The sequence below is a fragment of the Calypte anna genome, chromosome 20, assembly GCF_003957555.1.
Source record: "Calypte anna isolate BGI_N300 chromosome 20, bCalAnn1_v1.p, whole genome shotgun sequence".
In the NCBI taxonomy this organism is placed as follows: Eukaryota; Metazoa; Chordata; class Aves; order Apodiformes; family Trochilidae; genus Calypte; species Calypte anna.
The window spans coordinates 13971641-14104492 of NC_044265.1; the positions used below are offsets into that span (position 1 = coordinate 13971641).

Genomic DNA, 132852 nt, shown 5'->3' on the forward strand with positions numbered 1-132852 from the left:
CGCTGGGATGTGCACCCCAATCCTTGGGACAAGCTGGGGGCTGCAGGGAGGCCCCGGCACGGTGGGAGAGCTGGCTGGGGAGGTGGCGGGGATGCTGCGAGGCTGATTATTCACATCTTCCCTCGCCCCGATTGGCTCCGCCGAGCCGAGCGCAGCCGGGCCCCTCTGCAGGAGGAGACTCCGTGGCCATAAAAGCAGGGTGGGAGCCGGCGGACGGCGAGTCCGGGGGGGCAACCGGGCATCACCGCGGGGCCACCAGCCAAAGGGGCCTTGCCACTGCCACTGATGAGCATCTCAGCCTGACCCCCGCGGAGGGACAACCATCACCTATCACCCGTCCTGACTCGGCGGAGCGGGTGCTCGGCGGGACGGGCAGCAGCAGCAGGTAGGGCTGCCGGGGTGACATGGCCGGGCATATCACCAAACCAAAGTGATTCCCTTTCCAAACTCCCCCCCCCAGCCAGGGTGCTGAGTGGGGATCGTGCCTGGGCTCGTTTTGAGGGGCTCCTGCCTGGCCCCAGGTGCTCCTCTCACCTCGAGTGATTTTGTAGCCCATGAACTGCTGTCTGGAGCTTTGTTGGGGTTTGTTTTGATGCAGATGCCACATCTGCCACATCTGCCACCCTGGCAGAAGGGACACCCAGGGCTTGGAGGGGCAAAGGGAGTAGGGGGGAGAAGATGGGGGAGCTTTCTGTATCTCCTCACGTGGCTCAAGCAGCAGTGGTGGCCGCAGTGGTGAGTTTTGCTGTGATTCTGTTCCAAAAGTCATTGGCTTCTTCGAGAAGCTGTGTCCGGAAGGCATCTCCAGAACATTTTTAAAGGTGAGAAAAGGGATGAGTGGAAGGTGATTCTTCTCCACAAGAAATCTCTGCAGGGTCCTGGCGTAGACCCAGATGGAAGCAGAGACCTGCTCAGCCTGGGGGAGCAGCTCAGATCCCTCACTAGAAATAATCACAGATTAATTGTAACGGGGTATTGGTGTCTGTGCCACTGGGCTCACACAGTCCCAGTGGAAACAGGACAGGGAAAGAGGGGACCCTGGCAGACACCTGGCACAGGTAGGACATGCTGAGGGTGGCTGTGGCAGCCAGGACCCACAGGTAGCATTGCCAGATGCTGCCATGATCCTGTCGAGGTGTTTCTGCAGGAGGGACAACTCCACAGCCTTGGGGCTCCTCCAGGTAACACACATCGAGCTCTAATTCTGCTTTTCTTCTTCCTCCCTTTTGTGTGCTTCTTCTTCTCACTTTTGCCCAAAACCCTTTGTTTTTCTCCCCTTTTCCTGCCCCATTTTTGCCAGCCCCCCTCTCACTGCAGGAGCAGGCAGGGCGCTGCAGGGACATTGCTGGCATTGCCTGGACAAGGTGTGCTGGCAGCTGGATGTCCAGGGGTGTCTGGGAATGGAGGGTCCTTGGCCACACTGTGCCCTGGAGAGCTGCAGCTCCCCTGAGTGCCGTCAGGTCCCCAATTCTTTGGCTGTAGCTGGGCATGGAGCAGGGCAGGGGAAGCGGGTGGAGAAAAATGTTCCCAGTGGGGCAGCAGGGAAGCAGCTGTGGTTGTTTTGGGAGCTTTGTTCCCCCCGGCACAGCTGCTGGCACCTACCTGCATGGCTGGTGAGCCCTTGCTCCTCGGTGCCATCTCAGTGGTGTGGAGGCAATAAGGGGTGGTCGCTGGGTCTCGGTGGGGAGGGCTGTCTGGGGTGTCCCTGTGCCCATCCTGGGTGTCTGTCCACCCCTGTGCCCGCTGCTCTGCCAGGACCAGTCCAGGTGATGCTCTCGGGGCTGTGCGGTGCCGGTGCCGCGGTGCAGCCCAGGAATGCAGACAGCTTGGCACACGATGGTGAAGATAATTCGAATTAAATTTTAATCTAGCATGAATTAATACTGTGGCATTAACATTTCTTCATCAGTACCAATTACAGTACATTAGCAGATACTGCTGGAGAATACAATAGTCTCTGATATGCGTCATTAATGTGTAACAGATCCCTCTGGGTCATGCCTTTCCACCCTGGATAACAGCAGCCAGGGAGGCAGGTGGGTGCTTGCTGCTAGCACACCCCTTTGGGGGCAGCTCTTGTTCCCAGGGCTGTTGGGGTCTTGGTGGCACTGCAGTCCTGTGGCACTGCAACTGGGGCCAGTACTGGCTCCTCCAGCCTTCCTCAGGGGGTTCTGATGTGGTGCTGCTGGCACAGCCCCTCTCCCAGCCACTGCTGCACATTCAGACCTCCCTGGCTTTGTCAGCTGAGGTGGGAGGCTTTGGGAGGCTGAAGGATGGTGTGATGGTGGCTTGCAGGTAAGACTGAACCTGAAATCTGACTGTTCCTCCTTCCCTCCTGCTGCACCAGCCCAGCAGAAGTGTCAGCTGGGAGGGAGGGGAGCCAGGGCTGCAGCACCTGGGTGAGTTGGGACCAGGTGATGGCATGTCCCCATCCTCATCCTGCTGCTGGCTCCAATCATGATCCTTCCTTTCCTCAAGGCCAAGGGGAGAGCTGATGATTCATCCTCTCTGCAAGAACGCACGGTTACAGTATTGCAGGGAAACTCGGTGCTAAAGGGAAAAAAGGGGCTTTTCTTTCCAGTGCTAAGGGGGGAGTGATGAGGGAGATGGGATGGGGATGAGATGGTGGTTCCTTGGTGGCTCTGGGGGCCAGGCCGTAGCTTGTGCCAAGGACCAGGCTGCAGGCAGGGTAAGGAACTGCATCCCTTGGTGTCCTTGCCAGTCACTCCTGTCTGCTTCCATCCCTGCCTGAGACCCAGGAGCAACTGGAGGTGAGTGCTGCAGGCAGGGTCCCAGTGTGTGTCCCCTGGAGCAGCCACAGAGGTGCAGGTGGTGGGCACCCAACACCAAGGGTTCTGGGGATGGGCTTCCCGGGGCCAGTGTGGGGAAGGTGACAGGCTCTGTGCTGTCCCCTCCCCAGACAGTGGCCGTGGGGCGAGATGGCACGGTGGGTGCTGATGCTGGCCCTCATCCTGTCCCTGGCTGTGGTGGCATCTGCAGACTGTGTGACCCAGTGCTCCCTCTGCGCGTCCCAGACCGACACCGGTGTCTGGCCACTGGTGAGTGCTGGACCCATGCAGCCTTTATCTGGGGGGAAGGGGGAGTCACAGCGACAGGGACATCATGGGGGATATTGCTGGCAGAGCTGGGTGCTGCCAGGGTGGTGGGAAGGTGTAAGCGTGGGCTCCTCGCTGAGCTTGGCAGCACGGAGAGCACGGACAGACTCCCGAGCTTGGGGTGGGAACACCCCCGGGGGGGTGGTGGGAGGAAGGCAGGGAGGACCCCCGAGCAGTGGGGTGATGCCGGTGGGTGCCTCGGGGCTGCTGTCTTGCAGATGTGCCTGTGGGAATGCCAGGGCTCCTCACCCCCGGGCCCCGAGTGGGAGACCTGCAGGAAGGCGCTGGCCCTCCTGGCCCCGCTGGTGGCCCTGTCTGACGGGACAGAGCTGTCCCCTCGGGAGGCGGAGGAGGAGGAGGCAGAGCCGGAGCCGGAGCCGGGTCCCGGGGAGCTGCCGTCGGCGCCGGCCAAGCGCTACGGGGGCTTCATGAAGAAGCTGTCGAAGGGGAAGCTGCTGTCCCTGCTGCGTGAGAACGCCCACACCAAGGGGGGACTCAGCAAGAAGTTCGGGGGCTTCGGCCGCAAGCCGGGGGAGCGGGAGGCCCCCCAGGACTACCCGGAGCCGGCTGGAGAGGGGGACGAGGAGCCCACGGGGCCCGGGGCCGAGGGGCAGGAGCTGGCGGAGCTGCACAAGCGTTACGGGGGCTTCATGCGGCGGATCCGGCCCAAGCTGAAGTGGGACAGTCAGAAGCGGTACGGGGGCTTCCTGCGGCGGCAGTTCAAGGTGACGGCGCGGGCGGACGAGGACCCCAGCGCTTACTCAGGGGAGGTCTCGGATCTATAGAACCCGGGGGGTCCCCACAACCCTGGCCCCATCCTCTGCCCAGAGTCACCCCTGCCTCTCCTCCTCCACCCCCCCCCCCCCAGGGGACTGTGTGTCCCCATCCCCAGTTGTCCCTCTCTGGTTCACTTGTCCATCCCTTAGGGACCCCTCGTATTGAGGGGACAGTGCCACCCCTCCGACTGCTGGCGTTGCGGCTGCGGGGCCATCCCCTGGGGCAAACGGGGTGGGGGACACCTCCCCCCCCCCACCACGGCTGCAGACACACAGCAGGGTCTGGGAACCATCCCAGCAGGTGGCCTCGGAGCACCGGGAAGGATGAGCCGGGCAGGATGAGGCTCCCCAGGCTGGGAGATGACCCGAGTGGTCAGCACGGCCCTGGGAGAGGTGGCTGAGCAGGGCTGGCACCGTGTCACTGGGGCAGACACAACCCCCACCCTCTTCCTCAAGCTGTGTCCCCCAATCCCAGCACCCACCCAGTCCCCCCGGGGTTCTCCTGCTCCCCTTGCAGCCAATAAAAGGCAGATGCCAACAAAGCTGAAGCCGTGCTGGGTGCTCAGCAGTGGATTCATCCAGGGCTCCGTGGGGCAGATCAAGTCCCCAGCATGAGGGCACCACACACCCTAAGCCGGGGTCTGGAGGGGTGATGGGTGCTGCTGTGGGTGCCAAGGAGGAGGTGGGACCACACCAGCTCCAGAGTTAGAAAGGGGGTGACTGCAGAGGACTGGCACACTCAACTCACCCCTGGCACAGGCTGCAGGCAGACCCCAGTCTATAGTGGGGGGGTTATTGGCATGGCCCCCAACTCCCCCCTTCTGCTGCTACCATCCTCCTCAGCACACCCCGGAGCTGTGCAGGATGAGACCCTCCCCCTCCTCACTGCAGGACATGATGACCTCCCCCCCAACATGCTCCCCACCCTAAGTGCAGGTGACAAAGTGACTGCCCTGAGCAGGGGCCACACCACGGTGCGGGAGCAGCACAGGACTTTTCACTTTTATTATAAAAATATCTTGCAAGCAAAAAGAAAAGAACAAAACAAAACAAAAAAAGGTCTGTACAGGCAGTCACATCGCTCTCAAAGCATCACCAGGCCCCTTCCTCCATAGACAATTCCCCCCCCCCAGCAGCCAGGGTTGGGGGAACACAGTCCCACTCCTGCAAGGCCACTGGTGCTGTGGGAGCCAGCACAGGGTGCTGGCCCTGTGCTGTAGCCCAGGGAGGGGACACAGGGAAGACATCTGTCCCCACAGGAGGGCTGGGGGGAGCATGCTGCCACCCCCCCACAGAGCTGGGAAGGGGTCATGTGAGTCTCTTAAAATCTACAGGTTTTAGGGGTCTTCACTGAGGCCTCGGTCTTGATTCTGCACATCTTACTCTAGTGTTAAGTACACAGCAGCACACCCACGTACAACACAAAACATTGGGGTTTTTAGCTCTAGAAATTAACAGTTACATGTCAAACAGTCAAAACATGTTACACGGTACCTGCAGGGAGCTCCCGGGGCTGCGGGGGGTGGAACCAGGGCTGGTGGGGGCACCTGCAAAGCTGCACCCTGTGTACAAACCTGGGGCAGCACCGATGGGTCCCAGGGTAGGGCAAGGCTGTGCAGAGGAGGAGGAGGAGGAGGAAGAAGATGCTGGGTACCAGGGAGCTTTCCCAGGAGCCTCCCTGGGTGGCAGGACAGGAAAGCCCATGGTGGGAGGCTCAGCTCAGTGGCCTGCCCAGCCTCGTTGGCCTTGGTGCGAGACAGAGGTCCCGCAGAAGGGACACTTGGGAAGAGAGAGGCGGACGCTTCCGTCCTTTAAAGCCAGAGTTTGTTTTCCAGGCGCCGGAGGCAGGGAGCCCCAGAAGGCAGTGTGGGGGCTCCAGTGGGGCCAGGGTGGCCGTGGGAAGCCGTGCAAGCCTGGCCGGGCAGCAGCAGCATCCTCACTGGAGCTGGCAGGGAGGCACTGTCCCCATCCCTCTGCCCAGGCGGAGCTTCCCGAGGAGCCTCTGGTCCACTGGACCTGCTGGCAGGCAAACCCAGCACGCCGAGCTGAGTGGGATCCCAAAGGGATGGAGCTGGAAGCCCCAGGACCAAGCTGCCTCCAAAAAAAAAACCAAAAAAACCAGGTCTCTGCAGATGGGAGATGACCCCCCCAGCATCACAAGCTCCGTTTCCACCCCGTGGGTACCACAGCCCATCTTCACATCGCTTTCAGTGCTGCCAGGAGAATTCCTCCTGGGGAGGAGCAGGGTGGCTCCCTGAGGGGCAAGGGGGTCCCCGCTCACTTCCTCGGGATCTGGACACTGGCATACTCGGAGCTGGCCTCCTCGGGGCCAGGGGCTGGCCGTTTGGGTGCCTTGCTGAGGTGCACCATGTCCAGGTCAGCGTAGGTGAGGTTGTCGTCGCCGGTGGGCGCGGGGCTGCTCTGGATGCAGGCGTAGTCTGACTGTTGGCTCAGCTCCACCATCCTGCGGATCGGCTTCCGCTCCTTGTCGAAGTTCAGGTCCGCGTAAGTCAGGTTGTTGGGGTCGGATTCCTGCACGGGAGAAACCACCAGTTCTTCCTCCGGGAGGACGTGGGAAGAGCCACCCATGCCCCAAGCCCCACAGTGAAGTCAGTCCCCTCCAGCCTGACCTGGGACAACTCGGTCCCTGCTTGTCCAGAGGGAACAACACAGAGGGACAACCCCACAGCAATCCTTTACACCCCCTAAGCCCTAAAAATCACCAGCCACCAACAGGCTTCAGAGCCACCACTGCAGCCAACCCATCCTGCTTGGGATGGGCAAGGGTGCCCAGCGATGCCCACGTGGGAGCTGGCAGAGGCTGGGTGGGATGGACAGATTGCTGCTGATCACGACTGTGCTCAGAACTGAGTCACCAAATGCAAAATAACTCCACAAATAGCCTGGCTGGCTGACACACAGCTGGGTCTGCAGGCAGCACACACCCTGTCTGTCCTGGGAGGAGGAGAGGGCAAAAGCAGAAAAGATGCTGGGAAGTGGCTGCCCCTGGGGCAGCTCCTCTTCCCTCTCCAGCCACAGCGTGGAGACACTGAGATGTTTCACAGGGGAACCACCACCCTCCACTGGAGACACTGAGATGTTTCAAAGGGGAACCTCTGGAAACACACCAAGGTGTCCCAGGGCTGAGCAACACACCTGGGTAGTGGCCTCGCTGCTTTTCTCAGGCTCATGTAACCTGAAAGAGGGAACACAGCAGGTCAGATCAAGTGCCTTCTTGCCTCTTGCCCAGTGATGGAGCTGCTGGGGGGGATTCAGATGCAAAACCAAGGTCCTTGCCACAGCCCCAAGCAGGATGACTCCTCACCCACAAGCATTTGTGCTGGTCCAGCTACATCTCTGTAGGCTGGAGACCCAGCTTCCACCCAAAAGCCAAGTATCTGGGGACAAGATGACAGTAGGGGCAGAACCACAAGCAGGGAGGTGCCTGTGGTCCTGCCTTCCCTGTCACAAGCTCTTGGGGCTCCAGCTCCATCCCCATCCCAAGGGACCCCCTTTGCAGGCTGAAGGTGTCCAGCTCAGAGTGCCCACAGATTTGGTGACCAGAAGGAATCAGCACTTACCTAGCAGACGGTGAGCTTTTACCTGCCAGAAGAGAAATAGTTTAGGAAAGAAACAGTTTGGTAAATAAGTTAACCTCCCTCTTCCCTAGGCACATGCAGAGGTGGCTGCAAGAGCTGACACACTTTTCCCAGAGACAAGTGGCTGCAGTCTCACTCCAGGACTGCATCTGGCAGAGGGGTGCCAGATGTTTCAGGTACAAGGGATAACAACCACGTTAGTCCCTGCTCCTGGCTGGCATGGGCACGTGGTGGCAACCAGGCAGAGCTTTCCCTGCAGCCTGCAAAGAGCCCCACCAGCCCTGCTCCACCCTCCCTTTCCCAAGTACAGACGAATTGTCTCAGGAAGAGAAAAGGGCTGGGAGCAGCTGCTTCCCTGGTTCTCTTACCCTTGCTCTGCTTTGCCCGGATGAGGTAAAGAGTTGCAGCCACCAGCAGTGCCAGCACAGTGCAGATCACTCCCACCACGATATAAATGAGGCGCAACTTGTCTGAAACATGAATGAAGATGATGAGCGGGGGCCTGAAAACACCAAAAGCAACCAAGTCCCTGCAGCCTTACACCCAGACTTGGCTTGGGGACAACTGAAGCACCAGGGACAACAACTCAGTAATTGCCAACATCACCCCCTGCCCCATAGGATGAAGATTTTGTCCTTGACACAGGTTCTGGTGGGAAAATGATCATTCTCAAGGGGACGACATCTTGAGATACCCCCTGTATCCCAGTGCCTCTCACGCACCATCCTCTCCCTGGGTCTGTCCGCCGGTGCCCTCCTGGGCTGGGACAGTGACCCGCAGTGCAGCCAGCTCGCTGAGGGGCTCCTGCCCATCGTGCACCACTCTGCAGGTGAACACCGACCCGTTCCTCTCCACCGTGGCTTGCAGCTCCACCTGGCTCCTCAGTTCAAACAACCCCCGCCGCGTCTCCACCGCCCGCGAGACGTTCTCCACCTTCATCTCCATCCCGTTCTCCAGCCAGGTGACGGACACCTCTCCCGGGTAAAACCCCTCCAGCTGGCAGGAGAAGGTCACCGTCCCGTTCGGCTCCACGGGGCCGGGGGGCTCGGCCACCACACGCACTCTGGGGGGCACTGGGGAGAGAGGCGGCGCCTGGAGCCCGGCGTCCCGCGGCTCCGCTGCCCGCAGGGTGCCCGCTCCCTGCCCCGCGCCCCCAGCCCCGCGGGACCCGGGCACCCCTGGCCGGGCCCCCCCAGCCCTCACCTCGCAGGACCTTGCTGAGCTGGAAGGTCTCCCTCAGCGGGGCCCTCAGCGTGGGGTGCTGCACCTCGCAGACGAGCTGCGAGCGGACGTCCTCCTCCTGCAGCGTCACCGTCACCGAGCTGGACATGTCGTAGGAGGATTTTGTCCTCCCGGGGGTGACCCGGGGCTGCTGAGCGGAGATGGAGGCCGCGTCCTTCAACCACCTCACGGCGATGTTTTCGGGGTAGAACCCTCCAGACACGCAGGTGACGGACACCGACTGCCCCGGCCCCACTCTGTGCTGGGGCCCAGACACCACCGGGGGGGTGGGTTTGGCTGTGGGGAGAAGTGTGGGACCCTCAGACCGGGCTCTGCCAGCCCTGCCCGGCCCCGGGGCCTCCCTTGAGGACCTGGATGAGCCCCTTCCCCATGGGCTGGGCCGGGCCAGGGTCTGACCCCGCCCGGGCTGGTTCCCAGCAGGAGCTGCTCTGACAGCCCCACTCACCACGGACAGACACCTCCGTGCCCTTCCCGTGCTGGAACACCTCATCCACACCAAACCGTTTGCGGAACTTGATGCAGTAATAGGTGCCAGCATCCTCGGGGCCAACATCCCGGAGGTAGATGCTGAAATCTGTGTTGGATCCAGGCTCTGCCCTGGTCACACGGGGGAACACGCCGTTCTGGTCATAAACAGTCTCATTCCCCATGCCCCAGCCCTTCAGCCACTTCAGGGGGCCAGCGGGACCATATCCAGATGAGATGCAGGTCAGGTTGAGTGTTTCCCCTGCTGTCACTGACACCTTGTCCTGAGGCTGCTCCAGCTGGAAGCCTTCACTCACCTGGGCACCCACACCTGGGGAATAAACAGAACAAGTCCCACCCAGCACCACACCCTGACCCCCCTCCTGCCCTACCCTGGCTGAGCACACTGCTCCGGTGGGCACTGACCAGGAACCACAGCACCAGGGAGTCCTGCGGAGCAGCTGTGGTTGGGGGAACCCCCCAGAGCCTTGCCCAGGGGTCTCAGAGCAGAGGCAGCCGGAGCTGTGCTGGCCCGGTGTCCCCGTGTCCTGCTCTGCAGAGCTGAACCACGGAGCTGAGCCCGCCCACCCGTGTCTGCCCCACACTCTGCTGCCCCCACGGCCGCTCTGCTCCGGCACAAACAAGGGCACCCAGCGTGAAGCACACCAAAAAGCAAGCTCCCCTTCAGACGAAACGTTTTCTGCAGGGAATCTGTCCTGTTTCTGAGCTGGATGCAAGCTGTGATTCGCGCGGCACACAGCCATTAGCTGTCGCCAGTGCCGGTCACACAGACGCCATTCCCGGTGTCACCGACAGAGGAGAGCCGTCCCCTTCCTTCCGAGCATCTCAAGAGTGACATTCCCTAATCCAGCAGAATGCTTTGGCCCTCCTCACTCTCCCGAGTGCCCCCCACCTGTGCACCCATGGGTGCCAAGGCACCTTTCTGCAGGCACCAGCAGGCAGGGAGGCAAGGGTTAATTCTGGCAAGGGTTGCCACAGCCAAGATAATTTTTGCAACTGGGTTGAGGGAGTTTCCCATACAGGTCACTGCTTAAAGGAACGTTTTTGAGCAACGTGAGAGGTGGGAGAACCCTTTACATCTGCCTGCTGATCCCAGGGCCCAGGCACTGCTGCAGCCCTGGGGCTGGCACGTGGCACACGGAAACGGTGTCACAGTGGTGCAGAAACAGCCACGTCCGAGCAGGTAACTCCTGCCACAGCTGAACAGTGCTGGGAGCTTGTGACCAGCATCCCAGTGGGGTGGGAGCTCCACAGGATGGGTTGGAGAGCTGCAGCTGCACCCCACAGCTCACCATTGGGACCCCCCAGGATGGGACAAGCTCTTTGGCTGGATGGTCCCTGGAGGACCTGCTGCAGGACGAGCTGCTCTGACCCCTCCAAGCCATAGCTGACTCCCAGAGAGCCTGGGGAGGATTTCTGGCAGCTGTTAATCCCTTCTGACTTCCAGTGGTGGCTGACCCACCCCCAGATGTTCTCACTGTCTGCACAACTCCTCCACCTCTATGGCCAGAGCTCCCAGCAGCAGTTCCTCCAGACTCCCCAAGTTAAAGGCTTTTTGCCCAGGGCACAAATCCACTGTCTTCCCATCAGGGGTTGATGCTCATAGCCAAAATTTCCAGCCCTTGGCATTTCCCTTCGAAGCCACATTGAGGCTAACACAGCACCTGGACACCAGAACAAGTTTGCCCCATAAAACAAGCACAGAAGGATGGAAACCTGGTTTGGGTCACGTTGTTCAGGCTGAGCCTGGGCCTTGCATCCAAGCAGCAGTGGTCAGGACCTCTATGAGGTGACCCCATGTTTCTTGGGTGACCCCCAAATCACATGGAGCAGCTCTGGGCACTGCACCCCATGTGTAGCACAGGGAGGTGACACAGGGCACACGCCACTGGCACTGCTGCTGTGACATCACCTGAGCTCCTGCCCTGCCTGCTGCCCCCAGAGCTTTCACAAGAAGTGGCTGAGAAATGCACAGAGAAGTTTGAAAGCTCAGAAGCACCTTCCACACCTCAACATCCACCTCTTGCCAAGTCCCTGTGTGGGGACATGACAAGGGCAGGGGACAGGGCTGCTCTGGGCACAGGGACAGGCACACCCAGCCACCCATTGCACAGAACCCACAGCCCTTTGGTAAAAGTGGCTTCTATGGGGTGGTGACCCCCATGTCCCTGTGCTGGGGGAGCTGCCTGGATGGAAGGGGCCAGCACCACCCTGCACAGCCCAGCCTACAGTCAGCCCAGTGCTTCCTTTCCTCCTTCCTCTCTCCATCTGTCCCTCTGCCCACCAGGCACGTGCCATGCCACAGCACAGAGCCTGGGGAGCCGCCTGCTTTGGGGTCCCAGAGCTGTCCCCAACACCAAAGGATGGTCAGGGCCTGGATCAGGGCTGCTTTAGCTCTGCTTGGCCAATGCTCCCTCTCCAGATCAGGGGTTGCAGGAGCTCTGTTAACCATGAGCTTCACCACCTTAGCACCACATCTCCTCACTAAGCCCAGCTCACACCTCCTGACTTCTCCCCCTGCCTACCCTGTGCCAGGACCAGCCCCAGCCCCCAAACACCTTCAAACTCCAGCAGGGACAAGAGCAGGGACAAGAGAGGCAGAGCAAGGCCCCAGCCCCCACCATAGGAAAGCACAAAGGGGAAGTTGGTAGCAAACCCCAAAATACGCAAGTTAGAAAATGTGAAGTTTCCACTGAAGCTCCTTCCCTCCCTTCCCCCTGAACACAGCTCCTCCTTGCACCCAGCAGATATCTCTCCTCCTTCCCTTTTCTGGGTGCTCACTCCAAGGAGTGGTGGGAGCAGGAGATGGGCTGAGACCCCCCCACACACAAGGAGGTATTTGCACATGGGACACAGCACAGTTTCTCACCACAGGCACCAGGACAGTGCAAACCTGTGTCCCCCATCCACACCCCCAGTGCCACCCCGTGACACTGTGTCCTTAGACCTCAAACCACCTAGAGCAGGAGCACGATCCTTTCACCACCAAGAAGAAGGGGAGTTTAGGTGCTCTGCCCTGGTAATCTGCTCCAGCCTACACTCTGGGATTAGCAAAGGGTTTTCAAGCCCTGAAAGTCACCACCTGACAGCTCCCACGTAGATGGGAGCACCCTCACGACACGGACCCAAAGCCCTTCCAGCCTGGAAAAAGAGGCAGAAGCACAGGCGTGGTGCTGTGCCTGGCCTGGCAGAGCCTCCCTCCTGCTGGGTGGTTTCATCTGAGGACAAAGTCATCCACAGCTCTCCTGCTGCTGTGCAACTTTTCTATCTTGGTGACACATTTTTTCCCCTGTATTCCCCCTTTTGAAGTATTTGATACCGAGCAGATTGCAGGAGGCCGGGGTTTAATTCAGGAGAGGCTGCTTGGATGCTTCCTGATAAAAATAGATTTTTTTTTTTCTATTTTCTTCCAAAGGAGCCAGGGAAGGAGCTCTGGGACAGCAAGGGGAGGGCTGCTTGCCCCAGAAGAAACGTGCAGCTGGTCCCTGGCATCCAGAGCCCCACGGTCACTGACTGAAGGAACGGGCCCGATGGGCAAGAGAAGCCTTAAAAATAATCCTGCTGGAATTTCACCTGCAGTGGGGGAAACTAACAGGTGCTGCCTATAAAAAGGGCCTGGAATCTGCAATCCAGGGAAGACAAGCAAAGAGACCCCGTTGAGCACGATGCAGATCCCAGGGCTGGGGACAGTTATAGTAAAGGCTGTTCTGTACACATGTGATAGCAGAGGAAGCCTCGGATCACATGCAGCCACCATTTGTGAGCTTCCCTCCTACAGCATGAGCCCAAATTCAGCTTGGAAGCCAGCGCCCCCCCACCAAATACATTTCCTCTTCAGAGGAGGCTCCGGGAAGCGCAGCCGAAACCTTCCATGGAGAAACACCCACACCAAGGGTTCTGCATGGCACATTTTTCAACAGGGCTTTGCAATTTGGCTTCCCAGCATCCCATTCCTCTTTGCCCTACAGGAAGATCTCCTGCAGGACCTTCCCTTTTCCCCTACAGGAAGATCTCCTGCTCGACCTTTCCTTTTCCCTTTAACCTCTGCAGAAGCTCTGTGGGAGCAGCAGGAGCCTGGACCAACTCTTCTGGAACTCTGGCTCAGCTTGAGCTCTGGCCCAGAGGGTTCACCACAGAGTCTCTATCACATTGAAAAAAAAAAGAAAAAAAAAAATTTGCATGGGGTTGCTCCTGAAATCAGGGACACAAACCACCTCACAACACAGGGCTTTCTGCCCCGGGGTGGTTCTTTTTTTCTGTGCCTTGGAAAAATGGGGTTCTTACTCCAAGGCCATGTTCAATGAAACTCAAGAGCTTTGCTGGAGCCATTCTCTCATGGCAGGAAATCACAGCAGTTTGCTGGGAAGCTGCACTCACAGCCAAAGCCTTCTTGGCTTCCAGCAACTGGGGGTTTTCAGCTTGGGGCCAACTCTTCTCAGTTGTGATCAGGCAACTCAAAGCAAGGAGTGTTGTGCTGAAAGCATTTGCTTTCTGCTCAAGTTTGCGCTCAACTCCCCGCCCGAGTAAAGCTTTGATGGTAAATATTTCCAAAGGGCTTGGGAGAATGTGGTGTTCCCCCAGGCAGGATGGTGTTTCACCCAGGAGGGAGCCTGGGCTGGGCTATTAGTGGTGGGATCCATCTGGAAGGTGGGAAATCTGGAAGGATCAGCCAAAAAGCCCAGCAGTGAGATGTTCCTGAACATGCACTGCTATTGCCCCCAGAAGGTTCCACAAAAAGCCCTCTCCCTTCCTGCAGGCAAGGAAGGAGAACCACTCCTTAGAAGATGAAGAGCACCAAAACTAAACATTTTAGAAACGAAACATCCTGGAAAGCAGCAGCCACCACAGGGCTTTGTTCCTGGTGGGGTGAGAAACTTCCCACCGCCAGCGAGGGAAGGGAAACAGCCTGGGAGCAGCACACCCCCTCATCCCTTCCCAGGTGTATCCCCAAGGTTTTAGGAGGCTGATGGAGCCACAAACCCCAAAGGGGGCTGGGGGAGCCCGAGGTGCCCCAGGGCCAGTGCTCACACTGGTGGTGCGAGGTGGGGTGGTGCAATCCCACCACTTTGGGGCTCAACAGTTGGGTAGAGCCACAACCCCTGCACAGATTCGGGGTTTAAAGCAGAAGGGGAGCAAGACAAACAAGTTCCCAGCAGAGGAGGTGGGCAGCCCCCCCCTCCCCTCCCCAGGGCCTCCCCATGCCCGCTGCTCCCCCATCCTCCCCATCTCCAGCCAGGCTCCAAAAGTGAAAATTTCAGCTTCTTGCAGAGATTTGCCTCTCGCATAGCTGGCAGGGGGGGGGGGGGGGGAGGCTGGCAAAGGGGTGGAATGGACAAGCCTCTTCATGCCCCTGCCTAACTCCCTCGTCTCGCTGGGAAGGGGAATGTTTGCCTTGGAAGTTGCTTCTGGAGGAGCCCAGGGCCCCGTCCCCTGTCCCCCTTCTGCCACCGCCACGTTCTAGGTCATCTCCTCCAAAGGTCAAACCCAGCCGTGCGTGGCCAGGAGGCATCATGTCGCCTTGGGGAGGTGTGCGGCGGAGGGGCACCCAGGGAGAGGCGAGGATGGAGCCGGGGGAACGGGGGGAAAAAAAAAAAAGAAAAAAAAATCCAACCCCCTGCAGGAAGGGAGGGGGCAGCAGGAGGGGGGCAAGGGGGGTGTTCGTGGCTTACCTGGCAAGGAGAGCAGCACCAGGTAGGTCAGCGGCCAGGCAGGGCCGGGGCTGCGGGGAACGGGCTCCATCCTCGGCAGCTTCTGGGGAGCAGAGACGGGAGGGGGGGGAACGGCTGCAGAGCGCGGCTCCGGGCTTCGCTTTTTTTTTTTTTTTTTTTTTTTTAAATAAGAGGAAAAAAAAAAAAAAAAGAACACCAGAATTGCAGCTGGAGAAGGAAATCGCTCTTCTCAGCCCTGAAATGAGGAAGGAGGGTTGGGCTCCTGGCCCCCTCTACCCCCCGGGCTGCGGGCGGAGAACACGCGGGCGGACACACGCGTGGAGCCCCCCTGCTTCCCACACACACACACCTTACACCATCCCCCGTGGGCACCGAGCTGGCCGGGCCCCGGGCTCGGGCTCCGCCGCGGCGGGGCCCCGGGCGGGCGCATGCCCCGGTGCGAGCGGAGCGGAGCCGCGCCCGCCTCCCGCCTCCCTCCCTCCCTCCCGCCGCCGTTGCCGTGGCACCGGGGCGGGATGGGGCCGGCCCCGACACCCTCCCCAACCCCCCGCGGCTCCGGTTTAAGGCCGTTTCCCCGGCACCGGGAGGCGAAGCCTGCACCGCCCGAGCCGGAGGAAAAAAAAAGAAGAAGAAGAAAAAAGTTGCTTTTGGGAAGTTTCCCCCCTCCCCCGCGGTGTGCTGCTGCCTTAAGGTGGGCTGGGGGAGACCCCCGGGGCAGAGGAAGGATGGGTCAGTGGCCCCGGGGCTGTGAGGAAGGGCCTCCAGCTTGCCACAGGCTTCCAGGTGGGCACAGCCACAGCACGCAGCGAGGTATTCCTGGAATTGGGGTGCTGCAGGGGGGCACAAGGCCTTGGGGAGCTCCTGGTCATCTTGTGGGATCCAAGGAGCTGTGGCAGGGCCAGTGGCTGAGCTGGATCGGCCCATGGCAGAGGCACATGTGGCACCGTGAAGGTGAAATGGGGACAGGGCAGCTCAGCCCATGGGGTGCGAGGAGAGGAGCTGGGGGCAGGACAGACCTTTGGAGAGTGGATGGGGAGGGAGAGGAGGCACCTGCACACCTCTCAGCAAGGGGTGCTTGGAGACATGCTCTAAGGGACACCTCTGTGATGTCCCCTCTGCAGGACCCATGGCAGGGAGTAACAAGAGCCCGAGACTGAGGCAGCTGCCATGGGGCTGAGGGTGGGTGCAGGGAGGAGGAGGAGGGTGTCAGGACATGACCATCCAAGGGACACGTGTCCCCTGCACCACCCTGTTTCTCTCCAGCACGAAGTCCTTCTCTGAGAGGCACAAGGACATGTCCTCCACTGCCTGTGCCTGCTGCAGCTTCTCCCACCACCCGTGGGCACTTCAGCAAGGCCAGGACAGGGACCAGTTTGTTCCCTGGTGCCCCACAGCCAGCCCTGCTGCTGGCAGGTCCCAGACCAACCCCTCTGCCCACCCAGGGATGGGGTAGACACCCCGCAGACCAAGGGGCTCCCAGCATGCCCAGGTAGCACCCACCAGCACCCATCCACACCATAGCATCCCAAATCACACCAAACTGCTCTCACTGGGTGCTGTGCTACACCAAAGGGGGCAGAGACCGGTGCTGGCTCCCCCTCCCTCCCTCCCCAGGCAGCCGCTGGGGCTGTCGGCTTTATTTAGAGCCTCACACAAACAAACTGCACAGATATCTGAAGTGACTTGGCACCATCAAGCTGCACACAGCCTCAGCCTGCGCGGCCCCAGCCCCTCCAGCCTCCTCCCCCCCGGGCCCAGCTACGCCCATGTTGTTGCATCCAGCCTTAATTTAGTTCCTTTTGCTGCTGGGAGCTGGGATCAACCTTCCCCAGGCATCTGTGCTGCACCTCCCACTGGGACACCCCCATCCCTCCCTGGGAGCTGGGGGCTGCACCCAGCGCTGCTCCTACTGTAAAATAATTTGTGTCCAGAGCAGCCTTGGGGTTGTTTCCCCTTTGCACAGCTGGCGAGGGGCTGAGCCAGCAGCAGGGACTCAGAGGAGCTCTTGGGTTTGGCCTTCGGCTTCTTGCACATGCAGCTTGGCGAGGAAGTAAACACTCCCCTTGCACAGGGATGGGACACGGGATTAGCAGCAGCTTGAGGAAATCCTGCAGCTCCAGCACGGTGGGCAGCACATCCCACCCAGTCTGGCTGCAGGCACCCTCGGAGCGAGCAGGAGCCCTGCAAGGGGAAGGTGCTGGGGACAGCCATTCCACAGCCACTTTCCTGGCTGTTTTTAAATGGAAACACAGCTCCCGGAGGCCTGGGCTGATTTCAGCCTGTCTGGGCTGTTCTCCTGCTCAACACTGAAGGTTCAGACAACCTGTTTTGGGGAGATTACAGAGCAGAGAAAGCCCATATTGCAAGCAGCCGCTGCAGAGCGCTCAGGAAGGAAAGTTGAGAGCTTAAAAAAAGCTCTGCAAGAGAAGGTACCGCGGCAGAGCAGATGGTGCAGCGTGAGCTTCCCGGGAAGAGCTGCGAGTGCTCCCCATTAGGCAGCATATGGGCAGGCTCAGCTGCCTCCCCTCCTGCCCACGGCCCTTCCACTCGGCATCGTCGGGACCTGCTCCAGCACGGGGAGTTTGGAGAAGCCACCCCAGGAGGTTGTGGGGCAGCCCCTGCCCCGCAGGCTGGCAGCAAACCTGGAGCAGAGGAGCTCTGCTCCTTCACGCATCTGAGATGGAGAGAGTTTGGGGGACACGCCACGGGTCTGCACCCGAGAGCCCTGCTCTCACAGCATCCTCATACACCAGCTCCAACCCCGCTGCTGCCCCAGGAATGGGATTTGGGAGCTGGGTCTCCCAAGCAGCACCCAGCATGGGGCGGGCTGGGGAGGTGTTTTGGGAGAGCTTTTCAAGAATAGGTTGATTTTCACAGCTTTGAGGCACAGGGAGGAACTTGCAGCACGCTGCCAGCACCCGTCTGGGGAAGACACGTGCTCTGGCTGAGCTCACCCACGGCCCAGGTTTGGGTGCTGGGGGGAGGCAGGGCTCTGGTCCTCTTCCTGGGAGAAAAGGCTCTGGGCAGAGCTGTCTCTGGCCCCCCAGCAGGGACCAGGTGTGGTTTTTGCATTTCCCTGTTTTTAGCTGCCAGGCTGCATGAGCAGCTTCTCCCCTGCCCAGGAGGAGGTGGAGACTTGTCCCCACACAGGGACCCCCAGCACCTCTGGAAAGAACCCAAATAGACCCTCTTGTCTGAACCTGGCAGCATCCGAGGGGGAGGGAGGGGGGGGGGGGGCAATTACAGCCTCACCAGGGCTATCCCAGCCAAAAAAAATCTGGCAGCACTGGTTTTTCCCAGACTGCTCTTTCATCCCCTAATTAGCAGCCTGTCTGCTCCCCTCGCAGCACCCAGAGCCCACGGGCACAGCGGTGGCTGCTCTGTGGGGAGGGGACTCAGGGGTGACATGGGAGAGGTTTTGGTTCCTGCCTCATGGTGCCAAACTTGGGCCACAGCTCACTAACAAGGGAAGTGACAGTGGTTCTTCCCCTGCCCTGGATTTCCCCCCCTGGAGTCCCAGCTCCAGACCAGCAGGATGCAGCCCTGTGCAAAGGTTACCCACAGCCTGGCCACATCACACCAGGACTGCCATGGGCTCAGTTCAGCCTCAAAACCCAAACCAGCAGGGAAAACTTGGAGGTAAAGATAGGAAAAACACCAGTACTGTGGACATCATCCTGGAAAACACCCTGGAACGAGCACCCAGCAGTGCCACGGGTGCAGAACCGTGCCCAAGCACCAGCAAGGAGTCAGCACCCATGGGAACCCCCCATGATAAACCCCATGAACACAGGGCTCAGCCCCACAGAGCCACTCACAGGGACTCACTGCCCCAGGGCAGCCCAGCCCCAAACACAACCCAGCTCAGTCCCAGCACACAAAAGCTGCTGCTTTGATACTTTCACCACAAGAGGTGTGTGACCACATCACAGCACCCAGCCCAGCCCCAGCACCCACACCAGCTCTGCTCTGCTGCTCACAGGCTGGCACAGCCTGCCTGAGCCCAAGAGCAACATGTGCATGGGACTGTGCACACCCATCCACCCTCCAGCTCCAAAGCCAAACTTCAAGCCCTCTCCAGCCTACCAGCCAGGCAGACACAACTTTCAGCCCTTCTGCCCCTCCCCTTCAGGCTGGGGAATCAGCCCCTCTCCCTTTAGCTGGGAGAAAAAAACACACAAATGCATCCTAAAGTAAGTAGCACCAATTACACTGCTGATATTTAGGGCTTCCAGCACAACAAATGGAGCTTCAGCTTCATTAGGTACCATGCCAATTTAATCCAAGACATCCAGTACAGAAGGAGCTGAATCTCTGGGATGTTAACAGCACTACGGGAACAGGCGGATGGAGAGCAGTGACCTGCAGCCTCTTTACCAGGAGCAGCACCCAGGGGTGCCCAAGCTGCACCATGACCCCAGCTGTGACCTGGGGAAGGGGCAAAGGCAGCAGAACACCCCCAGCAGGACCCTCCCCCCAGCCCTACAAACACTGCTTGAGAAAACCAAAGGTGTGCATCATACCTGTCTGCCCAGCACCCACTCCTGCTGCAGCACCCACAACCATGGACACCTTATGTAGGGAGAGAGGGGGGTTCTCAGGCTGCTCCCCTATATGGCAGAGGCCCTGGGGGTGTTAATGAGCTGCAGGTGCCTCATTAAGGCTGTGATCCCCAGAGGATGGGCAGGAGGGGGTTGGGTGGCTGCTGCTGTGGGGGCAGCCCCTGCATGGGCTTTGGCCCTCACCTTTTTTTGGGGGGGGGGGGGGCAGGGAGGGATTCTGGCTCTGCCTGCCCCACGCTGGGCTTTGCCAGCCTGGGATGGTGCTTTCAGTGCCCTCCCAGTGCCCTCCCAGTGCCCCAGGAAGCTCTGGGGCTGCTCCAGCTCCTGCCCACCGGGAAACTCGGTCAGGCGTCCTTAATGCAGCCCTGAACACTTTCGACTGGGGGAATTCCTCCTGGCTGTGTCAGAGCAGGAAAGGTGGCTGATATCCTGTGCCTGGCCTGGAAGCAGCCCCGGCTGACCTGGAGGCGATGGGCAGAGGGGAGGATGATTTTGGGTGAAACTGCTGACGTGTTGGGAAAAACCGGCTGGGCGGGAGGAGGGAGCTGGCAGGGCCAGTGTGACCTTTGTTCCAGGGCAGGATCCTGTCCATGCCTCTGGAAAGGGGTTTGCTGGCTGCCTGGGGAGGGGGCAGGGGGGGTGCAAAGTCCACACTGTCCCATCCTGCAGCCTCCTGGGTCACTGCCCAGCACAGGGACGGGACTGGGGTGTCAGGCAGCCTCCCCAAACCCCCCGGGCATGGGATGGATGCTCAGTCCCCTGAGCAGTTGTGCTGAAGGGGAAAAAGTGGCAGGCAGGGGCAACCAGGATGTCCCAGCTGTGCAGGGGACAGATTGGAGCTGGGTGTTAATGGTTGATGGGCTCCTGGGAGCTATTTGAGCCCAAGTCCCCCATCCCTGCTCCGGAGGGCTTTGCTCTGCACTGCACTGGCCCATGGGCAGGTGGTGGCAGTGCTGGTACCAGGACCCCCATGGTGCACTGGCATACCCCTCCCAAATCACTGCCAAATTTATGGATCAGGGGCTATCAGGAGGCCTTGTCCCACTGACACCACACAGACTCAGAGCCTTCTTCAGCCCCTGTAGCAGTGGCTCTGCCCCAGGTCCCTGCTGGTGGCTCCCCACATCAGATGCAGGCAGAGCTCCTCCAGCTCTGGGGCTGCTGGGGGCTGCCAGTGCCATGCCCATGCCCATGCCCAGGGCTGGCTGGGGACCAAGCAGGGACACCCTGGAGTCTGCACCCAGGAGGATGGCTGCAGGCTGTGGGGATGCCCGTGGGGTCAGTGGGTCCTGCAGGCCCGTGGAGTGATGCTAGAGAAGACCTTGGTCTCCCCTTGGCTGTGCCGTGGTGGGATGAGGAGCCTGGCCAAGGGAGGAGTGATATCATCTTGCTTTTCATCTGCCTTTTTTTTTTCTTTTTTTTTTTTCCCTACATCATCTCAAAGTTCTTTGTTGATTGCAATTTGTTATCATGAAAGCGCATCCAATGCTGCAGCAGCAGATAATGCTCTGCACGCTCCCAGGCAGGCTGCAGGCAGAGCTGCCTGATAAAAGTCCTGCGGCAGCTGCAGATGAAAATAAAAACTGCTGGCGCGGGGGGATTGATGGCGTTAAGATATCTCAGCCCATCGCTTCCTGCCCTGCTGGAGCCTCCGGGTCAGCTGCAGGACATTGAAGCCCAAACTCGGAGAGGATCGGATGCTTTGGGGCGGTACCAGGCTGGGGGATGTCCCAGCAAAGGGTTGAGCTGGGGTGCAGGGGGTGTGGGATTGAGGGTCACCCCTCACCGAGTGTTTTCACTGAGGGTACCGGAGGTGACAGAGGTGACAGCGTGTCTGGCAGCGAGGGCTTTTTCCGAGGTGATTTGTGGAGCTGAGATCCCTTATCTGATCCAGATCCAATCAGCGATTGTGCTGTTGGAATGCAAGGGGGCTGCACCCACCCAAAAGGCCCCAAACCCAGCCCTGGAGGGGGTGCTGCTGTCCTGGCCACCCCCCAGCGCTGTCCCCAGCCCAGACACTGGTCTGACCCTGAAGTGGCCATCCCCAAGCTGTCCCCACATGCTGGGGGTTCGGGGGTGTTTGCTTTTGCCCTTCTTGACACCAGGCACATCCACGCTGCCTGCCCAGTGCTCCCAGCCCCACGGGGCCGAGGCCACGCTGGTCCTGCTGCTGGGAGCTGGACAGAAATGTTCCTGCAAAGGTTTTGTGTTGATGTCTGGGGGTTTTTTGTTGGGGTTTTTTTTTTGAGTTTTGGGGTTTTTTGTTTTGGTGGTTGTTTTTTTTGTTTTGTTTTGGTGTTTTTTTGTTTTTTTTTGTTTGTTTGTTTTTGTTTTTTTTTTTATCTGAGGTGCAACAAAAAGCTTGAGGATTAATTCAAGCTCTGGCAGATCCACCATGCTTCTGGTGACTGCATCTGTCCCCAGGGTCTGGCTTGGCCCTGATAAGGAGCTGCAAATCCGAGCTGTGAAATGCCTCTGCCCTTCCCTGCAGCTCAGCCTGCCCGGAGCCAGAGCAAGAGGAGCTGCGGGACAGGTTTAGGAATTATTTTATTCCTCTTTATTTTTTCAGGAGTGATATTATCATCACCTAGGGATTAGCGACTCGTGGTGACCAGAGTCGGCACCAGCTGAGGGTGGGGGGGTGGTGGTCGTGGGTATGGGACACATGTCCTGCGTGTGCATGTGTTTGCGTGGCCACATCTGCGTGTGTTCACGTACGTGTGCACACACACACACGCATATGCAGTAGTACCTGGGAGGGGGTGTGGGTGCCACTGGTGGGTGGCATCGCGAGGTCTGAGCCACGCACGGCCCCCGGGAGCTGCCCGGGAGGGAGGGAAGGAGCCGGCAGCAAAGCATCTGCCCCGCCACACGCACGGGGGATGCTCCAGCCTTTTAACAGCAGCTCCTGGCCGCCGGCATTAATGATATCCACCCAATTAGCCGCTGCGAGCTCTGCCTAGCCCGAAGGATTAGCAGGGGAAATCATCCTCCCTGGGTGTAAGCAGTTACCGCAGTTAATTACCCATCGCCTGCATCCCCAGCCCGGCACTAGCTCCTGGCCATGGCAGGGCCGGGGGGCTCCCACCAGCCCGGCCGGGGCCTCGTTCTGCTCCTGGAGACCGGAGCTGTTTACGGAGAATTCGTCGGGCTCGGGGATACGTTATTTTTACACGTTGCCATGGTTACCGATACCATTATAAAATTAAGTCTGAACCTCGCGGAAGAAATGTGTCTGTCAGAGGCGCCGATTTCAACCAGCACCTTGTCCAGCCCACACCCCCGAGGAAGGGTCCTTGGGGGTCGCATCCTGCGTGGACGGACTGGGGAACCGGTCTGGGGTGCTGAACATCAGGCTGGGGTCGGGACCAGTGGGATGGGGTCCATAACAGCGGGCTGGGGTGCTGAGCAGCGGGCTGGGGTCGGGACCAGTGGGATGGGGTCCCTAACACCGGGTTGGGGTGCTGAGCAGCGGGCTGCGGTGCTGTGCATCGGGCTGGGGCCTGGAGCACCAGACTGGGGTCCATAACAGCGGGCTGGGGTGCTGAGCATCGGGCTGGGGTGCTGAGCATCGGGCTGGCCTGGCAACACCACGCCGGGAGCCTCTGGCGCCAGCACAGCCCCTGGCGCTGGCAGCACCTCCGGGCACGTTTGGGTCAGACAAAAGCTGGCTGAGAGCATGCTTTCACCCTGCTTCACTGCTCCCTCCCGCAGCGCCTGCTTTTTTCCCTCCTGCTCCTGCTTCTCTAAATATTTTTTCCTTTCCCTGCACAGGGATATTTGTGCCCGGGCCGGGGCCGCTGCCAACGCCGGGGCTGCCGCCAAGCACTGCTCAGCTTTAAGGTCGCTCCTTGCCGGGGGCAGCGGGGACCCCCTCTTCCTCCTGCTGGTGGCCGAGGATGCCCTGTGCCACCCATGGGAAGGGGAGGTCCCCAAAGGGTGTCCCCATCCCCAGCAGCAATCTCTGGCTCTTTTCCCCAGACTAAAGCTGCCAGAGCATCCTCAGGAGCGTGTGTGGCTGTCCTGGGACATGTGTGAGGACCAGGATGACCCCATGGTGTCCCCATCAGTGGGTCCATACACCTCCTGCCCACTCTGGGACGCCGTCCAGGGCACTGGCAGGACCAAGTGTGGCAGCCGGACCCCGTGCTGGCTGGGCAGGGTGGTTGTCCCTGAGCAATGTCTAACGCCGAAAGCACAAAGTGAGTCTTTCTTAAGCACTGGATGTTCCTGTTCGTCCCACGGTCCTGGAAATCCCTGTGTAATCCTTGCCAGAGGCCTGACACCCCGCGGTGAAGGATCGCACGGGCCAGCGCAGTGTCAAGCGTGAAGGATTTCCTTTCATCGCTGGGTTTGACACTTTGGGTTTTTTCTGCCTTCCCCCTCTGCCTGACAGAGAAGAGATCGGAATGGCCGGAGGGCAGCTTCTGATCTGCCCCTCAGATCCAGGGATTTAATGAAAATGAGACAGATCGGGCAGAGATCTTCCCAGGAGCACCAGCTGCAACAGCACAACCTCCTCGTAGACACCAGAGAATCCACAAAGACAAGCAGCATCCTTCCCTCACCTCCACCTATCCTCAGCTTAAAGCCTTGGGGGTCCCTGTTGCAGCTCCCCATGGCTGCAGCCTGGGACCCCAACTCCCCCCTGAACACTCCGGGGGTCCCGGGGGTGCCCGGTGCCGGGGGGGTTGGTGGCTGTCCGGGAACGCAGCTCTCCCGGGGCTGGAGAAATCTCTGCTGTGCTGGAGCTGTCAGCACATCAGGAGCCCGGGGGCAGGATGAGGCTGCAGCACCGAACCAGTTCCTATGACAACCCCAAATCCCGGACCTGTTTATCCCCTTTAATATAAATCCACAATAACCGTGAAACCGGGGAATAAGATTCAATAAGTAAAACGGGGAATAAATCAGGAGCAGTGTAAAGCAGCTTGTCACCCTTTTGCTTCAGCCTCATTCCCTGCTTTCTGAGGAAAACCCTGAGAAACTGGGAGGTGCAAAGGGGGAATAGGAGGAGAGTTTGGACTGGGGTCATCCCAGGGCTGTTCCCTCTCCCATCAGGAATGCAGCCCGAGGCAGTCAGAGGCCTCAGGCACATGTGGCCTTTTTTTGGGAACAATCAAAGTATCTCTGAGACCCTCTTGCCCTTTCCAGCCCCCTCCAGCTCCTTGTGCTGCTTCCTGTCCATATCTGAGCACAGCATCCCCAAGGCATCCCCTGGCCTCATGGGGTCTGCTGTGGCCTCATGAGGTTTCCGTGGCATTAGGGGGGCCCTGTGGGGTCCCTGTAGCATCAGATCCTCTTCCCTGGGTGGGCTTGTGACCACCATGATCTGACAGTGTCAAGGACAGGGATGGGGACAGAGCTGGAACACCAGGGTGTCTTGGACAGACAGGCACAAACCAGGGCCTTGGCTGGAGCCACTGCCCCATCAGCCACTGGAGGGGACAGGCTGGAGCCGTGCTGGCTCCCAGGAGACACGATGGCCCCTGGGCAAACCCCTGCCAGGCTCTGCCAGCCCCGGGGGGAGCTCTGCTCCTCCCTGCAGAGCTGGAGCATCCCGGGGCAGGGCATGAGGAGTTTATTCCCATCTCTCCCATTTTCCCCTCTCTCAGCTCTGGCTCCAGCACAAGCTCAGCTTTGTCCTGCTCCCCTACGAGTGCTGCCAGACCCCTCCTGTCCCCTAGGACACCAGGGAGATGCCCACGTCCCCTCGTTTCAGCCAGCCCCATGTGCCAGATGAGACCATGCTCTTCCTCAGCGTTAATTCAACCTTTTGCTCCCCTCTCCTTGCTGCCAGGGCTGGCATCCTCCAGCAGGGATACTCTCAGGACTAGCTGCTCTCTCTTATTCCATGTTTTCCATCAGAGACTCATACTTCTCCTTGGCTCTTGACACAGCCCACGTGTCCCACACTGGCTCCCTGGCATGGCACAGCATGGCATGGCACAGCATGGCACAGCACAGTACCACCAGCCCAGCAAGCCCCAACAACCCTGTTTGCCACCTCCAGGAGCTGTTTCCCAGCCCTTGGGACCAGGACCAGAACAGAAGCTTGGGCAGTGCCTCCCCTGAGCATCCCCTGGCCCTTCCCCAGCTCCTGCTTTCTGCCTCTGCCCAGGGTGGGGATCTGCCAAGAATCCCCTCACACAGGGTGCAGCTCAGCTTGGCCTCCCCCAGCCCTTTGGCTTCTCCATCCCACAAGGTTCCAGCACTGGGCTCACACCACTCAGAGGAGAAGCCCAGCTCAACTTCTCTGGTGGCTTTTGCAGTGCTTGGTTAACAGCTGGACGTGACGACTTCAAAGGTCTTTCCTAACCAAAACAATTCCATGATTCTATGATTCTAACCCAGCACCACCACACACACAGCATGAGCTTCTTGCCTCTTTGATGGGACACAGCACCACAACCTCACCCACCCCACTGCACCCTCAGGGTGTCCAGGCATGGGATCTGGCACTGGGACACAGCCCAAACCACGAGTGGGACACTGAGCCTCTCCTCACCGCCCACCCAGCCCCCACCCCCTGGCTGCGGGCAGGATCCCGATGGGCACCACCACACCCCCTGCCCACACCACAGCTCCTGCAGCTCTCGGCCTGGCACAAGCACCCTCGTCCCTCCTCCTCCCTCCTCCCTTCTTCCTCCTCCCGCACCCAGCAGGACGTGGCTCCCGCCGGCACCAAGAAACCACCTCGGGCAAGCAGTAAATCCTCAGCCCTGGCATTGCTCAGCCTTGCCCCCCGAGCAGGGCACTGCTCCCCCCGAGCCAGGTGCTCCCCAGCACGCTCTTACCTTCTGTCCGTGGTCAGGCTCTTATTTGTGCTTTCACTGCCGGCACACCCTGGGGCTGGTGGCTTAAAGGATTTTCCTATAATAACCACCAAATCCCTGCCCTGGGCAGTAAGCTGCAGACCTGGGCTTTTTCCTAGGTGCCGAGCACTCCGCGGCGCTCTGCTCGCTTTGCATATGGTCCCGTCGGACTGGATTTCCCCACCACCACCTCCTGACTCAGCCCCGTGCTTTAAAAAAACCTAAATCCCCGTGAATTTCATTTCCCCTTGCCCTCAAGGTCTATCCTTATACTTGTCCTATCCTTATACTTACCCTGTCCTTAATTTGCATACCCCCTCTGTCCTCTCAATCCTGACCTCAGCTTCCTGCCAACTTCAGCGTCCTCCCTTGGCAGAGGTCGGACAGCCCCCGGCAAACAACCTGCCACTGCCCTACCTGCCACTGCCCTACCTGCAGGGTGCTGAGTGCCCCCAAGCTGCTCCCAAGAAAAGAGATACCCCCACACTGCAACCCCCTTCCCCCCATCAGCAGGGGATGCTTATGAGGTAGTGCAAATGAATTGCAGTGGCAGCTTCTCTCCCCCCATCACCAATCTCTCCCCCAGAGGATCTTTGCCAGACACCCAGGCTCCCCCGGGCACTCAGAGGCTGCTGGTTTCCCCCCCCCCACGTCTTCCCTCACTTCCCTTTTTTTTGATTCAAAAAGTTGATAAAAGTTGGAACTTGGCGGCCGCAGCAGCTTTCAAAGTTACAGGCAGCCCAGACTGCCAGTTCCTCTGCCTGAAAAGCACATTTCACCCTCAGCCCAGCACACGGGGCAGTGGGAGCATCTGCTACGTGTGTGTGTGTGTGTACATCGTGCTGGGGGGCAGCTGGGAGCTGCGGGGGTGCCCATCGTGGAGCACACCATAGGTGGCACCATGATCCATCCCCAGCCACCAGCCCCCTGCCCTCGGGAGTGGGCAGCAAGCAGGAGAAGTGCACGGAGCAGATGTGCATGGAGCACGAGGTGTGGATGGAGCAATGTGCCTGCAGCAGAAGTGCTTGGAGCAGGGGCTGAGCTCGGAAAAGACTTGCACAGAGCAGAGGAGCTGCATGGAGCAGATGTATATGGACTGTCTGGAGCACGGGTTGGGAAGCAGGGGTGGAAGGGCTGGCTGCTGCCAGCTGCCCTGCTTTTAAATCATTTACCATGAACCCTGCCCCCAGATACCTGCCCCTTTGGGAGAGCTGGGCAAGGGCTGGGCTTTGGTCCACGAGCTGTTCCTGAGAGCTGCCCTGTGCAGGGTCAGGAGGTGCTGGTTTGGTGGGATCCTGGTGGCTGCAGGGTGAGCAGGGATGGGGCAAACTGGGACAGGGCTGTGGAGGCCACACATCTGCCAGGACCCCACAGGACTGGAAGTATTTCTCTGTCTCTGAACACAGCAGGGCTGGAGGGCTGTTTGTTGGCTTTAATGAAGACGGGCTCGATAACACAACTTATGGACCTGTTGAGCTGGGACAGGCCTGGGGTGGCCTGTGCTGGTGCAGACAGGTGAGGCTGGGGTCCTCCTGGAGCCATTGGCACTGCATGGCTTGCACCAGGCAGAGGTGCTCAGCCCGTGGCCTGATCTTGTGCTTGAGATGGTTACTGAGTCCTGAGCACTGCAGGTCCATCCCAGAGCCTCACCCAGCACCACTGCTGAGACAGGAATGGTTATGGGGAGCTTTTCCAGAACCGAGCACAGCGTGCTGAACTCAGGCCGGGCTGTGCCACGCAGGCAGATCCACTTCTTCCTTCTTGTGCCCTGCAGAAACGTCCCTGCTCCCTCTCCTGAAGGAGCTCCTCAGGTGGCAGTGCCACATGTCACTTGGCAGCCACCCGCACACTGGCGTACTCAGAGCAGGATGGGGGGGGAAGGGTCCTGCCGTGCCGTGGGGCTGTGGGCAGGGGCTGGAGGTCGGCGTAGTGGATCTCGTGTTCATCCTTCCTGTGGAGCTGCAGGAGCACAGGCACACAGACACAAATACACACACACAGACACACAAATACACACACACAGACACACAAATACACACACACACACACAGACACACACAGACACACAAACACACACACAGACACACAAATACACACACACAGACACACAGACACACACACAGACACACAGACACACACAGACACACAAACACACACACAGACACAGACACACAAATACACACAGACACACAAATACACACATACACACACAAATACACACACACACAGACACACACACACAGTGCCGTCACCAGAAAAATCTTGCAAGAAATAACCCTCAGGGCAGGCTGAAGCTGGGATGGTGGTGCCACAGCTGCACGAGTGGCCCTGCACCACCCCCGGTGCCCACCCAGCACCCACCCAGTGCCCACCCTAGCCCCACAGCCTGGCAGAGCCCCTGCGAGCCGGGGCATCAGCACAAGGATGCTCTTCCCTGTGTCTTACCTGGCTGGACAGATGTGAGGTCTCTGCATCAGGGACTTTGCTGCTGGGGGAGAATTGTGGCCATTAGAGCTCAAGGAAACTGAGACCCCTTCCCACCCAGTACAGCTCTCCTCAATTCCCCTCCTGAACTTTGGCTGGGCTCTTGGGCCTGTGGCCAGACATGATGCCCATGCTGAAGGTAGAGGAGAGGGACAAGGGCTCAGACAGAGGGGTGAGGGGCTGCAGGGTGCTCCCTCCCCACACACATGAAACACAGAGAGAAGCAGTGCAGCACAGCAGTGTGCCTGAGGGCAAAGGACATTTTCCAGGGAAAATCACTGCTCCAGAGGGAGAGGAAAGTGGGATAAGGCAGAGGGATAAGGCAGTTTGCTCATCTAGGGGAGCAGAAGGAAGAAGTGGTAGGTACGAACCGGGGGGTGCTGGGGGTCCGGGCACAGCACCTCAGAGGGACGGGCAAGAAGCTGCCCATGGCTGCTGGCCCAGACAGGCAATGGCTCTCTGCCTGGCCTCGCTGCTTCCTCCTGTGAATGCAGAAGGCAACGAGAAGGCCGAGGAGAAGCAGGCAGCAGAGCACTACGACTGCAGCCACCATGCCAGGAACCAGGGCTGTCTCTGTGGAGATCCAAGGCAGAGCAGGGTGAGGGTGGTAGGAGTGGGGCAGGGGACCCCACTGCGGGCAGGTTGGGGGCTGTGGGAGGGGGGTCTGGGGAGCATCATCCCACTGGGCTCACCATGCAGGGACACCTCTGTGCCCTTCCCGTGCTGGAACATCTCATCCACACCAAACCGTTTGCGGAACTTGACACAGTAATAGGTGCCAGCATCCTCGGGGCCAACATCCCGGAGGTAGATGCTGAAATCTGTGTTGGATCCAGGCTCTGCCCTGGTCACACGGGGGAACACGCTGTTCTGGTCATAAACAGTCTCATTCCCCATGCCCCAGCCCTTCAGCCACTTCAGGGGGCCAGGAGGACCATATCCAGATGTGGTGCAGGTCAAGGTGAGCGTTTCCCCCGCTGTCACTGACACCTTGTCCTGAGGCTGCTGCAGCTGGAAGCCTTCACTCACCTGGGCACCCACACCTGGGCACAGTGACAGGAGAGGTTGGGGCTGAGCCACGGAGCCAGACAAGAGCTCGTTTCACAGGCCCCGACTCGCTCCCAGTTTGCAGCAGCTCAGCTGAGAAATATCCCGGGACGTGGCAGAGAGAAACTGGCGGCACTGGGAGCGGCGGGAGCCAGGTTAAAAACCAACAAGGGACAAATTTGCATCCCATGCCGTGTCGTTAACCAGCGGCTCTGCGGGGGTTCGGAGTCCGGAGTGGTACAGAGGGAGCCAAGGGGAATTCCTGGCAGGAAAAACTCCCGAGTGTTGTTAAACATTAACGCCCTGGCTCTGCACAAGAGGCGCTGGGATTCCTGGGGCTCTGCCGGGAATGGGCGTTCACAGGCCGGAGCTGTGCTCCCCCGGCCAGGAGTGCCTCAGAGCAGGGATATACAACCCCCAAACCCCTCCTGCCCAAAGCCCCCCGTTACCTTCGGATCGGACGCCTCAGGGCTGAGCTCTGCACCCCCGGGGCTCTGTGCTCGCACCTCGGGGCTCCGCACCCCCGAGTCCCGACGCCGAGCATCCCTCCCTCCTTGCCCCCGGCAGCCCCCGAACACCCCCAAAAAGCGGTGGTTGGAGGAAGGTCCCGTCCCCCCGGTCCGCTTTGCCCTCCTGCTCGCGGCTACCGGGCCTCTCCCCGCCGCTCCCCCGGGCAGCAGCGGGGCAGGAGAGAGGAGGAGTTGGGGGGCTGCTGCCCCCTTCGCTCCGGACTCACCCGAGAGCCGGAGGGCGAAGAGGCTGAGCTGCCCGAGCAGGAGCTGAGCCGCCGCAGCTGCTCGCCAGGCCATCGGCACTGTCCGAAATTTGGGCTCCGGCTGCGGGAGAAGGAAAAGGAGAAGCGGGACAGGAAATTGAGGCGAGCGGCCGCGGGCTGTTAACACTTGTGGTGCCTGCTCCGGGGAGCTCCGCCGCGATTCGACCCCGAGGGCATCGGCCGGGGACCAAGCGCCTGCGGGGCCCCCCCGACGGCGGGGGCTGCTCTGGGCAGGGGGTTCTGCCCCCCCTTGGGCTGCGGGGGGGCTGAGGGCGAGCTCTGCCCGGGGCGGTGGTGGAGTCCCCATCCCTGGGGGGGTTTCAAAGCCGTGGCGATGTGATGCTGAGGGGCAGGGCTCAGCGGTGGCCTGGGTAATGGTTGGACTGCATGATGTTAGAGGGCTTTTCTAAGGGAAGTGATGTGATGATTCTGTGATTCTCTGCCTCACGAACCCCTTGGAGATGCCAGCCGGTGGCCGGGCAGGGGGTGGGTGTCCCCCTGACACCCTGAGGTGCCACGGCTCAGCTGTGTCTGGGACAATGTGCCAGATCTGCCCCTGTGCTCAGCTCTGGTGAGGCCACAGCTTGAGTCCTGTGTCCAGTTCTGGGCCCCTCAGTTTAGGAAGGAGATTGAGGTCCTGGAGCAGGTCCAAAGGAGGCAACTGGGCTGGTGAAGGGATCCAGCACAGATTCTATGAGGAGAGGCTGAGAGAGCTGGGGGTGTTGAGGCTGGAGAAGAGGAGGCTCAGGGGAGACCTCATCACTCTCTCCAACTCCCTGAAAGGAGGTTGGAGCCAGGGGGGGGTTGGGCTCTTTTCCCAGGCAACTCTCAGCAAGACAAGAGGGCACAAAGGGTCTCAAGTTGTGCCAGGGGAGGTTTAGGTTGGAGATGAGAAAGAATTTCTTTCTGGAGAGGGTGATCAGGCATTGGAATGGGCTGCCCAGGGAAGTAGTGGATTCTCCGTGTCTGGAGATCTTTCCAAAGAGCCTGGATGTGGCACTGAGTGCCATGGGCTGGGAACCACGGGGGGAGTGGATCAAGGGTTGGACTTGATGATCTCTGAGGTCCCTTCCAACCCAGCCAGTTCTGATTCTATGATCAGGAGCTTCTCTCTGGCCAGCTGGTGCCGGTGGCCATGGCACAGATGGGTGGGGAAGCAGGACAGACATCACTGACAAGGACCAGCCCTGTGACATGAGATGGCGTGATGAATGCAGAAACCAGCTGGGATTTGTGCAAGGGACCCGTGGAGGAACTGGGCCAGCAGTGAAACTCTTCCTTCCCTTTGGCCAGTGGAGTTACTGCCCGGTGTCTGCTGAGCCAAACTGCGCCGAGCCAAGCTGAGCCAAGGCCTTGGAGAGCAGGACATGGGAATCCCCATGGCTTCACCATGGGCCCTTCAACTCACCAGCCTGCTGCTGCTCCTGCTCTGGAGATCCCTGGGTGAGTGGGGGCCCCGTACAGCCCCAGTCCCTTTCCTTTCCCAGCACCCACCACCCCTGGGCTGGCAGGGCTCTGCTTCCCCATGCCCATGGGTATCTGGCTCTTTGCTCTCACTTCCTCCCTTCCAGTTTGCTTTTAGCCCCAGCCAAAGAGTTGGTTTCACTGCAGCACATTCTGGGGGCACTGGGTCCTCCCCATCATGCAGTCCCCAGCAGTGTCACCTACCCTGGGGGGCAAGAGATGGGAACTTCCCTCTGTCCCTTGTACTGGGCTTGAGGTCTGTCCCTTGCCCAGTGCTGGGCTCCACCAGCCCCAACCCCTCCTGTCACTGTGCCCAGGTGTGGGTGCCCAGGTGAGTGAAGGCTTCCAGCTGCATCAGCCCCAGGACAAGGTGTCAGTGACAGCGGGGGAAACGCTCACCCTGATCTGCACCACATCTGGATATGGTCCCGCTGGCCCCCTGAAGTGGCTGAAGGGCTGGGGCATGGGGAATGAGACTGTTTATGACCAGAACGGCGTGTTCCCCCGTGTGATCAGGGCAGAGCCTGGATTCTACACAGATTTCAGCATCTACCTCCGGGATGTTGGCCCCGAGGATGCTGGCACCTATTACTGTGTCAAGTTCCGCAAACGGTTTGGTGTGGATGAGATGTTCCAGCACGGGAAGGGCACGGAGGTGTCTGTCCGTGGTGAGTGGGGCTGTCAGAGCAGCTCCTGCTGGGAACCAGCCTGTCCTGGCGGGGTCTGCTCAGGAGGGATGGGAGACAGGCTCATCCGGGTCCTCAAGGGAGGCCCTGGGGCCGGGCAGGGCTGGCAGAGCCCGGTCTGAGGGTCCCACACTTCTCCCCACAGCCAAACCCACCCCCCCGGTGGTGTCCGGGCCCCAGCACAGAGTGGGGCCGGGGCAGTCGGTGTCCGTCACCTGCGTGTCTGGAGGGTTCTACCCCGAAAACATCGCCATGAGGTGGTTGAAGGACGCGGCCTCCATCTCCGCTCAGCAGCTCCGGGTCACCCCCGGGAGGACAAAATCCTCCTACGACATGTCCAGCTCGGTGACGGTGACGCTGCAGGAGGAGGACGTCCGCTCGCAGCTCGTCTGCGAGGTGCAGCACCCCACGCTGAGGGCCCCGCTGAGGGAGACCTTCCAGCTCAGCAAGGTCCTGCGAGGTGAGGGCTGGGGGGGCCCGGCCAGGGGTGCCCGGGTCCCGCGGGGCTGGGGGCGCGGGGCAGGGAGCGGGCACCCTGCGGGCAGCGGAGCCGCGGGACGCCGGGCTCCAGGCGCCGCCTCTCTCCCCAGTGCCCCCCAGAGTGCGTGTGGTGGCCGAGCCCCCCGGCCCCGTGGAGCCGAACGGGACGGTGACCTTCTCCTGCCAGCTGGAGGGGTTTTACCCGGGAGAGGTGTCCGTCACCTGGCTGGAGAACGGGATGGAGATGAAGGTGGAGAACGTCTCGCGGGCGGTGGAGACGCGGCGGGGGTTGTTTGAGCTGAGGAGCCAGGTGGAGCTGCAAGCCACGGTGGAGAGGAACGGGTCGGTGTTCACCTGCAGAGTGGTGCACGATGGGCAGGAGCCCCTCAGCGAGCTGGCTGCACTGCGGGTCACTGTCCCAGCCCAGGAGGGCACCGGCGGACAGAGCCAAGGTGACGTGTGAGAGGCACCGGGTCCCCGCGGTGTGTCGGGCTCTCGCTGAGCCCTGGCCACTGATGTTCTCTTGTCCCCACCTCAGGTGGCAGCCTCCTGTCCAGCCCTGCCCTGTGGCTTGGTGTCCTGCTGGAGAAGGGGCTCCTTGGGGGGCTCCTCCTCTGCCTCTTCAAGCGCATGATGGCGTGAGGAGGGAACCACGGGGACGCTGCCCCCGGACCTCTCCGGGTCTCCCCGCAGTTTGTTGGGCCGCGGGTGACAGAGTTGTCGGGTGTACCTGGAAATAAACGGGCAGGGATGCTGAGAGTGCCCAGTACACCCCACCGGTTACCGGGAACGGACGGGAGGGAAAGAGGAGAGGGGACAGGAGGGGAGCACCCCGGGGACGGGCTCTGCTCACACCGGGGCTCTGCTCACACCGGGGCTCTCTCTGCTCTCACCGGGACTCTCTCTGCTCTCACCGGAGCTCTCTCTGCTCACACCGGGGCTCTCTCTGCTCACACCGGCGCTCTCTCTGCTCACACCGGGGCTCTGCTCACACCGGGGCTCTCTCTGCTCACACCGGAGCTCTCTCTGCTCACACCGGAGCTCTCTCTGCTCACACCGGGACTCTCACCGGGACTCGGTGCCTCGCTCCTCCGGTCCGCCAGGGGTCGCTGTGCAGCGGTGAAGGCAGCAGCTCCTCTCGCTGGTTGTTTCCGCCCGGACTGCTATGTGCGGTGCACAGCGGGCGGGCCGCGGGTGGCCGGCGGGGTTTGTGCGGTGCACGGCGGGAAGATGGCGGACAGGGAGGAGGCGCTGAGGGAGTTCGTGGCCGTCACCGGCGTCGAGGAGGAGCGAGCGCGATTCTTCCTGGAGTCCTCCGGATGGGACCTCCAGGTATTCCGCCGCTCTCCCCTGCCCCGTCTCCATCCCCTCACGCTGAAGGGGTTCGGCGGTGGGGCCGCGGCCCTGGAGGCCGTGGCGGTGTCGGGGCCGGGGGGCAGCACCGGGCCGGCAGCTCGGGCTGATGGAGGCTCCGGCTTTGTCCGGCCGTCCCTCCCGAGTCCCCGGTCCGTCGCCGGGCGGCGAGGGTCGCGTTATCCGGTGCGGCGGGGCCCGAGCCTGTTCTGCTTCTCTGGTTAATTTGTGATAATTTCTAGCACGGGGCCAGGAACCGCGCGGGTCTGGAGTTTGCCGCTTTGGTTTGCTTTTCCTTTGAACGCTCTCGAAGCTCTTGGTGCTCTGGTGCTCATTCTGCCAGCAGTAGTCTCGGCACCCTCAAACCGGGGGGGGGGAATCGGCCATCGGTCTGACCCCCCCCGGCCTCCCACCCCCCTCCCACCGCCTGGCAGCCTGGAATCAGCTCCGAGGTCACTCGGGGATGTCGCAACAGCAGTTGTTACAGAGGAGGGATTTGAGCAGAAGCCCTGTGGAAATATTGCAGAAGAAGAGTCTCGGGTCAGGGAGGCTGCTCTGTCCTGGTGGCAGTTCTGGTGGCAGTTCTGGTGGCTGTCCTGGTGGCTGTCCTGGTGGCTGTCCTGTCCTGGTGGCAGTCCTGGTGGCAGTCCTGGTGGCAGTCCTGGTGCCTGTCCTGTCCTGGTGGCAGTCCTGGTGGCTGTCCTGGTGGCTGTCCTGGTGGCTGTCCTGGTGCCAGTCCTGGTGGCAGTCCTGGTGGCTGTCCTGGTGGCAGTCCTGGTGGCTGTCCTGTCCTGGTGGCTGTCCTGGTGGCAGTCCTGGTGGCAGTCCTGGTGGCAGTCCTGGTGGCAGTCCTGTCCTGGTGGCAGTCCTGGTGGCAGTCCTGGTGGCAGTCCTGGTGGCTGTCCTGTCCTGGTGGCAGTCCTGGTGGCAGTCCTGGTGGCTGTCCTGGTGGCTGTCCTGTCCTGGTGCCAGTCCTGGTGGCAGTCCTGGTGGCTGTCCTGTCCTGGTGGCTGTCCTGGTGGCAGTCCTGGTGGCAGTCCTGGTGGCAGTCCTGGTGGCAGTCCTGGTGCCTGTCCTGGTGGCAGTCCTGGTGGCTGTCCTGTCCTGGTGGCAGTCCTGGTGGCAGTCCTGGTGGCTGTCCTGTCCTGGTGGCTGTCCTGGTGGCTGTCCTGTCCTGATGCCAGTCCTGGTGGCTGTCCTGGTGCCTGTCCTGCCATCACTCTGGAAGTTGGCAAAGCCTCCTCTTTACCCCCCAGAGGGGGAAGCTCTCTGAAGTGTCTGTAGTGTTGGTGCATCCTAAGAAGTCCAACGTGTCAGAAGCTCTCTGCCCAAGGTGTGTTCCTTGGGTGTGGTTTTCCCATTGTCCTGCCACGTTTGCTCTCCTGATGGCTTTTCCTTCCCTTCCATTCCCTCCCCAGATTGCACTTGCCAGTTTCTATGAGGATGGGGGTGATGAGGACATCCTGACCCTGCCCCAGCCAGCACCCAGCTCTGTCTCCAGGGGCACTGCAGCCAGGTGAGGGGGGACCTGCAGCTCCTGCCCATCCCTTGGTGACTCCTGAACCCAAAGAGTGAGAACTGGTGGTGTGAAAACATTTAGCTGTGGCCAAAGCATTGCTGTGTGGTGATTTCCAGGAGAAACAGCTCTCTGCTTCCCCTTGTCTGGCTCTCTAGGAATGGGTAAAACCCCAGGGTTTGGGCATCAGGAGCCCAGATGTTGCACTGCTATCCCAGGGATGAGTCAGGAACTTGTCTCCTTGCTCAGGGAAAACTCAGTTTGTCTCTTGGGGTCAGAAGGACCTCACACCAGCTGCTGGTGTGTTTCTTCCTGCAGTTTGTTCCTCCACAGGAAAGGAAAAAGAAACTGAATTTCTGTGCTGCCAGAGCTGATCAAGTGGAGCCTTTTAGAAATAATAAGTTAATTTTGCCCTACCAAATCCTTGTGCAGCAGGGAAATAGTGCCCAGTTTTAAAGAGAAGGAGTTTGTCCTGAAAGAAGAGTGGTGTTGGTGAATGCAGAAGATCCCAGTTTGGGTCACAGCCTTGGCAGAAGCAACAAGAAGAGGAGGACAGGGTGGGGGAGGGACTGTCCTGGGGCCTGGAAGAGAAACTTGGGTTTGGGAAGTGTTGGGTTTTGAAGGAGGCAACAAAATCCAGGAGAGGAGGAGGGGAGGGAGGACTCTCTGCTCCTGAGCTTTCTGCCTGCTCCTGGTTCCTGCTCCAGGAGCTGATCTCCTGTTGGAATGGGGTCAGGAGTCAGAGAGAGCAGAACTGGGGCAGCCCCACTCTGTGTCCTGAGGCTGATGCTCTGCCCTGGTGACATTTTTGCAGTGACCACAGAGTGACATCCTTCAGAGACCTTGTTCATGCACAGGAGGATGATGATGAGGAGGAGGAAGGACAGAGGTAAGTTAAAGACTTACAAGCTGTGTGTGTGTGTGTGTTCCTGCCCTTCTGTGCTGGTTTGCCTCTTGGGCACAGGGTTGTTCTGTTTTATTTTGGGTTTTTTTCCCAAAAGCAGATGGAAGCTGACAGGAAGTTCCTCTAGAGAGAGATCTCAGGTCTGGGGTGGTCAGAGCAGGGGCTCTGCATCAGCAGGTCCTGTGTGCCCACCAGGCTTTGTCACTGGTGCTGAGGGAAAGCCTAGGGAAGGATGTGGAAAAAGAAATGTTGTTAGGAACAGAAAAAATCCCAGCTGATCCTCTGTGTCCATAGGAAGAGAAGTGTGGGAACAATGCAGGGACTGTGGTCTGGCTGCTTTTGGTCTGGGGTTTTTTAGAATTGCTGCTTAAGGGTAAAGCAATGGGTTCTGGAGATGGAAATCAAAATGTAGGTTCCCTTTCCAGTGGGAATATGGCTTCCTGGGGAGAAAGTCACCTCTGGGAGGGCTGGCCCTGATGTCCTGTGGGGGGGCTGTGTCTGGGGGGGCTGTGTCTGGGGGGGCTGTGTGAGCTCTGCTGCTCCTGTCACAGGAAATCCCATCTCCCAGCAGTGCCCTGCTGCACTTCCCTGTTAGGAATATTCTTCTGGCAGCTCAGGGGCTCCCTGGAGGTCATGTTGGGCTGAAACTCAGCCTTGGAATGTTTCTCCTGCTGGGTCTGAGGGAGTTAAATTCTCCCTTTGCTGCTTTGGGGACATTTTGCAGTAACTGACACAAACCCAAAGTGTTTGCAGGGCAGGAGCTCTGTGAGTGGCTCCCAGCTGGACAAACCCCAGGTGTAAAGCCCCTGCCACATCTCCACTCTGACCCAGGTGCCTCTGCTCCCTGTCAGGTTTTATGCTGGAGGCTCAGAGAGAAGTGGGCAGCAGATTGTTGGCCCTCCCAGGAAGAAGAGTCCCAACGAGCTGGTGGAGGATCTGTTCAAAGGAGCAAAGGAACACGGAGCTGTGGCTGTGGACAGGGCAGCCAAGAGCAGTGGGGAGACCAGCAAGCCTAAAGTGAGGAGTTCTTCTTCCTTCTATTCCCTGTTCCCACCAAAGCTTCTCCTGCCACAGCTCTTTGGTGCTGTGGAGTCCTGGGATGATCTTTAAATGCCACCTGAGCCTGGACTCCTCTCAGCACAGCAGCAAGAGAAGCTGATTTTTTGTGCTTTTCCTGTCAAGGTGGTCGCTGTCCTGCAGGACCAAAGCTTTGCTGCTGCCACAGAGCCCCCCTCTTCATCCTTAAGATGCTGAGGAGAGGGAAGCAGCTCTCCTGGGCTGGTGTCTCTGTAACCTCTTTGCTCCCTCTCTCTTTGCAGCCCTTTGCAGGGGGTGGGTATCGCCTCGGGGCCACTCCAGAGGAGGAGTCTGCTTACGTGGCAGGAGAGAGGAGGCAGAACTCTGCCCAGGATGTGAGTATCACTCCCTTGGGGTTTGTGGATGGTGCCTGAGGGATTTTTCTGCTGCAGCTCCTTAGCTTGTGAGCCCAGAGGGTTCTAAAGCTTGACAGAAATGCAAGAGGACAGAGGGATGGTGAATCCGGCATCTCCTGGGGTTTCTGATCAGGAAATAGTACTCTTGGCTAAGCAGTTTTTCTGGTGAACTTTTAATTAAGAACCTGAGCATTCCTTAGACATGCAGATTGTGAAAAATAGTGGGTAAAGAGCTCTGGGAGAGGGACTTGTGTACCCGTGGAAGAGATGTGGAGCTCACAGCATGGTTTGTCACCAAATCATGTCACCTAGGCCATGGCAGGAGCTGGGTGTAGGCTCCTCACCTGGCACACACTTGGCTCTTCAACTGCATTTATCAGAAAAGGGTCTGTGGTGCCACTGAAGCATGACTGCTACAGAGCCAGTGCTTGGGATTTTCCCTCAGCCCAGAGGAATCTGTCTGGAATGTTTTCTGCACCTTGAAGTCCCTCTGCCAGGCCAGGCAGGAGCTTCCCCCTCAGCCTCTGGGTATTGTTCTTGCTGAGGTGCTCCACGAGGCTGATTGTTGTTTGGGGCTGCTGCAGGTGCACGTTGTGCTGAAGCTCTGGAAGAGTGGGTTCAGTCTGGACAGTGGAGAACTGAGGAGCTACCAGGATCCATCCAATGCTCAGTTCCTTGATGATATCCGCAGAGGGTATGTAGCAGGAGGGGGAGAAAAAATTCCTGTGTGCTGGGACACGGGAGTCTGTGGGACACGGGGTGCTGAACCAGCAGCACATTTCATCTGAGCTTTCTTGTAAGAGCTAAATTCTTAATGTGGAAACCATAGGAGGGCAGAGTTGAACGTTTACTTCCTATAAAGGGGGGGATGGCTTTGGGTTGTGTGAGGCCTTGGGAGTCTGAACTGAACAAAGAGAAGTTTTGATTTGTTCTGAGAATTCCTGACGCGTCACGTCACTCCAGGGAAAGGATTGGTGTCTGGTGACAGGGAGTGTGTGTCTGCCCTGTTAAATCAGCGAGGCTTTGGCTGTGATTCCTGACAGCCCTGAGGTTTGTGGCTGGCACTTTTTCTCTGTGCTTTCCTCACTTGTTCAGCTGCCTCAGGAGCTTCTCTTTGCAGGGAGGTCCCGGCAGAGCTGCGCAGGTTAGCGCGGGGCGGACAAGTGAACCTGGATATGGAGGATCACCGTGATGAGGAGTATGTGAAACCCAAAAGTGTCTTCAGAGCCTTTACTGGAGAGGGACAGAAGCTGGGCAGGTGAGAAGACAGCAGTGCTGGTTTGCTGGGTGTTTGGTGTCAGAGGCACTGGGGAGTTTTGCTTCCTGAGGAAAAGGCACCGTGGGACTGGGGTGGGTCCTTAGTTTGGAACCACCATGGTATGTCCTAGAGAAACTGTTTCCAGGTTCCCCTGTTCCTGTGGATGTGGGAAGATCCAGGGGGTGGTACTTCAGAGATAGACGTGAAGTTTTAGCCAGGTTCCTGCTGGCTGGTTGACTCCTAAACAGCCACTTTGGTGTCCCTTGAGTCAGAACCCTGCAGTGGGGCCCAGCAGGTGACACACTGCAGGTGACAGCACCCTGTGAGCAGGTGAGTCCTTGGTTTGTAACCACTCCCCTCCTGTCTCCCTGCTCTCAGCACTGTGCCCCAGGTGATGAGCACCAGCTCACCAGCCCAGCAGGCTGAGAATGAAGCCAAAGCCAGTTCTGCCATTGCTATTGATGAGTCAGAGCCCATCACCAACATCCAGATCCGGCTTGCTGACGGGGGGAGGCTGGTCCAGAAGTTCAACCACAGTCACAGGTACAAACACAACAAGAAACACAGGTTGCTGACTGGTGCTGCCAGCTCTGCACAGATGGTGCAGGGTTAAAGCTCTGGCTAGGCTGTGGTAGGAGCTCTGGGGATGCTTTTGTAGGGGTGAAGAGGAATTAAATCATCATGGGGTTTGAAGGCAGTCCTTAACTGTTGGAAGGATAGGATTTGCTTTCCCAATAGTGATGGGTTATGGCCACTGGTTCTGCACCTGGGAGCTTCAGTATTATCAGCAGAACTTCCCTTAATATCATTTATAAAAACCTGAATCTCTTCTAAGGGCTTTAGATGATGAGGAACTCTGGTCAGGAATTGTAATGCTCAGGCCAGACTTCTCCTGGTGGATGGAGCACCAAGGAGTGCTTTTAGTTCAGTTCCCTTGGACAAGCAGAGGTGACTTTTATGTCCTGCTGCTTTGTTAGACTTCCCTCCTGAAATCCTTCTCTCCTATCTGGTCTCAGAGACCATTTATACTCATTTATACTCAGAGGCAGTTTGTACTCATTCCTCCAGTTGCCATAAAAGAATCAAGCACCGTGCAAGAAGTGACAAAAACCTTCTCTGATCAGGTGCAGGGAACAGATCCAGCCTCCTTGTTGTGGCTGCTCTGGGCCAGTGACACCATCCAGGTTCTGCTGTGTGTGATGAGCTCTGTCACTTAGAGCAGTGCTGAGCAATTTGTTGCTCTGTTCATCCTGAAGGGTTCAGAACCTTCAGTTCCAAACAGCCTCCTGGCAGCACAGATGTCCTGGCTGGGCAGTGTGAGATGAGAGAACACTGAGCTGAAAGAACACTGAGCTGAAAGTGTTCAGCCTGGGAAGCAGCTGGGGTTGTTCTGCTCCACAGGAGCAGAGGGAGGAGGTTAAATGGGAGCTGTGTGGCTGTGGCCTCTGTCAGCTGCACAGCAAGCAGAGGGACTGCAGGGCTGTGTGCTCTGGAAGGGTCAGGCCAGGCTGCTGCTGTTCCAGGAGCTTTTCCAGGCTGCTGGGTAACGGGAGCTCCCTCCTGTGTTTGATCCCTGGGACAGGATCCGGGATATCCGACTCTTCATCGTGGATGCCAGGCCAGCAATGGCTGCCACCAGCTTTGTCCTGATGACCACCTTCCCCAACACAGAGCTGGCTGATGAGAACCAGACCCTGAAGGAAGCCAACCTGCTCAATGCTGTCATCGTTCAGAGGCTGACATAAAGGAACCCAGCTCTGCCCCAGCCTGCCTGCACCACAGCCTGCAGCACAGGCTCACATCTACTCATAGCTCTGGGTTCTTAGGTCTTGGTTGGACTTTTTTTTTTTTTTTTTTCCTCTTTAGTTGAATTTTCCCTGGTTTTTTTCTTCTTTTTTTTTTTTTTTTTTTGTGATGATCAGTGGACTCTAAAATAAATAAATGAAACAAATCCATTTTGAAAGGAGCTGCAGCCTATTGTGCCACCAGTTCTCCCAGGAGAGTTCAGTTACCACTGTGGATTGTGTTACTGAGCTCTTTAGAGGGGAGGAAGGTCAGGGGGAAGGGAGCTCCCAGGAGCAGTTTCCATCCATGCTGACTGACTGCTCATCACAATCTTTTTTTACTCTTCCCTCTCCTCCAGGGACCACTGCAAAGTCCTCCCTTGAATTCTGCACATTAAATACAAACTGCACGAGAATGGGAGATCTGATTGGCAGCATAATGTAACCTGTAAAAGCTCTGTGGAGGAAGAGTCTGTCAAACAGCCATTGCTCAGTGTGGGGAAAACTCCAACGTGTCTGTACAGGTGCAAGGTTTAACTCTCTTCTTGGGCTTTTTTTGGGGAGAAAGTCCTGACTTTCCTTCCCCCAGCAGAACTCTCAGGGCGGTCACTGCAGCACCCCCTGCTCTGCCCAGCACTCCTGACTGCCTGCAGGTTTCATTTGCTGGATTGCATTTCTCTGAGAAACCCTGCTGCTGACTTTTTCTTTCCAGGAAGGCACAAAGCTGATTCAGCTTGAAGTGACTGAAAGTAAAGGGCAAACAGAGTTTATCTTACTGGAAAGCAAGTTTTATTTTAAGAGGTGAAGGAGATGATGGGAACAGCTCAGGTGGAAAACTTGAGGCTGTAGTACCCTTTGGTTGTTTCCTCTGCTGAGGACTAACGTAGCTGAACACCTGGAATTCTCCAGCTCTGGTCTGTGTTTGTGTTTTGGGCTCAGGTCTCCATATCTTTCTTCCCTTTGAACAGAATCCTGCAGGGCAATTCCTTCTGCCTAGACTTGAGGGACTGGTAGCACTGGTGTGGCATCACACACACACCAGTTGGTGTCTAGCAATGTGCCAGGGGTCTTGGCACCAACTGCCCTCCCAGCCCTGGGCTTTGGAGCAGAACTTGAAGCTGTGCTGAACCCAGGGGGATCCCTCTGGGAGAGGTTGGGTTTCCCTGCTCTTGGCGTGCTGTCCCCTTCCTGCCTCAGTCACACTGGAGCCCTGTGCTCTGTTTCCCCCCACTCAGTGCTCTGGAGCTTCCAGGTCCTCCCCTTGGTGCCAGAAATCCCAGGGCTGTGCAGGCAGGGAAGGGCCAGCAGGTCAGACAGGTTCAGCACAAGGAACCTGCTTGGCTGCCCCAAGTAACACCAAACTGTGGGAGGAGATCCCAGACCTCAGCAAGGGTGTTTTTACACCAGTTTCCTGACTGAGAGCAGCTGAATTAACATCTTTCATCACTAAATGGATACATAATGTGCATAACAGCAAAATTTGTAAATTATTGTGGAAAAAAACTACCATTAAAAGCCCACAAAATAGGAAAAGAGTGTTTGACCCTTTCTGTAATAATGCCTCCTCTGTCTTCATGTTTTGGATGATGTGCATGTGGTGCCAGCTCTCCCTGCTTTGGGTTGCAGTGTGAGAGGCTTCCCAAGCCTGAGCTGCCCTCAGTTAAAAACCTCAGCACCATATTTAACCCTCCTTCTGGGGGGGTGAACTTGGGGTTCTCCTGCATCACTTGGTGCTGGATGTTCTGCCCCCTCAGCCAGCTGCAGGAACCAGCACAGGGAGAATTCAGGAAGGGAATTTCCCTCGGAGCTAAATACACTCCCAGCTGCCTTGGGGGAGGTCACTGGGATTGAGTTGTTCACTGGAGGTGTTCTGGAATCCTGGTCCCCACACCTGGCATTCTGGGGACCAAAGAGCTGGGTGTGCTGGTTCCCCCAAATTAAATCAGGGTTGGGGGTGTTCCAGCACCCCCTGTAGTGGCTGACCCCAAGGGGTTGTTTGCTCAGCCCGATGGGCTGTCTCATACCCAGGTTTCCTCTCCTCTCTCTCCTTGCCAGAGGTGCTGAGTTCCGAGGAGTTTTGGGCTTCTTGGCCAAGAAAAGCGTTTTTTCCCCAGAGCCAGAGGGTGGCAGTGCTGCAGAGACACCGCTCAGGAGCCTCCTCCAAGGCTCCTCCTGATGAATTCTGCATCTTGTGCTCCTCCTGCGGGTCTGGGAGCCGTCCGGGATGCTGCTGCTGACTCCTTCCTCCTCTCATTCTCTTCTTGGTTTCTGTTTTTGTGAGTCCTGAGCTGCAGGATCGGCTCTGCCCAGCTCCCAGGCTCTCTGCAGTGCCCCAGCAGAGCAGGGATGTGTTATCAGCACCCAGAGCAGGGAATCTTCCACCAGAGCTGACAAAAGAGCTGTGGAACAAACTGCAAGCAAGACACCTGAGATCTCCTGTATGAAACAGCCTCATTCTGTGAGCTGGGGGAATGAGTCACTATCAAATAAGCTCTGAAGTAGAAAGGACAGCCAGGCTAATGAATGGGGAAGGGAGAAAAAAATGGAACAGGGAAAAAAGGAGGTGATGGAAGGAGACACCTTGATTTTGTGAAGAAAACAATCTTCCTTGTCACTGGTGCAGCTTTATGGTGTTTGATGTGCTCCTGCAGGAAGGTAAATGCTCATTTCTGACAGCTTGTGATGGCTGCTAGTGAATTTATTTGACTTTAGTAAAATCTCCTTCCTTTATCATTCCATCTCTTTGTTCTAACAGAGCCATAGCCTGAGACTGGCCTTTCCTAGAGCTGATATTTACACTCAGGAAAAAGTGTCTTTTTTTTCTTTCTCTGCCCAAAGAAGTGTTTTCACTTGGAATTTTTTTTTTTGCCACCCAGTCTGCCCCAAGGGAGCTGCTGCTTGCAGGTGATGGGCCAGCTGGCAGTGGGGATCCTGAGAGGTCAACAGGAACAGGAAGAGAAATCCTTCCTGGTTCCCAGCTAGCAGAAGGTTTTCCAAATGAGTCCCAGGCTTCCCAATGACACAATTCCAGAGACAGTGGCATCAAAGTAGTCATGCAGCAGGCCCACAGCTTTGGCATTTAAACAGCTCCTGTGTGAAGCCCCTCTTGATTTACTGATTTGTTGTTTTCTGACTTGTTTCCTACATTCCTCACAGCTTATCTTACTTGCTGTTCTGTCTTGTCTGCACTGAGCCTGTCTGTCCCAGTGCTGGGAGTTCCTGAATAGATTCCAGATGTTCTTATTTACTCAGGTAGGTATCACGACTCCTCCTTACATTAACTCTTTATTGCCTGAGGGGGCCCATGGCAGCCACAGCCCTTCCCCTCCTGTCTCATCCATCTTTGTGGCCGTGGAAGTCACAACTTGCACCAGGAGAAGGCAGCTGTGCCCCTGGCCATGTCCCAGCACTCAAGGAGGGGTAAAACCTTGGAGGCTTTGTAACTGGAACATTTCCAAATGCTGCCACTTGCTTCCTTGCCAAGAAAATCTCATTTGCTGGCATTAGATTGATTTGATTTTCTCTTTTCCCCTGCCTGTGCAGCTCGTCTCCAGGTTGTACCCTAAGCATGGCTTGGGTTGGAGCTGCATTCCTGGGCCCTGGGCTGCCCTGAGAGAGAAGACCTCCCGGTGATGCAGTGGAGAAGGGAGTTCTGGGTACAGAACCTTCCTCTCACAGTGAGTAAGCTCCTACCTGACCTTGTGTCTTAAACTGCAGAGCTGGGGCTCCTCTGAGCCTTTTGCTGAGTGTTTGTGTGACAGACAAACGGGTGGAGCTGCTGGGTTGCTGAGTGCTTTCCCCTGTTCTTTCTAAACCTATTTCTAAGCACCTGGTAGCAAAAGAGCAGTGTAGCCATGGAAGAGGCAGGGTTGGTTTGCTCCAGAGCCTTGGTGAGCTGGTTTGATGAGATTTCAGGCCCTGGCAAACAGCATTGTTAGAGAGCTCGTTGCTTGCAGCAAGTAGCCCCGTGTACAGCAGTGATTAGCAGGGAGTTTGGGGCTTTTCACCAAAATCTGCCTTTCCAGCACAAAGCTGAGCCCTGCTGCCAGGCAGGGACAGGCTGAAAGCTCCTCATGCTGCTCTCCCAATCCTGACTTTGTGTCTAAAGCCAACGGGTGATGCTGTCTCCTGTAAGGCACTGAGCAACACCACAAAGGGCTTGGGGAGGATCTGAGCAGGACAGAAACAAAGCTTTCCTGCACTGGAGATAATTGTGCACTGAAGCAGCCAGGGAGTGAGAGCTCCACAGCCACTCAGGGAGGTAACTCTTGGTCATCTGTTGGCTTTCTGGTCTGTGAGCAGAAAATGCAGCTATTTGCACCTGGGGAGTAAATGAGTGCCAAAGAGCCAGAGGATTAAGTGCTGAGTACAATTTCCTGAGGTCCAAATGTAATTGTGTGTGGTGAGTGGGCACAAAATGGCCTAGGGAAAAAACCAGAAAAAACGGGTTTTTTTTATTTCCTTTTGAGTTTTTCCTTTCCTCTTGGGTGGGGAGAGATGTATTTGCTTTCTTACAGAGATGTATGCTTTAATATGCTGGTGGGAGACAGGGATTTGGCTCCCACTGCTCTGGCTGTGGTCCAGCACAAGTGATATTTGTTATCTGGGATGTCAGTGAGATAGCAGTGAGGAGAGATGCTGCTGACTCAGTTGTGCTGTAGCTTATAAACCAAGTTCTGACTCAGCCTCTGAAGTTCAGGGTTTTTAGACAAGGCAAGGCTGAGCTGAAGGTGACACAGACATTCTTCTAGCTGAACCCTGCAGGACGGGTGCTTGGGTGTGGCACAGAGACACCAACACCAACTTAACATCCCTCTTGGTACCCGGGGAGGGGAGCAGGGAGAGGGTTTTGCCTCTCTTGTTCTGCCCCAGCTGCTGCATTTAGGCTCAGAGTTTAAGCTAGAGGAGCCTGGTTTTGAGGAACTGTCTGAGACTGGATGTGCCAAACAGATGACTAGAGGCAGAGTGGCAGTGTCATCCCTTTCCTTGCCAGCCTTTTGCTGGGTGCCTTCTGTCCTCTGACGCCCATTCTTTCCTCTGCTTTTGCTCTGCCAAGTGCTGGAATGGGTGCTGGGCTGTGTGCTGCCAGCACCAGTGCCCTGGGAGCTCAGCTGCTCCCACACAACCAGTGCTGAGTAACAAACAACGGGGATCCTGCAGCTCTTAATGTCAGGGTAATTTTTTGGTTCGTGGTACTGAGACTGCTGGGGTGTCCAGGCAGTGGGGGGGCTGTGAAATGGGAACAAAGAGAAGCACGTTTCTGGGGTCTGCATTGCCATGGGAGATTGCTCAGGAGTTCACAGACTGAAAGAGGTTGGTAATGGCAGAAAGGAAAGTGAGTCCCAGGCCTCCTGCTCTCAGTGATGTTGTCCTGGGCCAGGGCAGTGCCAACACCTTGCACCCATTAAGGAGAGGACAAAGCAAAGGGGCAGGGAGGGTCCAAAGCCCCAGATAAGGAGCCAGAGCTGAGCTCCTGGACTTCTCTGGGAAAGAGGGGCTTAGCTGGAGAGGGGCCTGGGGAAAGAACCTTCCTCTCCCCGGCTGCACCAGCCACTCTGCTTGCCTGTTCTGGGTTTTGCACACCCGTTCTGTGCAGCTGGTGGTACCTGGTGCCAAGGCAGGGGTACTGGCGTGGCTCCAGCATCCTCCTGTGGTGCTTTGGAGCTCGGGCAGTGGATTTCTCTGCACCCCTGAGATCTTAGTGTGGCAGCAGCTGCAGGATTAGAAGTGCCAGACCTAGCCTGACCTTTGAAGAGCACCAGATTTCTCCACTTCTCAGGGAGCTACACCCTGAGTGCCTGCTGTGCAGAGCCCTGCCAGCTTTCCTGCCTCCATGGGCAGGATCTGGCCATGCTCCTCCCTCAGGGCTGCTCATTTCCCCTCCACCAGCTCCCCACAGGGCCCCACAGATGTTGTATCTTCACTTGTCAAACCTCCATCTCTCTCTGATCTGTGCCTCGGGTGCATTCTTTGCCCTGGCTGAGGAAGCTTCTGCTTGCCCACCCCATGCCCACAGGCTCCACTCTTGCTTCCAGGTGGTCCCAGAGATGCTGAGCTGCCCAGGTGAACCCCAGCAGGAGCTTTCCCAGGGTCAGCAGAGAGGTGAGGTCGGTGTCCCAGGGTGCTTCTTTCCCTGCCACGGGTACAGGCAGAACCCAGGGCTGTGGGGGTGTTCTGCATCCTTTCTGACTCAAACTGGAGGAGAACACATTGTTAAAGAGAGGCCCCGCGGGTTGGGGTTTTTTTTGTTGTCTGACTCTCAAGCTGAAATGGGCAGAGCTGTGCAGAGAGCCCTGGCCTACCTGCTGAGAGCAGGAAGGGAACAAAAGCTGCCACAAAACTCCCTCCAGCAGAGAGCAATGCCTGTGTAATTTTAGAAACAGAGCTGCTGGGGAAAGCAAGATGCTGCACGATTAAGTGCTCCTCAGTGCTGGGGTGAGCCTCATGCTCCAGCTCTCCCTGCAGGACAAGGTTGGTTTGCAGTCTGAAATACAAGGGACCTGACTCACTGGGTGCTGCAAAAGGCAGAAAACAAACTGGGAGCAGTGACTTGGCATGGGGGGAGTGGGTGTTCTGCTCCCCTGGGTCTGCAGGAAGAAGCTGGGTCCTCCAGCCTGCTGGGCACAGCAGTGTTGGTGCTTTTTGCTTGGCGTGGGCTGTGGAGGAGTTGCTGCTCATCAGTGCTTGAGGGGAACATGCCTGGTGCCTTCTGGAATGCTGCTTGTTGGGATTGTGCCTTGGTTTCAGAAGATGCTCCCTGGTATCGTGACAATAAAGTTCCTGTCATCCCATTTATTTTTTTTTTAGGATAAATGCTGCCAAGACAGTACATGTCTTTGTGCTTAGACTGCCCTTTCAGAGGGAAAGGTTTAGAATTTCCTTGAACAAGGGTGAAGTGTTTAAAGTGAAGGGTTTAAAGTGTTTTAAAGCTTGTGCAGAAGCACTGACACCTGGCAGGTGAAACCATCACCTGGGTGGTGAGCACCATCTCTGTCCATCTGGGCCTTGCTACCTGAGTCACATCTGGAAAACCAGGAGCTGTTCCATGCAAGAGGCTGGGAGGATGGGGCTGCAGTGCCTGGGGTCAGCCCTCTGGATGGGGGGATTCTGGCAGCTTGTCCTGGTTTTTGCCAGGCTGGGAGGTTGTGGCTGAAGTGTCAGATGGATGTCAAGGAGCGTTGAGTCGCTTTGAGATCGTGGCCCAGAGGTAAAACCCCCACAGCAGATTCCTGCAGGAGCTTGCTTGGTACCCCCACATCTCTCCAGGCAACGGTGAGGAGGCAGTGGGGAGGGAAGAGAGGAGAAATCAGCTGTCTTGTGGCTGGGAACAGAGCTGTGTTCAGTCTGGTGCAGAGGCAGAGGGTGAGGATGGTTATTTTTAGGGCTGGAGCTGGATCTGACCGTCGAGTGACCTTGCAGCTCTCTGGTCTGGTGCACATGGGCAGAATCTGAGCAAATTGCTCCCCAGTTGTGTGCTGAATTAATTTGAAGCCTTAAGTCTTGTGGTGCAACTTTGTGATCAATGGGGGGGATTGTGTTTTAGAGCTGTGTCAGGGCTCTGGCAGCTCAGATTCAGAATGATTTCTCAGATGCAGAAAGGAGATCCCTTTTTCCCTCCTTTTTTTAATCTTGTTTGTTTCTTTTATTTCCTGGAGCATGGAGGATGGTGCTGAGCCCACAGTCCAGGTGTTGGGTTGCTCTGCCCTCTGCCACTGTGCTGGCTTCATCCTTGTTTGCACGTGGATTTCCAAACAAGAAGTAGAGAAAGACTCTGATGATCACTGAGAGTTTCAGTTCCTGCAGAAAGCAGGAATTATCCTCAAAGTTTCCTTGGGATAGAGGAGTGGGCTTGATCCAGAGCTCCCAACCTGCAGCCTGGACTGTGAACGGGCCCCAGGGAGCCTCAGAACAGGAGCTGAGCCATGAGGAGCAGGGAGCAGCGTGGTGCTCTGTACATCAAATCATATCCCATTTATTTCTGACAGTATTAAATCTGAATGGTCACGCTTTGCCCTCTTGGTATTCCTTATCTTGTGAGTAGTGCCAGCAGATCATGCAGAGAGCAGGGAAGGGTTTGAGCAAAATTCACTGGTTTTTAAAGCCTCAGTTCTTTTTCCAGACACCAGAATCTGCCCTGAACCATTCCTGGGTCTCGACCAGCTGAACCCTGAGCAATGAGGGGTGGTCAAACCTGGCTGAGCTCCTCATCCCTCTGGTTGTTGCAGTGACCTTGCTTGCTGCTAAGATGTGCAGGTTATGCCAGGGAGTTAAAAACAAATCCAAACACCCCCTGGGGCAAGAGCCAGAGTGCCTGACTTGTACAAGCCTGCCAGCAGGGCCAGGGCTCTGCCGTGGCCATGCACTGAGCAGTTTTGCTCTGTCAGGTCCTTGTTTATTGCAGACCCAGCTCCTCACCAGGACAGCCTTGATCAGGAGGGCTGGGAACGTGCCCCTTCTCCCCCCCAGTTATTTTTCATCTTGACTTTGGGCCTCACACATCTGCCCTGCTGATGGAAGTGTTTGTGGAAAGCTGAGGACCACAGGCACCCTCTGGGTCTTGCAGCTTTAACATAAAAAAAAATAATAATGCTAAGACATCAAGCAAGAAAAGATACCCCCTTGGTATTTCAGTGTTTAAAAGATGCAAGTAAGGAACAGAAGCAATTAAAACTTGCTTCATCCTATTATCTGTTATTTTAAGAGTCTCCTCCCCCCGTGTCCCATTTTAACACACTTGCTGTGCATACTGGCTTTTTATTAGTCTCTTGGCTGTCCTTGGAACTTCTCTGTTCCCCTGTGGACACTCAAGTTCATCTCCTTGAAGTAGGGAAATAGGACGCTTTGAGGCAAAAAGCTTGTGCTTGAAGCAATTGTTGGCTGGTTTTTTTAATTTTTTTTTTCTTAACCAAAAAATAAAGCAGTTGCTGTTATTCCCAGAATAAAGTCCTTTTAGAACGTGGGATTGTTCAAACCTCTGTCTTTTCTTGAACCTGTCCCAGTAACATGGGGCCCACGCTGACCTCCACCAGCACTGTGAGGAGCAGCATCAGTACAGACATTTAAATCACAGAATTGTGGAATGGTTTGGGCTGGAAGGGACCTTAAAGCCCCCCAGTGTCCCCTCTGCCATGGTCAGGGACACGTCCCCCAGCCCAGGGTGCTCCAAGCCCCATCCAACCTTGGGCACTGCCAGGGACGGGGCAGCCCTGGGGGCTCCGCACCCTCACAGTGAGGAATTTCTCCCAAATATCCCATCTCAATCTTCCCAATTTCATCCTGAACCCGTCTCCCCTTGCCCTATTACCACTGCTCTCACACAGCATCCTCTACGGACTCTTGGGAACTGTGGAAATAATGAAAAACTCTTTTTCTGGGGCTGGGGGGGTGAGGACGATACGCTCTGGGGTCGCGGGGAGCTTCGGGCCCGTGCTGAGCCACAACACCCGGGACCGCCCGGGATCGCTGCTGCGCTTGAAATGGTGGAGGATGGAGCCAACCACGCACCCCTCCCGCATCCCCAGGGCTCCCCGGTGACACCGTGGCGGGCGGGAGGCCGGGGCCATCTGGGCCGAAACCGCCGCGTTTCCCCGGCAACCGCGCGGTACCAAGATGGCGGCCGGGGCCGGGCAGGAAGGAGCCGGGGCGGGGGCTGAGGGGGAGCGGGAAGATGGCGGCGGGCGGGGGCGGTGCCGGTGATGGCGGCGGCGGGCGGGCTCTATGGCGGCGGCGGAGGCTGCGCACACGTGGCCCCTCCTCCCTCGGGCTGCGGGCGCGGCGGGTGCGCGAACGGCACCGGCACCGGCACCGGCATGGGCGTGCATGTGGAGACCATCGCCCCCGGCGACGGTGAGCCGCCGTGTATCCTTCCCTTCTCCTCCATCCCTTTTCCCTACTGGGCCGGTCCCGTCCTGGTGTGGGTCCCGGTCCGGATCCCGGTGCCGGTAGGCTGACGGTACGTATCTTTTCCCCTCAGGGCGGACGTTCCCCAAGCGCGGCCAGACCTGCGTGGTGCATTACACGGGTGAGTACCGCCCGGTACCGGGCCTGCAGGGCGGGGCTGCCCCGCCGGTACCGGGGGACGCTCGCCTCGGTCCGGACCGGTGACGGAGGATGGGAGATCCGAGGATGCCCCCCGCACGCTCCCAGAGCCCGGTCCGTGCAATGGGGGGGTCCCGGCCTTACCCGTGGAGGGGGGGGGTGGCCGTGCCACGGGGAGGGGGGGTCCTGGTTGTGTCCCGGGAAGCCCCGGTGGTCGCCGTGGGTCCCGCGGGCCCATTTACGGGGGGAGGGAGCTTTCCCACCCCCATCCTGCCCTCCTTTTGGGGTGCACCGGGAAACGCCCCGGGGGGACGGGCAGGGGCACCCCGGGCAGTGCTAGGGGGGTCCCAGGGCTACAGAGCCCTTCGGGCCGTGAACAGCCAAGCCGAGACCCCCACCCACGCTTGAGGTCTCCCGTGGGCCACCAGTGAGTCACACGCCTCCCCCGGGAGCTTTGGGGTTTGGGTCGGAGCAGGGTCCCCCATTCCAGGGCTGCAGCCCCCTCCCCAGCATCGTCCTTACTGCCCCAGCCCTTTGTGGGGTGACACATGGGGTGCCCGTCGGGCAAAGCCAGACCCACAGCCCCCACCCCCGGGGTGTTTTAAGGGGCACCGGTCCTGGGGGGGGACACAGGGTGGGTAATGCTGGGTGGTCTCTGGTGAGGGGCTGCCCCAGCAGCTGGGGATGGTCAGACTCCTCATGGGGGAAAGAAACCACCCTTGAGACCCCCCAAAAACGCTTTGCTGCTCATGCTTGGGGGGTCTCCTTCCCCCCTTGGCCACCTTTTGAACAGCTCCAGCTCACTGGGGGTGGTCGCTCTGCTCCAGGGTGTAACTCCGACCTATTCGTGGCTGTTTATGCTTAAAAACGATCCCTCTTCCTGCCCCAGCTCTTTCCGCCCTCCCCTCACCCGCACCGGGGGTCCGGGGGTGCCCCGCAGGGCCGGGCGGGCGGGAGGGCTCGGCGGGCATCCAACCCATCTGCTTCTCCTCCGTCTCCCGTCCTTCCCGTTCCTCCCATCAAGAGGAAGGAGAGGAAACAGCTCGGTCTCCCCGGGCCGCCCCGTTTCCTCCGCCGGTGGAAGAACAAAGGGAGGTTGGCAGGCGGTCAAGTGGCTCCCGGTGGGCCGAGCCCTGCTCCCTGCCAGCCCTCCCGGCTCCCGCCGTGCTCACGGAGCTCTGCTGCTTCTCCCAGCTCTGACCCCCACCCCGGCAAAGCTGCTCTGCGGGGTCCCCAGCTCCGTGTGCCCCCCATGCCTCGGGAACGGGGCTGTGTGCGTGGTGGCCTCTTCCTGACGGACCCTCCCCGGCACCTCACTGCTGCTGCTGTGCCTGGGAGCGGTGCTCTGATTTCCTTTTTTTGTTGTTGTTGTTGTTATTGTCTCCTTTTGTCCTTTATCCCCTCGGTTCTCTCTGCAGGCAGCTTCTGCCCCCCACCCCACTCCTCGGCAGGCAGCAGAAATCAAACACCTCCAGGCTCTGATGCCGTTCTCCTTGCTGAACACTGCCCGGCCAGAGCCCAGCGTGGGCTTTGGCTTTGGGGAAAACGTTAGAAACCTTTTGGTTCCCTGATCCCACCGTGGTGCTGACCCAGCCCGGAGCACTGTGCTGATGTGCAGGGTGGGATGTGCCACGCTCCCAGGCTCCTTCCAGAGCCCCGTCCCCAGATGCCCTTTGCTTGGGTGCTGGGGAGATCCGTCCCCTTGTGCTCCATGGCTGTGGTGAAGCAGCTCCTGCTCCCTTGGCTTGTGGATGCACAGTGACTCGGTTAGAAACTGTTCTGGAAAAAAAATAACAACCCAAGGCTTGCAGGAGTATAGGGAGGTGCCTTGTTCAGCCACTCAGTGTCTGCCAGGGACCAAGCCCCAAGCCCCATGGGTCCAGGCCCCACTGGGAGCAGCCATTTCATCCCAGGGGTGAGGGGCAGGCAGCTCAGGAGATGATGGTTGCTTGTGGAGGCAAAGGCACCTGGAGGGAGCTTTGGGAATTGGACCCTTTCCCCCCTCCCTTAGTCCCAGGGGTCCCCATTCTTTGCAGGAGGTTGTGCCTGCAGTCAGCAGGGGCTCCAAAACAGCTTTTGATGTGAAATATGCTACAAAGGGTTGCTAAGGGAGTAAAATCAGGGATAAAAGTTCCCCAGTGTTTTGGGGACTGCTCCCTGGCATGGGGGCTGCGTAGGAGTGAGGTGATGGGGAGGGGGGGGTCCTCTGAGCCCCCTGGGTCTGGCTGCTGGGGGAGGAGGCAGGGCAGAGCAGGATGCTGTGCTGGCACAGGTTGGGCTGCCCCAGGGCTGGGGATTTTGTTCCCCAGGATCTGGCTGGGGGTAAGAGAACTGGTGGAAGGGGGGAGATGCTGTCTGAGTGCACGAGGAGACCACAGCCACCCCCCTCCGGCTTTGGGAGGGTAAATGGGGTCCTGTGGCCATGCTGGGGGGTATGGGGACAGGGCTGAGTCTGGCTGGGTCTTTCCTGAGAGGCAAAGTTTGGTGAGCTTGGAGGGATGGAAGTGCTGGGAGGATGCTGGAGAACACCTGGTGGCTCAGGTGGGATAGCACAGGGGGTTCTGCTGTCCCCCCAGCAGCCAAGCATCACCACGCAGGATGGGCACAGCCCCAGCTGCTCTTCCTGCTGTCTGCCCAGCACGGGGAGGGGGGTTGTGTCCCAACCCACCACCTCCCAGCACTGCCAGGCTCCATGGCAGCAGCAGCCATCACTCTGCACTTGGAGGATGTCACCTACCAAGAGGTGTGAGTGATGGGCAGTGGGTGTTCGGTGCCTTCTGCCCTCCTGTGTCTAGCTGTGGGTGGGATGGGTGATGGGGAGCACTGGTGCAGGCAGCTCTGGCCCTGGGATATCAAAGCATCTCGTTGGGGTCAGGATTTAACCTCAGCTGGGCAGCCCTGTCCTGGGTGCAGGGGCATTCCAGGGTTTTGGGGAAGGGTTTCCCAGGCTGTCTCTCCCTCCAGCTGCTCCGGTCTCTCCCGGGGAAGGCAGCTCCGTGCCCCTGGGCAATGGCCATGCCCGGGCTCAGGGCTCAGGGCTGCGGGTGGAGCTCCCTGTCCCGCCGGCAGAACCCGACCCTGCAGGTTTCTCTCGGGGCTGCCTCTGCCTGCTCCTGCACCGCCTCTGCCCGCCCGCAGGGGACCGCAGCCAAGTCCCACGTTGCAGCCGACTGCTGCCTGCCAAGTGTGGCAGAGACCTGGCAGGGCCCTGCTGCCAGCCTGGACAGAGCTGGGGCTGCTTTCTGGAACCCCCTCACCCCATGCTCTGTCTCTTCCTTACTCTGGTACCTCCCTGCTGTCCAGAGAATCCAGTCAAGACCCCAGGGGGTAGAATCTTTGGCTTGGGATGGGGCTGGGGCAGGTGGGTTTCCAGGACCCACCTCTGCTGGGCTCTGTGCTCCTTGTGGGACTGGTGGTGGCAAGCAGGGAGCTCTGCTGGGGGCTGGCTGCTGCTCCTGGGGCTCTGCTGGGGCACCTGCTTTTGCCAGGGGATGCTTTGCCTCTGTATGGCTTTAAGATCTCATTATCTCCTTGCTCAGGGATGGGAAGGATGAGGAAATGATTGTTCATCAGGGCTGGAGAAATCTCCTGGGAACCTTGTGGGCAAAGGAAGTGCCAAAGATGAGGATGCTGTCTCTGAAAAAACTGTTTTCCCCACTGTCCTGGGGGGGAACATGGCAGGGATGAGCTCCTTTGTGTGATCTGTGCCTTCCTGGGCTGGGAGGCAGCCCAAGCAATCCATCCCCCCATGGCTGCTGCACCAGCTTAGTCCATTAATCCCTTTTTCCCACAACCAGGGTTCTGCCAGCTCCAGAATGCTTCCTGAGGCTGGACTGGGCCAGGTGAGCTCAGTGGCCAGGCAGGCAGTGCCCTCTGCTCCTGCAGAAGCTCTGCAGCATCTCCCATGCCCCCGATGGGGCCTTTCTGTTCCCCTGGCCAGGACACTTCTTGGGATGAGCTCCTGTACCCAGCAGGTTTCCCGGGAGGAGCAGGGGGTGCTGTGTGGCCCCAGGGTTTTTCTCAGGGAGAAGGGTGGCAGACAGATGTCCCCTCTGCTGCCAGCCACCCCAGCTCATTGCTGTGCCCCAGGGCTCAGAGCTGAGCTTGAGGTCAGCTCGTGTCCCAGCCAAGCAGTGCTGCCAGTGCCAGCCAGTGTGTCCTGCCCTGTGTCCTGTGTCCTGCCCTGTGTCCCTGCTGCCAGCATCCCTGCCAGCCGGGAGGAAGGCCAAGGAACAGGAGGGGGGGGGAGTGGTGCCAGACAGGGTTGGAAGCAGGTCCAGCCACAAAGAGATTTATCCTGGAAGGAGGAAATGAAACAAGTCCAGATTTACTATTCCAAAGTCCAGGGCTACAGCCTGCCCGGCTGAGCTGATGCTCAATGCCCTGGAGAAGGGATTTTTTTTTTTTTTGCTTTCTGTGAAATTAAAAGCTTCATTCTACTCCCTGAGAGGAAGGTGGGCTGCTGGCCCCCCCCCCCAGAACCTTCCTGCAGCCCAGAGGCTTTGTTGCTCGTTATCCCTGCAAAGATGTTGTATTTTTTTCCCCATTCCCTTCTTTCTGTTCAGTGTCTCCCATCCCCAGGGCTGCCCATGCACCAGCATGGGGTGAGCTGGGGCTGAGATTCCCCATCCCATCTTTTGCACGGATGGATTTCTCTCTTGCCCATGGGTGAAGGGAAATCACTGCTTGCCCCACAAACCTTGCTGGGCAAAGTTAACTTTTCCAGCCCACAGAGCAGTTTCCAGCCAGGCAAACAGCTTTTAGGGCTGTTTTGGGAAGTAAGAAGTGTTTGGAGGGCTGTGCTAATGCAGAGCTGGAGTTGCTGCTCCTATAAGGCAGCTCCAGCTCTGAGATTCCCCAAGAAGGTCAGGCAGGGAGCAAGGGAGGGGAGGAAATTCCTCCTTGGCTCCTGTTGGGGATGTTATATTTAGCCCTGGGGATATCAGCTCAAGGGGCAGCACGTGCCGGGGGAGCAAGGGCTGCCCTGGGTGTGTGTGTCCAGCTTTTGGTGCTGCCTCTTTCCCTGTTGTCATTCCTGGGTACAGGAGGGATTTGGGTGGGATCAGTGGGATGCAGCTGGGCACAGGGTGGGCTGGAAGCCAGCAGCACCCGAGATGGGACACTGGAGCCCTGACTCTGTTTTGGGTGCTCAAAGTTGGAAGCTGACCCGTGGTGAGGTGTGTTTGCTGGTGGGATGGGAAGCACCAGGGCTGATCCTGCTGCCTGTGGGATGGTTGGGAGTCAAGCTGTGAGGTGGGGAAAAGTTTGTAAACCCCTTCCTCCATCTGTTCTCTTCGTTTGTCCTCAGCCCCATCCCAGAGGAGTGCTTCTCTCTGGGTCAGAGCAGCCAGGAGCAATCCCACCCTGCTCCTGCCGGGCTGGATGACGCTCCTGGGGGTGCTGGTGGGGGTTTCCCCTCCCCATGCAGGTGTTTCCCCACGGGGAGAGGTGCTGAGCTGTGAAATGTCCTTGACTCAGGGCCATGTGAGCCCTCCCAGGGGTGACTGTCACCCGCCCAGACTGCCAGGTCACAGCCAGCACACTCTGTGTGTGTGTGGCTCCATCCCTGCATCACCATCATCTCCCTCCCTCTCTCCCCAGGTATGCTGGAGGATGGGAAGAAGTTTGATTCCTCCCGTGACAGGAACAAACCCTTCAAGTTCGTGATGGGCAAGCAGGAGGTGATCCGTGGCTGGGAGGAAGGAGTTGCTCAGGTGCCTGCTGCTTTTCCCTCTCTCCCTGGCAGGGCTGTGCAGAGCGTGGGCAGCAGTCACTGCGTGCAGCTCGTTCTCTATTTTATTATTTTCTTTATTTTTTTTTTTTATTTTATTTCGTTCCTCTCGTGTTTCCCACCCCTCCGCCCCCTCGGCGCTGGGAGGCGTGGGTGTGAATATCACCTTCTGCACTGCCACCTGCCAGATGGCAGGAATGGAGCAGGGCTGGCTCCCAGGAACACCTACAGCCCGTGGGGTGACTCAGTGGTGACATTTCCCCACTGAGTCAGCTCTGGAGGCTCGGAACCCTCAGCCCCACGGGGACGGCTCCGGAGCTGCGGAGCCCACGCAGGGGGGGTGGGCACAGCACAGCCCCAGCTCCTCCTTCTGTGACTGCAGACAGATGGGGATGTGGCACAGGGCTGCTGGTGGCTGGAAACAAGGAAGGACATCTCAAGTTCTGCTCCTTTTCCAGCCTCTGCTGCCAGCCTTTTAGAGAATCGTAGGATTGTTTTGGTTGGAAAAGCCCTCTAAGAGCATCCAGTCCAACTGTAACACAGCACTGCCCAGGCTACCCCCACCCCATGTCCCTCATCCCCACATCTCCAGGGCTCTGAAACCCCTCCAGGGATGATGGAGACTCCAGCCCTGCCCTGGGCAGCCTGGGCCAGGCCCTGGCAACCCTTTCCAGGGAGAAATTGTTCTCAAGTTCCTATCTAAACCTTCCCTGGTGTAACTTGAGGCCGTTTCCTCTTTTCCTATTGCTTGTTCCTTAGCAGAATGGACCAACCCCCTCAGCTCCAACCTCATCTGCTCCTCATGATTTGTGCTCCAGACCCTTCTGATGTTCTTCCCATTCCTCTTCTTATCCCCTTGGTTTGTCCAGCCTGGGTCCTTGCTCTTGCCTAGTGTAGTGGGGACAGGTCTGTGTCCCTCTTGTTGTCATTCACCTGCTGTTTGTGCCCATCTCCTGACATCCCTGTCTTTCTTTTCCTGCCCCCAGATGAGTGTTGGGCAACGGGCAAAGATGACCATCTCTCCAGATTATGCCTATGGCTCTACTGGCCACCCAGGGATCATCCCCCCAAACGCCACTCTAATTTTTGACGTGGAGCTCATGAAATTGGAATGAGCTCCCCCAGCACCCGGCCTCGGGTAAGGAGGGGCAGCTGCTGGGGGGGAGTGTTGAGGCTCGGGGTTGAGTGCTTCCTGCTGGCAGTGTGGGCAGGATGGGGCCGTGCTCCCCTTCCATAATCGGGGTTTCATTTTGGCTTTGAGCACTCGGGGTGGTGGATGATGAGCTCAGTGTTCCACAAGCTGCCTCCCCTGGCAGGGTCCCTGGGCAGGCAGTGGGTGGGCAGCTTTGTCACCCTGCCTCTCCTCTCTCCCGGCAGGTTTGGCACATGGAGGAACCCAGAATCTCAGCTTCAAGAAGAGTGCACATGACTTTGTATGGAGCTTTTCCTGATAGTCCACTACACTCATTGTATAACCTTACACCTTGATTGAATGCCTTTGGTCACTAAGCTTTGCGTCTGACTCTTCCTCCTTGTATCGTGTTTTTATGTCTTTTTAAACTGTATGCCATAAACCTCAACTCTTTTTGGGTCAAACTCTTAATCTTATTTTTTTGTTCCAGATGTAGATTATGTTTTACCAGTAGCACGCAGATGGGCTGACCTTAGCTAGGTAGTCATTTGAACAAAAGGAAACCTCTTAGTTACTCCTTTTGGTGCCAGATCTCTTAATGGTGGTTTTTGGTTTTTTTCTTTTTTCAAACCCAGAAATTATTGCTGCTGCTGTAAAAGCCATAGCAGAGTGAGGCTGTCGAGGCTGGATGGATGCAGAGAGCAAAGTAGCACTAGGACTGTGTGTGTAGGAACCCTGCCTGGATCTGGGGTGGGGAGGGAACAGCGTGGCCTTGCCCAGGAGCACCCCAGGAAGGTTGCAGCATCCCTGTGGGCACCGTGGGTTTGCTCCTGGGCAGGGGGTGCTGCTCTGCCCCTGCTTCACTCTGCCACCTCACGGTGGACCTTCCCTCCCTCCCCTCCCCAGCCTGCTTTTGGGTTGATGGGGATTTGTTTGGGTTTCCATCAGAGCTGCACCACACCCTGAGCATTCGGTTGTTGACTTCTTGGAAGGCAAACAGCAGACAAACAGAAGGTGCTGTCTAGAGGGGAAGTGGTGGGGCTGGTGGGGTCAGCTCAAAGGAAACACCCCCGTCCCCCTCCCATCCCCCTGGGAAAGGAAACATCAGACCTGAGTTGAGGTCTGAGCACACCCAAGTGTTCTCTCCTGACACCTGATGCTGGTCATCACTGCTTGTCTGGGCTCATAGGATGCATCGCTGCCCCCGCTGCTGTCCTCTCTGCCCCCTCCCTCTCCCTGCTAGCGAGTTGGTAAGAGAAACTGCCACCCCTCACTTCCTTCTCCACTGCATAAAGGTATCAAGTTTTATTATTGCAATAAAAAACCGCTTTATGCTGGCTTTTCTCAGCCCTGTGTCTTGGAGGTTTCTTCCCTCGCCTGTCTCTCACTCAGCACTGTGGGTGCTGAGCTGGGCTCATGGGGTGCTGAACTGGGCTCACTGGGTGCTGTGGGTGCAGGCAAGGCTGGCCTCTGGCTGTGCTGGCTTTGGTGCTCCAGGTGCTTGGCCGTGGGAGCACAGAGGGATGCCTGGGGTGGCTGTGTGCTGTGGGGAGGTGATGGTGGCCTGGCTGGAATTGACATCATTAATTGCCTGCCCATAAGCTCTGCAGCATTGTCCTCGAAGCCTCTCGTGGCTGTGACTCAGCCTGGACTGGGAGCACCCTGGGAATTGGGATCCTGCTCCCAGGGACCCTTCTGCCCTGAGGAAAGCCCAGTGCTGGATCTCTCTATTTGTTTTGGTCCTTTTGGTGGCTGGAGGGGACAAGGTGTGGTTGGACGTGGCAAGGTGGGACCTGGCATGTCCAGCAGCTGGTATTTGAAAGGCAGATCGTGGACCCAAAAATCCTCTTGGAGGATTTTGGTGCCCTTGGAGGTGACCCAGGCACCATGGTGAGCCAGCACTCAGCTCCACATCAGCCTTTGCTCCGTTTGCTGGGATCAGTAACCCAGGGAGTCCTGGCTCCTGCCTGGGTTTGGTGGGGGCAAAGTTTGTGTTTCAGAGGGCCAGGGAGCAGGGGCTGGGGGGCAGAGGCAGCAGTGCTCCCCCAGGCTTCTTGGGGCCAAGCTGTGCAGCTATTAGCACTGCCCTTAATTGCTGATGCAATGAAACAGAAGAAGGAGCTGCTGGGCTGCCAGCATCACACTCTGCCCTTCGCTGCAACCCCTTCCAGGGAGAAACTCGAGGTGAGCTGGGCTTTCTCTTCCTGCAAACCTTTCTGCTTTAATTATTAACCAGTGCCAGGCAGTGCTGTGCCTGCTGCCTGAAGCTAAGCCAGGGCTGGGAGGAGCCCAGGGCCAGTGGTTGCCTCCCTGCCCAGGGCTTGCAGCCCCCTGGGGTGGCTCCCATAGCACCCACCAGTGCCAATGGGGTTTGGGTCCTTCCAGCTGTGGTTTGGCAGGGATGGGGGTGATGGGGGCAGGCACAGACCCCCCAGAACCATCCTTCTCTGGCTGCTGTAGGACATGGTGCTCCTGGCTGTGTTTATTGGTGGTCAGACTGCTCCATCCCGGACTGGCTGAGGCAGCTGGGCACCATTGGGCTAAAAATAACAAATAAATAGAAAGCTAAATAAAACACTTCCTTCTGGCCTGGCAGGAGGAGTGGACGTGAAGGGAACTGGGATGTGCCCGACTGCAGCTCCACAGGAGGGCTGGCTCCATCCTGGTGAGGTCCTGGGCTGGTGCCAGCAGAACCCCACTCCTGGGGACACGGTGGCCTCTGGGACCCCTGGTGCTGGCAGCAGGATGTCCCCGGGGGGTGCTGGAAGGTTGGATCAAAGGGTGGTGTCCCCCAGCAGTGTCCTCACTGTGCCCTGACTCAGTTTTTCCACCTGGAGCTCAGGACTCCCACGGGGCCATCGTGGCTGGCACGTGCCCCAGGGCCACCGGTGAGTGACGGGGTGTGGGGACATCCCGGTGACAGCTGTGTCAGCCCCACGGGAGCAAGGTGTCAGCCTGGCAGGGCTGCTGACAGTGGGGCACCCCACTTCACCCTGCCCCCCCCAGAGGAGAGGTGATGCTGTGAGGAGGGATGACCCCTGTGGGGGGCACACCTCCATCCCTGCTCCCCCAGGATGCCCAAACCCACTGAAAGCCATCCCTGAGCCCACTCCCAGCCTCACATCATCCTAGGTATCTTGATCCCGAGCTTCCTCTTCCTCTTCCTCTTCCTCACCTGTGCCTTGCCTGGTGGGGGTGGCTGAGCCCGCCTGGCCCCTCCCTGGGCTGGGCACCAGATAAAACCCGGGGGCCAGGCAGAGGGTGGCACAGAGAGCCGGGAGGTGCTGGCAGGTGAGTCTGGGGGTGCTGGGGCTGGGCTCTGGGGGTGTCACCCTCCTGGGGATGCTGCTGCTGGGGAGGGGGGTGCTGAGGTCCCCAGGCTGTGTGTGGGATCCTGCCCGGTTCCCACGGGAGCTGAGTCTGGATTTGACCCCACACCCCGAGGTTTGGATGATGCTTTTTGGGGTGGGTGATGCCGTGGGGTGGCACTGCCTTGGGGTGGGCACTGCGTGGGGTGCGTTGGGGGGCAGGTGGGGGGCACGGGGACCTGTGAGGAGCACCCGGAGGGGCTGATCCCGTGGGACATCCCGCTCCTCGGTTTGGGTGGTGCTGGAACGGCCCCACTGAGCGAGTGGCTGTGGGGAGGGGTCCTGTCCCAGCCCGGCACAGGGACAGCCGTGTCCCAGCTACCAGGAAGTGGCAGAGATAGTGGCCCTGGTGACACAGCCCTGAGTTACACCAGACCTCAGGTGACAGCCCATCTCCGGCACACGGGGACAGGCACACGGGTCGGGCGGGATGCTCCGGGGGAGGTGTCCTGCGTCCCTGAACCACCCTGTCCCCAGGCAGAGCAGCAGCAGCCATGGCAACGCTCTACCCTTCCTTGGAGGACATGAAGGGCCACCAAATCTTGCAGGTCAGTGGCAGCACGGCAGGGTTAGGGCGGTGACCCTCCCTCCCACCCTCGGAGGGTCCCCAGGGGCAGGGAACAGAGCCTTGAGCACCCCCTCCCCCCATCTCTCGGCAGGCACAGGCATCTGCTGGGGTGGGGACCCCTCCCACGACGGTGGCCACCGAGAAGCCAAAGCTCATCCCAGGCACCGGTAACGTGGGTGCCATCAGCTGTCCCCGTGGAGGGGCTGTCTGGGGTGGGGGGTGACAGTCACTGGGGGGTGGGGGTGTGCCCAGCTGAGCCCACCCACAGCTCAGTGCATGGGGTGGGGATGGCATTTGGGGGTTTCTTTCCCTGGGCCCCTCCCCTGCCACGTCCCTTGGCTCACGGTCCTGGGGGGGCTTTTGTGGGCTGGGGGGACCCCGCCAGCTGAGGCCACCCTTGGTGTGTCCCCCAGCACCGCCCGTGCTGTACCCCAACCTGGCTGAGCTGGAGAACTACATGGGGCTTGCTCTGTCCAGCGAGGAGATCCAGAAGAACCTGAACCCAGAAGGCAGCACCGTAAGTACCCCAGCTGGGGAGGGGGCGGTCCCCAGGCCACAGCATCACCTCTGGAGGGGTCTCTGCGGGGCTGCATCCTGCCCGGGATGGGGCACAGCACCCCATGAGGGTTGATGTCTGCAGGTCCCCAGCAGCCCCGTTGACCCCTGGCTCTGTCACAGGCACTGACCCCCGTCGGGCCCCTCCCGGGACACTTTGTGGCCCCCCTGAGCGGGAACAACGCGGGGCTGCGGCGGGCAGAGATCAAACCTGGTGTGAGGGAGATTCATCTCTGCAAGGATGAGCGGGGCAAGACGGGGCTGCAGCTCAAAAATGTTGACCAGGTGAGGGGCTGGGCTGGCCTGGGGCACAGCACTGAGTGTCACAGCACCGAGTGTCACAGCACGGTGTGGCGTGGCATGGGTGACACTGGTATGGTGGCATGGCATGGCACAGAGTGTGTGACTGTGGCATGGCATGGGGTGGCACAGCGTGGGTGACCATGGGGTGTCACAACACAGAGTGATGCACAGCTGGCACGGTGCAGTGCGGGGTGACATTCCACGGCCCAGCAGGGCACAGCATGGCACCACAGTGTGATGTGGCAACTTGTGACATGAAGTGGCTCGTCACACCCCAGGGCAGCCTGGCACAGCACGGTGTGGCACGGCGCAGCCACCGAGTCCCTGTGCCATCCCCTGGTGCCATCCCCCCTTGTCCCCAGGGCATCTTCGTGCAGCTGGTGAAGGCCAACTCCCCAGCAGCACTGGTGGGGCTGCGCTTTGGTGACCAGGTCCTGCAGATCGATGGCAAGAACTGCACGGGCTGGAGCAGTGACAAGGCACAGCGGGTGCTGAAGAAGGCATCCCCGGAGAAGATTGTCATGGTGGTGAGGGACAGGTGAGCGGGCAGCGGGGTGGGTGACACCGGTGGTGGTGGTGGTGGCACTGACCAGTCTGTCCCTGCAGGCCCTTCCAGCGCACTGTCACCCTGCACAAGGACAGCACCGGGCACATTGGTGTCGTGGTGAAGAAGGGGAAAATCGTGTCCCTGGCCAAGGACAGCTCTGCCGCCCGCAATGGTCTCCTCACCCACCACTGCATCTGTGAGGTCAATGGCCAGAATGTCATCGGCATGAAGGTAGGGGCTGTGAGCCCCCTGGGGTGCAGAACCTTCTGGGGGTGTCCTGGATCCAGCCCTGGGGGGCTGCAGTGGGGTGGGGGGGGGGCAGAGCTGGGCACCCACCAATCTCTCCTGCAGGATAAGCAGCTCATGGAGGTGCTGGCAGGGGCTGGGAACGTGGTCACCCTGACCATCATCCCCACTGTCATCTACGAGCACATGGTCAAACGGTGAGTCTGAGGGGCTGTGGAGCCCACCCCTACCCCACATGGCCCCCCCTGGGGTCCCCCACTGAACTCCCATCCCTGTGCCCAGGCTCTCGGCGGGGCAGGTGAAGTCATCCATGGACCACTCCATCCCTGACCTGTGATGCCATCGCTGCCATCCCACTGTCCTGGGGACTGTCACCAGCACGGGCAGCCCTTCTGGCAGAGCCTGTGCATGCTTCTGGAAGTTTGGAGGGGCCACTGGATGTAACCTACACAGCAACCCCAAAAGAAGCTGGTTTAGGCCCAAAACCCTCATCCCTGGAGCAGCTGGTGGCTGCAGAGTGGTGCAGGGAGCTGTTGGTTTGTGGTGTCCCCTGAGTCCCCCTGGTCCTCTTCCCATCCTGGGGTCCCTGTGTCCCCTTGTGTCCCTCGAGGCCAAAGCAGACACAGACCCAGTGACATTTATTACATCCACCACAGACAGCGTGTACAGGACAGGGGGAACCAGAAAACCAGGGCTGGGGAGGTTACAGCTTTTTTTTCACTTCTGCATTTAAAAAATATATTATATAGATTTGTCTTTCAAATATAATCGTTACATTTATTTCTTGGCAAAGCTTTGGATAGTCTAACAGACGTGTACACAGATCCACAAATACATTGCACAAGAGGCGTAGATCCCATCGCCCGCCCCGGCTGCCGTTTCTCCCCCAAATCCTTCCCCCAGCACCCTGGGGTGTCCCCCCCTCCCCCCCCCGAGCCCTGGGTGGGGAGGTGTGGGATGTGCCCCCACGGGCATCCACATGGAGCATCCAGGGTGCCCGGCGGGCAGCACCCATGGGTGATGGAGGGGATGGGGTGGGGGAAACACCATTAGTTCAAGTCACGAAGAAGCCACAGACATTCGTGAGGAGGAGGGGTGGTGGGAACACCAAGGACCTGGGGTGGGGGAACCCCAATCCTGGCACCTCACCAGCCCCCACTGAGCAATCGTCGCTGTCTTTGCTTTTCAAAATTAAAAAAAAAAAAAAAAAGGCTTTCTTTTTTTTTTTTCTTTAAGTCCGGAGGCCACCAGCAAAAGGGAATGGGGCTGGGGTAAGGGGGAGCAGACAAAGGTGCTCAGCTCTGCCTGCATGCCCTGCCTGCACCCCATCGCTGCCACCCCTCCTGGGACAGAGAGCCCCGAGCTCCAGCATAGGGCAGGGTCAGCCCCTTCTCCGGCTGCTGGACCTGGCAGGATCCCCAGCAGCACCACAGCTGGAACCAGGAGAGCCCCAAACGAACCAGGAGAGCCCCAGACCTGCTCCGGGGTGGCCACAGCAAGGGCTGGGGGTCTCCCCCACGCCACCTGGGCACCCCCAGCAGCCGGGCTGCACTCTGTACCGAAAGAAAAAAAAGAAAAAGTGAATATAGTGCAAAGCAAAGGGAAGGAGGTTCCGGCGCTGCCGGGAGGCATCTCCGGAACCAGGAGTGGCTGAGGAGGGGCCAAGGGGGCAGACACCGCAGCTGGGGGGTGGGCCAGGGTCTGGCTCCCCCCGCCTCCCGCCCACAGCCAGAATTTGCCCTTGTAGGGCAGGACACACACCCGGGGGGTAACGCTGTGGCCTCCCCCAGCTCTCCGCATGGCCGGGTCGGCTCCTCGCCATCGTCTGCTCTGGCTCCAACGTCACCGGGCAAGCGACAGCAATGAGGGGTGAGCCCACCCGGCGGGGTGCACACCCAACCCCCCCTCCAGCCCGTAGCACCGTGCAGGGGTGTCCATCAGGTGGGGAGGGGTCACAGCGTGATGCTTGGGTGCCACATCCCGCATCACCACTTCCAGCAGCAGTCCTTACCCTCCTCCAGCACAGGGCAGAGAGGGGAGAGCACCCCCCAATGCACCCACAGACCCCCCAAGCATCCCCAGGGTCTGCATAACAAGCCGGGGCCGATGCCGAACCCCAGGGCAGCGGGGACACGCCGGGGCTTTACAATCAGCAGTCGGGTCCGTGGGAGGCGGTCCGGGGGGGTTCGGGGTGGGTGGGTGTCAGGGCTGAGCGCTGCCCCCGTGGCTGGCGACGGGGCGACAGCCGATCCTGCGGATGGAGTGGAGGGCGACGGTGCAGCAGCCCCGCAGCAGGGAGCTGATGTTGTAGATGGGCTGGTCCTGCCGGCGCTGCGAGCGGCACAGCCAGGCCACCGTGGGCACGGCCGGCACCACCACGGCCAGCAGATCCACGATGAAATGGCGGCTCCAGTAGCTCTTAGAAGGGGCGGCCTCGCAGCCCGGGGCCTCCGGAGCCATCGCCTCCTCCTCCGCCACGCAGGCGATGGCCACCGAGGGGCTGGCGCTGGGCGGCTGCCGCACCGCGGGGTTGCGGGTGGCCCCCGCCTCGGCCCCGGCGCTCGCCGTCGTGGCGTGGGGCTCGCCGGCCAGCAGGTCCGTGGCCCCGGTGGGGTTGGAGAACTCGGGGCCGGGGATGACGTCTTCCATTTCCGAGACCCAGGCGGAGGTGGGGCTGCCCAGGCTGCAAACCTGGGACTTCATCACCTTCTCCAGGATGGCGTCCAGGTCGGGCTGGCAGGGCACGAAGTCCGTCTGGATGGCGCGTTCCTGCATGCAGCTCGCCTGCACCCCCGCCTCCACGCCGCACCGCAGCCCCAGCAGCTTCTCGTAGGTGGAACTGGGGGGCAGGCGGGTGCCGGGCTCCCCCCCCGCCTCCAGTGGGTCCGTGTGGCCGGGAGCCTCCTCCGCCCCCGCGAAGCCGCTGTCAGCCCCCTCGTCCAGCGAGATGGTCTGCGAGCCCCCCACGTTGCGGTCCCCGGCGCCCTGGTCGCTCAGCTTGGTGTAGGTGGAGCTGCGGGTGAGGGACCGGGCTGGAGACCCCCCAGCCGACTCGCCAGCCCCCTCCTCCTTCTGTGCCCCGTTCTGCGCCACCTCCATGCTGTGCAGCAGCGTCTCCAGCTTCTTGTTCTGGATGTTGATGTCCACGAAATACTTCTGGAGCCCTTTGTCCTTCTCCAGCAGGTTGTTCTTCACCGTGTCGATGACCTGCTTCAGCTGCTTGATCTCCTTGCGGGCTTCCTTCAGCGCCAGCTGGGCTTCCACACGGTGACATTCCTCCTCGATCCAGTCCTCCTGCATCCGAGACAGTTGAGTCTTCAGGTCCTCGATCTCAGCATCCCTGTGAGAGATGGGGAGGGCACCACCACGGCACTGAGGGGGCTGCAGGACCACCTCTGTCCCCACCTGCCCCACACTGAGTTGGAGCATCCAGCAAAACCCACAACTGGGACCTAGGGATTGATCCGGGGGCTTGGGGACCCTTGGGAGGGATATTCAGGGGCCCTCAGGAGAGATGCTTGGGGACCCTAGGGAGTGATGTTCATCCCCTCCCTGGAGGGGCTGCAGAGCCCAGGGCTGTTTGGGGACAGGCAGGTGCCCCGGGAGGACACGTGGCAGCTGGCATGCCATGAAGGACGTGCCTAAGCCTGAGAGGAGCAGATGGGGATTAGCTACCCTCTGACGCTGAAATTCAGGAAAAAGCATGACAAAGACTTTACCAGGGGCTCAGGGGAGAGCACGGCCACCCCAGGTGGGACATGTGGGCTCCACAGACCCCAAACCCAAGAGCAGTGATGCTGGGTGCCCACGTGCTGGCAATGCCACTGCAGAGCCACAAACCTGGGCATGATTCCAAGGACAAGATGTGGCACTGTGGACAGAGGACCAGTCCCCAGCAGGAGCTGTCACCATGGGTGGTGATAGCTGGGACCCTTCTCAGCTTCTCTTGTGCTGGGGGGGGTGTCTGTGCCCGCTGCCCCCCCACTCACCTGTCCTGCAGCCTCTCCTGCGTGTCCTTCAGGCGAGCCTTGAGGTGCCGGATGCAAACCTCCTTCTGCTGCAGGGGTGTCAGGTACTGCTCGGGTGTGGGTGGCTTTATCCCATGGTTGTCACTGCAGAGGTTGTACTTGGACGAGCGCCTGCGGGGACACGGCTGTCACCCACCCACCGGGGCTGGTGCCGGCACGGGCACGGCAGAGGGGCCCCAAGGGATGCTCCTGGGGTGCAGGGGTTGCATCCCAAAGGAGCCCTGGGGGTGGGAGGAGCAGGGGGGGCTCCCAACCCTGCCAGTACTGCCCATGGTCTCTGAAGCCCTCTGCAGCCCACCCACCTTGGGTGGTGGGCCCATGAGCAGTGGGTGCTGAGGTCTCCATGTGCCCAGAGCAAGTTTTCTGGGGAATGACAGATGTGGATGGAGCCCTCTGGTGGGATCAGCCCCATCAGAGATGGAGTCAGAAAGTGGGTAGTGAGAGGATGTGGGATGGAGCAGGTCTGGAGCTGGTGGTTGACCTGCCTGTGGAATTCTGTAGCATCCATCACCTGCACCAAACTGGGACAGTGGCACGTCTGGACCCTTTTTGTGCCACCACTGGGGTGGATGAGGTGACATCTCTGGTCCAAAGCCCAGGGTGACATGGAGAGCAAGGGCTGGCCAAGGGAAGGGGACAGGGAGACACGCAGTGAGCTGTGCACAGCATGAGATGCTCCAGCATAGCACAGTGGGGTGCACCAGCACCCCTGGGCATGGCAGCAGGATGGTGGGGACTCTCTGCACATGGCAGCAGTCCTGAGCCCCTGTGTGTGGTGTCAGGCAGCCCAGCAGCACCAGTAACCTCCAGCCAGAGATATGAGCATCACACTGGGAGCAGCCAGGCAGGACCATGGCCTCAGGAGAGCCACCACTCCCTGCCATGGGGGGTGTGGGATGTTCCCAGCTCACGCTCAGGCCCCTGATGACAAGCCAGGCTGCTACCTCTCTTGCCAAACATCCAGCAGGCAGCAGGAGGGGATGGAAACGAAGCTCTTGTCCACCACGCCCTTGGTCCCAGAGGACCCCGGGTGTCCCTCGGGGTGCGGGAGCGGAGGGAGGGACACGTGCAGCGTGCAAGCCACAGCCACAGCAAGAAGGGAGGGGGTGCCAGGCTGGCAGGGAGGGCACAGGGAGGGCGAAGACACGACAACGGCGATGGAGGAAGATGGTGGGGGTCTTGGTGAGACACACCAGCAGCTCCTCTGGCTCCCCCAGCCACCAAGCACACAGCCTCGCTCCACTGGGCTCTGTCCTGCTGGGCACGGGCACCACGGGTGTCCCGGTCCCCACTGTCTGGGGGGCCACCCGGCAGCCACCCGGGGCCACGGGTGATGGGTTACCTTGGGGTGGGGCTGCTGTCGCTGCCCTTGTAGGAGCCCGAATTGCTGCTGCTGCTCAGCGAGGAGGTGCCGTAGGTGTCCCTCCCGGGGGGCGAGGGGCGCCTGGAGGCAGGGAGAAGAGGCTGTGTCTCAGGCCGAGTGGCTGAGGGCGCTGAAGACTTAAAGAAGGAGGCAAAGCCACTCCGTCCATAAAACCCGCGACTGCCAACCACCACACCGAGAACACACAAGACAAAAGGACAAAACAAACAGCAGGGATCAAAATGGCACGGACACGGGTGCAAAGGCAGGGCTTGGGGGGCAGGGGGGAGGGCTGCCCACCCGCTTTCCCCCCTCGGCGTGGCATCCCTGCACCCTGAGGATCAGGAGCCCCTGGGGAGCTCAAGCCACCCATTGCCAGCTCAGCACCCAGAGTGAGTCTTTGCCTTCTCTCTCTGCCTGGTGGCACAGTTCCTAAAATAACAGCGGCTCAGGGCGTGGAGATGTTTTGGGGGGAATAAACGCTTTCCCCCCCCACCTCCTCTTTTTCCTCTTTATCACTGCAGCTCAAGGAGCCTTTCCAAGGGCTCGCACACCTCCCAACTCACCCCAACCCCAACCTGCACCACTGCCCAGGATCCCCCCCCCTCACCCATCACCTGCCTTTGCCCGGGCGGACAGAGGGCTCGGTCCCGGCAGACGGACAGAGGGACGAGGGGTGCAGCGCTCGGGGGGCTGCGTGCACGGGCAGGGCAGCGCTGTGCGGTGGGCAGTGACATGCAAAGCCCCCCGAAAGCCGGGCTGGGGGGTTGGTGCTGCCAAGTGGGAGCTGGTGGTGGTGGTGGTGGTGGTGTAGGTGGGGCTCGTTCCCTCCAGTCAGAAGCAGCACCAGGCAGGCCCGGTGCCCGCCCAGTGCCGGGGGGCAGAGGCTGCAGCATATTCACCTTCGGGATCCGGTGGACGAGCGTCTGCTCCCCGGCAGAGACATCGCCGCGGGTCCCGGGGCGGGGGGAACTGCGGATTAAAAGCGACAGAGAGAGGAGGTGAAAGTAGGGGTCAGCCCCTCAGCCAGGGCAGCAGTTTAGACCCCGCTAAGGGGACAGATGTGAACTGCATCCCCTGCACATCTGGGCTGTGCCTCCCGCTGCCCAGGAACGCCGGGATGCTGCGTGCCCGGGGTCCTGCCCCAGCAGGGCAAGCTGCGGGCTGGGCACTTGCTTTTCTTTAATTAAGTCAGAATGCCCCGTTCATCAGTGACACCAGGTGAGGAGGAAAAGATCCCTGCGTGATGCGGCAGCAGCTGCTAATCCCTGGGGAAGCACAGAACCCATTTTCCTGTAAATAAATAGGCCAGATCCAGAGGCTTGTAGGAACTGGCAGGAGCTGCTGGAAGAGGCAGCAGTGGGGACATGAACTGCTGCAGTGGGGGGAGCTACAGAAAGCATCTGCTCAGCACCTCCATCCTGCCGAGCATCCCATGGGGCTGCTGGGATGCTCACGGGTGGCCAGGAATGCCCGGGCTGAGGGCACCCTGCAGGCTCCCTCCCCATCCCTGAGCACATTCCCGATGCTGGTATATTGTCCCAGATTTTAGCAGCTCCAGCCCAAAGCACCATGAGTGATGGGACCAGGCAGCTGATAATCAATCGATCTGGAAATGCCAAGTGCTGCTTGGCCCTGCTCCAGGATAAGGAGAGAAGTGGGAAAGGGGGGAGGCAGGAGAGGAGGGAGCAGGGACAGCTCCCCCCCGTGCAGCCTTCTGCATCTGCCACCCCAGGGCTATTTTTTGCCAGGCTGCCTCCTGCTTAATGCTCCAAGCTCACAAGGACCAGCCCAGGCCTCCCCTCTGCCCAGGATTTACCACTCCCAGCTCCCCAAACCAGGGCACGGAAGAGGCTGGAGAAGTGGAGCAGAGGAACAGCAGTGTGCAGCCATGGTGACCCGGGGAGGGGGCTGCCAGCATCCCCGGGATCCAGCGACCAGGCTCGGGGGGTCCTGCTGCTCCCCGCCGGGATGGATTTATCAGTGAAAGGCCTGGGCAGAGGGAGCTCTTCCAATATCTCCTGAGCCGACAGCCTGCGTGGCTGGGCGGCTGCGGGCTCTGCTAATGCAGCAGCGTGAATCAGCATCCAGCAGCAGAGCCGAGCGCGGCCCCGCACCGGTGGGAGCAGCCCCGGCAGCGCCATGCGGGGCTGCGGCACAGCCCGGCCTCCGGGGGTTAACTCCTCATGCCACGGGATCCTGCCCAAAGGTGCTCTCAGATTCGGGGGGCTTGGTGGTGTTTGGTTTGGTTTGATTTGGTTTGGTTTGGGTTTTTTTCCTGGGACATTCGCAGCCACAGCGGTTAACTCCTCGCTCTCCCGCAGCCCCAAGCCCCTGCCCTGGCCCGACACATCCTGGCGGTACCCGGCATTGCTGCTTCTCCTTTTCCTCAGCCTGCTCACCAAACCGCTCCGTTAACACCCGCCCACCCCAGCACCCGCAGCCGGATGCACCAGCATCCCCCAGAATCCAGGAGGCCTGGATTCAGCCTCACCCCTGGGAAGCTCAGTTCTTCCTCCCACTGCTGCAGACCGCTCTGGCACCCGTCCCAAGGCTTGATGCTTCTCCCAGCACCAGCAGGTTTAGGGATTAAGAAACCTTGGAGCAGCCCCGTGCTGCTGCTGCAGGGGGCTTGGCCAGGGGCTGCCAGAGGGCCCCAAAATCCTGTGGAGGTGGGAGCACCATCCTGCACCCTGCCCAGGTCCCCATCCCCAAAGGTGCTGGGCAACCAAGCTGCTCCAGGGGGGCTTGAGTTTAATCACCAGTAATAAATTATCACTGTCTTTACTCCCAAAGAATCACTGGGCCATTTTGGTCTCCCCAAAAGCTTTGCCATGCCCACAGCCCCACCACAGGCAGGCTGGGCAGATTTACCACCAAAGCACACACCTTCCCAGTTCATGGCTGTTTTGTGTCCTTGCACTCAGAATTACCGCTGTGGAATGGACCAGGATCTGCAGCAACAGTGCAAAGGGACCCTGACCACGAAAGCAAGAGGAAACCCAAGATTCCCTCACCACTCAAATATAAAAACCACCTAACTGTGGGGCAGGAGTCAGGGCAAAGCCTTGAGGGCAAGGAGGAAAGAAGAAATCTCATCAAAGCATGGGGGTAGGAAGCAAGCCAAGCTGGGAAGCAGAGGGGGGGGTCACTGCTTTGGGTCAGAAGCATCAGGGATATGGGGCAGAGGAGCTGCCCCAGCAAGACCCACCTGAAAAAGCAGCATGGGGGCAAAACACCAAAAATTAACATCAGGAACCTCAGTAGCAAGAGAGGAAACTCACAGAGCCAGAGGACAATGTGCCAGGCCAGTGATTCCCACAAGTCATGCAAAGGGTTGATGAGATCAAGCCAAGACTCCTGTGCCAGCTGAGACAGTGAAAGGGAGACAATTCCTTCACCTTATTTTTATCTTTGTAGAACAAGAAATGCATGGGACATCTTGCAGGACAGAGAAGAAATGCAGAAGAATCCTATTCTTGTGGGATGTTCCTGATGAAGACATTTTGTGCCCCAGGAGAGGGGACGTGTCCTCAGCCCAGGCTCTGGAAGGGACCCTGAGCAGCAATAACTTGGCCTCAGAAACAAGCCAGGAACTGAAACCGGGGACACAAACTGCAAGCCCTGATCCCCCCATTCAAAGAGTTCATCCCCACACTGTTAACCCATCCATAAGCCCAAAACACAACCCAGGGGCAGGCAGGATGCACATTGCCCTTTGCAAGGTCTAACGCTCCCTCCTGGAGCCACCCACAGCCAAACTCTGTGAACCTTCCAGCCCATCGTGGAACAGAAAGGCAGCTCCTGGAAAAACAAGAGCACAAAGCAGTGCTTATTCTGTGGAGCCAGCCTGGGGAATCCAGGCTGAATAAAAGTGCTGGCCCTTGGTAAGGAGACAGCCAGAGTCACCTCACAAAAAGCTGAAGCCCCCCAGGGTGGGATGGAGCACAGGGGGCACACGCAGAGGGACCCCTCCTCAGAAGCTCAGTGTGCCAGAGCTGCTCCCCCAGCACTTTCCTGCTGCTGTCAGCAGCTCCCAGCAGGGCTCAGGCAGCCACTGCCACACCACTAATGGCATCTGGCCCCCCCAGGCATGGCATGTATCCTGTCCCCAGCAGCACGGGTCACTCAACCTCAGCAAACCCCCCAAGGACAAGTCCACCACGCTGCCACCACCTGGGGTGGGTGATGCTGTGGGGGTCTGGGTGGGTCCCCAAGATCCTGCCAAGCCACAGAGGAGATCTGGGGCACCACAGCCCCACAGATCACACCACAATGATGACAGAAAGCCAGGCAGGTGACACAGGGGTGACAGAGCACCCCGAGGCTCCGCTAAGCACCCAGGGGAGCATTTCACCAAGAACTGCAGCATAACCAACATTTTGGGATTGCTGCCCCACAGAAACACCTCTTTGGCTTTAATGCCACCACATCCCCACACCGTGCCAGCGATGGAGGTGGGGCTGGAGAGGTATTGCTCCTCTTAAAAGCTTCCTGCATGGAAAACAAGGCCACAGGACACCCAAGAGACCCTCACCATTGGCTCAGTGATGATTTTTCAGCCCACTCCTCAGAGGCTTTGCCACTGTGGGCTCTCATTTCCCACGAGTCCCCCTCTTTGCTGGACTTCTGCAGAAGGCTCCAGCTCCAGCACTGGCCCAAGCAGCCCCTCCAGCCCCTCCTCTTCCCCAGGGAACACACGGAGAAGGTAGGAGAGCCGGTGGGTTTGTCTGGCAGCCCCAGCCCACAGCACGCACCCCCCCGGCCGCTGCTTTTCCCCGGATTTCTCGCTCACTGCTTCTTTTGTCAGGGATCCCACCACCCTGCCCGCTCCCGGATTCCCTTGTTTGCTTTGGCGCATCCGGCGTCAGGAACAATTTGCGAGGGTGGCACCGAGCCCAAGTGCCTCTGAGCGGCTGTACCGATTCCGCAGAATCCTCGGGAGAGGAACGGTGCCCTCCAGGCGGGTCCCTCCCCACCCGCCTGGGAGATTTCCAGCCTTCCAGGACTAACAAGATTAAAAGCAGAGGGCAACGAGGGGAGGGAAAGCACAGCTTTCTTCTCCCAGGGAACAAAAGAGGCTTCTGAGGACCACCCACCACCACCACCCCCCTCTCCTGCCTTTCTGACACGGGCCCTGCTTTTTCTTCACACTAAGAATATGCAAAGTGCTGACCAGGGCCAACACGCAGCAGCCTGGTGCAGGACTGAGCACTGCATCCCCCACACAGCAGCAAGGCCTGGATCAGTGTTTGAAAAGGGACTGGGATGCGGTTGGGTGGTGGTGGGAAGGGGCAGGATCTGGGAAGAGGGGTTCAGTGCCACGGGCACCATCACAGCTGCTGGAGGCAAACCAGGGCTGCCCAGAACCATGTCGGTGCTCCTCCTGCTGCCACCGGGGATGTTCTGAGAGCAGGGAGTGTCCAAGGGAGCAGTGAGATCTCCTGGGGCTGGGAAACCCAGCTCTGTTCCAGCAGAGATGGGCTCATCCTAAAGCAGGCAGAGCTTCTCCTGGGTCCTGGACAGAGGGAGATGCTCCAGTTCCAGACCAGAGCAAAGTGCTTGGGGCAAGAGCAGGGACAAAAGGCACAGAATGTTTATGCAACACCCCCAGAAAAATCAGTTTTGCTAAGAGCTGTTGTATCCCGTAATGAAGCACAGGAGCATCTCCTTTTATCCTCCTGTTTGTTACAAAATGCTGAGTTGACACCCGGAGATTAACAGGAAAACGGAGACCATTCAAAAAGATCGGGTTATGCAGCTCATCACTTTTCCAGCTGACCTGACTGCAGTGCCCAGCGGGGAGGGGGCAATTCTTGGCCCTGGTCAGCTAAAAAGAAGGTGCTGGACCAGAGGGAACAGGCTGGTCTCTTGCTGGGGCCTCTGGAGGAGAAGGGAAAATGGAAAGCAAAAAAAAGGGAAAAGAGGTCCACGACAGATGCTGTAGCAGCAGCTCAAAAGCAGCCACAAGATTAGGAGCAGGATACCCAGGACATGGCCCCTGCAGCTGTCCCCAGGGCTGGGAAGGTCAGGATGGCTGTGAGGTTACACCTGCAGTGACCTGTGAGCAGCACTGTCGGGATACAGAGGCAAAACCATGGAAGATAAATCCCGTTTCCAGCCGAGCAGCCCCTTCCCACAGAAAGGGGTCTCCCCTCTCTACCATCCACCTTGAAGGAAAAGATGGTGGTGAGGGAGGATGAACCAACGGCCTGTTCCAACCAACCTGCCAAAACCTCCAGCATCGGCCCCTCCTCGCCCCCTCCCCAGCCAGGGACCTCTGGGAATCAGGATTTGGACCTTCCCGCACAAGGTCACGGCAGGGCACACCCATTGCCGGGGGGGGGGGCAGGGATTTTATAAGCGCAGCAGCGGGTTCCTGTGCCGGGCCCGGCAGCGCTGACCTTGCGGGAGGAGAGGGAAGGAGCACCCGGCTCATCACCCAGCGCCGGGATTTTCCGTGGCCCTCCCGAGCCGGAGAGTTAAGCCATTAAATAATAAAACCTCAATTGCACAAAAGCTCCCGCAACGCCCCAGGGTGCCAGGAGAGACGTTTGGATGGTGCATGAGCAGATGCGGGTCCGGTGCATGCAGGGAGGGTCCGGTGCATGTGAGGGGGGTCTGGTGCATGCACTGCAGCTCTGAGGAGCATCGCGTGTGCCCGCTGCGTGCTGTGTGGGTTCGGTGCCCGTGATGCAGGGCCGGTGGTGCATGATGTGTGTCTGGGTGCATGCAGCATGGGGCTGGTGAGCGTGACAAGGCTCTGGTGCGTGGCACGAGGGTCCGGTGCATGCAATGCGTGTGTGCGCTGCGGGCTTGACGTGTGACCCCGCCCCAAGCATCCCCTGTCCTTTGGCCCCTTCCCTCACCCCCCGATGTGGAGCGGCTCTGGCAACCCCGTTGTGCGTCCCTCTTCCCCCCTGCTCCCCCCTCCCGGAGCCCGCAGCCACAAAGGGCTGAGTCACGGTGGCCGCGGGGTCCCGTCGCCCCCCGCCCGCCCCCCGCTCACCTTTGCGGGGCCCCGCCGATGTCCGGGGGCGGCGGCGGCGCCGGCGGGGGGGGGGCTCAGCGACCTGGCAAGGAAGGGAGAGAACGCGGGGTGAGCGGGGGCTGCGCGGGGCACCCTCACGACCCCCAACCCCCCACCCTCGCCCATCCCTGCTCCTTCACCTGCGCCGGCCTCCATGGGTGCGGGGGGCGGCCGGGGAGCGCGGCGGCGGACGGAGGGATGGAGAGATGGAGGGATGGAGGCAGGGAGGGAGGGATGAGCCTCGCAGCTGCGTAATTTACCTCCCTCCTCTGCGCTCTTAAAGCGACGGCGGCGGCGCGGGTGACACGCCCCCCCCGCCGGGTTTCCCCCCGTTTCTATGGCAACTCCTCTCTGCCCGGGCGCAGCGCCCCCCAAAAAACCCCAAAAGCGGGTCTGGGAGGTCCCTTCCCCCTCGGTGCTCCCGGGCCCGGCGGAGGGTCGCGTTTGGCTCCTCTCCCCGCATAACCCCGCAAGAGGAAGGGGGGAGCCGGGGCAGCCCCCTCGCTGCGACCCTTGGAGCTTCCCCTCCGCCTCCCTTCCCACCGCTGTGATTTTCACCCAACTAACTCCCGAATTCGGAGGACCCCGGCGCGCCTAATTAATGACTCACATTTATTAAGCGAAATACATCAATAAATAAATAAACAAATAAAGATCGTCGCCGTCCGATTTTCAGTCCTTCCGGGTGAGCCCGGTGGTGGCAGCACCCAGCGAAAACCAGCAGGGAGCGGGGGGCCGGGTGGGTGCTGGTCACCCCCTGCGGGACTCAGCCGGTCACTCGTGGGGTTGCTCCCTGCACCCCTCCTGCTGGAGGGATCGAGTTTGACCTTCCCAGGTTATTTAATGAGGGAAGGTCTCAGGTGAGGCACCCACCGGGAGCCACCACGCCCTGTGCTGTGGCCCATGTGGGGAGCACTTGGGCTTCAGCTCCAGCTCTGCTGGGGTCACCAGTGGGGACATCACTCTGGAGGAGCATTTGGGGGGTGCAAATGTGTCCACACCTCAGCCTGGCTGGAGCAGGACCCGCTCCTGGTTTGCTTTAAGCCTGTCCCCTGCCTTAGGAACTCCTGGTTTGGTTTAAGGCTGTCCCCTGCCTCAGGAACTCCTGGGTTGGTTTAAGGCTGCCCCCTGTCTCAGGAACTCCTGGTTTGGTTTAAGGCTGTCCCCTGCCTCAGGAACTCCTGCCTCAGCACCTCACTGTGCTTCCCCTGCCCTCCCTGCAGCTCCCCCCTGGGTATCTCACGAGTCTTCCTTCAGGACTATTTCCTAAGAGATTTGTACTTCATTAATTCTGATACACAGACTATTTTCTATATATATATATATATATATATATATATATATATATATATCTTGCCTCTGATCTCTTCCTGCCCGCCTCCAGCCTTCTTTTGTCTCCCTCTTTCCTGGTGAATCCAAGGCACAGCCTCTCTCCTTGAAAGGAAAATTAACGAGTTTCCGCGCCTGCTGCCGCCGGAGCGGCTCTTGCCGTGTGGCAGTGGCAGACACCAGTGCAGGCACTGAGGTGCAGAGTCATCCCCCATGGTTTTGGGGGGAAAACCAAGGATTTCTCCTCCCCTCCCAGGCCTGCAGTGCTCAGCTTCCCAAGCCCCACCTGGCACAGCACCCAGACCCCCCCTGAGCAGGGGCTCCGTGGTGTTAGGGGAGCAAGGGAGAGGTTTTCACTCCCGAGACTCCAAAAGCCCTTCCTCAGCCTGGAGGGATGCTCAGCTCTGGAACAGAACTGCCAGGCCTGGCCAAAAGGGGAGAGGGAAGCCAGCAGCTCCCAGCTACAGCCTGTGCTGGGAGAGCATCACTCCTCTTCTCCTCAGAAAAGGAAAATACCATTTATTTTTGAGAAAATGCAAAGTTTTTTCACCAAAAAGGGTCACTTTTCTCACACACCCAGAAAAGCAACTCCTCAGAGAACAGTGGCAAAGGCAGGCTGCTCAAGGATTACTTATTTTATCAAGTATTCTTGTGTGAAAAAAGGAAAATCAACTGCAATCACCCCCAGAGCCTGCCAACCCCAACTCCTGCCAGCACAGGGCCACCTGCTATTTTAAAGCATTTTTGCCCTGAGCAGAACCCTCAAAATCCACCCCTCACCTTCCCTAAACCCTGCACACACAATAAACCAACACCCCACTGGCAGGACATGAAGCACCAGGGTGCAACTGAGGTGAGGGAGTCTCATTCAGCCTTTCAGGTGTTGAGAGGATTGCCAAAAACACCAACTCTGAGCAGGCAAACACAAAGGAAAGCTTTGGCAGCTGCAGGTTTGATCCTTCAGAACAAACACCACCGAGCAAAGGAAACCTCATCTTATGATTTTTATTGATTTCCTATTAAGAGATGTCAGCACTGGAGGGCTGAGCACACACAGCTCCCCCCTGCCTCACAGGTCTGAGGCAACTGAAACACACTGCCTTTACCAAATGGCAGTAAAAAGCCTTAAAACATATCATCAATTAGCTGAGAGAGGGAAGAACTAATAATATTTCAGTTTAACATCTTTTTTTTTTTTTTTTAAATAGGTCTGCACACAAATAAAAGGGTTAGAGTTTAAATAAATGTGCTCCATGACATCTAAACCTTCAGGGTTTCTAGGAAAGAGGATTTCTATCTGAAGCTCTTCTAAGGGTGGCTTCACTTCCCTCTCAACACAGGAAACCTGAAAATACCAATTACTGAATGTTTTTTGAAAGGAATAATTTCAAATAGAATAAAGTCTGCCATGAAGGGAGCTTAACAGATTCCTGTTACTGATGGTGTTAGGTAATTAACACACACAAGCCTCATTAAAATTAGTTTAACCTCCAAAGCTGGACTCTAAGAAAGCTTTTGAAGGACTTTCATAAAATCCCTCAAGAATATGTGTTTTAGCTCTATTTTATTAACAGAATAAGGAACTACTCCCATTAAAAACAAACATGCTAGTGAACACCTTGGGGACCAGTACTGCAGCAGCATGGCTGCACCTAGCAGTGGCCTGAAGGGAAGAGAGCTCTGCTCAGCTGCCACACTGTGACAAGACTTTCAATCTTTTTTTATGTATTTTCTGAAAAATTTAAGGTAAGGTCGAACTTTACCAGCTGACCCTCATACCACATGGCTTCAGAGAGTGCTGAACATGGGGCCAGGGGTGGCTGTGATGTCAGCAAAGGGAGTACTCTGCCTCAGCTCAATCACCAGCTGCTTCTTCAGGACCAGGAAGGTGTAAAACTTGGCTGAAGCTTCTTTCCGGTTGTTTTTCCAGCAGAGCTCCCGTAAGCTGAAGGAACCAACCCCAGAGCTCTTCAGGTGCTGCACAAGGGAAGCAACAAAGTCAGGCAGGTCAGCACCACTGCCAGTGAAACCACCTCCCACCAAGTGGACACTGCTGCCCAGACTATCTGCTGCTTGAACACCTTCAGCAGGGTCTTGTCTTGGCATCTGCTTGGATATAAATGGCTCTTACCATTTCATTACCATTTCATTACCATTTCATTACCACTTCTTACCATTTCATGGCACTGCTTGCACCTCCTTTCACAATTCAAAGGAATAAAACCCACTGTGGACCCTGTTCTGTGGGTGCTCAGCCCCAGCCCTACCACAGGCCCTGTCACTCACTCAGCTGTCTGAGTGTTGCCATTGCTTGTTTTCTCCTGGCTACACCTGTATGTCACTGTTTCTTTGTGGGAGTTGCACAGAACCTTTGAAATAGGCTCACATAAAATATTTTTTTTAAAAAACAAACGTGTTTGGGAGGTGGGTTTTGTAGAGATACTCATACTTCATAGGAGGAAGGCAGCAGGGGCTTAGCATTGCAGCAAACAAAAAATTCTGGTGAATCCAGCAGCTCTGGGAGACACCACCACACCACTCAGAATCCTGATTTCCCACAGAAATACCAAAAAACCACAGTTACACACGGAAGTGAGAGGCAGCAATGTGAGCAACAGTCTAAACAGGAGATTTTCCCACATGGTCCAACAGAAATCAAGACCTGGCTTTGGCACCTCAGCACAAAATCCAGCACTGGTACCTGTAAGGTTTTCAGTAACTGAAGAGTACTTTTTCTTCTTGTTTCCTCACAGTCCTTCTGGTTCCTTGTTAACTCCTTGAGAGAAAACAGAACAGGAAGTTAGATAAGGTGTAAAAAGTAACACTCCATGATGAGAAGAAGGACAAGGATTCTTGGGTAACTGAAGGAGAAGCTGAGAGGAGAAGACTGCTCTTGTTTCAGAGTGTCTGAGCATTTCCACAGCCAGTGAGCTTCTCACAGCCTGCAGGCTGGGAGCACTGGCACACACCTCTCCCTCATCACTGAGCTGGGGAGTTCTGAACTGGCAAAATAGTCTTTAAATATTCCCAAGAAAGAAGACTGCTCTGTTCTCAGCTAATCTGGAGCTGTCAGCTTCAAGCACACGTACATTTGGGAACTTGGCTTGCTGGGGTTCAGCTTCTGGGCCCAAGGAGTTGTTTGCCAGCGAGGAGGTCTCGGAGAAAGCAGTTCCATCCTGCTGCTGGAGCAGAGAGGAGGATCAGTGGGCATCACTCTACACACAGAGGCATTCCCAATTCCAGAAATCTGCTCAAAGAGTTCACTGCAAGAAATATTCCCCAGAATTATTTCCTAGCTGCTGTTTCTTCCCACAGAGGAAGGACCTTGCTTGTGGTGTTTCTCCTACAGCTGGATCCAGGCTGGGCTCAGCCCAGACCCAGAGCCTACGTTTGCTGCTGCTCTTACACCCAATTTTGTCATTGTTTTTCAACTTGGATGAGCCTCATGTTCTCTAAAGAATCCCCTTGCACGTTACCCGAAATGAAGACAGCAGAAATAGATCATTTGTTATTGTTTGGAGTATTTCCTCAATTTGAGACACAAAAGATAATTTTTATCCTTTACAAAGATGATTATCTCCTCAGCACAAAGAGGCTGCATTTCATTTTAATGTTCCCTTTATACTTTAGTGATTAGGCTGTAATCTATACTGATTAATAGACATTTTAATTAATAGCTGAATTCATGGTGAGAATCTTCCACAGTGCCTATAAATAAACCCTCATGACACAACTGCTCAGCACTGTATCAGCTGCCTCTCAACATCCTTTTCAAAGGTACATTTGCAATGTATTTAAGTTGTTTTAAATGAAACCCTACCACAGAATGAAATCAATAAACTGAGGTCTCTAAAACTATGGAAACTGCTCACTGGAGTTTCACCACAGTTGTCATCAGCTTCTTGTCTCTTTTTCTGGGATGTCAAGATAAAGGAACCATTCCTATTTCTAATCCCAGTCTCCAGAGGAGCTGCCTCCTGCAGGTAACTTGGCTCTTCTACTGTCAGCATCTCTGCATTGATAAAAAATAAAAACCCCCAAGGTTTAAGAGGGAATTACTGTGAATTGCTGTCCTTGATAAAACACTGAAAGAGAAAAATCACACTCTAGTCCAGCACAGTCCTTGAGAGCAGAAGCCAGAAGGAGTAACCACAGAATAACAGGAACATCATTTCCAATAGGACCAGGGGAGAAAAGGAACCTTCCAAGAGAGTCTTTCCTTTTCTAAAAGTTGATCTTTATGGACTGGCAGGAGGTGTTTTTGCCAATTAACCTCTGCAGCAGCCATGCAGGTTGTGTTTCTAGCAGAGCAAAGGAGGGAAAGCACATCCATCGGTTTCTCAGAAGATCTCAAATGAAGCATTTCTTTGGGATTGATATTACCCAACCCACAATGTCCAAGATGCCAACAGAAGTTGTTGACATAAATTTAGTGAGTGGTTTGATTAAACTCAGAAGTGAGAAGATTTAAAAAAAAAAAAAAAGAAAAAAGAAGCAAACCAAGCAAATCTGTAGTTTTGTAGACAATTAGAGAAACCAAAGGTGAAACCAAAAATACCTCTTTATGCCACAAGGAAGAAAAAGACTTGTGTTTCACTTGTGAGCTAAGGAACAAAAGAACAGCAAGGTGATTCTAAAAACAAAAACCTGGAAAAAAAACCATTAGCCACCAATTTCCTCAATATGTAAGTGTTTTGGACTTCAATTTGTGTAACACACCAGCACCATGCACATCTCCTGAACCTAATGTAAACTAGAAAGTATTTCCTAACGACAGAATTAAAATACTACCTGTGGCATCCTGCTCCTTTCTTGTTTCTTCCATTTCAGACTCCTTCTGGATTCCATTTCTTCCCATCTTGAATTTGTTACTCTTGAAGCATTTTGCAAACAACTGAAAACAATTATTTTTATTTGTTTGCTTTCAGAATATCATGACAGACATCAACACAGAGGCACGAATCTGAGCTGTATCTTAATTACTGCAACCCTGAATTCAGGTATTTCTATTAGGTCAGCACAAAAACCTGCAGGTTTTTTTTGGAAAAAGTGATTTCTTTCTGCAGCTTCAACCTTGGCAGTGAACTTCATGAGGAAACATCTTAGGAACTGCTTGGATCGTTTTTCCTTGAAGTCAGCCAGGAAGGAAGGATGGAAGAAAGAAACATCTGCAGTTGTCTGTGTGGATTTCTTGCCCCCTGCACTGGTGTGTGAGAGCTTTTCATCCTCCTAAAGAGCAAGCTGCAGTTCTGCACCTCGACTCTAAGTGGTGAGGCTGTGCTGCTGGAAGGAAGGAAGGAACCAGCCGAGCTGTTCCTGCAGCTCTGTCTCTCGGAGCTACACCCAGAGCACACACGGTGCAGAGAACACCAGGCAGAGTTTACACCCTGGCTTTGATTATCACCTTGTATACACCTTGATCTCTTCTTGAGCTCATTACCAGCTCTGAATGATCCATCAGGGGCTGTGTGAGATCCTATTTCCATGAAACAAGACATCTTGCTTAGGCAAAAAGAGCAGGAAGGCTCAGAGCCAGAAGGGAAGGTGGGCTGGACCACCCAAAGTAGCCAAAACCAGATCAGGAACGTCCTGGTCCTCTGAAAGCCAAGTCCCTGCCTGCTCTCCAGCTGGAAGCTTCAGCTTCAGCTGGAAAAGTACAAAAGGAATTGGCATTCCATCTTTCCAAAGCTATTAACAATATTACAATAATAATGTTTAAGCCTTAAGTAGCTTTAAAGTATATGCAGGAGAAAGACATGGCCTCATAATGATGACAGAGCAGAAATAAACCAGAAAACAATAAAACAAAGTAGAAAGTAGGGAAGAAATTGACAGAAACCTTTAAAATTGTGCATTAGTGTACAGCCAGTCAGGTGAAATGCAACATCAGCTCTCAGGTGTATTTGTAATTTTTCTCTGGTGGAGATCAAAGCCTCTAGAAATGGTGTTTCTGGTGAAGCAGTTAGTGGGGAGGACACACACAACACTTGCAGTGACACTACACACCTGCAGGTTGCTGGAAGTTCAAGTAAAACCAAACCTGAGAAATCTCTCACAGTCAGACCCTGGATGTGCAGCACTCCTGTGATTGATACAGTGGCAGAGACAAGAGAGAAGGAATTGATCTTTACCATTTGCAGCTTGATGTGAACCACGGGCTGTGTGGCGTGGGACAGCAGCTTATCCACTCCTCCTGATTTCTTCCACATCATTGTTTTTTTAGTTGGGGGTGCAAGGTCTAAGGTAGCAAGGATGTCCCTGCAGTTGTTAAGCTGGTTGTGTATAGCATAGCAGCTGAGCTCCTTCTCTACATCCACGAGCAACTTCCTCTTTCTTTTATTCTTTTTCCTCTGGGTGAGAGCTAAATGAAGCATTTAAAAAAATAAATCCTAATATAGTCTATTCATGGAACATTTTGGCACAAAATAATCCCTGTGAATCAAAGGGACAGGCTGCTAACCTCCTGGAGCACTGCACAGGCTTGAAAATCAAAGTACAAGTGCACAGGCTGTTTCTCCAAAGGTGTTCCTAAAGCCAACTCATAACCTTGTACAGGAAATTCACATCTGTTTAACTACACAAAACACATGAGTTGTGCACTAAAGAACCAGGAACAGGAGGGCTTAATGAGGACACATGATATGCCAACAGGACTGAAGCTATCTTTAATCCATCAGGAAGTTAATTGTTCCAAGAAGTGCTGATTTACTCAACAGGTTTCATTACCTCATAATTAATATCTGCACTTCTCAGTTTAATCATGCAGGGATGTAATTAAGATGTACACAGAAAAGAGAGGCATGGGTTGGTTATACTGCCATAGCTTCCCAAAGATCACTTTGGCAGGATACAAAATTCCAGTATTCCAAATTCAACTTCTTTATCTCCTAACAATGACAGCTGGCATTTAGATTTACCCCCAGGAAAACTGAAACATTTTTCTTTTGGGGTCTTATTAAAATTAAAAGTTAGCAAACCAGAACTTTGCAAAGGCCTGGAAGTTTTAAGGTTATTATTTTACACATAAAAACCACAGATCTGTCACCAGCAGTAAAGCTGAGATGTCAGTTACACTCATGAACAGGCCAGGCTCTGCTGCTGGAGCTGCAGAGCAACACAACTTGATCTGGTGTGTGGAAGAAACTGTAAGCAGAAGTTTGGGTAGATTGGATTAATAATTAAGAACTGGGTTTCTATGGCAGTCACCATAAAACAGAACTCTGACAGGAGGAGCAGGTGAAATCTAAAGTGAGAATTATCTGTTTTGCAAATATTTTGACTAACAAGAAGAAAACCAAACGCACTGAACACAAACATTCAGCAAGAGAGTGATCAAGTTCTGACCTGTATCATCAACAGGCTCCAGCACAAACCCTTCTTCCTCCTTTAGGAAGTGCCTGGTTTCACTTGCTACCTGACTGGCTTCCCTACTGGGGGTGTCTGCACAGTGGGACCCAACTGGAAGAAAGCCCAACAAATAACCCAAATTAAAAAAGGTTTACAGGAGGGAATCACATCTCCAGCTCAGGACATACAGAATGGTGTCAGACAAAAAGGGTCAGAATTAGAAAATGTTGATTTTTGTCTGTAATCTGACAATCCCCTCAACCCCTCAGTGGTGCTGACACTGCCCACGTCTCTGCTGACACCAGAACCCAAATGGGCAGGTGGTGAAAGGACTGAAGAGCTGAGCTGGGGCCAGACCCCTCCTGACAGGAAGGTGTTTTGGGGGAAAAGTGTTGAGTTTCATCAGAGATCTGTTCCCACTGCCAGGCAGCTGCACAGCAACGTGGGCTTTCTGCCAAGGGGGTATCCACAAAGCTGAGTGGGAACAACTTCAGGCATTAGTACAGGGTCAGAGGGCTCATGAACAGACACCATGGACTCACTGTTCTCTAGCAGGTCCTGTGACAAAGGACATTCTTCCTCCATATTAAGAATATCTTTATCCAGGCCATTCTGCTCATCCCTCAACAGGATTTCTTAAATACAAAGGACATGTGTTTAATCATTCCAAGATCTGTAGCCATGAAGTAACCTCATGTTACTTATTTAAGGTAAATTCTGCACAAACAAGGAAAAGCTCAGCTCCCCCAGATGGCTGCCAGTGACAGGTCTGCCCTCAGTGGTACAGAAAGGAGAACACTGGTCTTCATTTTGAGGTTTCCACCTTTTCTTTGAGAAGTATGATATTGATTCTGTGTAGAAGGGATACATCTATAAATACTCTAAAGCATAAGGATGTAGAAGGTACTCTGCTGCCTTTTTTTATTACAACAATAAAGAAAAAAAAAACACCGTGGTATTTCACCTTTGAGAATGTAAATTGAATGTTAAACAGAATGTGTGAATGCAATGGCTTGAATTGAAAAAAAATCTGTAATACCAATTTACTTGGCAATGTCTAAGTGGTTTTAGATTAAGTGACAAGTAGGGGGGAAAAGAAAGGAAATGTGACTAAAACAAAAGACAGAGGGTTTATGTTTGAAAGCAACCACTTTCACCCTTGTTGCTTTCCTGTGCAAATAAAAAAATACTTTGAAAGAAACTAACTCTTCCTCTGTGCCAAAGCCTACCAATCATATCTGCAGCATCCTCTTCATCTCCAAAGCAGTCGTGCTCCAAGCAGAAGGTGTCCTCGTGCAGGGCAGACCTGTCCCCACTCAGGCTGGCAGAGTTGGGAGCAGCCACCAGGCTGTTGCTGCTCGTTAAGAAGCTGCTGTCAAAGGAGCTCTGTTTCCTCACTGCCTCTGGTTCTTCATCTGAGCAAACAGAAAACAATTTTCTGATGCTTCATCTGCATGGATTTTGGACATGTTTACCCGTGTCCTAATTTTACAAATAATTGTTAAATTGTCATGAGATATTCCATACCTCGAGTGGAATTACTAGTAACCAATTTTAGCTGATTTAGTAAAAAGCAGGACCTGTTGAGTTTGATTCTCAGTGTCTGATACATCACTTAGGCAAAGTACTTACACAAAACTTTAAGCATAAGACACCACAACAGCAGCATGAAGCTAATGAACTTTTAATAATTGCTTTTTCACCTGTGGGAAAGGCTCTGTACAAAATGTTGCATCAAACACTTTTCTTTATGGAATATGTCTAATTTCTCAACTTTCCTCACCAAAGGCTCTGTCACAGAGAAGCATATTGCCTTCATAACCCTCTGCCAGTGTGATGTCTTCAGCTCTGCTCCGATTCAAGGTGAAATGTTCAGCAACATCAATGGCACTGATAAAAAAAAACATTATACAAAATCTGGGGTGAGCTGAAGCCCGTTGACATTTAGCTGGAATGTGAGAACGTGTTTCTGAACAGTCTGTAATCCTGATGTTCTACTGAAAGCTCCCCCAAAACAGCTTCTGTTCTCTGTGGCACTGAAAGTCCCCTGTTTGATCCTCAAGTCTGTGGAGAGAGAACAAGTGTTTGCCAAAGCTGTTCACATTCAAGCTATTTAAGGTTTTATTGGTAGAATTCACTGCTTTCCATTTCCTCTTAAAGCTAAAAATAAGCATGTGGAAAACAGGTGCTGTGTGTTCATTAACATTTCTGTCTCTAGGGAAGGAGGCAGCTGCTTTCTGTACTGCCCAGTGCTCTACACACGAGGCACAGATCCCACCAGGCTGTGATCAGGTACAGGGCAAGACTCAGAGGCCCTTTGGGGGCATCAGAGCCATCAGAAACATGCCTCACCCTCCTGCTTTTTGTCAGCTTTCTGCATTAATGCTGACTTGTGTCTGAAGAGCTACAAAAATTGTGCTGGCTTTTCATCAGGAGCCAAGCTGAGCACTGCTGATAAAACACCCAGGCCCAAAGAGCAGCAGAGCAGAAGTTCAATGCAGTTACACAATGGAGCAGTGCAGCCTCGTGAGGCCAGGGCTGCCTTGGTCTGGCAGCAGGCTTTGCACCAACCTTTGTGTCAGCTCTTGAGGTCAGGAAGTTATTTGCAGGCTTCACTCAGACAATTTGAAATGAGAAAATCCTGAAATTCAAGTTCTGTTTCACTGGGAAGATCTGTTGATTAAATGGGCTTTGAGCTCCACACCAGCACAGTTCCTCTGACCATAGCTTTGCAAGGCTGACTGGCAGCTTAGGAGAATTCAGTTATCAAAGCAAAACAATTCCACCCAAGTTTCAGTCAGATAACAGCAAGGATATCTCTTACTTCTAAATACTAAAATAAAGAATAAAAAAATAGGGAAGCTTTTACTTCAGGTCAGGTAGTGACGTTTCAAAATCATGAAACTCTTCGGGTAATGTGATGGACTGGTAAGCAGCCTCAAAGTTCTCTTCTGGAAGGTCAACAAGTCCTAAAAGAAACAGAGAGCACAGCAAGAAAAGCAGTCAGCAAAGATGAGTAACGTCCTCCCAGGTATGCATGAGAAGACTACAAAGCTGGCAGGAAGGTTTGCTCTGAGCCTACGTAAGAAAAGGTGAAGCTCAGGCCCTTTGCCAACAGGATTCCAGAGTGGAATTCAAATCCTTCATTTCCATGTGCTTTAGCAGGCATGTTATTACAGACAGCTCCAGGAGAGTGCTGCTGCTGCTGCTGCTGCTGCAGAACCTGAACTGCTGTAAATCCATCAGGTTTAGCAGCAGCCACCTCAGGTCCCTGCAAGGTTCTCAGAGCTGACACCTGAGGTTTCTCACTCCACTCCAAATGACTGCCTGTCCTTTTTCTCTGCAGTGCCTGCATAATGCTGCTCCCCAGCATCAAATAATTATGAAGTGAGAGTGCAAATATTTGGTAGGCAGAGAATCCTGGAACAACTGGGATGAGAAGGGATTTCTGAAGGTCATCTAGCCCAAACTTTTGCTCAGAGAAGAATTAATTTCTAAGTCAGGTCACTTTTGACTATTTCTGCTGGTGCAGATTCCACAGCATCCCTGCACAGCCTGTTTCAGCAGCTGAAAGAACTTTTTGACCCCTTTATATCAAGTTGGAGCCTCTCTTACCAGAGTTGTGGCCGTTGCCCCCTGTTCTTGTGAAGCCCTCTCTAAGCTACTACAGTATCATTAAAACCAGACAGTACAATGTACTTGTTTTTAAGTGTTTCTTCAAGAGACTTCTAAATATTTACAAATAAGAACTAACTAATCCCAATCTTACCCCTGAGAATACTGTAGAGTGGGCATTCTGCAAGCAGACCAGGTCACAGAGCAGCTGAAGGCTGGCAATGGACACTGGTGTCCCATTCTTAGCCTTTTTTTAGGCAACAGTGCCTCCCCGTTTGGTGCTGAAGTACCACAAATCAATGTACAGCCCACTGGAAAGGATCCCACCATCTCTCCTGCTTTCCCACTGCCTGCGTGGCTAGAGCCCAAACCTCACTGCCAGGTCTGGCACCAGCACACTGCTAGACATGTTGTTGGTGTCATCGGAAATTAAAATTAATTATCTAGCAATGGAGGCTGAATTCAAGCTTCTCCTCAGAAGACACTGCTTCTTTGGAAGGAGTCAAAGGCCTGACATGGAATTAAGTTAAGCCAGATTGAACAGAGGAACTAATAAAAGTTCAACACCCTTTGGGATCAAAAGTGTGTATTTAACAGAAATACCTAGCTTTTATTTTTACAGTGGGGTGTAAAGGACTCTGTTCCTTGTACTCAAACTGTGACAAGGACACAGAAGGAGAAATGCAGATTTCTGTCCATACCTGGCCTAAAGGCTGTCTTCATTTTTGTCAAAGCTTCACTACAGTCTGCCAAGAGGTATTTTGCTTTTCTGTGGTAAATCCTCACCACTCCCAGCAGTAAGTGTCCAGTGGTTCGCAGAGCTATTGTAAACTTGGAGGATTTAAGAAGTTGTTCAGGAGTTAATATTGTTGGCAAAAAAACAAAAAACAAACCCAAACATTAAAATGAAATTATTACACAGCAGTAAAGAGTTGTTCTAAAATGCACAGAGCCCGATGAAATTCACTAATTCAGTGAATTAGCACTGGTACAGAGCTTTGCAAAGAGAAATTTCCAGAGCCATGAACTAAGTTGCTTCTGTCCCTAAATGTTGCCATCCAAAGCACAAGCCCTGAACTGATGCTCTTAGGGTATCTAAAACATCTCAGCTGGTTGTGGACTGAAAGAGCAAGTAGCTGCACATCTCCCAGTATTTGACACTTTGGTAATTTAAGCTACACCATCTTTGGCCTCAGTAATGCAAATCGAGGCCATAACTATGCCCTTATCTATGCAAAGTCCTCCTGCACCAAGCAAACTCAAGGTGGTTGTGGTGATGCCAACCAGCTTAGAATGGGAGACCTGGAAGAAGTGCACTGACACTGGAAGGATGGTCACACTGGAAGGATGGTCACACTGGAAGGATGGTCACACTATCTCAAAAGTTATTCACTACAAGATCAGCACAAGCGTTCACCTCAAATGGTCTGTGTACCATCTCACAGCAGTTTTCTTAGTCCCCTGACATTGGTTAAGCAGCTGGCTTGTCAGCCTTTTTGAGACAATTCCCAAATTCTGTTGAAAAATACCTGCAGCTGGTGATCAGAGTCTCCAAAGAAAGAGCAGAGTTACCCCATCACCCCCAGACCCCTGTGCAGTGACCTCTGAGCCAGCGATGCCCACAGAGCCCTCCCTGGAGCCCCATTCAGAGTGCAGAAAAACACATTTGGATATCTTGTGGTAACATTTTCTTAACACTGCACATAAATGTATGCCAGGAGTAAAATATTTATGTAACTGTGTGAGAACTGAATAAAATCAGTAGGAGTTTACCTCACATTGGATTTGAAACAGCCACACATTTGTCCTACTAAGTCAGCCTCAACAACAGCAATAGCCCCAGCCCCCGAGCTTACCAGATCTCATCACGTAACACCATACCTTTGGCGACATGATTTTTGCAATGGTAGCCTCTAAATTGCACTCAAATATGTGAGCTTTGGTGAGTTTCTTCTCCCAGTGGGCTGCGAGCCATATCTTAGCCAAGGGCCCGCGCTTGTTGACCAACAAATGCACGTAAAACATGGTGCCTGGGCTGAGGCTGCCACCTCCTCGGGACATTCTCCTTCCGAGGGGAAAAGGGTCCTCGGGCATGAAGCAGGGAAGAGGGATTTAGAGGGATGGGAGGAGGCAGTTGGGTGCTGAGGTGATGGGGGGATTTAGCGGGACACTGAGGGGATGGGGGAACCCAGCTGGGTGCTGAGAGGATGAGGGGGATTTAAGAGGACCTGAGGGAAAGGGGGGACCCAGCCAGGCACTGAGGGGATGGGGGGACCCAGGTTGGGTCTGCTGAGGGGACGAGAGGATTTAGTGGGACCCTGAGGGGACAGAGTGGGGGGATTTAGTGTGGCCTGAAGGAATGGTGGGATCCAGGTTGGCCCTGAGGGCACAGGAGGGATTTAGCAGGACCCAAAGAGCTGGGGTGGCACAGCCTGGGGTAGCTGGGGGGACGAGGGGGATTTAACAGGATCTGAGGGGATGGGGGACCCAGAGAGCTACTGAGGTGATGGGGCAGGAGGGGAGGAGGGGGGGATTTAGCAGGATCCTGAAGGGATTGGGGTGACCTCGCCAGGCGCTGAGGAACCCGAGGGGCCCTCAAGGGATGAAGGGACCCGGAGGGCACTGAGGGGATTGGAGAGGGATTAGTGGGAGCAGAGGGGCCGGGGGGATGGAGCTGGGCTGAGGGGCTGTGGGGGCTGAGGGGATCAGGGTCTGAGGGGGCTGAGGCAATGAGGAGGCTGAGGGGGCTGAGGGGGCTGAGGGGGCTGAGGGGTCTGAGGGGGCTGAAGGGGCTGAGGGGTCTGGGGGGGCTGAGGCAATGAAGGGTCTGAGGGGTCTGAAGGGTCTGAGGGGGCTGAGGCGCTGAGGGGTCTGAGGGGTCTGAAGGGTCTGAGGGGGCTGAGGGGGCTGAGGGGGCTGAGGCAATGAAGGGTCTGAGGGGTCTGAAGGGTCTGAAGGGGCTGAAGGGGCTGAGGCAATGAGGGGGCTGAAGGGTCTGAGGTGCTGAGGGCTCAGCGCGCGGCGCGCGGGCTCCCCTCAGGCTCTGCACGTGGCCGCCTCCCTGCGCGCTCCCGCCAAAACGGGGCGGGGACGTCGGGAGCGCGCACGGAGCCCCCCTCGGGAGCCCGCGGCGAATCCGCAGCCCGGGGAGGGTCCTGGGGAGGGTCCCGGGGAGGGGGTGGTCGGGTCCCGGCTCCCCTGCCCTGCTGTGTCCGCTGAAGCAGCTCCTCCTCGGGCGCTGCGGTTGGGTTTGGCACTGAGCTGCGGAGCTGCGTGCGGGCCGCCCCCAGGGGCTCCCGGGCTGGGATAAATAAATCATTCCGAAGCGGGGCTGGCAGGGGGATGCGGGCACGCCCCGCCAGCAGCACGATGCTGCTCACCTCGGTGTAGGCTCCTGGGAAGAGAGGGCACCTCCCCAACAGGCTCCTCCTCACATCTTTGGCACGATACGAGCCCGCTCAGGGATTCATTGCCCCAGCTCTGCCGTCGAGCAGGTCCTCAGTGAAGGAAGGAAAAGGAAAAAAAGCTTTAAAGCCCATCTCTTTGCAGGGGGATAAGGGTAAAGGTGTGCAGTCACCCCTCCACAGTCAGCCACAGCCACCACCCAGAGGAAAAGGCAGCGTGTTCGCACACCCAGATGCCACCATCCAGAGAAAACCCACAAAACCACCCCTAATTTATCAGCTCTCCCTTTCATGCTTTCCCTGCTTTGCTTTATATTCTGGCAGAACACAACAAAGTCTCCCGGTGCTGCCGAGCCCCAGCCCAGCACATCAGCTGCTGCCGTATCACAGGGCACCTCTGGTTCCCCGGGCTCCCCGCCGGCCCCGTGTTAGCTGAAGATAATTAGAGCTCAGTTAGCACCAGGAAAGTTTTGTTCCTCCTCCCAGTGCAGCTCTGCAATAAGTGGACAGCCATGCTCTGTCCGTCCAGCTGCCTTTGAGCCTGGGTATGCGCTGGGATGGGGCTGTTTGGGGAGGAAAAGGGTTTTCTGCTATCAAACAGCCTCGGAGTTATGCATCCCCAACGGGGACATGGAGTGAGCCCTAAAGCAGGAATCCACCGAGCCTGCCCTGGCACCCAGCAAAAGGGACACAATTCACCCCTCCCTGGAGCTGAGCTGATTTCCAGGGGGTGGTTTGCAGGACCAGAGACCCCAGGGGCAGCTGGCACTGCGTGTGCATCCTCATGTGCTCGGGGAGCAGCGAGGTGACATGGCTGTGGCACACAAGGGAGGCCACGATGTGCCAGGCACCTCCAGTCCTTCCCAACCTCTGGATCTCCCCGCTGATGTGCTGCCAGTTTCTGGCTCCTCAGCTTCCAGGCTGCTTTGTCCCTGACCTCCAAGTCACCTTGAGCCGTGCCAGCTGCGGGTGTTGCTCTGCCGTGGGATATTGTGAATATTAAGGAGGCAGGGATGAAATTTTGCCTGCACAGCAGGGCTGGGCTGGGCTCAGTGCTGCCAGTGGGCAGCCACAGCAGCTGTGTGCACCCCAAAACTGGGCTCTGCTGGAGGAGCTCAGGGGGACAGAGACATCTGCAGACATCCCAGCTCCATCCTGTTCCTGCTCCCCTGGCTTGTGGCTCCCTGCTGTCCATCCCATCCCCATTTAGCCAAGCAGTGGCATGGCCCTGTCCCCCACAGCCCTGTCCCACTCCTCCATGCTACTCTGTCTCCCAAGGTCCTTCCCTCTTTCCCCCTTCCCAGTTCTTTCCAAGCCCTCAGTTTTCCCATTCCAGCACTCCTGCAGATTCATCATGAATTTTGGCAGTGCTGTCTCTGACCTTGGCTGTCTCAGTCCTCTCTTTGCTCCTGTGCTGGCAGCATAAATCTTGTCTGTCTCCATCTCTCCTCCCCTTCCCTCGGTGCCAGGCCCTGGGGATGGAGCAGCCCTTGCTCAGCCAGCTCAGGATGGGGCTGGGGGATGCTTTTGGGGTGCTCACCCCACACCCTCCAGCCATCTCCCCTCCAGCAGAGGCAGTGGGACCCAGCACAGCGATGCCTGCAGGATGTGTCCCTCCAGCTCACCTGCTGCAGGCATCTTCTCGAGCACTTCTGTGGGTCCAAACCCACAGGACCCATAGGACCGAGGGTTTGGGATCTTGGCACCAGCACCCTGGGTCCCCGCAGTTACCCCGAAACGAGGGGCTCAGTGAGGGCTCTGCTCAGGACCAGACCACTGCCAGTTCTGGTTTTCCCTGGGAATTTGGCAGTGCTGGAGGCAGCAGCCCCGGTGCTGGCACTCTCTCCTCCCCCAGCCCTGCTCCCGCCTGTTCACAGGGATGTGCCCGCCTGCTCCAGATCCATCTTTTCCTGCTGATTCGGGACAATCTGTGTCCCGTGACCTACTTGTCTCCAAGCATCTTCTGCCTTCCTGCAGAGTGGGTTGGCACTAAAGCCTCTCTAAATGTGGTTAACGTGTCAGGATGCACTTACATTTATTTTTAATTCTGCTTTTTCCTCGGCCCGCTTCTGGATGCATCCCCAGGGATACTGTGCTGGGAAGCCTCTGAGTTTTGACACAGTGCAATGAGAGGAGACGGGAGCAGCGAGCGGATGGGTCACAGCAGGCACAGCCCCAGCTGCAAACATAAGAAATAATAAAATCATGTTTATTCCTGTCCCTGCCACAGTGAAAGGTGGTGGGGGATCCAGCCCACCCTGCAGCCCTCCAGCCCTGCTATGAGAAAATGGCAACCTCGGGTGAGAAAATAGCTAAAAACTTATTCAGAGGTTAATTTTTAACAGAAACCATTTAGAGTTTAAGGAGGGAGGGTGTTCTCACCCATCATTAACCTGCTGAGCAGCAGTGGCACAAGCCAAGCTGAGCCTGCTGGGACAGTTTTAGGAGATGGGTTGTAGGAGATTTCCATCTGTTGTCCCCAGCAGGAAAATGCCCCAGCACCGTGGAGCCCGGCATGGCTGCAGAAGGACTCCCTGGGGAGGGGGCACAAGGGCAGGGGGGGTCTTAGGCCATTAGCCCCCCATCCCACACGAGCTCACCCTGCATCAGAACATCATCCAACACAACCACGGGTGAGGCTGTGAAGGTGCCTGAGGCTTGTGGATGTGCTGAAGGGAATGGCAACGTGATGGACACGTCTTCCCGGCAGCTCTCAGCAGCCCACCCGCTATCACTCAGGATTTACGTCCACAGCCCCATCTCCAGGCACAGCTCCAAACACAGAAATAGAACACGGCTTATTAACAAACGAGCTAAAAGAGGGCTGCTGCCAGCAGGTCACTGCTGGGGCTCAGGACTGGATCCAGTTTCAGGTCAGTGCAAAGTGGAGCTTGGGCTTGGACACAAACGCCCTGAGAAAAAGGGAATAAATTCTGCGGTGAGAGGCGGGGGGCTCTGTGCCACGGGACTGCAGTGGGGCTGCAGCTGTGGGGGGCAGCTTGGCTCAGGGAAGGGCTCTGGCAGTGCCATGGGCTCATCTGTCCCAGGCTGGAGCATCTCATGTTAGCCCAAACCCAGATCAAGCCCTTAGTGTGTTCCCTCAGGGGATTTGGGGGCCAGTCGGGCGCTTGTGGGAGCTCCCAGTGGGCACCCAGCCAGGCTGGAGCCCTCCCTGCAGCTTTGGGGGGCTGGGGGATGTGGGAATTCGGGGTGTGGTCACAGTGCCCCCAGCCCAACCCTGCCCTGGGTCCCTGATGGGGACAGCTGGTTGTGGGGTGTCCCCCCAGCACCCCAAGGGCAATGTCCCTGAGCAAAACCTGCCGAGCCGCTTTGTCCCCCCCACCCAGACCCCTCCCCATGCATTTGCCCCCCCCTCCCCCGGAGTGCCCACAGAGGGTCCCGGGGGTGCACGGAGGGGTCCCTGTTGCAGGTGGAGCGTGCAAGGAGAGTGCCAGCGTGCAACCGGGAGTGTGTGCACGTGTGTGCATGCGTGTGCATGTGTGTGCACGGCTGTGCCCCCCGGGGCAGCCGCCGTACGTGTGCGTATGTGCGTGCACCGGCGGCAGCTCGGGGGGGCACCCACCGCCCGCCCCCGCGGCTGCACCGGCACCGGCCCGGGAGCGGGGGCTCGGCGGGGGTAGGCAGCCCGGCGCGGGGGGCAGCTCGGGGCGGGCAGAGCGAGGAGGGAGCGGAGAAACGGGAGCCGAGCCCGGCGTGGGGAAAGGGGCCCCAGCCCGGTGCGGGTACCGGGGAGACGTCGCGCTGCGGGGAGAGCCCGGCGGGGGAAGCGGCACCGGGAGGGGCAGTCCCGGGTGGGTCATAGGGACACGGGTCCCCGGGGGCGGGGAGGGGTGTCAGGCCGGTTAGGGGAGTGGGTCGCGCGGTGGGAGCCCGGTTCCGGGAGGCAGGTGCCGGGTCCAGGGAAGGGGACCAGCCCGGTGCGGAGAGCTAGTGCGGGGAAGGAGGGCAGCGCGGTCCAGGCGTTCGGGTCCTGGGAGTATCTCGGTCCAGAGACCCGGCTCCGGGGGGAGGGAGCATCCCGCTCCGGGGAGTCGCCTGCTGGGAAGGGGACACAGGGCTGTTCGGGGACTCGGCTGCGAGGAGGGGGGAGCATCCCGGTCCGGTGGGTCGCCTTCGGGGAGGGGGAGCATCCCGGACCGGTCCCGCGTCTCACCTCTGCCCGCACAGGCCGGCGGCGGTTCCATGGCGTCCCCAAGGGAACTGCGGAGCCCGAGCTCAACGGCGGGGTCGGGGGTTGGGGGCGTCCCGACGGGTCCCGGTGCCGGCCCGGGGCTGGCTCTGGCCCTGGGCTGCGCCCTGAGCGGCGCGGCCCTGGTGGTGCTGGCGGGGGCGGTGCCGCGGGGGGCCCGGCCCGACCCGGCGGTACCGGCGAGGCAGATGGAGCGGCTGGAGGAGCGGGCGGCCCGGCTCCGCGCACGCCTCGACCGCTGCACTGTAGCCGGCTTGGCCTTGCTGGCCCTGGGCGGGCTACTGCTCGCCGCCCTGCTGCTGGCCGCCGCCGCCGCCCGCCGCCGAGCCCGGGACGCCCGTCGCACCGGGGGCACCTACGGCTCGGTTCGGCTGCGGATGCGAAGGGTGTCGGCCGAGGGGACGCGGGCGCTGCTGGAGACCCAGCTCAGCCCCCCGCCCCAGCCCCCCGAGGGGCCGGGTTCCTAGCACCGTGTGCCCCAGGGACCCCGAGCTGCCCCGGGGACCCTCCCTGCACCCCAACACTGATGCCGTCTGGTGAGGCTTCACCCGCACCTGCCCGGAGGCACCTTCCTTGGCTCCCCGGACCCTTCTGCGATGGGAATTCCCCCCAGCAGCACCGGAGCCATGTGGGTTTGGGATGCCCCCCTGGACTGCACGGCCCCTGCCTGGGCTGTTCCCCACCACCAGCACCGGGGCAGCCTTTGGACACCCGCTCGCCTCCCTGGAACCTCCCCGGGCAGGGTCCTGCCAACCAGCATGGGGGTATTGGCACCTCTGAGACATCCATGGGGTTTCTGTGCCGTGGCCTTGGTCACAGCCAGGGCCTGGGACTGGTCGCTCCGCTTTGGGATGGAGCCTCTTCTGCCATCATCGTTTTTCTTAGTAACAGTTTCTTATCAAACTCTGTGGTGTAGCGTTGGCCCTTGCACTGCTCAGGGTGGAAGAGAAGGAGACAGCAACTGTGACCACCACCCATGTGTTGGGGGTCCAGCCCCTCACCACCCCTAGCCCTTGAACCCCACCAGCCCCACTCTGGATGTCGGGATGAGGGCTGAGACACTCGCCTGCCCCGTGCCGAGCATCCCACTCCCACCAGCAGCCCTGGAACCACCTCCTCAAAAATCATGGTGCTCTGTCTGCAGGAGAGAGGACAATTCCCAACTCCTCCAAGCGATGTGGTTCTTCTGTCCCCGTGTCCCAGGCAGCTCTGCCCAGCGGGGGGGCTGAGCCTTTGTGCTGATCCGAGGGCCTTTGTCTGCGGCGTGAAGGTAAAATTGCATCTGGGGAATTAAACATGAAGCATCATTAAAGCACAATGTTCTGTGGAAAGAAAAATCGGTATGAGCAGGATGCTGAGAAAGGGAAATAATTATCCCATAGGAAAATGCAGACCCACAAAAGGTGGTGTTCGTCATGAGCTGCCAGCAGGTTTTAATCCATCCCATAAATTACTCACTTCAAATGTTTCCAGGCGGAGGCAAATCTCTCCAGACAGCTGGACACAAGAGGAAAGTAATTTTTCCACACCGCGCAATTGCCTGGGTCCAGTTTTATTTTCAGTGCCCCCCTTGGATGCTGGGGACCATATCCTTTGCCCAGTGTTTTAATTTTTAACACATTGCAGATGTTTCTTCCCATTGCTGTGCAGGGCCATGTGTCCCTCTCCTTATCACCATGTGTCCCTCTCCCCATCACCATGTCACCCCTCCATGCTGTTTACTGCAGAGTCCTGGCAAACAATCTTGAAAGGTCTCACACCCACACCTGACACCGTGGTTAAACCACACTTGGGGCTGCCCCATTCTCCTTCCCTTCTTCATCAGCCTGGGGGGTGCTGGGGCAGAGCAGTGCAGTCAGCTAGAGCTGCTGGGAAGCAATCAAAAATATTCAAGGGGGGTGAGAAATATCTGGCTGGGAAAAGGGAATGATGGTGATGATGGTGTGGAGAGGAAGGTCACCAGCTCAGTGCAGGGGGGATCTGGGGGCTTTACTCACTCAAGGGAATTAGGTGCTGGTGGGTGGGTTGCAGCCAGCTTTGATACCCTAGAAAAGGTCCATCCCATCCTCTGGAGATGTGAAACACCTGGAGATGTGAAACACCTGGAGATGTGAAACACAGGCAGCGAAACCAGCCTGATGTGGGAGTGTTTCACCCTGTGTGCCAGTTCTGGATCCTCTCTGGTTTCTGCAGAAGACACGAGTTTTGCCAGAGGAGCACAGGAATGGACACCGGGCCATGGAGTGCGGTGCAAGGGCAGGTGGCAGGCAGCACGTCCTTGTCCCCTCGCTCACCACAGGGGTCTCCAGTCCCCCAGCTCCAGCGCTTTGGGGATTTCACCCCTTGTGTGCAAAGAGGGATGAGCCCAGCACGCCTTTCCCAATTCCCCATAACAGGGGCTGCTTTGTTTTCCTGTCTGCTCCTCCCTTACCCCGTGCCCAGGATACAGGGGAGCCCGGCATGCAGCAGCACCGGGGCTCGGCTGCTGGGAGCCAGCAGGGCAGGTGCCACCGGGCTGGGCAGGCTGGCAGATGGCCTGAAGGACTCTCCAGGGATCTCAAGCCATTACTGATAATCCAGCATCTCACTTCAAACGTGACATGGAAGCACCTCGCCGGGAGCAGGGAGGGCTGTGCCCGTGCCAAGACCGCACACGCCGGCCCCAGCCGCTCTTCAGGGCCTCCCCGTAAAATTAATTCGAGGTGTGTTGCTCGCTGTGCTCCCTTGCATGTTAATGCTTTCCATCAGCTAGGTTGGCAGCAGCTGTGCTGGGGACGGGGACACGGGGCCAGGAGCCTGGGCAATCCCTCCTGCTGGTGGGAGACCCGGTCTGGGCCTGCAGCAGGGATGGCTGCCCCAGCCCTGCTCCAGAAGGGGGTCTGTGCCCAGCTGCCAGCCCTGCAGATGGAGCAAGGAACGTGCTTGTGATCGGTGCCATGTCCCATCTCTGCCAGGCTGCGGGCAGCTCTGTGGTGTGAGCAGAGCCAGCTGCAGAGACCTCCTGTCCCCAGCATCTTCTCACCTGGCGAGGATCCTCACCCCCTTTCACCCATCCTCTCCAGAGAGCAATCGGTTCGGGCACGGTCCAGCAGTGGGCAGGGCTCGGTGCCAGGCATTGGCCCCTTTGCAGCCCCCCTCCTCTTCCACCTGCTCCCCCAGCTGCACATCACCCCCAGCCCGCCGGGACACAGCTCTGCAGACAAAAGCTTGTTTATCAGGACCCGCGCAGCCTCTCCCGGCGCTGGCTCGCTTTAATTAGGCTCATCAAAGCCGGCTGCGCCTCTCCCTCCCCAAAGGTTGCAGAACATGATTAATTCAGGCTCAGGAAGCAGCCACCTCCCGCAGAGAGGAGCCACCCACCCCTCCCCACCCCCTCTGAAGGCCAATGCCATTTCCTCTCCCCAAGCACCCCGCATCTCTCAGCCCCACGCAGTGAGCCCGGGGGCTCCTTTCTCCTGGAGCAAAACTGGTGGATGGGTTTGGGTTGCCTCAGGAAATGGAAGGGACAAGCAGGAGTGGTGGCCCCACCAAGCCCTGGGTCTGTCCATCCACCCCATCCATGATGTGAGGCCCACAGGTTTACAGGTGGGATTGTCCACCAAAAAGCACAGGGATGTGCAGGGGGGATGACACAAACCCAACTCCTGTGAACACAAGGATCCGTGCACCAGCCCTGGGGAGATGCAGAGAATGTTCCAGCTTCCCCCAGTGCTGAATTCCCACCCCTGCTCCTCCACCAGCACAGGGCTGCACTCCCCAGAACTCAGCTCTATCAGCAGCCTTTGTAGGCAAAGGGGTTTTAAAAGGAAAAGGGCTTTGGGGGAAAGAGACAGACAAGGGGATCATTTCCCCCTTTTTATTCCTGCCAGCAGTGCTGTGTACAGTGTCCTGCTGGCATCTGATACCCTGGAGAGCCAATTACCAGGAGGAGCAGGGCCAGCACCAGGGCTGGGCTGTCCCCCACTTCATTTTCCTACTAACAGCCACATCGTCTCAGGAAAGAGCTGCTGCTCAGGGGAAGGTACAAAGGGGGTTCCCAGCATGAATCCTCTGCCTCAGGGAAGGCAGGCACAGCCTGGGCAGAGCTTTGGGACTTCTCATGGTGGGGAGACCAATACAACACTGTTGTCAGGTTTTTATTTCAAGCTCATGAACATCCTTCCAAGAAATCAAATCCATGAGAAGAAAGAAAGAAAAAAAAAAAAAAGCATGAGCTCCTGACAGGAAAGATGAGCTGCATCCCCCAGATTAACTGACCTGGGGGGGGAGCTGTGGGGAAGGGAGGAGGTTTCCAGAAGGCTCAGGAGCTTAAGCCACCCAGATCTCATCCATCCTCCCCAAGCTGTTGGCAGAGTTCAGCCAGGCAGAGCCACACCAGCCTTGTGCAACAGGACTGATGGTAGGGAAATGTATTTTATACTCTTCTGCAAAACAAAGCCCACAGCCCAGCAAGCCCTCTGTGTATTGCCAGGAGGGTTCTAGCTTGGTGCCAGGTTCAGCTCCACCACAACCTGGAGAGCCAAGGTTGAGCCCAGCAGGTACCGAGCACTCTCCTGGTGGGCAGCACTCACCATGGTGCCTGGGGACCTCTATGTGCACCCCAGGGATGGAAAGCATCAGCTGAGGGGGGGAAGAGGGAGCAAGGGGAGGGCCAGGAATTCAATATATATCTCTGTGTTAAAGGCTTTGCTGGTGCTGCTCTTTCAAGCCAGTGGGTGCAGTCATGCAGAAGCTGATCTCAGCTGCTGCCAGGGGTCAGCCCAAAGAGACCCCATGGGTTGGTCTTTCCACCCCTTCATACTTCATCCTTCAGCTGGATAAAGAGCAAGAGAAATCATCTCTGAGAAATCATCACCTTCTCCACAGCACCCCAGAGAAGGAACCCCAGAGCACCAGGGCCACACTGGGAGCCCCAGGACACTCCCCTCCTGCAGGGCAGGACCACTTCAGATGGGTGCCAATGGCTGGGCACTCTCAGAGGAGCACAGAAAGAAAAGGACCTACTGCCTCTGCTTCTGTTCTGCACACAGGGAAAGCTTTATAGCCCATCTGACACAGGGAGGTGGCCCCAAGTGGGAAGATGAAAAACGCTGCTGGGAAGATGGAAGTCCACCAAACAGGGAGTGACGAGGGGGAAGTGCCCCTGCTCCCCAGGAGACAGCTCTGGCTGCAGCCATGAGGGTTCTCCTCACATGAACATGTCATCATAGCCTGGAGGGGGAAGGTGGTCAGGATCTGGCCTGGAAAAAAAAAAAATCAGACCAGAGTCACCTCGGGAGCGAGAGCTCAGTCCTGCAGCAACAGGGATGAGCAGGCTGGGGATATGGGACACAGACAAATACCCACCCGGATCTACCAGCTCCTAATGGACCAAAGGGGTCAAATCTGGCACCTGGGGGAACTGCTCCTGGGGGAAGGCGGCCTGGAATGCCTGCTGATGGGTCAATGCCAGGCTGTGGGAAGCCAGACCGGAGAGGATCCACAATCATTCCCCCACTCCGACCTCTGGGGAGAGGAAAGGCAGAGAAAGAGGTGAGATTGGCCTCGGTCAGAGGAGCACAGGGAGTCCCTGTGCTGCAGGAACATCAAGCACAGGAACATGGGGTTAAGCTGACACATGGGAAGGGAAGCACCCCTAACACACTGTGCATTGGGGCACAGTCCTACGGCTGCAAACACCCAAGCCAGGGCACCAGCAAACACCCAAATTTGGTGGTTTTGGTGCCAGCACAGCCCAAGCCTATCTGCAGACACACACAAGGGAGCAAGATCCCTGGCCTGCCCATCTTCCTCAGAGCCAAGGCCACACTAGACACTCAGAGCAGTGGAGAAGCAATTCCCTCCTACCCATTCCTGCAAGGAGCCACTTAGGACACCAACAATGGTTTGGTGTGACCTGGGAGGCTGCTTACCACTCCCTGGGGCAGTGTTGGACACCCTGTCCCTTGCTGTTGGCTCATACTGCTGTCCCTGTTCTCTGGGGTGAGCAGCATTTCCTACTCTGTGCTGTTGCAAGATCTCCCCAGCCTGGCCAGGGTCTCCCCAGCCCTTCCACAGAGCTGCCTGGAACTCGTTTGCTGACCACGGGTTCTCCTCAGAGCTGCCCCACACTGTGAGTCCCATTCCTCATGGCTGCCTTTGTGCAGACCCTGCGGGAGCCTTTGGACACCACTGCCATCACACAAGTCATTAACAACAGTGCTAATGAGTTCCATTAGGCCAGGCTGGCTGCCCAAAGGGCCCCGGGACAGCACATGCCTAGGAGTCTGGGTCTCCAGCCCCGGCAGGTGTCAGAACACAAATCTGCTTCCATTTACCATCTTTTTGTCATTTATAGAGAAACTTCTGATGAAGAGCTGGAGGCAGAGAGAGAAACAGGGTCCCCATCACAGCTGCACCCCCTCTCCTCCTGCTATCAGGTTTCCTTCCAGCCACCCAGGCTCCAGGCCTCTCCTTCCAGCCAGGCAGGACGTTTGTAGCTGGCCCTTTACTAGCCAAACCCACTGAGAACCAAGTCTTGCAAGAGGGGAAAAAATGTGATCCCCACAGGAGAGTGGTTCCCAAAAAGACTCCCCTGGGCCGCAGGACACTCTGCAATGACTCCAAGAACTGTTTTTTGTCTGACTATGTGCTTTTAACTGGGATGGAAGATGACAGGTTCTCCTTGCCCAACCAAACCAAAGACCAAGAGATGTATCTGTGAAGATCAGTCGCCCAGACAGCCCTGCTTCTAGCCAGGCTTTCCCTCAAGTGCCTCAGACAGCTGGGAGGCTCACAACCAGGACTTGGGAAGCTGTGGACTCGGCTCTAAGCCTCCCCTTCTCCAGACTGCTGGGCTGTAGACACAGCAGCTGGTAACATTTTAAATTAGAGGCTTACATTCACTTAACGACGTATTCAGCTTTGATTTACTGAAGGAATTACTGCATGTTAAATGAATACAAGCTGATCATTAAACAGGCACAGATTGCAGCCTATCATCTATGCAAGAGACGGGATCTTATTACAGTATTAGAACCACACTGAGGTTTAGCAACTGTCAATTGGTCCCTCGCAATTTGCACTGCTCCATCACCCTCTGCACTTAGAGACACTTGACTGGACTCCAGCTGCTCCAGGGAAGGTCCCCAGACACCCCAGCACCCTAAGGGCAGAGCAGGGGATGCTCCCTGAGCACCCAAAGCATGACCTCTCCCAGCCACACTCACCCAAGAGGGTCCAGGTCTTGCCCACCAACAGCGAAGGGGCTCAGAGGGGAAGGCCTGAAAGACAAGAGCAGAGGGAGATGTTCAGCCCAGGGGAAATGGGCTCTGTGGAGGGAGCAGAAGTGAGCAAGTGGGCAGGGCAGGCAGGGTGAGCATGGGTGCTCTCCCAAGGCAAGCACTGCAGCACCCAAAATGCCCTCAGACTCATGGGACCCCACGTGAGGAGCCCCCTGTGCCCATATCACAGCACTCCAGGGACACTGGTGTGTGAGGAAGGGGGTCCTGCTGCACCCACTGCTTCAGGCTGGAAATGTCCGTGGACACTGGGAGTTTCCATGCCAGGGGCTCCCCAAAAAGCCTGGCTTTCCAGTGACAGTCCTGCTTCCAGGAGAGCAAGGAGAGTGGGGCAGTGAGCCTGCAGCCAGCTGTCACACCTCCTTCCCAATTAATGTACCAATTATGTGTCCACCCCCTGCCTGTCTGCCCAGGGCCCCCTGAGGGACATCTCCCACCCTCATCACCAGTGGGGTTGAACAACCAAGAGGTGACACACAAGGCAGAAGCCACATCTGGTCCCCAAGAGGCAGCAGAGCCACCACAATGCTTTTGACTTCCAGCCAAAGGGGAGTGGGGGGAGAGGGGACAGCTGCCTGCCAGGAACCAGGGATGGCAGGGCACACAGGGGACAGGGAGGGACAGTGAAACAGGAGACTTGTGTCCCCTCTCCCTGGCTTTGCCAGCCACGGGTTTCAAAGGGAAAGCAGGATCAGGGACACGGAGAGGCTTCTAACCCACTCTTCACTCACCAGGATGGTGCTCTCGTGCCTGCTGGCTGCCAGGGAGGGATCCTCAGTGGGTCATGATCCCGGAGCAAGTCAGGATCCTTCTTCTCAGCCTCAGGCTCCTTTTTGGCCTTTTCTGCAGGGGCTCCAAGGGGAGCAATGATGCCTGAAGCAATCCTTGTCCTCAGCTCCTCAGTGTTCTTGTACACCCTGCAAGGAGAAGCACAGGGGTGGGCTGGGGAGGCCATGGTGAGGGGACACACATGCCCAAAGCACAAAACATGTTCCCAGCTGGCACCACAGATGGGATAGGGAAGGGAAACAGTGACAGCAAAGCTCTGACCCTATTTGAGAGGGTAGGGGTGCCACCCAGCCCAGGGGACTCCCATGTGTCCTGGCCATGCCCCCACCAGTTCTGCATTAGAGGAAACCACAACACACAGCACCAGCCTTTAGCAAGGGTCCCACCATCCCTGGATTCCCTCTTGCCTGCCAACAGCACAGCAGGAGGAAGAGGAGTGAGCTCCAGCTGCATGTCAGGGCTGGCTGGGGTGCCCTGGGGCTTGTAGGGGACAGGAGTGTCCTTCAGGCTTCTCCTAACCTTCTCTCTGCCCCCTTCCCCAAACTGATGGGACATTTTCTCCTGCAGAAAACTCCAGGGAAGCAAGCTTACTTGTGGAAATCGTCCAGGTGCTCCGGGTTGATGTAGTCAGCCACTGCCAAGGTCACATCTGCCACCTTCTGAGAACTGCGATCCTGGCACAAGAGAAGTGAAACACAGAGTCAGCAGCCCAGCAGAGCTGGGAGTCAGGGAAGGAGCAGCTGCAGCCCCAGCAAGGGGCTTCAGACACAAGGAATGGTTTTGCCTGCTTCCCAGGGAGCAAACAAACTCCTGGGTACAGCAAGACTCTCCCTGCTCACTCCCCCAAATCGGGGCTGCAGAGAGTGAAAGCAAAACCCCCCCTGGGCAGGTGCTTGTGGATAAAAGATCCACACAAAAGTGCTGAGCTGGGCAGGGGACAAAAAAGGGGCAACTCCTGGGCCACAGTGCACAAGGCAAACCACATCACTGGTGTCTGACCAGCTTCACACTGGGCCACATCTGCTGCTGCACAAGAAGCCCCCAGCACCCCCTGGGTCTGCCCCATCCCGAGGGACAAACATCACTGCGAGGCAGAACAAGGAACAGCAAAAACTTTCAGAAACGGGCCCTGCTGTTCTTTGTGCATTTTGGGTGGCAGAAGCTGCAGCACCTGAAAGGCCCCAAAACCCCCAGGGAGCAGCCTGGGCACTCACCATGACATTGAGGATCATGCTGTCTTCCACCACAACAGCCTTCAGCAGCAGCTCACGGGCATCATCCGTGGACCTGTAGCGCAGTGTATACACCTCCTTGTTGGCCTCCCAGCCGGCGGGCAGGAGCTCTGACTTCCTTTCATCAGGACCTGGCTGCAACAGGACAGATGTGCTGTTCAGACCCTGTCCTCAAGCCCAGGGGCCTGGGGTACTGGTTCTGTCTGCATAGAGAGGTTCAGGATAGGGTCTTGGTCTCAGGACAGGCATCTGTCAATGCCTTCCAGGTTGTGTTGTGCCTGCAGGAACAGGGATTTATGACCCATGGGCTGGCCCTGCCTGTTTGTCAGGTGCCTGTGCTGGAACAGGAGGGCCACAGCCACCTTTTGCTGAGCAGGAGGAGGCAAAAAAGACACATCCTGGGGGACGATGCTTTTCCCTGCACTGGGAACCCCCCTGCCACCACAGTTCCCCCTGCACTGCACAGGACACACACCTTTTGTTAGGGACTTCCCCCTGCTCTAGCACCAAGATCTCCCAACACCACAATGGCCCCTTCCCGGCATCACACCGACTCCTCCAGCACCGCCACCCTCGCAGCCCCCACCCAGGCTCCCCCCAGCACCACTGCGGCCCCTCAAACACCTCACCAGCCCGGTACCGCCGACGCCCGCGGTTCCCCACTTCCCCGGGCAGCAGCCGCCGGACTCAGCCGAGCGGCGCCGGCGAGCGGCGCTAGGAAAGGCCGGGGCTTAGCCGCGGCCTACGCGTCCCTCAACGGCGGAGCCCGGCGGGTCCCGGGGCGGCCCGTACCTGGTCGCCAGCTCCGAGGCAGCGGTAGCCATGCCGGACCAGCTCCCAGTGGACACCGCAGAGGAGCGCGTCCTGCGGGCAGGACACGGCTGCCCGCGCCCAGGCGTACAGCGGCTCCAGCCCCGCCATGGCCGCCCCGCACAGCACCGAGCGGGCGTGGCCGGGACCGCACCGCGGGGGAACCCGGGCAAGGCCCCAAGGGCCGGGCGGGGGAGAACCGGGAGCGGGGAACCGGGCGGGGGGGGAACCGGGCGGGGGAACCGGGCGGGGGAACCGGGGCCGCTCCTCACTAGAGGGCCCCCGTCCCCTGCGCTGGGCCGGGGCCGCCGCCCCCGAGTGGGAGGTTTCCCCGCGGAGGATCTAATGTCCCTTGCTCCTGCCCCAAAAAACCTGTTTCTGTCCCCAAAACCTGCTCCTGTCCCTGGCCCTTCATCAGTACTCGTTAGAGAAGCATTCCCCAGCACCAAAGGGACCAAAGCACCAAACGGCGCCTGGCAGCGTTATTTAATTCTCTCCACAGTTGTTTCTCCAGCCCACGGTATTTGAAAGGCCTAAATTCTGCCAAAATTGCCACGGGAAGGTACTCGGGGGAGGGTGTGGGGTGCTTTTTTCACTGCCCCTGAGGCAGAGCTGGTGTCCTTGGTGATGGGAAGCCGGGGAACGCCGTCTCCTGATGCTTTCCCAATTCCAGCTCCCTGGGGACCCTCATCTCCACTTCATTATGAGTCAATTAATTAACTCCCACTGTTAGCTCTTCCCATTTCCCCCTCAAGAAGTCGCCGAGGCTGAACAATCACCCACAGGCCGTCAGCCACCGCACCTCCTGACATCCCCCTCGCCAGTCACGGAGAAAAGCCCATGGCTTGCGGCTTAGCTAAGAAAGTTGCCTCTGATTTTCCACAGGGATGGGAGTTTCGTGAGGGATGCGATGAGCCCAGCAGGAAATGCCTCATCCGGAGCTTTTCCAGTGCTGGGTTTGTGATTCACAGCAGCAGTGAATCCACCGTGTTGGATTCAGCAGTGTTTCCACCCCGCAGCTTGCTCCCCGGTGGACTGCAAGCTCTGACACCATCCCTGGGTCACCTTCCCGGCACTGCTCATCCCTGGGTGGGCAAGGGAATACAGGTCTCTTGGATTTGAATGTCCCCTCTTGAGGCTGAGTTTGAAATCTTTGGCCTTCCTTTAGAAAACTGATCCTAAATCCTCTATTCCAGTAACTGGCTTCCCTTGCCTGCCTGCAGGTGCAGGAGCACATGGATGTTTGGGACCTCAGGAGCTGATGGGGCCAGAGATGGCAGGAATGACACGCATGATCTCTGCTGAGTCCTTACCAAGTTTTCATCTCTCCATCTGGTTTCTGCCATCCCTCCCCTGCCATCTGCTGCCCACTCTCCCACCCATCACCATGTGCTCCTCTCCAGCTTTCTCCTCCCATAGCCTCACCTCCCTCTCCATCCTTCATTTCTTTTCCCTTCCCCAGGTCACACCAGACCACACACGAGGGACACTTTTGGTGCCGAGACCTCCCTGGCCCAAGCAGCCCCATGGTGGGCACAGCATGAGATAGAGGGGGATGTCTCCACGTATCCCCTCACCACAGAAGCCTCCTTGGCATCAGGACCCCACCATACCTGAGCTGGTGGCCCCAGGACCAGTGGTAGCCCCATCAAAGCTCCCTTCCCAGCACCCTCCAGCCGGCTCCCCATCGCCTCCTTCCTCTGCTCCAGCCTCTCACTTGCTCTGTGGCTCCTTGATGACAAAAACCACTGGCCACATGAAAGCAGCTGCCCAAAGCCAGTGAGGGGCCTGGGGGCTGTGTGGGAGGTAAGGGCCAGCATAGCCCCAGCGGGGACGCAGGGACTGAGTCATTAACGAGATGATGAGGATTGCAGGGCCGGTTCGTTAGCGCTGCAAGGCAGTTGTCATGTTGGCTGCCTGTGCCATCCTCAGAGCAGCTCTGGGAGGGATGGTGTGCATGCAAACCTAAGCCCTTTTCCTCCTTATTTTACCTGGGAGAGGATCCTGGGGGCCATGTGGAGCTGGTCCCAAGAGGAATGGGCCGGGGATGTGCCCCAAGCGAGACGGGGATGCTCGGGGCAGGTAGAGGGATGTGTCAGCTGGGGTCACCTCCGTCACACAGCCCCCCCTGACCTTCATACTTGCCTGCTGCCTCACTGCTCCGGGTGGATGTGCCCACTGCGGTGTCGTAAGGAGCTGGAGAGGAAACAGATTTCCCAATCAGCCATCCCGCTGGCAGCCCACGGTGCCGGGAACAGCAAAGCCAGGGGTAACGGGGAACTGCCTCACGCCCAGGCCAGGGCACGTCTGCCAAGCCCAGGCCTGGTGGGAGAAAGAAGAGAGGGGCCATGGATTACCCCCGACTGATGTTCAGGTGTTGCAGTTTGCGAGGATTGTTCCTGCTCGCTGTTCCTCCGTGGATGGGAAAGCCTCGCTCAGTGCAGGTCCTGGCACACAACCAGAGGGAGGGAAGGGATCCCCCTCTGCTGAGCAGGGAGAGCCTGGGCAGCCTCCTCCACCCTCTGCTCAACCACCTGGGGTTTGTCGGCATATAAGAAGCCACCTGAAGGTGACCAAAAACCTCCTGCCATGGGATGTTGGGTGGGACAGGGCATCGGTGACTCCTGGAACAAGCTTGGTTCCTCGTTTTCCTGGGGCTCCCATCATCGCCTTGGGATGGGAGGTAGCCATTCCATGAAAATCTGACCTCCTCTTCAATTCCCCCTGAACTCATTTCCAAGGAAAAGATGACACTGAAGCAGGAGAAAGGGGTTTTTTTGCTCCGGGGAAGAAATTCAAACCACATGCGGGCAGGCTCGCCGCAGTAGCAGGGGGAGGGACCAGGGCTGCGAGAGAGCAGGCTCTGGGCAGCAAGGCCCAAGTAAAGTCAATTAGCACTTTCAAGACTCTGAACGTGCTGGAGCGCTGTGCTTTGAGCAGGAATAATCCCTGTCGGAGGGATGTTGCCAAGAGGGCTGGAAAATAATTAGGAAGCCCGAAGCCCCAGTGCTTCCCAGAAAAGCCTGTTAGCTCTGCAGTGGAAACCTTGCTTGCAGGGAGTGCAGCACACAAAAACAGTCATGACTCATCAGCTGAATGGAGCTAAACTCAATTTTTCGGAGGTCAACACGCTCGACTCCTAATGAACTTCACCCTGGGTGAGATTCCTGCAGAGTTCAGGGGATGCCCAACACACCTGAGAGCACCGGGTGTTGGTTTATGTGTTATGGCTCATCCTGAGACACCCTCCCCAGCTCTCGGGGGATCTCGGACGTGAATCCGAACGGCCGGGGAACAGCCTGGGAGGAACAAAACAAGACCATCAATCACCCTTGCTTCACTCCCGCCCCAGTCTGCAGGCTCAGCCCGGCTTGCATTGTGCGGAGCCGGAGGGACTCCACATCAAAGAGGGGACCAGCTGGCTGCCGCCCGCCCCACAGCCCAGACGGGCAGCGCCCTGCCCACCAGCTGCCTGCCTGCCCTGCCTGCCCTGCCTGCCCTGCCTGCCCTTTCTGTCCTTTCTGTCCTTTCTGTCCTTTCTGCCCTGCCTGCTCGGGCTCTGCCTCCTCTCGCTGCCGGGCAGTGAAGGTGGGGTCCCATCCCCTGCTCCCTGCTCCACTGGGAGATGCTGGAGGTTCTGTGGGCTGCGGGGGAAGGTGCCAAGGTGGGTGAGCAGGGATGTTCCTTCTCCAGCCCACCGTAGCATCCAGGGCAAGGAGGAGGAGGAGGCACCTTGTCCTGGAGCGTTCTCGGGGCTGCGTGAAGCCTGCGGGATGGCACAGCCCGCTCCTGCCCTGCACCTCCCGCTGTCCTCACAACCCCCTGCCCATCACCGTGACTCCCATGACACGGGGCAGTTGCTTTCCCCCCCTTCGCCCCCCACCCCGGGCTGCTGCCCCGGCTCTGCTGCAGACAGTACATTCATTTTTGGGATGTCTCTCGCAGCTCCCCAGCGTTTCTCTCCACCCCAGGCACGCAGGGGTGGTTGTGAGGCAATGTTCTCAGGGAGTATCAGCTTTCCCGGCGCTCTGTTGGGTAACCGCTCGCTTTTCTTCTGACGAACTGATGGAGAATGTCCCCCCCTTGACAAAAAGGACCCGGTGGGGCTGGGGACGGCAAAGGGGGGAGCGGGAGGGTCTGGTGGTGGTGGGCTTGGCGGGGTGAGCCATATGGGATGGGGACTCTGGTCAAGGGAGAGGCCCCACATCCCCCTGGAGTGATGTCCCATGGCAGGAGCAGCAGCACAGCAGCAATTTGGGTTTGCAACCCCCCCAAAATATCTCCAGTTTCCTCACAGTTGGGGAGTGAGGCAGGAAAACCCCACAGCAGGGTGGGTGTTAGCATCTGGGGGGTGACTCTGGGCATTCGCCCTCCCTGAGGGCTTGGGGTGGGTGGGTGCAGGGTACACGGGTGCCCGCTGTAGGTAACAATCAACATTTTTTCCAGTTTGCTGATTAGGAAGCAGAATAAAAGCCACAGAAGTGCAAGTCTGGGTGTTTAAAAGGAAAATTCTCCTCCAGGTGCCAGATTTATTAAAGGAAGGCAAGGGGGGGAAAAAACCAAAACAGGAGGGAGAGGCAGGGTCACAAAGAACATCTGGGGCAGGAGGGCAGGATGTGGGGTTGGGCAACGTTGGGTGCACGGGGGGAGAAATGAGGATGGGGACTGCAGGAAGCCCCTGTGTCCCCATGCCAACAAGGTGACCACCAAGGTGACACCGAGGTGTCCCTTGGCACAGCAGTGGGGCGAGTGGTCCCCAGCTCCCCCCATGTGCCTGGAGCATCAGCAGGGCTGATCCGTGGCCCATTAACTGGTAGGAAACTGCTCCAAACTGGGCAGGATCTGGGACAGACTCTCAGCATCGCTGCCAGAGCTGGAGCTGCCCAGATACAGAAGCACTAAACAGGGGGCTACGATTTGACGTGGCAGCAAACCCTTCTTGGTTCCTTCAAGTCCCCCCTTTTCCCTGGGGGCCCCAGGAACCCCTGGAAGTGCCAGCCAGCAAGGCTGGGGGTGGCAGAGCCATGGCCCCCGGCCCCTCGCCACCCACCTCCTCCGGGTGCCTGCACACAGGCAAGGCATTTGCACTTACACATGTAAAGCATTAGGATTTGTTTAGAAGCCCTTTATTGTCATATTTTGTTCTTTATTTCCTACAAATTAAATTTGCTGAGGAATATGTGCGGATTGTGAAATTATTTTGAGAACAGTTCCTCTGGGTTTTTTAATTTCCTTTGTATTAAATTTTTACAGTGTTTAAAAGACTATGAAAAAAAATTATATATATCAAAAAAAATAAGTAGGAAAAATCCCACGGAGGGAAGCAGAAGGGCCTGAGAAGGTGACCAGCTGTGGGCTGGCATCAGGAGCAGCTGCTGCCACCTCCAGTAGCACAGGTGATGGGGACAGCCTGGCACAGATGCCAGGGTCCTGCCCGCCCTGCTGTCCTGCCCCTGGGAATCTGGGGTTGCAAGAGAACAGTCCAGCTACCCCGGAGGACACGGTGGCCACAGCAGTTCCCACCTGTCACCCAGCTCAGCCTTTCCCTTCCCTTTGCTCCTGGTTCCAGATCAGTGCCAGCTCCCCTGCACCAGCCCACAGGGCTCCACTGACCCCTTGCCCACGTTTCCACCCCAGAGCAGTCACCGAGTGTGGATGTGAACAGCCACAGCCAGGCTGTCCAAAGCCTCCTTCCTCTGCCACCACTTTCACACGTGATAATCTTCCCAGTTATTCCCCTGAGTTGCCACCGCTGCAGAACGCTGCCCCCCGCGAAGGGCTCGACATCTCGGCAGCGTTAGGGACCCCTTTCACTGCTGGGAGCCACCCCTCCATCCCCTCTGTCCCTTGCACTGGGTGTCTCCAGCTCACTTAAAATCGCAGACACATTTTTCATCTCTTTATTTCTACCTCTGTCATCGTCATTGTTTCAGGCTGCTGCAAATTGGGACCCGGCTGGGCACTGATGCTGCTGCTCTGCTCCACCCAGCAGCCACCCCTCAGGGAGGCAAGAAGGCTCTGCTCGGGGGATGGGGACAGGGACCAGGCTGGCACCCACCTCCTGACACCACTCCCCTGCTGGCTTTTCCACCCCAGTCTGTGGAACTGCTTCCCCCGTGGGTCACGGTGGCTCAGAGGGTGCTGGGGCTGTGCTGGTGTCCAGAGAGGGTCTGGGTGACATCTGCAGTGGGGTTGCTGGGGGGGTCTGGATGTCACTGCAGGATCCCTTACGGTTTCCTGAGGGGCTGTGGGGGCTCGGCAGCATCGGGGGTGGGGGCTGAAGGCAGCAGGAAAGGCAAACACGGGGCAGCAGCAGCCCCAGGCTCGAGGGAAAGGGGACAAGGAGTCCCCTCCTGTATTTGCAGTGCCCCTAAGAGCCAAGGGGGACTCGGGGACTCGATGCCACTGTCCTGTCCCCTGCCCAGGGCCGGCTGCTTCGGCTGCTTTGTGCCTCTGGTGCACAGCGCGGTGGAGACAGGGAGGGAGGGAGAAAAGGAGAGAGGGAAGGAAGGAGGAAGGGAGGGAGAGAGAAAAGGAGAGAGGGAGGGAGAGAGGGAGGGAGCGCCCGGGCTCCTCCCAGCTCTACGGGAGTGAACGGGCGGGCAGTGTGGAAAAACATTCTGTGACAGGATTTCTCCATTAATAAGAAGGGGAAGGAAGGATTCAGTGAGTGCGTGACTCCCATCGAGAGTGAGAGTGAGAGTGAGGAGATGCCAGGACTGCACACAGGGAAGTTGTCCAGTGCAGTAGGATGCTACTGGAGAGCTGGCAGCACTGTCTGACTGGGAAGAATGACCAAGGGTGTTGGGATAAACTGGGAGTAACACAGCCCTGCAGGGCTCCAGGGGTGTGGAGATGCAGGGAGGCAAAGATGTGAGGGTGTTGGGATGCAGGGAGGCAGAGATGCAGGGATGGAGGGATTTGAATGAGAAGGTAGGGATGCAGGAATGCAAAAGCTGACCCGATGGTCCCTCTGCCCGTGCAGATCATAGAATCATAGAATCATAGAATAGATCCTCTCTCCAGGGCCAGGGTGCTGAGGCCACCTCAGCTCAGCTTGGCTCGGCTCAGCTCTGCTCCTCTGGGCCTGCTGGGGAACTTGCCAGAGTGACAAGAGAGAACTGGGAGCAGAGCAGAGCCCAGCTCTTGATCTCTTCTAGGAAAAGAGGGGCCACACCAAAAACTTTTTGAAATTCCTTCCCAGAGCCTTGGCTGACAGCCTCTGCCTCTTGCTGAAGCATTTAGACCCTGGCAGTGCTGGGGCTCAAGCCCTGGACACACTGTTCATCCCTCTCCCAGCATCCTGCTCTGGGAGCTGGAGCTCTTCCCGTGGCTCAGTCCCCTCATCCCAGGGACTTCTGCAGGTTTCCAGGTGTGGACCTGTCCCTACCAGGCACCTTCAGGACCCTCGTTGTCCCCATAGAGGCAGGATGGCCAGGTCTGCACTGCTGGACAAACAGCCAGGGAAAAGCAGGGATGGATGGAGCACCTGAGAGGAGGATGCCAAGTGATGGTGTCCCCCCTTGCCACGACAGGGCTGTCCCCTCAGGTGGGGACCCACAGCCACCTGGAAAGCTGAGAGCATCCAGAGTGCATGTGGGGCTGGGAGGAGACAGGGGGATCTGGGAATGTATTTTTTCTGCACATATTTTTCCTTCATTTAATTCTTTTTTCCTGAAATTCCCAAGTGAAGAATTCTTTCCATGAGCCAGAGCCTGCTGCAGCAGCTCTGCTCCTGGCTGTGGGCACTGGGAATCAGCCAAGCATTGTGCCCCCCATCCCTGCTCTAGGGCTGAGGGTCGGGGCAGGCTCAGCCCTTCCAGCACCCTCCTGGGCAGAGCTTCAGCTCCTCTCACCCACCCCCACCCCTTTTCCTTGCTGCTTTTTGGGGGTGATGGCAAAGCTGAAGCTCCTCTGGCCTTGGAGGGGGAAGATGCCTGTGACCCAATAGCATTTTAAACAGCTCAGGCTTTGTATTTATTCCAGCTCCTGAAAATTGAATTTGTTTGTAGCATAAACAGGATATAAAAGGCTGAAAAAGAAAAACAACCCAAAAAGTAAAAGGAGAGGGGAACATTTTTCTCCATGGTTTTGCCTGCAATGGAGGAAGTGACCTGTGGGGACCACATCCCCTGGCTGTTTGTAAAACTCTTCTAATGGCAAACAGACTCCAGGGATCAGCTCTACCCAGTGTCCCGGGATGGCTCCTGACCTTGGGGTTGTGTTAAAGGTCTGTCCTTCTCCATTTCTCCTCTGTCCTCCTTTTTTTTTTTTTTTAATTCTTTTTTCTTTTTTTTATTTTCCTTCATGGTGTTCTCCAAGATCCTGGGTGGTTTCTGGTGCTCCCTGGTGTCAGCCACAGCCAGGGCTGCCAGGTGGTAATCATTTTCCTGACTGTTGGCTAACTCCAATTATCACTCCATTTGCACTTCAGAAATATTAAAATGTGTGTCCCTCCTGTTATTAATTCTGAGAAAAGCCTCTGTAAGTCACCATGACACACGGCTCCTGTCCCCATGTCCCTGGGGTGCTGGCAGCCACTGGTGGACATGGTCCAGGTTGGCCCTGGCTGTGCCACGTCCCCAGGCTGGGCTGGGAAGGAGCTCCCGGTGGATACAGGGATCAGCACTGGGAGCTGGGATGTCAGCAAGGTGGGAACAAAGTCTGAGGGGCAAAGAGGGACCCCTGTCCCCACGGGAGACCCAAAATCCCCAGGGATGGGGCAGGATGTGCTGGGGACATACAGGGTGGCTCTGCCAACACAAGAGGACCAAGAGCTGGGGCTGTATTTGGGGATGATTTGGGGGAACAAGTGCTGGTCCCTGCTGCTCTCTCTGGGTGAAGTCCCTTGTCCGTGGCCCTCCATGGACACCTTCTCCCTGTGCCAGTGCCTCAGGTCCATCAAAGGACCCACTCACAGACAGCCCCAGGGCCAAGGCTGTTTCCTTCTGGCTCTCTGCCCATTGCCTCAGCACATCTGGGCAGTTCTGGCCAGGAGCAGAGGAGCTGGCAGATTCTGTCACTGCACAGATGACATCCTGCTGCCAGGGGTGTCACCAGGCTCAGCTCTGCTCTGCAGGTCTGGCTGCAACCAGCAGGACCCTCTGTGATAAACTGAGCTGTCACCAAGAGGCTGGATTTGAGGCAAACTGGTTTCAAGCTCCTCTCCAACACCACAACCCCTCTGCAGCTGAGTCCCAGCCTGGCAATGCCCACACACCCGCCATGTGCCACCCCTCTGTGGCACCCATGGGGACATCCCAGGGCCACTACCAGCCCCTGCACCGTGTCCCTTTGCCAGGCACGTGCACCAGGAGCCAGGGCAGCAATGGGGCACGTGTGGGGCTGCCACGGTGAGGGTGAGGGTGAGGGTGAGTGTCAGCCACGGGTGCTGGAGCCAGGAGTGTGATGGTTCCTCCACAGCCCAGCTGCTGCCAGGGGGAATTTCCCCATCCAGGAGCAGGAGCCTGCCCAAAGCTCTTTGTCTTCTGCTGAATTCCAGCTGGTGAGAGTCATCCGCTGGAGTCAGAGGATTTACCCTCCTGGGGAATTATGTGCAAGAGGGAACCACGTAGTCACAATAAAATCATGTGAAAAAGGATGAGACTTCTGCGTGCTGCCTCACGTGGAGCCAGGAACATCCATCTGACTGATGCTTCCATCTGTCTTTCTCAATAGTTGCCTTAAATAGCACAAATATTAAAAGAAATTTGATTGGATTTTGGCAAAACTGATTCTTAGGAGAATAGAAGAGGGCCAGTTACTAAAATACCACTGGCTTGCTCCCTTCTAGTCACAAGCACGTGATCTGCACTGCAGGACAGACAGGCAGCTGATAACTGTGCCTGGTGGAGAGGAGGATGCTCTGTGGTGGGATGGCTGCAATTGCAGGAAGAGGGCTTTGAGCAATTTTTACACCATGTCTCAGTTCCCTGAAGACCTCCCCGGTCTCTTGCTTTTGGTTTCACCTTTTGCTTTTGGTTTCACCTCCCGTCATCTTGCCCAGAAATTCCATGATGTTGCAGAGCAGGAATCTGGTTTCAGGTTCAGTGTCAGGGACTTCTCCCCGTTGTGTTTGCTCTGATTTCACCCGTCCAGCTCAGCTGCTCCTCAGTGGGTAGGGAGAGGTGGCAGAGTCCCGGTGGCACACGCAGGATGGAGACAGATGTTGGTTGGTCACACGGGGCTGGGTGGAAGCCTGGGGGATGCTGGAGCTGGGGAGATCCTTCTGCAGAGACACTGTCCTGACCTGCCTGCTGCTGGGAAGGAGTAGGACAAACCCTTCACCAACCCCCAGCCACCACATCCATCTCCTTCTTCCTCTTTCTCCGGTGAATACCAAGTGAGCAAGCTCATCCTCCTCGTTCACCATCCCCACCTCCTGGCTACCTGCGAGCTCTGCCCAAATGCCACATTTTCCCCAAAAATCCCAGCTCAGCCATGGCCACCAGCCCCGTTACACCAGGCGAGCCCTAGTGCCAGGGCAATGCCATTCCCACAGCTCCTTGGTGAGCCCGCCGGTGCCGGCCAGTGCCGAGCCCATCCTGCCCGAGCTGCCCTGGTGCTTTTCCCACTCCGGCAGCTGTACAGAAATTGGGAGGCGACGCTGACATGTGTCAGCAATAACCAGCGAACAAGTGCCGTCGGCGGTGGCTGTCCCCACCACCTAGAGGAGGCTGGCCAGTCTGGGCTGAAATCACGACAAATTGCGTCTGGGAAGCGGGAGTATTGTTTCAATTATTTCCATTACATAAAGTCAAGCCATTTAATATATTCTGCCTCAAAGGGGCTCAACTGAAAAGATAAAATAAACACTGGAAATCTGCTCCGCTGGCATGGGCGAGGAATTCGGTTTCGACACCAAACCTTCCCTCCCTGCTCGCCGCTCGCCTTCCCCTTCCTCCTCCTGGCTCCTTCTCCTCCTCCCGCTGCCCCTTGGCCTTCAGCACCACTCCACACCAATTCCAGCCTCGGTATTTGCTTCTGTTCTGGCAGCTGGAGAATCCAGAGGCTGCGCAGCCGCACCAGGAGCCGGGGCCAGAGCTGAGCTGGAGAAGCTGTGAGGGGACTGGGAGCTCCATTGCTCTCTCCAGGATGAAGGATTGGATTTAGGGCAAACTTAAGACCTTTTGGAAATTCCATCCCCCACAAGAGCACCGGAACAGACCCGAGACCAGCTGGTGCATGGCAGGAGGAGGAGAGCAAGTGTACCCCAGGCGTGCCTGGCCAGGGCTCTCCCTCCTTGCCAGGTCATGCTGGTCCTGGTCTTCCCAACACGCCAGCGTGGGGAGGAGCATCCGGTTGTGCCAGGCTCTTTCCCAGGAGTACATCTGCAGTTTGCCCTTTCCCAGCAGGTTTCCCAGCATATCTGCAGAGCTCCAAGCTCTGTCTCCCCCTGGAATGGGGGTCACGGGCAATGCCACCGCTGGGGACTCGGGCACTGGAGGTGTCCGTGCTGTGGGATGCCCAGTGAGGGTGGTGTTAGGTGGAGTCCACATTTCGTAAGCACGGGGGAAAGGGCCTCTGCTGAGCTGGTGTGGGGAGCAGCTGTGACTTTCCATTCCTGTGGGAAGCGGGCTGCCACCGTCCAAGCATCTGGGCTTGTTATGATGGGAGAGGAATGCCAAATATTTTTCTTCCTTATCCACTACCATCCGCCTAAACCCTCCCCTGATCAAACCCACATTCGCTGCCCGGGATGCACAAGGGCCCCTGCTCTGGAGACAATAACCTTCCAGACAGATGCTCAGGCCCTCCCAGCTGCAGGGAGCCCGTTGCACCTGGGGAAAAAGCCCATCCATGCTCTGGAGCTCCCTGCATCCCACTGCCCCTTCCTGCTCCTTCCCTACCAGCCAGACAGCTCCAGCCCTTTCATTTTCACTTTGCTGCCTTGGCCAGGAGTTCCACCGTGCCAGCATCCTTTGTGCCAGTATCCCTGGCTGACCTGCAGCCCCACTAGGACCACGTTATCCCCTCTGGAATCCCCAGCACCCCAAAACCATCCCCTAGGGTGGTGCCCCGGGTGCGTGCCCCGGGGTGCTGTCCATGCCGGGAAGCAGGCAGTGCAGCCTTGGAAAGTCACCAAGATTTTTCCAAAGATGAAAGGAGCGTGCTCAAGTGTCAAACAAACTTTCCAAATTATCTTCCTGGACACTTTCTCCCTGGTGCTTTGGAAGACGGAGGAGGAACATTTTATTCCTTCTGCCCTGGCGTGGAGCTGGGTTGCGTGAGGCAGCCGGGAGCTGCCAGCGGCGCCCGCGGGCTCAGCCTTGCTTCTCCCCAGCATCACCCCTGAGTCACCACGGCTGCACCAGCACCACCAGCCCCCCCTCAGCCCTCACGACAGAGGGGTAACAGGCACCGGGTTAACCAGCAGACAGCACATCATCCGTTCCCCTGGCAGGTTTTGGAGGAGTAGTCATTATCAGCCAAAACGAGAGGATTTCTCTGCTCCCCTGGGGACACCTGGCACCCAGAGGCAGGGACCCGGCACCGGCAGCACTGCTGGCCTTGGCAAAGCCTCCTCCAGCCATGAGCTGAGCAAACTGCCGAGTGCCCGGTGCTAATGAGCGCCACTTAATTAGCGAGGGGATTCACCCCGGCAGGGCTGACTCCGGCATCCCCTGACACGTGCCGGGAGCCGGTGAGCACGACCAGGGCCACGCCACTTCCCTGGCCCATGCACAGCCTTTTCCTTCCAGCTCTGGACAATGAAAATTCCAGACCGATTCCTGGGAAACTGGGCTGGCCACGGGGCGAGGAGCTGCCACCAGCTCTGCCAGGCACCTGCAGCCCCCTCTCATAGCACACAGTCCCCCAGGCACCGGTATAGCAGCCACTTGGAGACATTCAGGGATCTCCAAGACCGGCTTGGTGAAGCTTGGCTCAGCTCAGCTCAGCTCAGCTCAGCTTGGCTTAGTGCAGTTCAGCTCAGTTTGGCTCAGTTCAGCTCAGTTCGGTTTAGCTGGGTTCAGCTCAGCTCAGTTTGGGTTCAGCTGGGTTCAGCTCAGCACAATTTGGTACAGTCTGGCTCATCTGGGCGCAGTTCGGCACAGTTTGGCACGGTTCAGCTCGGTTCAGCTCGGCTGGGTCAGCGGGAGCTGAGTTTCGAGGCGCTGGGACACCCGGGGCCAGATCCGCAGCGGCCGCCGGAACCGGCCGGGGGGCTCAGCCCTTCCCGGGGGGCTCAGCCCTTCCCGGGGCTGCCGCCGTCCCCCCCAGCCCCACCGGGGCCGCGAGTGGGGAGCTGGGACGGGGGGGGGGGGCTGAGTCGGGGGGGCTGGCGCAGGCAGCGTCACCCGCCTGGCTCCACCCCCCACCCCCCTAAATGGCGGGGGGCTTCGCCGTGACCCCAGCGCTGGGATGGCAGCGGGACAGTCGGAGCGCGGCGGGACAGAGGGACAGTTCCCAGCCGAGGTGGCGGCTGGAGTGCTCCGGCGGGGGGGACTCCAGACAATTTGTTTGCCAGTCGCTTTTGTTGCTCCTGGGGTGGTTTTTTTCCTACATTTTTTTAAAATTTTAAAAAATTATTAGTATTTGGCAGAAGAGGGGGGTGCGGAGAGGGGGCTGGCACCGGTTATAAAAGCAGAGCTCCCCGGAGCAGCCGGCACCTCCCGCTACCATGAGCACTTCCCTGGCCTGACAGCCCCTGCCTCCCCGGGAGCTCCGGGGTGGGCTGCTGAGAGCCCGGAGCCGCTCTCCTCCCTCCCACCGCCCCTCCAGACGAGCCCCAACAGCCGCTTGGATGCTTTGATTTCTTCCCTGCCCAAAATTCCTCCTGCCCAGATGCAGTGGATAATATTCATGTTGCTGTTATTCATCAGCTCCATAGAAATGCTCACGCAGAACCGATGGAAGAAGCAAGGTACAGTGCGCACAGCCGGCTCGTCCTGCTCAGGTATGGCAGGGCGGCTTGGGGACAAGGTGTGACGCGGGGCAGCATCCTCCCGACCAAGACCCCCGGGTTTCTTCTTGGTGCATGGCCCGGTGCTGGCTCAGAGGAGAAGGCGAAGTGCAGCCCCATGGCACTGCCTGCCCGATGCCAGCCCTGCCCTCGGGGCTGTTGGGGGACAGGGAGATGCTGGGTGGCACCGGGACCGGCTGTGCAAAGCCCGGGGGAGCTGAGGGTAGGGGGGATGGTGCAGAACACGCTGGTTTTCCAGTGTTTCCCTTCTCTGTTTAATGCATTAAGTGTGTGGAGAGTAAAATCCGAGAAGGATGCTCAGAGCCTGAGCCCCATCCCCATTCTCCCCCTGCCCAAAGCCACCAGCCCTGCCTCTGCTCCATGCTAGGGCAGGGGGTGTGCTGGGCAGTGCCAGGCAGTGAACCCCTCGACTGGGCACCCCTCGTGTTCCCTGGCAGGGCAGAGCCAGGGCTGATGCTCAGCTCTGTGCCGGGACCAGCTCCGTTTGGAACCTGTGTGTGCCAGGGACAGGAGCTCGGACACCTTCCCACACTCCTGTTGCATGTTGCATGTGGGGGCAGCGGGTGCCTGTGACGATGTGGGTGGCCAGGCTGGCTGCCAAAACACCCCTGGATGGGCAATGGCACCAAGAGGGGCTCAGGAGGCCATGGGAATGCCACCCGTGCTGCCTGCCATCCACATGGAGCAGCCCAGTGCCGTTGGATGAACAGGGACATCAGGTCCTGGCAGCACCCAGGGCTCTGCACACAGCTCCTGGCCTCCAACAAGTCATGTATCTCCCAGTATAACCAGTTTCAGAAGGGCTGGACTGGTGCCCGAGGGCCAGGAGATGAGGAGAGAGATGATGCAGCACCCCACAGCAGTCCCTCTGCCACCAGGACCTGCCTCTGGCAGTTCCATGGGGGGACAGTCTGGGCAGCCTGGTTCCTTGCAGCCTCCTGGTGCTGTCAGTGCCCATGGCAGCAGAGCTGGGCTTGGCTTGGGCAGTGATGGGTGATGCCACACTGATGTCCAGGTCTGCCATCACCAGGGGAAGAGAACCACTGTGTGTCCCTCATGTCCCCAGTCCCGTGTTTTTGGTGTGAGCCATGTCCCAGTGAGTGGCACAGCCTGCCACCAGCTCCCCAGTGTCACTCCTGGTGGCAGAGGCACGTGCCATGCCAGCAGCCCCAACAGGGCTGGTAGCCCCAGGGTTCCTGGGATGGAGAAATGGGACTGGAGCCTTCTCCCAGGTCCCATCAGTGAGAGGAACAATGCCCATGCAGGGCTCCCACCTTCCCTGCCCCACATGTGGGCTGGAAGGAAAGCATAAAAAAAAACAAAAAAACAAAAACAAAAAAACCAAAAAACCAACCAAACAACCAAAACAACCCAACATCAAAAAGAATTAGGAAAGGGAAAGAAGCTCGTAAATCCCCAGGTCTCCAGGGAAGCTGCTCCAGCTGCAGCCAGGAACACAAATGTTGTCAGCGTTTGGTAAATATGTAACGGAGACCATAACAACTTAATGGATCCAAGGTGCTTCGTTAGCGGGCTCCTGGCAGGCCCAGCCCTAAGGAAGCCTCCCAGCCACGCTGCCATCCTGTGCCCTGGTGAGGGGACCGGGATGAGCCAGCCTGGGGACAGCGGTGGCACTGAGACACTGGGGACCAGCACACCAGGCTGTGGGGCATCACCTGCCAGCTTCCCCACCACCCACCTCTGCTGCCCTCCAGTCCCTCTGCCCTGGCCCCCGTGGCCATGATCCCCCTTCTGCTGCCAGCTCCTGGGGCTCAGAGAGGCCCAGTGCCAGGGATGGCTCCTGGGGCTGGGACCTGTCCCCATGCTGGCCTTGTCTGGCTCATCCTCACCTCATGGGTTCTGTGAGGCCCAGAGCTTCCCCGGGGCTGGTCCTTCCCTGCAGCCCTGGGGGTTGCTACCTGGGGAAAAAAACATCTTAATACTCCAAGATCTGCTGGCAGATGGAGCCCGGGCCCCAGGCACATGGCATGGAGGCTGCTGGCACTGTCACCACTGCACAACACCAGCCTTGTCTCAGGAGCAGTGGTAGCAGTGTCCCAACAGGGGCTGCAGGCTGCTGGGGGCTCTCACCCGGTCCTTGTCACTGTCACCCAGGAGCACAGCAAAGGCAGCCAGGGTGGCGACAGAGGCTCTTGAGCAACCAGACAGATCCTTATCTCAGCTCCTCTTGAGTGTTTCCAAAATGCTCTTTGTCCCCTGACATAAACCAATAAATCCAGGTCAGGGCATATTTCTCTCCGCTAGCCCAGTGGTGGTTTAGCTCATGCTTCCCACAGAGTGGGCACAGGGACAGGGGCCAACCCTCAGCCCTGCACTCCGGGGTGATGGAGGAGGCAGTGACGCCTGAGCTGAGCACAGCGGGGACTGATGGCTCTGCATGTCCCCGAGATGCCAGCCTGGGGACCTGGTGGCATTTGGGAAACAGAGCGAGGTGAGGAGGTGTCTGCAGGGTGACAGGACGACGCTGTCACCCCTGTGGGATGGAGAGGGACTGCCACAGGGCTGGGACAACCCCCTTGTAGCCCGGGCCATGCCACAGCCCCTCTGGGTGTCCCCGCAGTGAGCGCTGGGCTGCTGGAGAACTGCACGGGCTGCGTCCTGTGCTCCGAGGACAACGGGTGCATCACCTGCCACCACCGGCTCTTCCTGCTCATCTGGAGGGATGGCATCCGCCAGTACGGGATGTGTGTCCACACCTGCCCCCCCGGATACTTTGGCGTGAGGGGGCTGGAGGTCAACAGATGCACAAGTACGTCCCGTGCCGGCCAGGGACCCCCCGACCCTCCCCTGACTCCCCTGCGGGTCCCTGGGAACGGCCACGGCTGCACTGCCCACGCGGCCTCCGTGGGGCTTCCTCCCCTTTTCCCCTGCCTCCAGCTGGACCCCAGAGGTTTGCAGAGGGGTGTCCAGGGCCAGGTGCCAGCTCCAGGGCTGTCCCGGGTGACCTGCCCTCCTTCCCGGCAGAGTGCAGGTCCCCCAGCTGCGAGAGCTGCTTCAGCAAAGATTTCTGCATGAAGTGCAAAGACAAGTTTTACTTGCACAAGGGCCAGTGCTTTCGGCAGTGCCCCCCCAGCACCACAGCTCAGCCCGGCACCCGCGAATGCCAAGGTAAGCAGCACCCCGTGCCCCTGCTCCCTGGGGACACTACCGGTGCTGCGTGGTCACCCTCCCATCCCCTCTCCCCCGGCCCTGTTCCCCGCAGAGATGTGCGAGCCGGGACCCTGGAGCGAGTGGAGCGCCTGCACCCACGAAGGACGGACCTGTGGATGCAAGTGGGGTGTGGAGACCAGAGTCCGCGAGGTACCGGGGGCCAACAGGGAGGAGGGGGCTGCCTGCCCCGCGCTGCTGGAGACGAGGAAGTGCCGGATGAGGAAGCACTGCCCCGGAGGTGAGCACTGCCCCTGGGACAAGCACTGGCGTGAGCCACCCCGGTGGGACAGAGCTGCTGAGCTCCAGCTGCTGTCCTGCTGTGCTAGCAGAGGGAAAGGCATGGCCAAGGTGTCCTGTCCCCCAGTTGTGAATTAAAAGGTTTGATCCCCGTGGGGTTTAAGCCCCCAAACCCCCATCAGTGCTGGTGGAACTGGAGGGCATCACCCATAGGATTTCCGATAGCCAAAGCTTTGGCAGAAACCCCCAGGGCAGGGTCCCCCTCCACGGCTCACCCAGACAGATGTTAGCAGCTGCTCCTGCACCTCCTCCCAGTGTGACAGTGTTGTGTTCTCAGGCTGGGGGGTTCCCACCACGTCTCACAGCCCCCATACTGGGCACGGGGTCCTCTGGGTGCAGGCATGTGGCCGGCGATGGGAACCAAGAGGAGGCTGAGGTCATTTTTGGATGCAGCCCTCTGGACCGAAGCCATTCCAATAAATCTCCAGTTAATAACTGGCAGCAAGAGGGAGATACCAATCTTTAAGGCCCGGGTGGAGACCCAACCCTAGTGCAGAGCTGTGGGCTCAGTCTCTGCCATGGAACGTGCCGGCCAGCACTGAAGGAAAGAACGGAGGGCAAGGGAAGAGAAAAAGGATGGAGAAACGGGGGCAATACCAAGATGTGCGTGCAGGGGCTGTGGAGCCAGGAGAGAGGCTCCATGTCAGCACCATCAACCATAAATCCCATTGTGCTGCTGACAGCAGGGAGGAGCTGGATTCCCTCCCCACCCGGGGCCCTGACTCACAGCTTCGGGGAACCAGGTGGCATCGATTTGGGGGCTGTTCCCTGCCCTGCCAGCTCCGGGCCCAGAGAACTGGTGACAGTTTGATGTGGCAAATTTGGCACGGGAGGACAGGCTGCTGCAGAGCATGGGAGCCCTGAGGCCGTGGTGATGGGCTGAAGGAATGGCAAGGCTCCTCTTTTGAAGCTGCTACCTGGGATCAGCTCGGAAGACGGGGAAATCCCTTCGGTGCCTCCTGGACAGCCCCCACTGCCTGCTGCCCCAGCTGGGTGGGCAGAAGAAGGCAGCCCCAGCAGTCTGGCAGCTCCTGGGCAGGCTGCTCAGCATCCCAGCGTGCATCTGCCCTTGCTCCCGGGCTCCTGTCTGCCCGGCCAGGCGCTGGGATATAGGATCCAGATGGAAGAGGATGAGGAGTTCACTTGATGCTGCAAGTCGAGACACCCCCCAAACCCCAGGCGAGCTGGGGAAGGCAGTGGGACCCAACCGTGTGATGAGAGATTTGTGCCACCACTTCTGAGCCATCCTCGGGCAGTGGGAAGGGAGAAGCATCCGCGCTTGGCCGAGGCACAAACCCCCTCATGCTGCTGTAAATCTGCCTTGTGGTGTCTGCTGTGCTCTCCAGACACTTGGTGTTCGTGCTGTGCCCTCTCCTTTGTGGGTGGCAACTGTCTGGAAGATCAGAAGGGAAAAAATACAGAGCTGGGCAGGGAAAGAGCTGGAGCCCTTGGAAAGGATTGGAGACAACGGTGCTGGTGCATCCAGCACTGGGCAGTTGTGGTCCTGGTGCCCCCAGCAGCACCAGACCCCCCCCGTGTCACCCAGCTTGGGGTCATGAGTGTGTGGTGGGTGCATGGGGGGAAGGAAAGCTGAAGCTGCCTTGTTTTGGAGCAGCTCTAACATCCAAGGGAGGATTTGGGATGCGGATGGGGCTTGGGTGGTAGATCAAGCAAACCTTCTCTTTTCTCTTTTCTCTTTTTTCTTTTTTTCTTTTTTTCTTTTTTTTTTTTTTTTTTTTTTCCAGAGAAACACGAACCCAAAAATAAAGGCAAAAAGAGACAGAAGAAGATGAAGACAGACCCACACGTGGGTACCTAGCAGCATCAGCACCAGAGGTGGGGCAATGTGGCAGGAGATGGTTGGGAGCTCTCTGTGATGCCAGGTGATGTCACAGAGAGCTCCTCACCATCTCCCACCACACTGCCCCAGCTACATCGCCCGTTTTTCCATCCACCAAAAAAAAAAAAAAAATTGCACAATTTTCTCCCCTCTTCCTCCCCTTCCCATTTTCTTTTGAGACAATTTATGGCCTGTAAGACATTTCCTTTTTCAGAAAATCTAATTTGCAGCGTCCAAAGCAATGCCCCGGGGCTGGGGGAGGGGGTGGTTCCTTGATATTTTTTTATGTTTGTTTGTATTTTTCCTGTTTTTCCCTCTCCCCCAGCATGTTAGGTCCCTCTTCCTCCCGACGGGTGGGATGGGGTTGGTCCGGGGTGACAATGATGCCTGCCTGGGTAGCATCCCCCAGGGATGGGAGACACCCTGTCCCTCGGTGTCCCAATGGCACAGGGGTGCACAGCATGCAGGATGAGGTCCTCTGTCCTCAGCCACCAGCATGGAGAGTGGTGGGACCCGCAGGATTGGGACCCTGCTGGGGACCATGCCAGCCTGCTGCTCAGCATCCTCACTGGCACAGCAATGGGTCAAATTCTGCCATCTTCAGGCTCACGGAGGAGCAGGAGGAGCCTCTCTCTCTCTCCCAAGCTGGATGTGAGCACAGGAATTTGGGGGGCTCTGCCTGTCCTTGGTTCTACAGCTGCCAGAGCCAGCCCGGGCAGGGATGCTGCTGCCTCCTGCATCTTCCAGCTGGGATGTGCTGCCAGCAGCCACCACAGCCCCCCAGCCCCCTCCCAAATGTCACCAGGGACATGACCCAGGCGTGCTGAGCCCGTCTGTCCCACTGAGCCGGCTGCCACACTCGTGTCACACAGATTTAATGTGTGTTTTGCTCAAATCACTGCTACATCCTCAAGCATCTTTGTGTTTGGGGGATTGCCCGGGGTCAGAGCCCACCCCCTGTCCCTGCTTCGAGCACGGGCAGGGTCTGGCAGTGGCTGTAGGGGCTGTAGGGGCTGTGGGGGATGACAGTGGGGTGCCACTGCTGGGTGCCAGCATCGAGTCGGTCCCGGAAACCAGCACAAAGCTGCTGAGTCAGCTCCTCCGTCCGCTTAACCTCAAATAAATGTATTAAACTCCAGTTTCGCTCTCGCCTTCCGGTTTTTCTCATTTTCAGGAGGAAGGAGGGGGACAGGGACACGGGGCTCTGGCCGGGGTGTTACACCTGAGTCCCCCAGATCAGCATCACCGATCTCCAGGCTGTGCCTGTGGAGTGACTCCGAGCAGGGGAAAGGTTTTATTTTAAAGATGTTATTTAAAGCATCATGGGCTGGAGCCAGGGACGAGCCCGTCGCCAGGACTGCCAGCCCGCAGGTGCCCCGGACTCAGCTCTGCCGCCAGGAAGCACCAAGGGGCTGGTCGGGCTGGTTGGGAATCGCAGCGGGTTTGGGAATTGCCCTCTGGCAGCAATGCTGCCCCCTCCAGAAGACCCCTACCCCTCAGAACCGAGCAGCCCGAGCCTTGCTCCAAGTCCGGCTGGGTCCTGCCAAACTCCGCCTGGGACACAGCCCCCGTCCCGCTCCCCACGGGCTGATCCTGGAGCAACCAAACGCAGCTTGGCTCCTCCAGCGCTACAAATATTCGGGATGCGGGGAGGGAGCTCTTCTCCCCGCGGTGGGGGGGTCCCAGAGATTGCGGACCCGGGGAGGACTCGCTGGATGCCGTCAGGGCTGGGTGCCGGTACCAGCAGTTCGGTTCCGCTGTCTGGCAGCACTGCCCAGGGAGCTGCGCAGGGCAGGGGGATGGGAGGGGTGGGTGGGCTGTGGGTGCGTGTAGCCGGGGGAGGGACAGGGGCTGCGTGTGTGTGTGTGGACATTTATAGATCACGTGTGAAACTTGATCTCCCCGCAGTGGGAGAGGGGAGAGAAAAGATAGAAGTATTGTTTTTAAACAGATTTTTTTTTCTCCTTTTTTTTTTTTTTTTTTTTTTTTTTGTTTCCCTCCCCCTCCCCCCGTGATAAAAGGCCGGAGCTGCCCGAGCCGGCTCAGAGGGAGGGAATGCCGAAATCGCAGCGTTTCGACTCAGCCACCAGCACCCACTGACCCAGCCCGGCACAGAGCCCCCTCCCCACCGACCCCGCGGTGTCCCCCCGCCCCCGGTGCCATGCGGGCGCTCAGCCTGGGCCTGGTGGCCCTGACCTGTGTCACCGCGGTGCTGGGGGTCGGTCACCGACGGTCGCACCGGGTCCAGCACGGCCACTGCAGTTACACCTTCGTGCTGCCCGAGGCAGAACCCCCCCCCTGCCCGCTCGCCCCCCTCGCCCCCGGCCCCGCCAACGCCTTGTTCCAGCGGGATTCACCGGCTGCCGGGACCGGGCACAGCGGGGCCACCCAGCGCCTCCGGCACCTCGAGAGGATCCTGGAGAACAGCACCCAGTGGCTGCTGAAGGTACGGGGGGAGAGGGTGGGGACAGGGATCCACCTGCAGCACCCAAGGGTGTAGGGCTGTGAACCCCCACATCGCTGTGAGGCACCAGGACCCCTCTGCTTGTGCTGATGAGAGAGCGAGCAGCTTGTCCCCAGCTGTCACTGACCAGCTGAGTGGCATCAACACCACAGCCACATCCATGTCCTGATGGTGTCCTGACGGGGTGCAATGGGACCTGCGTGTCCCTGCACTCAGATTTTCGGGGTGATGCCCCCAGCTGAGCACAGAACATGGATCCCAGGGGAGACTCACACCAGCCAAGCTGCTCAGGGACATTCTGTGTGGGCTGTGTGGGACAAAGTGCGCAGCAGGGACTTGCAGGGCTGTGTCCTGTCCCCTCAGCCAATAAATTCCTCAAAAGCTGGACAAATGCTGAGTGCCAGACTCAGGGAGGGACAGAGGGACAGGCAGAGCCAGCCACCACTCCACTGGTGGCACTGAATCTCCATCACTGGAAACCTGATGGGTCTGGTCTACACCCACAGCCCCAGGGGCCCTGCACCTTGGGACTCTTTGTGCCCTGGGATTCCTGTGTTCTGGGATCCCTGTGTTCTTGGGGCCTCTTCTCTGGGATCCCTGCACCCTGGTAACCCTCTGGGCATCACCAAGCAAGGCAGGGGGCTGAAAGGGTCCCACTACAGGTGCACATGGGGCAGGGCTACACATCTGGGCACCACAGCCTTGAGCAGCCCCATCCCACCCCATGGCCCCTCCAGCAAAGACAGTTTTTAGCCTTTTTTTTTTCCTTCCCCCCTTGCCCACACTTGCCTTCCCCCTTCCACACCCCCGCCCCCTGTTTTTCTTTGGCTTTCCTAATTTAACTGGAGCTGCCTGGAGAGGCTTGTTTTGGTCAGACTCCAGGCCTGAACAAACAAACCAGGGGCTCAAAGGAGGCATTGGGTTTGGGGACAGATTGTAAATAACGTCACATCCCCGTTTGCTCTGCCTTGGCCCGGGGAGCCCTGCCGGGTGCTGGGGGCTGGGGACCCCATCCCCCATCCCCCAACAGGGCTCCCCGGCCCCCCAGGAAGACCCCAGCCCCAGGGAGCTTCATGGGCTGATGCTTGGGGCTATTTCTCTGGCTGCACCCAGCCTTCCCCATGCCAGCCTGACCTTTTCCATGGGTATGTGCTGCCCTCAGGCTCAGAGATATGTTTATTTTAAATAATAATAATATAAAAAAGCAAGATTGAGAGGGAGAAAAGGCCTCCCCGAGCCTTGTGAAGCAACAAGATTAACGACGTGGTTAAAGGGAAACTCTCCAGCAATCACTCAGCTCAGGGAAATGTTTTCCAGACGCGGCTCCCTGACCTTTCCCCACTTCCCCCCCGCCCTCTACCATCACATTCCCGTGAGGGAAAATCCCCAGGGAAGTTGGATGCAGGCAACACCAGCCAGGGTGCCCATCCCTGGCACCCCCTGCCCTCTGTGGGTGCCGGGTGTACTGCTGGCAGGGGGCTTGGGGAGGAGGGACCGGGGTCCCCACTGGCCGCCAGCGAGATTTCATGGTGTGCAGACAAGTGCAGAGCACCCTGACCCATCATCCCGTGCCCATCACCCCCTCATCCCCCCCATCCCAACTGGTCCCACCTGGTCCCCAGCCCCGTGGGATGCGGCAGGACGCGGGGCTGTGCCAGGGCAGGGCGCAAGTCCCTGGGGAGAGTGGGGTCCAGGGGGGTTCGGGCAGCCCCCAGTCCCTCTCCTGGCTCTCAGGGCTGCCCAGCACGGAGCTGCATTCCCAGCGTGGGCGGCAGCTCAGCCCCTTCCGCTCCCTGCAGCCCCCGGGCAGGAACTCTGCCCCCGGCGGGGCCATCAGCCCCGGGAGGGAGCGAATGGGAACCTCGTGTCCGGGTGGCCAGAAATAGAAAATCCTTTGGGAAAGGCAGCTCCCCCGCGGGCTGGGAAAGCGGAAGCGACAGCTCGGCTGTGTCCAGCCCTGGCTTCTTCCCAGCCCCGAGCACTTCCCCGTGGCCACCTTCCCCAGCCCGTGGTGGCCCCCCCCAGCTTCCATGTCCTCAACCCTGGGAAACCCATGGCTGGGGGATGGCAGATGGTGACAGAAGGACTTTGGTTGGAAAAGAGCTTCGAGATCATCCAGCCCAGCAGTTAACCTGACACTGACAAGCCCTTAACTAAACCATATCTCCAAACATTATGTCTGTATGACTCTTAAAACCCTCCAGGGACGGTTCCGATGCTTGATAATCCTTCTGGTGAAGAAATTTTTCCTAACATCCAATCTAAACCTCCCCTGGCACAACCTGAGCCCATTACCTCTTGTCCTATCACTTGTAACTTCGTTGAACAGACTCAGTCCCCACCTCTTTCCAACCTTCTCCAAGGTAGCTATAAAGAGAAATAGGTCTCCCCTCAGCCTCCTTTCCTCTGATGATGGTGCTGGGCTCAGGTCACCCTGACCAGGCAGCAGCCCCAGTGCCAGCAGACCTGGACATACCCAAACCTATGCCAGGAATCGGCTGGCACCTCATCCCAGGAATCTTGGCAGCTCCCAAGGCAGCTCCCCCCTGGCAGTTCACTCCATCCTCCCAAGAAGCTTCAAAGGGCCCCTGGGCGGGTGGTACCACGCTGAGATGCTCCCAGGGCTGAGCCTGGGGGCTGTGCCAAGTGCTTCCCGAATTATCCACTGTGTCCCTGCTCTCCTCCACAGCTGGAGAGCTACATCCAGGCGGGCGTGAAGCCGGAGGTGGCGGAGCTGCAGCAGACAGCAGTGCAGAACCAGACAGCCACCATGCTGGAGATCAGCAGCAGCCTCCTCAACCAGAGCGCCGAGCAGAGCCGCAAGCTCACCGACGTGGAGGCCCAGGTGAGGGGTGGCCAGGGTGTCCCCACCACCCCCAGAACTGTGGTGGGTGACAAGGCTTGTGGGGTGATGCCCCGAGGTGATGCTAATGGGGGTCATGGAGCCACCAGCCCCGTGACACTTGGGGACGTGGTATTGCTCTGGCTGCTCACACCAACACTCCCTGGGCAGGTGCTGAACCAGACCTTGCGCCTGGAGATGCAGCTGCAGGAGAACTCCCTGTCCACCACCAAGCTGGAGAAGCAGCTGCTGCTGCAGACCAACGAGATCCACAAGCTGCAGAACAGGAACAAGTAGGGCCTGGGGTGACCCAGGGACCCCCACAGCCCCTGGGCCCTGGTGGGGACGATGATCTCTTCCACCCCAAGCTGCACTTCGGGGGGGGCTTCAACACCCCGAGGGTCTGTCTGGGGTCCCTGGGGGGTTGCATAGTGCTGCCACAGCCCCCTGGGGTGCCAGGGAAGGTGTGATTCAGTGGGTGCAGCAGGGGACAGGGACAGCTCTGGGTCCCCACAGAGCAGAGTGAGGTCCTCTCTGCTGTCTGCTCCCTGCTTGGCTGTTTGCTTCCCATCGCCCCCCCACAAGCCCCCTCCCCATTACCCCTGCCTCCCCATTCCAGCATCCTGGAGACGCGGGTGCTGGAGATGGAGACCAAGCACGAGGTGGAGCTGGCGGGGGCTCGCTCGGAGAAGGAGAAGCTGCAGAGGCTGCTGAGCCGACAGAGCGGCAGCATCCAGGAGCTGGAGAAGTCCCTGATGGCCGCCAGCACCAATGCCAGCCTGCTCCAGCGACAGCAGCTCCAGCTCCTGGAGTCGGTGCAGAGCCTGGTGCGGCTCATCTCCCAGGGCCGAGGTGAGCCGGGGTGTGCGGGCAGGGGACAGGCAGGGGGCAGGCAGGGGACAGGCAGAGGGAGAGCTCCTCCATCCCCACCATGGGGCCCCTGAACTGAGCTAAAGCATAGGGCATTTCACCCCAAAAGGGAACCCTGGATTGCATCCCAGGAGCAGCTCTGAGTCTGCATGGGAGAGTCCGTGTCCCCACTCTGTCCCCAGCCACTGCAAATCCCCAGGCTTAGGCTGGTGGCATCGGAACAACCTCACCCAGCTCCAGGGAGATGATGTGGAAGAAAGAGCAAAAACCCGTGGGCACAAAAGCATCCAAAGGGAGCGGGGAAGAGCAACACCATCCAGGCAGGGCTGTGGGACAGGGGGGCTGTGCCACCTCACCATCCCCTCTGCCACAGCCCCCCTGCCCAGGCAGGAGCAGCTCTTCCAGGACTGCGCCGAGGTGCGCCTGGCGGGCATCCGTGCCAGTGGGGTCTACACCCTCCACATCACCAACCTCAGCGAGCCCAAAAAGGTGAGCGCAGCTCCCACCCCAGCACCCTGGGTGTCTGCTGACCCCAGGGCTACCCCACGCCACCCACTAGCCCTGTAGCACAGTGGGTATCCCTGTGGGATGGGCACATCCCAACCCCTCGTGTGCCCCCCACCCTTTCTGGCCTCGGGGGTGAAGGTGGGAGGTAAAATGGATTTTATTATCACCCACCCCCACAGCCCACCCGTAAGATCCCTGCCCACGGCCACCCAGGGAGGACAGATCCCCCCAGCCAGGCGCTGGGCACAGAACATGCTCACCAGCCCCTCTGCAAGCTTTGGCACCTGTACCAAGCTGCCCACCCTGGGGGAGGGACCCTCACCCATCTGCCCACCCCCACCCCCGGCCCAGCCCGGAGGTCCCACTCCGCAGCCCCTCCCGGCTCTCCCCCTGCAGGCGTACTGCGACATGGAGACCGACCGGGGGGGTTGGACCGTCATCCAGCTCCGCACCAACGGCAGCCTCAGCTTCCAGAGGGGCTGGAAGGAGTACAAACAGGTCTGCACCCACCCACCCCGGGGAAAGGGGCACCTGGGGGAGGAGCATCCCTCTGTCACCCATCC

The 132852-nt window shown here is 57.8% G+C and overlaps 12 protein-coding genes across 22 annotated transcripts in view; 7 read left to right on the top strand and 5 right to left on the bottom strand.

The window, feature by feature from the left end:
- The first annotated feature begins 678 nt into the window (after positions 1-678).
- On the top strand, positions 679-3901 carry PDYN (prodynorphin). The gene is given in 6 exon segments (XM_030463362.1): positions 679-735; positions 1005-1091; positions 1093-1165; positions 2142-2176; positions 2940-3059; positions 3335-3901. Coding segments are annotated over 6 exon segments (939 nt in total).
- Positions 3902-4869: 968 nt separating this feature from the next.
- On the bottom strand, positions 4870-26370 carry LOC103532208 (tyrosine-protein phosphatase non-receptor type substrate 1-like). Of its 4 annotated transcripts, none has more exons than XM_030463306.1 (9): positions 26248-26370; positions 14889-14970; positions 9179-9529; positions 8695-9009; positions 8214-8564; positions 7860-7961; positions 7474-7495; positions 7049-7088; positions 4870-6424 (listed from the first exon to the last, which is right to left on the bottom strand). In XM_030463306.1, exons 2-9 carry the CDS (start codon positions 14956-14958, stop codon positions 6170-6172), a joined length of 1506 nt encoding a protein of 501 aa, XP_030319166.1. In that variant the 5' UTR covers positions 14959-14970; positions 26248-26370; the 3' UTR covers positions 4870-6169. The 4 variants fall into 4 exon arrangements, with proteins under 4 accessions (XP_030319166.1, XP_030319163.1, XP_030319165.1 ...); XM_030463303.1 differs by lacking the exon at positions 26248-26370 and adding an exon at positions 15238-15354 and having other exon boundaries at positions 14889-15027; XM_030463305.1 differs by lacking the exon at positions 26248-26370 and adding an exon at positions 15238-15309.
- A 1293-nt stretch (positions 26371-27663) lies between these two features.
- On the bottom strand, positions 27664-30800 carry LOC103532207 (signal-regulatory protein beta-1). Of its 4 annotated transcripts, none has more exons than XM_030463320.1 (5): positions 30533-30800; positions 29442-29792; positions 29121-29322; positions 28711-28753; positions 27996-28224 (listed from the first exon to the last, which is right to left on the bottom strand). In XM_030463320.1, exons 1-5 carry the CDS (start codon positions 30603-30605, stop codon positions 28093-28095), a joined length of 801 nt encoding a protein of 266 aa, XP_030319180.1. In that variant the 5' UTR covers positions 30606-30800; the 3' UTR covers positions 27996-28092. The 4 variants fall into 4 exon arrangements, with proteins under 4 accessions (XP_030319183.1, XP_030319182.1, XP_030319180.1 ...); XM_030463321.1 differs by having other exon boundaries at positions 28711-28750; positions 30533-30798; XM_030463323.1 differs by lacking the exon at positions 29121-29322 and having other exon boundaries at positions 27664-28224; positions 28711-28750; positions 30533-30796.
- An 888-nt stretch (positions 30801-31688) lies between these two features.
- Positions 31689-33961, top strand: LOC103532206 (tyrosine-protein phosphatase non-receptor type substrate 1-like). Its single transcript, XM_030463313.1, has 5 exons — positions 31689-32014; positions 32353-32703; positions 32867-33181; positions 33312-33653; positions 33740-33961. The coding sequence occupies exons 1-5, from the start codon at positions 31939-31941 to the stop codon at positions 33841-33843; spliced, it is 1188 nt and encodes a 395-aa protein (XP_030319173.1). The 5' UTR covers positions 31689-31938; the 3' UTR covers positions 33844-33961.
- Positions 33962-34368: 407 nt separating this feature from the next.
- NSFL1C (NSFL1 cofactor) lies at positions 34369-42982 on the top strand. Its single transcript, XM_030463319.1, has 9 exons — positions 34369-34533; positions 35973-36070; positions 36885-36959; positions 37826-37991; positions 38294-38386; positions 38992-39101; positions 39528-39665; positions 40044-40208; positions 41248-42982. Exons 1-9 carry the CDS (start codon positions 34432-34434, stop codon positions 41408-41410), a joined length of 1110 nt encoding a protein of 369 aa, XP_030319179.1. The 5' UTR covers positions 34369-34431; the 3' UTR covers positions 41411-42982.
- Positions 42983-51149: 8167 nt separating this feature from the next.
- Positions 51150-59695, top strand: FKBP1A (FKBP prolyl isomerase 1A). The gene is made up of 5 exons (XM_008497777.2): positions 51150-51295; positions 51423-51470; positions 57089-57201; positions 58205-58356; positions 58596-59695. Exons 1-4 carry the CDS (start codon positions 51259-51261, stop codon positions 58331-58333), a joined length of 327 nt encoding a protein of 108 aa, XP_008495999.1. The 5' UTR covers positions 51150-51258; the 3' UTR covers positions 58334-58356; positions 58596-59695.
- Positions 59696-60950: 1255 nt separating this feature from the next.
- Positions 60951-65066, top strand: SDCBP2 (syndecan binding protein 2). 4 transcript variants are annotated; one of them, XM_030463324.1, is made up of 9 exons: positions 60951-61015; positions 62196-62266; positions 62378-62453; positions 62700-62803; positions 62965-63126; positions 63507-63682; positions 63751-63922; positions 64043-64134; positions 64220-65066. In XM_030463324.1, the coding sequence occupies exons 1-9, from the start codon at positions 60973-60975 to the stop codon at positions 64272-64274; spliced, it is 951 nt and encodes a 316-aa protein (XP_030319184.1). In that variant the 5' UTR covers positions 60951-60972; the 3' UTR covers positions 64275-65066. The 4 variants fall into 4 exon arrangements, with proteins under 4 accessions (XP_030319184.1, XP_030319185.1, XP_030319186.1 ...); XM_030463325.1 differs by lacking the exon at positions 60951-61015 and adding an exon at positions 61161-61238 and having other exon boundaries at positions 64220-65065; XM_030463326.1 differs by lacking the exon at positions 60951-61015 and adding an exon at positions 61290-61363 and having other exon boundaries at positions 64220-65065.
- Positions 65067-66139: 1073 nt separating this feature from the next.
- SNPH (syntaphilin) lies at positions 66140-76363 on the bottom strand. The gene is made up of 5 exons (XM_030463302.1): positions 76338-76363; positions 70231-70300; positions 69308-69508; positions 67927-68076; positions 66140-67277 (listed from the first exon to the last, which is right to left on the bottom strand). Exons 2-5 carry the CDS (start codon positions 70272-70274, stop codon positions 66140-66142), a joined length of 1533 nt encoding a protein of 510 aa, XP_030319162.1. The 5' UTR covers positions 70275-70300; positions 76338-76363.
- Positions 76364-79475: 3112 nt separating this feature from the next.
- On the bottom strand, positions 79476-90746 carry RAD21L1 (RAD21 cohesin complex component like 1). Its single transcript, XM_030463363.1, has 13 exons — positions 90531-90746; positions 89351-89480; positions 87904-88003; positions 86818-86924; positions 86264-86449; positions 85577-85669; positions 85032-85145; positions 83819-84048; positions 82479-82581; positions 81560-81699; positions 80777-80866; positions 80389-80463; positions 79476-79664 (listed from the first exon to the last, which is right to left on the bottom strand). The coding sequence occupies exons 1-13, from the start codon at positions 90741-90743 to the stop codon at positions 79476-79478; spliced, it is 1770 nt and encodes a 589-aa protein (XP_030319223.1). The 5' UTR covers positions 90744-90746.
- A 9929-nt stretch (positions 90747-100675) lies between these two features.
- On the bottom strand, positions 100676-106688 carry PSMF1 (proteasome inhibitor subunit 1). The gene is made up of 7 exons (XM_030463328.1): positions 106357-106688; positions 105547-105699; positions 104924-105006; positions 104275-104460; positions 103472-103525; positions 101610-101768; positions 100676-101503 (listed from the first exon to the last, which is right to left on the bottom strand). Exons 1-7 carry the CDS (start codon positions 106483-106485, stop codon positions 101452-101454), a joined length of 816 nt encoding a protein of 271 aa, XP_030319188.1. The 5' UTR covers positions 106486-106688; the 3' UTR covers positions 100676-101451.
- Positions 106689-119991: 13303 nt separating this feature from the next.
- Positions 119992-126739, top strand: RSPO4 (R-spondin 4). 2 transcript variants are annotated; one of them, XM_030463329.1, is made up of 5 exons: positions 119992-120271; positions 122880-123068; positions 123284-123427; positions 123522-123707; positions 125512-126739. In XM_030463329.1, exons 1-5 carry the CDS (start codon positions 120160-120162, stop codon positions 125583-125585), a joined length of 705 nt encoding a protein of 234 aa, XP_030319189.1. In that variant the 5' UTR covers positions 119992-120159; the 3' UTR covers positions 125586-126739. The 2 variants fall into 2 exon arrangements, with proteins under 2 accessions (XP_030319189.1, XP_030319190.1); XM_030463330.1 differs by having other exon boundaries at positions 119992-120238.
- Positions 126740-127609: 870 nt separating this feature from the next.
- ANGPT4 (angiopoietin 4) overlaps positions 127610-132852 on the top strand; it is a 6632-nt gene continuing 1389 nt past the window's right edge. The window contains exons 1-6 of the mRNA XM_030463307.1: positions 127610-128052; positions 130760-130915; positions 131084-131205; positions 131532-131764; positions 132156-132271; positions 132686-132787. Of these exons, the coding sequence (XP_030319167.1) occupies positions 127768-128052; positions 130760-130915; positions 131084-131205; positions 131532-131764; positions 132156-132271; positions 132686-132787 (1014 nt within the window). The 5' untranslated portion in view covers positions 127610-127767. The remainder of the gene's footprint in view (positions 128053-130759; positions 130916-131083; positions 131206-131531; positions 131765-132155; positions 132272-132685; positions 132788-132852) is intronic.

Excerpts from the sequence above, each read along its gene's own strand:
- LOC103532207 (XM_030463320.1), bottom strand. The coding sequence starts at position 30,605 with ATGGCCTGGCGAGCAGCTGCGGCGGCTCAGCTCCTGCTCGGGCAGCTC. Across the intron at positions 29,323-29,441 it reads CACAGAGGTGTCCCTGCATG|AGACAGCCCTGGTTCCTGGC; the intron begins GTGAGCCCAGTG and ends GGATCTCCACAG. Across the intron at positions 28,754-29,120 it reads CGGACCCCCAGCACCCCCCG|CAGCAAAGTCCCTGATGCAG; the intron begins GTTCGTACCTAC and ends ATTCTCCCCCAG.
- LOC103532208 (XM_030463303.1), bottom strand. The coding sequence starts at position 15,318 with ATGCGCCCGCCCGGGGCCCCGCCGCGGCGGAGCCCGAGCCCGGGGCCC. Across the intron at positions 15,028-15,237 it reads CCCACGGGGGATGGTGTAAG|CGAAGCCCGGAGCCGCGCTC; the intron begins GTGTGTGTGTGT and ends AAAAAAAAAAAG. Across the intron at positions 8,565-8,694 it reads GCTCAGCAAGGTCCTGCGAG|TGCCCCCCAGAGTGCGTGTG; the intron begins GTGAGGGCTGGG and ends CTCTCTCCCCAG.
- RSPO4 (XM_030463329.1), top strand. The coding sequence starts at position 120,160 with ATGCAGTGGATAATATTCATGTTGCTGTTATTCATCAGCTCCATAGAA. Across the intron at positions 120,272-122,879 it reads AGCCGGCTCGTCCTGCTCAG|TGAGCGCTGGGCTGCTGGAG; the intron begins GTATGGCAGGGC and ends GTGTCCCCGCAG. Across the intron at positions 123,708-125,511 it reads GAGGAAGCACTGCCCCGGAG|AGAAACACGAACCCAAAAAT; the intron begins GTGAGCACTGCC and ends TTTTTTTTCCAG.
- LOC103532206 (XM_030463313.1), top strand. The coding sequence starts at position 31,939 with ATGGGAATCCCCATGGCTTCACCATGGGCCCTTCAACTCACCAGCCTG. Across the intron at positions 32,704-32,866 it reads CACGGAGGTGTCTGTCCGTG|CCAAACCCACCCCCCCGGTG; the intron begins GTGAGTGGGGCT and ends TTCTCCCCACAG. Across the intron at positions 33,654-33,739 it reads CACCGGCGGACAGAGCCAAG|GTGGCAGCCTCCTGTCCAGC; the intron begins GTGACGTGTGAG and ends TCCCCACCTCAG.
- SNPH (XM_030463302.1), bottom strand. The coding sequence starts at position 70,274 with ATGTCTCTGCCGGGGAGCAGACGCTCGTCCACCGGATCCCGAAG. Across the intron at positions 69,509-70,230 it reads TCGTCCACCGGATCCCGAAG|TCGCGGGTTTTATGGACGGA; the intron begins GTGAATATGCTG and ends GGTGGTTGGCAG. Across the intron at positions 68,077-69,307 it reads GACAGCAGCCCCACCCCAAG|GCGCTCGTCCAAGTACAACC; the intron begins GTAACCCATCAC and ends GTGTCCCCGCAG.
- SDCBP2 (XM_030463324.1), top strand. The coding sequence starts at position 60,973 with ATGTGCCCGACTGCAGCTCCACAGGAGGGCTGGCTCCATCCTG. Across the intron at positions 62,267-62,377 it reads AGGGCCACCAAATCTTGCAG|GCACAGGCATCTGCTGGGGT; the intron begins GTCAGTGGCAGC and ends ATCTCTCGGCAG. Across the intron at positions 62,804-62,964 it reads TGAACCCAGAAGGCAGCACC|GCACTGACCCCCGTCGGGCC; the intron begins GTAAGTACCCCA and ends GCTCTGTCACAG.
- PSMF1 (XM_030463328.1), bottom strand. The coding sequence starts at position 106,485 with ATGGCGGGGCTGGAGCCGCTGTACGCCTGGGCGCGGGCAGCCGTGTCC. Across the intron at positions 105,700-106,356 it reads GCCTCGGAGCTGGCGACCAG|CCAGGTCCTGATGAAAGGAA; the intron begins GTACGGGCCGCC and ends GTCCTGTTGCAG. Across the intron at positions 104,461-104,923 it reads CACCTGGACGATTTCCACAA|GGTGTACAAGAACACTGAGG; the intron begins GTAAGCTTGCTT and ends TTCTCCTTGCAG.
- RAD21L1 (XM_030463363.1), bottom strand. The coding sequence starts at position 90,743 with ATGCCCGAGGACCCTTTTCCCCTCGGAAGGAGAATGTCCCGAGGAGGT. Across the intron at positions 86,925-87,903 it reads ACGTCACTACCTGACCTGAA|TGCCATTGATGTTGCTGAAC; the intron begins GTAAAAGCTTCC and ends TTTTTTTATCAG. Across the intron at positions 84,049-85,031 it reads GGAGCCTGTTGATGATACAG|CTCTCACCCAGAGGAAAAAG; the intron begins GTCAGAACTTGA and ends TGCTTCATTTAG.
- FKBP1A (XM_008497777.2), top strand. The coding sequence starts at position 51,259 with ATGGGCGTGCATGTGGAGACCATCGCCCCCGGCGACG. Across the intron at positions 51,296-51,422 it reads GACCATCGCCCCCGGCGACG|GGCGGACGTTCCCCAAGCGC; the intron begins GTGAGCCGCCGT and ends TTTTCCCCTCAG. Across the intron at positions 57,202-58,204 it reads GGGAGGAAGGAGTTGCTCAG|ATGAGTGTTGGGCAACGGGC; the intron begins GTGCCTGCTGCT and ends TCCTGCCCCCAG.
- NSFL1C (XM_030463319.1), top strand. The coding sequence starts at position 34,432 with ATGGCGGACAGGGAGGAGGCGCTGAGGGAGTTCGTGGCCGTCACCGGC. Across the intron at positions 34,534-35,972 it reads CCTCCGGATGGGACCTCCAG|ATTGCACTTGCCAGTTTCTA; the intron begins GTATTCCGCCGC and ends TTCCCTCCCCAG. Across the intron at positions 37,992-38,293 it reads GGGAGACCAGCAAGCCTAAA|CCCTTTGCAGGGGGTGGGTA; the intron begins GTGAGGAGTTCT and ends CTCTCTTTGCAG.